General features: G+C 36.8%; 1 non-coding gene across 1 annotated transcript; it reads right to left on the reverse strand.

Moving 5' to 3' along the window:
• Positions 1–123562: 123562 nt before the first annotated feature.
• LOC118636789 lies at positions 123563–123668 on the reverse strand. Its single transcript, XR_004960770.1, has one exon. It is a non-coding gene; the product is annotated as a U6 spliceosomal RNA (small nuclear RNA).
• Between the last annotated feature and the right edge of the window lie 20511 nt (positions 123669–144179).

Here is a 144179-nt window from a genome sequence, read left to right on the forward strand (position 1 = left end):
CCAGGCTTTGCTCTGTGGAGCTGCTTGGGACTTCAACCCCAGGCCGTCACTTCTCTCCCAGGCTGTTGCATCTCCCAGCTGATGTCATAGCACCTAGCCAAGGGGACAGCTCCCAGCCAAGGCCGCAGGTCTCAGCCAAGGCCACAGGTCCCAGCCAAGGCCGCAGGTCTCAGCCAAGGCAACAGGTCCCAGCTGAGGCCACCACAGGTCCCACCCAGGGCCCCAACTCCCAGTCAAGGCTGCAGGTCCCAGCCGAGGGCCAGCTCCCAGCCGAGGCCGCAGGTCCCAGCCAAGGGCACAGGTCCCAGCCGAGGTCACAGGTCCCAACCAAGGCTGCCGCAGGTCCCAGCCCAGTCCACCGCAGGTCCCAGCCCAGGCCACTGCAGATCGTGGGCTCCTGGACCCTCTCGCATCTTTGCAAGCCTACCAGGATTGAGTCAGTGTCCCTGGTTATGTGGTCCTCCAAGCTGCTTTTTGGTTGTCTTTTCCTGACGATTTGTCTTTATTTTTGTTGTAATTCCAGTTTTGTCCTGGAAGATGGTCTGTGTAGCTTCCATTCACTCAGCTGCCATTTTCCTAGTCCTCAAATTTTTCTTTCAAATAATAATTTTGAAAGAGAATGACCACTGAATACCACTGATGTTCTAAGTTGACACTGGTTCACCTATAACCAAATTTGTATAAGATCAATCTAACTCTACCAGCACTCAGTTTATATTTTGCTATCCTCCCCCATTTTGTTTTTTCATTAAGGATATTAAGGCTTTTTGAGATGCCCTGGTTAAGGCCAGATACAGTATGCTTATAATATTTTCCTTGATCTACCAGTCATATAAATCCCAAAAAGGGAAATGAGATTACTTGGTATAACTTGTTCTTCATGAATCTGTGTGGAATCCTATAAAAGTGTTTATAAACCCACCTTTTAAATGGTCAAGATTAACTTCTGTCTCAACCCTCTTTATTCTTTATTTTTTTTTGGTAGTATAATACAGGGGTGGAAAAAGGTAGGTTTACAGTTGTAAAGAAAATAAATAATACAATAATTAATATATAATAATAAAGAATATACTGTGTTTCATGTACTTAGAACTGTAAACCTACTTTTGCCATCCCTGTATTGTTTAATAGTTGAATATTTGAGCCTTAAACCTCCCTGCTACTTATGTATAATATATATATATATATATTCAATTTATTTTTATTTTATTACAGGTGTTTCTCTTTTTTTTTTTTTCTCTATTGACACCCTCCTCCCCAACCCCCCCACCCCATTCCCATCTTTGTTGTCCGTGTCCATCGGTTATGCATACATGCATATAAGTTCTGTGGTTTATCTCTTTCCTTCTCCCCCTCTCCATCTTCTGAGGGTTGTCAGTCTGCACCCTACTTCCACGTCTCTGTCTACCCTGTTCCTCAGACTATTATGATCATTATATTACACAAATAAGTGAGATCATGTGATATTTGTCTTTCTCTGCTTGGCTTGAGAAATAACTCTCCAGGTCCCTCCATGTTATATCAAAGGATAAGAAATCTTTCTTTCTTACAGCTGCATAGTACTCCATGGTTTATATGTACCCCAACTTTTTTAACCCTCTTTATTTTTTAAGAAAAATTAGGAAACACTGGTTTATTTCTGGTCTTCTGATATCCTTTCCAGGATTCTTTAAATCTCATCATCTCATATACAAACAGGGCAGCCTTGTGGTGTAAAGTAAAAAGAAATTAGCCATAGAATTAGATTTATATTCAACTTGTGACTCTACAATTTATTGTGCAGCAGATTACTTAAAATCTCAGCCTCAATATTTTCCTTTGTAAAATATAAATAATTTTTATTATTTAGCAAGAAGCATTCTGAAACTTAGAAAGTCTATATATGTAACATACCTGGTATACTAAGTAATAAGAAATTCTGTTGTTTATTTGTTGATATTTCTCTGTAATATAATTTATCTACATCTGGTATCTTAACTTAATTTAAGATAATTCCCGGGCCGATTTGGCTCAGTGGTTGGAGCCTGTGGATCAGAGAGTCCTGGGTTCGGTTCTCGCTAGGGCCATGTAACAAAAACAAACAAACAAACAAACAAAAAAGATTATAACATACTCCTTTCTATGTCTCTGGATCTATTTGTTCATCACCTTATTTTTTTCATTATATTCCACAAATAAGTGAGATCATGTGATACTTGTCTTTCTCTGACTGACATATTTCACTTAGCATAATATTCCCCATGTCCCTCCATGTGTTCTCAAAGGGTAAAAGATCTTTCTTTCTTATATCTGCGTAGTATTCCATTGTGTATATGTACCACAGCTTTTGTATCCACTCATCTTTTTATGGCCATTTGGGCTGTTCCCAGATCTTAGCAATTGTAAATAGTGCCACTAAAGAAGTATAGTTCAGACTGACAAACCTCAGAGGAGGAGGGCGGGGTGAAGGGATGAGATAAACCAAAGAACTTACAAGCATGTATGCATAACTAGTAAATGTAGACAAAAATGCTGGTGGTGGGGGTAGGATTGGGAGGAGGGTGTCTGGGGGTGGGGGAAAGGAGAAACATCTGTAACCAAAATTAATTAATTAATAAAAAATTTAAAAATTATAAAATAATACATATGGTAAAAAAATATTATAATGTACTCTTAAAATCTTTCCCTCTTGTTCAGGATTCAAATTACTTATTTTTAATAACCATTCCAAATTTTCTAAACCAAAGACTATTCTTATAGCTCCTCTGGCTTTGGATTCTCACCCCATTGTTTCCTCTCCTTAATGATATATTGTGTTTCAGAACACTTTCTTTCCTCCCTTATTTATCTTTTCTCTGCCTTATTTTAATAATAAAATATATACTTTCCCCAATATATGTTTTACTCTTCCATAATGTCTCAGATTCTCACTTGTGGGTTCTTCTTCAGACCTTTTCAGATTTTCATGCACTCCAACGTGAAGTCTTTGATTCCTGTTTTCTTTTCCACTTTCACTTGAGCCCCATAGTTCTAAAATAGAAGCCTATAGAATGTTACAAAGGAAGATTTTTCTGATTTATAAGTGACTATATTTGAGTTCTACTTTCCATATCACCAAGTGACTAAAATGTGTTGGGTATGTCTTCCTGATAGAGTATATTCTTCATTAAAACTGTTCTGCCCAAATATCTATTTTCTTTTTATTTATCATTGAAAATATTACAGATGTCCTTCTTTTTCCTCTATTGACACCTCCTCCCCATTCCCACACTCCTCCTGCTTTCCCCAACCTAAAGTCTATATCCATTCGTTGTGCATATATGCATATGAGTTTTTCGGTTTATCTCTCCCCACCGCTCTCACCCACCATCCTTTTGAAGTTTATTAGTCTGTTCTCTACTCAATATGCATAACATAGGGCTTAAATAACTGTGTTCAGTGTAGAGTTGTGCTCAGTAGTAGTAATGTGGGGTAGGTTCATAATCAGAATGACTTCGAAGTTTCCATGACTTCTGTTTATCATAGAATTTTCTCTCTGTAAACTAGACCATAGTATCCATGTAAAACTTCTAGAATCAAAGTGAGAAATGACTTCAGGAATAACCATGTTCCTTCCTTCCTAGTTATTAAGCCAATGAGTAATTTTAGTTTTTATTTTACTTTAACCACTCTATATGACTTGAAATTGTCTACAACTGTCTTCTTTAAAATAGCTATTCATTTGACTTCTATTTTTAATACTCCATATTTTCTTCTTACTTTGCTATTAATTTATTCTTTCTCTTCTCATTTGAAGCCTCTTCTACTTATCTTTCAAACACTACTGTTATCCAAATCCAATATTTAACTTCTTTGTTTCTTAATCTATACACTCTCTGTGGGCAATTTATTGGTTCACACAGTTTCAACTACACCCCCTCTACTTGTAAATCGATGCTTTCTAAATCTGTATCTCCAGTCCAGAAGTTGTCTAAGGTCTAGATGTATATATATTACTCTAATACTGTGTGGAGGACAGCTGTTCCTGTGGTGTTTGCATGGACTTGCCCAGGAGCTTTTGGTGCCAGGGACGAGGCCCTGTGGTGTTTGCACAGTCTTGCCCAGGAACCTTTAGTTTCAAGGCCACTTGTTGATCCCGCATGCTAGCAAGGCCCACGCAGAAACTTTCTGCCCAAGGTCTCTTGTTGTTCCTGTGTGCTGGCAAGGCCCACACAGGAGCAGTCTGAACAGTGGACAAGCATGTATGGAAAGTCTGAACATTGAGCTCAGAGGCCGATGGAAACATTTTGTGTTTAAAAACAATGAAGCTTTTGAACTTCCTCCCCTTCAATTGACTATATAATAAACTTGCTTGATCCGTCTTGCAGGTTGAGCAACGAGGACTCTAGAGGGGGAGTGAGGATAAGGAGGGACAAGAGACACGAGAAATGGAGACAAGACAGGGCTCTGATCAAGTCTCGTTTATTCTGGGGAGATCCACACAATATATAGGGCAAGAAGCAGAAAAACAAGAACATTTGTTGCCAAGCGATAAGTTTGTGGTAACCACCCAGAAGCAATTTCAAGTAAATATCGCCACCCAGAAGCAATTTCAAGTAAATATCGCGTAAATATCATGGGTGGAACAAAAGATAAACAGAGCATAACTGGCTGAGTAAATGGTTACTTAAAGGAATGCAGAAACATTGTATACAGAGGTATCCTGCCTTGGGGCAGGAGATGGCAGAGTAGATTTTAGCAAAATGGATGCCATGCAAATAGTCTCCCACAGGTCCCCCTTTTCTTTAATTTTAAGGCCGAAATAATACCTCGAGGGGACTGTGCCTGTCTTAGGTCAGGAAATTTGCACACGGTGCCAACCTGTCCAAACCTGTCATTGGAATAGCAAGGCAGCATAAGGCCTTGTTCCTGTCTTAGGTGGTGGTTGGCGATGCATGTGAGTTCCAGTTGCCCGGCTCTGGCTATCCAGTCCAGCGCACCAAGGTGACAAGGTTTTTGAGACTCACTATTTGCCATCTCGGGCATAGTCATAGCTTACTGACTCACAGCTAGAGTGAGCTTCTCTGTCGGCCATTTCAAGTCTATGATAATGGACCTGTATAGATTGCATCTTAATGGCACCTATCTGCTGCTTGATGAAAGCCATCACCTTATTGAAGAGGAAAGGTCCTAATGATACAATCAGTAAAAGGCCAAGTAAGGGGACCAACAGAGGGAGAAGATAAGGCAGTATCCCATTTAGCCCGCTCCAAAGGGGGTTATCGAAAAGTTCTTTTAAGCAGCAGCGTTCCTGTAAGGCAGTCGCAGGGGGCCAAATAAGGCCCTCAGGAGCTCGTCAGGGTTTGGAGGAGGCCCAAAACCTCCTTCCACAAGCAGGCAAAGATGCAGTAGTATCCCTGCAGTAAGATTTCAGCCTTCCGGTCCATTCCTAAAGTAAAGAAAAAAACAGGAAAAGCCTCTCAGGGCAAATTTTCGTCCCTGGAGTTATCTATATGGTTATCTGTTATTCCTTTAACTTGATCAATCTGTTTAACCAAATGCTCTGGTAGCCATCTGGCAGATTTCATTTTCTTAGAGTAAATGCATACAGAACCTCGGCCTCAGATGAGGACTGGGTCTGGGCCATGCCAAGAGTTATTCAAGGGATCTTTCCACAATACACAGGCAAATTGTTTTTGAGTTTCTGTATGCCAAAAGCGATTAGCAGCAGATCGCCCGTCAGTAAATAAGGCATGAGAGAGAATATTTCTGGGTGACCCCCTCGTGGGGTACCATTCCCCCTTTTTTCAACATTTGGGTAGTAATAACAGCATTTGGGCTTCCCATTATTAATCCTAATTGGAATAATAGGTCTCTACCCCAAAGATTTATAGGCAACCCAGCTATAACATATGGTTGTATGGTGCCCTGGTTACCTTCCTGATCTTTCCAAGTTAATATCTTTGAACTTCTCTCTGGGTTTTGACTTTGCCCTATTCCTTTTAGGTGGGTCAAAGTTGTGTCTAGGGGCCAGGCTGTAGGCCAGTCTTCTTTTTTAATTATTGTGACATCAGCCCCTGTATCTATAAGCCCTGAAAATTTCTTATAATCTAACCAGAGAGACATAATGGGTTTTTGTGCTGATATGACCTCTGCCCAGTAAACATCTGATGACCCAAAGCCTTGGTCACCTCTTTGTCCTGATACTGCCCTATTTGTGGTAGGCATCAAAGGCAGGAGAAGCAATTGAGCGAATCTTTGTCCTGTGATGACAGTACTAATATTTTTGGGGGATGATACCATAACCTTAATTTCTCCGGAATAGTCATTGTCTATAACTCCTAGAAGGACTTGTAGTCCATTCATTGTTGAACTGCTACATCCTCTTATTAGTCCAAATGTGTTTTCAGGCACAGGGCCAAAAATTCCAGTAGGAAGGGCCTGAACTCCCATTTCAGGAGTTAATACTGTGTAGGTGGTGGAACTGAGGTCCAATCCTGCGCTTCCTGTGGTGGCTCTGAGGAGGTTTGAAATGGATTGTTGTTTGCTGGAACAAAACTGACTGTCCCAAAGATTTGTTTGGGTTTGGGGGCCTGGGGCTGGCCCCTGTGCCCGTTTCCCTGCATCGGGGATAGTTCGTTACCCTGAACATCCTTTTTAGACCTACATTCATTAGCCCAATGTTTCCCCCTTTTACATCTAGGGCAAACTCCTGGAGTCTGAGTTTTTGAGTTATTAGTGGGATTTCCTTTACAATTCCTTGTGAAATGGCCAGTTTCCCCACAGTTAAAACATTTACTCTTGTTTTGTTGGGATAAGAATTGTCTATACCCTTGCAAGGCGGCAGCCATGGCATGGCCCTGTTGATAGGCAGCCCCAATATCAGAGCATAAGCGAATATAACCAGTTAAATCAGTCTTTTTCTTATAAGGTCTAATAGCGGCTTAGAAGGCGGCATTAGCGTTTTCAAAAGCCAATTGTTTAACAAAATCCGTGCCTGCATCTGCATTACCGAAAATTCTGCCTGCTGCAGTAATTAAGCGGTGAACAAAATCTGCAAAAGGCTCATCAGTTCCTTATTTAAAGTTAGTAAGGGAAGAGCTCACGTTGCCTTTGGTGGGCAGTTTCCTCCATGCTCTAGTGCCTGCAGCCTGAACTTGCGCAAAAAGACCTGCATCATATTGCATTTGGGCATCACTATTAGCATAATTTCCTTGTCCTATTAGCATATCAAAATTCCATCCATTACCAGCCTGCGCGTTGCATTTAGCAATGTCCCTGCAGTTCTCTACATATTATTTTTTCCATAGGAGATAGTCTTCCCCACCAAGTGTTGCTTGGGGTAACGTCTGCCAATCCCCAGGTATAAGCCAATTCTCGGCTACTGATTCTAAAATTGCCGTAGTATGCGGGGCTGTGGCTCTGTATTTTGCTACAGCGGTTTTTAACTCCTTTATTAATTTAAAATCAAACCTGCTATGGTGGCACCAAGCCTGTCCTTGCGCATCCACTGTTTCTGTTACTGGAAAAGCCTCTATATCATCTAGCTCTGGTGCAAGTTGCATGTGGGGAGGGATCTTTGGGGCGGCTCCCCTCATGGGTGGCTTTTAGGCATAATTTTATTCCGTGTGGGCTCGGTTTTTTCCTCATTATCACTATCGAATGACATGAAGTCCTCACATTCTTTACTTTCATTCTCATTCCCCCCCCCCTGTTTTTTCTGTAATATACCCTCGCCATTTTCTACTACATTGGCAACGAGAGGATCAGAGATAAAATCTCATCTATTAAATGCCAATTAGAAAAAGCAGTTACCGGGACCTTCTCGGGTCCATAAGTCTTATAATAATCTCTAAGAACATCACCAACTATTTTCCATCGTTTTTGATCTATAGTTCCCTCTGTAGGAAACCAAGGGCAAACTTCCTTAATATAATCAAAATACTGACACAAATGCTTAATTTTTACCTTTACTCCTCGTGCCTTGATAGCCTTTCCTAGTCCTTCAATGAACATCATATCTTGGCTCAATGCTTGACCCATAATCACCGTTCACTTACCCGAGGGGTGCAGACACAGCAGGTTCCCACGTCGTTCCCTCTATTCTTTTCCTTTCTGCCGAACACTCGAACAGCGTCCTTCACTGGATCCCCCGTGCTCAAGCCCCACGTTGGGCACCACTTGACCCGTCCCACAGGTCGAGCAACGAGGACTCTAGAGGGGGAGTGAGGATAAGGAGGGACAAGAGACATGAGAAATGGAGACAAGACAGGGCTCTGATCAAGTCTCGTTTATTCTGGGGAGATCCACACTATATATAGGGCAAGAAGCAGAAAAACAAGAACATTTGTTGCCAAGCGATAAGTTTGTGGTAAGCACCCTGAAGCAATTTCAAGTAAATATCACGTAAATATCATGGGTGGAACAAAAGATAAACAGAGCATAACTGGCTGAGTAAATGGTTACTTAAAGGAATGCAGAAACATTGTGTACAGAGGTATCCTGCCTTGGGGCAGGAGATGGCAGAGCAGATTTTAGCAAAATGGATGCCATGCAAATAGTCTCCCACACTTGCTAAACTAGCTTGGGATTACTGTTTCTCCATCAGAGAGCAGTGTCCCACCTGGCCCCAGTTTTTCTCTCTATAATGTCTCTGTGTTTTTATTAGTCTCCAGTTGCCCCTACTCAAGACTGGTTTGACTAGCCGTGCAGGTTGCGGCACTAGGACATTTCAACTTGGAGTTTTGCAGACCTCTTGAAAAAAAACATATAAAAAAATACATATATTATATTTGCCTCAAATCCACTTTTCTCCCAGTAAGCTCTAACTCAACATAAATTATTAGTACCCATTGATAAAGTCATTAAACAGTAATTTTATTTCTTTATTTCTCTTATGCCTTCACTATGTAGGATTACAAATGGCTAAACTTTCTTTGCAGCTATTCCTATCAAGAAGTGGAGTCTATTTCCTTGCCTATTGAAGCTGGACTGTCTTTATGACTTTCTTTGATGAAAATGTTGGATAAATTCTGAACCTTTGTCTTAGGGCCTTGCAGTTTTAATTTTATTTTCTTGAAACCTGGAACCACCATGTGAAAAACCCCAGGTTAGCTTGCTTTATGTTGAAGACATATGGAGAAGAACCTAGCTTAGCTGTCTTCAGGATGAAAGCCTTCACTCTAGCATGATACACTACACCAGTGGTTCTCAACATTCTTAGTGCCACAACCCTTTTATACAGTTCCTCATGTTTTGATGACCCCCAACCATAAAATCATTTTTGTTGCTACTTCATAACTGTAATTTTGCTACTGTTATATCTTAGGTGAGCCCTGTGAAAGGGTCATTTGACCCCCCAAAGGCGTTGTGACCCACAGGTTGAGAACCGCTGCGCTAGACTCTTGCATGAGCTGGCCTCAGTTATGATCTTGCTAAGCTATGTCAAGGTACACTTTTAACATGTCATAATTTCTTTATGTCTGTATCTTTGCACATGTTTTTATGTCTTTAAATCTCTTTTGGAATCCAATAATTAGTTCAATCATTATACCTCCTTTGTTAAGTCTTCATTGAACCCCTACATTCCTAATCAGAGTTAATGCACCATTTTATTGATCCTATACCACCTACTATTTTCTTTATCCTGGTACTTTTAAGCTATATTGTCTATGTATCTACCTATCTTCCCAACAGGCAATATTCTTCTTATCTATAAGTAATGTGCCACATTCATTTCTGTATTCTCAATATTAAAGTAACAAAAATTGAGCAGTTGAAAATTTAATGACAATCATTTATTTAACCATTGTAGAGACTGACAAGGCAAGTCCAGAATTTCTAGAGCCTGAGGCTAAAAATAAGTCTATGCAAAAAACATTTATAAATTACTGTATCCAAATATATATTTCAGTAAGGACTGGGGAAAGACATTTTGGCATCCATTAAATGATACTAGTGGTTGTGTATTTATAGTCGACATGTATCATGATATATCTGCTAAAATAACTGTTTGGGGAAGAAATATTATACCATCTTTCAGTGTGTTGTATCAATTGGCCTTACATATAAACACACACACTATTTCTGCATAAGAGATGTTGGTCCCAGAAAGTAAGGACAAACATATTTAAAATTGAATTATTTTTCAGTTTTGATCCAAATATGTTTAAATACCCTGTGTAAATAACATTGAAACCGGTTATATTTTTCTCTGGTTGAAATATTTATGTAGGATAAAGACATAATACATTTGAGAAAAGTAGTATGGGAAAATATCTGATTAACTGAGAATCTGATTGCATTTAAATGCTGATTTATATTAAACAGGTGCATGTGGATGTATAAAAGTGTGTGTGTGTGTGTGTGTGTGTGTGTGTGTGTGTGTACATATATAAAATAAACAGTTTCTATGTCTCTGGGTCTGTTTTGCTCAACAGCTTATTTTGTTTATTATATTCCACAGATAAGTGAGATCATGTGGTATTTGTCTTTTTTTTCTGCTTGTCTTATTTTCACTTAGCATAATACTCTCCAGTTCCCTCCATGTTGTTTCAAAGAATAAGAGATCTTTCTTTCACCCTGGCCAGTTTGTTTCAGTGGTTAGAGTGTCATCTAGTGGTCCAGAGAAACCCGGGTTTGGTTACCGCTAAGGGCGTGTACCTCTGTTGCAGTTCGTCCACGGCCCTGGTTGGGTCATGCGGGTGGCAACCACTCAATGTGTCCCTTTCACATCAATGTTTCTCTCTCTCTCTCTCTCCCTTCCATTCTATCTGAACAAAACAATAAAAAAATGTCCTTGGGTGAGGATTTAAAAAAAAGAGAGACAGATATTTCCTTCTTAAAGATGCATAGTATTCCATTGTGTACATGTACCACTGCTTTTTTAACCACTCATCTACTGATGGACATTTGGGCTGTTTCCAGATCTTAGCAATTGTAAATAGAGGTGCTATGAACACAGGGGTACATATATTCTTTCTAATTGGTGTTTCAGACTTAGAATATATTCCTAGAAGTGAGATCACTGGGTCAAATGGCAGTTCAATTTTTAATTTTTTGAGGGAACACATATTGTTTTCCATAATGGCTGCACCAGTCTGTATTCCCACCAGCAGTGTACTAGAGTTCTCTTTTCTCCATACCCTTGCCACCACTTGTAGTTTGATGATTTGTTGATGGCAACCATTCTGGCAGGTGTGAGGTGATACCTCATTGTTTTTGTTTTTGTTTTTTTGTTTTTTTTAATCCTCACCCGAGGACATTTTTTCATTTTTTGTTCAGGTAGAGTGGGAGGGAGAGAGAGGAACAGAGAGAGAGAGAGAAACATCGATGTGAAAGGAACACATCGAGTGGCTGCCACCCGCACAACCGACCAGGGCCGGGGACAAACTGCAACCGAGGTACGCGCCCTTAGCGGGAACCGAACCCGGGTCTCTCAGGACCACAGGTCGACGCTCTAACCGCTGAGCCAAACTGGCCAGGGCCCTCATTGTTGTTTTAATTTGCATCTCTCTGATGATTAGTAACTTTGAGCATTTTTTTTCATATGTCTTTTGGCCATTTGTATGTCCTGTTTGGAGAGGTGTTTATTTAGTTCCTTTGCCCATTTTTTAGTTGGGTTCTTTGTCTTCTTTTTGTTGAGTTGTATGAGTACTCTATATATTTTGGAAATTAACCTCTTACCTGACTTATCGTTGAGAATTATACTCTCCCATATAGGTGATTTGTTTTCCATTCTGATACTCGTTTCTTTTGCTGTGCAGAAGCTTTTCAGTTTGATGTAGTTCCATGTATTAATCGTGTTCCTTTGTTTCTCTTTCCTTAGGCTCTGTATCAGTAAAAATTCTGCTGCATGTGATGTCTGAAATTTTGTTGCCTACATTTTTTTTTAAGGATTTTTATGAACTCACGAGTCAGGTTTAATTATTTTAACCATTTTGAGTTTATTTTTGTGTATGGTGTATGTTGGAGGTCTAGATTCTTCTCTTTTTTTTGCATGTAGCTATTTAATTTTCCCAGCACCATTTATTAAAGAGGTTGTGGAGTATGATTCAGACTGAAAAACCTCAGAGGAGGGTGGCAGAGGGAAGGATGAGATAAACCAAATAACTTTATATGCATTTATGCATAATCAATGGACATAGACACCAATGCTGTGGGGGGGGGCATTCTGGAGGAGGGTGTCTAAGGGGAAAAAAGGAGAAACATCCGTAACAAAATTAATTTTTACAGACAAAAAAAGAGTGCAAGCAAAAAAACTAACCCCTTATCTTTCTTAAGATTTTCTTAGAGCGTATAATTGACCATGATACCTCTATGCCAATTTTATATTTGTATCTCTGCTTTATTAACCTTCTGTCTCCAAAGAACCATAATCTGTCTTTATATGAATATGGTTTCTTCATATTTGACACCTGGGAGGTCATGATTTTCTGTGTCTTCTTTAAATGATTTACTAACTCTCAAATTATTTTCTGTTATGTTGTAGATTTTCAAATAACACAAGAATAATAAAATAATGTCCATACTAAAAAAAATACTTTCTGTTTATTTATTCATATGATTACATAATCTGTATATATGGACCTATGATAATTGTATACTCAAGCAACAGAAAATGCTGTATAGTCACTTCTTTTAACATATATCATCACTGCACAGTGCATGCTTGAAGGATTTTAGGGAACTAAAATATATATATATATATATATAATATTGGGCACTTGTAGAAATCTGCCATCTTATAAACATCATGATCATTCAGATTGAACCCTATTGAATTGGAGGATTTTTTTTTTAATCTTTTGGTATTGAAATCAGCTGGAACTGCAAGGATATTTTAACATCTATTAATTTTTATTTTTGTTATTTTTGTGTTTCACTAAGTGCTTATTTAACTTTTTAAATTAAAAGAAAAAAAGCAATTTAAAAGGCAGTTATCTCTGGGGATTCAGGATGGTGGTGGGAAGGACGAGAGGGAGGGTGAGAGTGTGAGCTAGTGTGTGAGAGAGTGTGAATGGACGTTAAAGTAGACAAGCAAACTCGTGCAGTACAGAGATGTGGAGCAGAAGGTTTCTGTGCTGTGGACGGGGAGCAGCCTGCTACCACGGTAAGCGGCTCTTCAGGGAATTTCTCCCTTCTCTGTGGGGAGGTCTCGCCATTTTTGAAGTTCCTGGATCTTCCCTGGGAGAAGGCAGTGGGAGCAGCTAGGGCCCAGCAACCTTAGTCCACCAGTGCATCTGGCACTATCGAACCAGTGGAGCCCTTATGTCAACACAGACCACTGCACAGTAGAGGAGCTGTCAAGATTCCTTTTTCAGAAACTGCAAAAGGCTGGGAGTCCAGTACCATTCCCCAGAGTATTAGCCTAATCAGAATCAAGATATACCCCCAGCAACAGAAGCTGTGTAAGCAGACATCCATCACCAGGCAACAGAAGAACAGATCAGCAGCTGAGACCAATCCACAGAAACTATAGCAAAGGCAAAGCAGGAGCTGAGCTCCACTGGGCAGATGCATTCTCCAGCCACAAGCAGCAGGACCTGGGGATCCAAAGGGGCCTGTGCAACACAGGTGCCCACAGGACTTGTCAAGAGCTGAGGCTCAAGAGTGTCCTGTGCGACCCAGCTGCCCATAGTGCAGGCAAAAAGTGTGTCTCCAGCAGGTACTGAGCAATACAGAGAGAGGTGGCACCAGCAACAAATGGGGAAACAGATTCAGAGGGGTGCACATGATCAAGCAGCAGCACCTACCAAGATACACTAATACCAGCCCCCAGTAGTCAATACTCCAAAATCCACAGCAGGAAAGAGTCAACACTCAACAGAACAGTTTGGGAGGCACAGAGTTTTATTTGTTATGCATTGAGTTGCTTACCAGGTCTAGAGCTACCGGAGGGCTAAAAAAAAAATGAGACAATAAAGCAAAACCCCCCAAAAAGAAAAAGAAGAATCATCAGAAGAAGAACTATAGGAAATGGAAGAAAGCAACTTGTCAGATAAAGAATTCAAAGCATTGATTTTAAGGGTGCTCAAACAATTTGGTGAGAACTACATGTAACTTAATAATAATTATGAAGAGCTCACTGGAAACTACTTCAGCTTAAAAAAGAGGTAGAAGCGACACATAAAGATGTAACAACTATGCATAAAAATAAAGAAAAATAAAAGATGATATAGCTGTTTTGAAAAATACCTTAGAAGTGTTCAATAGTAGATTAAAAGAAGCTGAAGACCAAATCAGCGATTTGGAAGATGAGTTAGAGAAAAAGACCTTAATAGAGTGCAAATGGAAAAACAGTTTAAAAAGCACAAGGAGAGTTTAAGGAGATGTGAGACAATACAAAAAGTAACAACATTTGTATTATAAGGATATTGGAAGGAGAAGAGAGAAAAATATAGAGAACTGTTTGAAGAAATAATGACAGAAAACTTCCTTAAACTGGTAAAGGACAAAGTCACACAAGTCCAGGAAACACAAAGAATCCCAAGCAAGATGAACGCCAGAAGACCCACAGCTAGACACATCATAATAAAAATGGCAAACATTAAAGACAAAGAAAGAATCTTAAAGGAAGCAAGAGAGAGACAGAAAATTACCTACAAGGGAGCTCCCATTAGACTGTCAGCTGATTTGTCAATAGAAGTAAGTGATACAGGCCAGAATGGAGTACCATGAATTGTACAAAGTAATGCAAGGCAAGTGTCTGAACCCAACACTACTCTATCCAGCAAGGCTATCATTCAAAATTTAAGGCGAAATAAAGAGCTTCTTAGATTAAAAAAATAAAAAAGTTAATGGAATTTACCACCACCAAACCAACACTGCAAGAAATGCTGAAGGGATTGTTGTAAGCTGAAGAAACAGAGAGAGAGAGAGAGAGAGAGAGAGAGAGAGAGAGAGAGAGAGAGAAGAACAAAGGCATAAAATTAAAATGGCAACTAATAACTATCTATCAATAATAGCCTTAAATTTAAATGGCTTAAATGCTACATTCAAAAGACCTAGGGTTGCTGACTGAATAAGAAATACAAACCATATATATATGCTGTCTACAAGAGACCCACCTCACAACAAATAAATCACACAGGATGAAAGTGAAGGGATAGAAAATTTTTTTCCAAGCAAATGAAAATTTTAAAAAAGCTGGTGTAGCAATAGTCCTATCTGACAAGATAGACTTCAAAACGAAGGCAATAATAAGAGACAGAAAAGGTCACTACATAATATTAAAAGGATCAATCTAACAAGAGGATATAACCCTGGTAAACATATACACACCAAATATGGGAGCACAAAAACATATTTCAAAACACCTGAAGAACTTGAAGGGAGAGATCAATAGCAATACAATCATAGTGGCTGACATTAACACACCAATGACACCACTGGATACATTTTCTAGACAAAAAATTAACAAGAACATTGAGTCCTTACAAAACAAACTAGATCAGTTAGACTTCATTAATATTTACAGATCATTTCACCCAAAAGGTGCAAAATATACATTCTTATCAAGTGCACATGGGTCATTCTGAAAGATAGACCACATGTTATAACAATAAGTAAGTCTCTAAAATTAAAAAAAAAAAAAAAGAAATAATATCCATCATCTTCTCTGATCACAGCGACATGAAACTAGAATTAATTACAAAAAAAAAAAAAAACACACAAAAACATTCAAACACTTAGAGGCTGAATAGTATGTTGTTAAACAATGAATGGGATGCTAACAAGTTCAAGGAAGAAGTGAAAAACTTCCTGGAAACTAATGAAAACAAACACACGACAACACAAAATCTATGGGACAGTGAAAGCAGTCCTGAGAGGGAAGTTCATAACACTACAAGCCTACCTCAAAAAACAAAAACAAAAAAAATTCTAATTGACTTTCTAACCCTAAAACTTAAAACACTAGAAAGAAAACAGAAAGCAAAACCCAGAGCTAGTAGGAGGAAGGAAATAGTAAAAGTCAGAGCAGAAGTAAACAACATTGGGACAAAAAAAAAAAAAAATTCAAAAGATCAATGAAATAAAAAACTGGTTCTTTGAAAAGATTAACAAGATTGATGGACCTTTATCCACACTCACCAAGAAACAAATAGAGAGAAACCAAATAAACAAAATCAGAAACGAAGGTAGAGAATAACAACTGACATCACAGAAATACAAAAGATCATCGGAACATACTATGAACAAATATACGTCAACATGTTGGACAATTTTATTTTTTTTTTTTCACTTTTTTTTTTATCCTCACCCGAGGACATTTTTCCATTTTTTGTTCAGATAGAGCGGGAGGGAAAGAGAGGAAGAGAGAGAGAAAGAAACATTGATGTGAAGAGACGCATCAAGGGGCTGCCACCCGCACAACCAACCAGGGCCGGGGACAAACTGCAACCGAGGTACGTGCCCTTAGCGGGAACCGAACCCGGGTCTCTGTACCGCAGGCCGATGCTCCAACCGCTGAGCCAAACTGGCCAGGGCAACATGTTGGACAATTTTTAAAAAATGTACAAATTTCTAGAAACACACAAACTCCCAAAACTGAACCCGGAAGAGATAGACAACTTGAACAGAACAATAACAACAAAATAAATTGAAGATGTAATGAAGAAACTCCAGCAAACAAAACCCAGGCCCAGATGGCTTCACAGGGGAGTTTTACTGAACATTAAAAAAGATCTAATGCCAATTATCTTCAAACTATTTGAAAAAGTCCAAGAGGATGGAACACTTCTAAAGTCATTTTATGAGGCCAGCATAACCCTAACTCCAAACATGAATAAAGACACTATGAAGAAAGAAAACTACAGGCTAATATCCCTGATGAACACAGATACCAAAATCCTTAACTAAATATTACCAAATCAGATCCAGCAATACATCAAAAAAATTACTCATTGTGACAAAGTGGGTTTCACCACAGGAATGCAAGGTTGGAACAATATTCAAAAATCAGTAAATGTGATACACCACATAAACAAAATGAAAGATAAAAACCCTATGATCATATCAATAGATGCTTAAAAATTTTATGTGGAACCAAAGAAGACCCCAAATAAACACAGCAATATTGAAAAAGTAAAACAAAGAAGGAGGGATCATATTACCAGATATCAGGTTATCCTACAAAGCCACTGTAATCAAAACATCCTGGTACTGGAATAACAACAGGCATATAGATCAATGGAACAGAACAAAGAACCCATAAAATGACCCAAGAAAATATGCTCAATTAATATTTGACAAAGGTGGCAAGAGCATACAGTGAAGTCAAGACAGTCTCTTCAATAAATGGTGTTGGAAAAATTGCACAGCTACTTGTAAAAAAAAATGAAGCTAGACCAATAACTTATACTATACACAAGAATAAACTCAAAATGGATAAAAGACTTACATGTAACTTGTAAATTCATAAAAATTCTAGAAGAAAATATAAGCAACTAAAGTTTAGACATCATACGCAGCAGAATTTTCACTGATGCAACACCTAAGGCAAGAGAAACAAAGCAAAAAATAAACACATGGGACTACATCAAACTAAAAATCTGAAGTACAGCAAAAGAAACAACCATGAAAATGGAAAGAGAACCCACTATATAGAAGAGCATAATTGCCAAAGACGCATCAGATAAGTGGTTGATTTCCAAAATATATAGAGTACTCATACAACTCAACAAAAGGAAGACAAAAAAAAAAAAATTAAAAAATGGGCAGAGGACCTAAATAGACACTTGTGCACACAAGATGTACAAATGGCCAAGAGACATAAAAAAATGCTCAATGTCACTACTCATCAGAGAAATGCAAAGTAAAACAACTATGAGTTATCACTTCACACCTGTCAGAATGGCCACCATCAAAAAATCATCAAACGACAAGTGTAGGCAAGGGTGTGGAGAAAAGGGGACTCTTGTACACTGTTGGTGGGAATACAGACTGGTGCAGCCACTGTGTAAAACAATATGGTGTTAACTCAGAAATTTAAAAATTGAATTGCCATTTGACCCAGTGATCCCACTTCTAGGAATATATCCTAAGTATCCTGAAACACCAATCAGAAAGAATATATGTACTTCTATGTTTATAGCAGCACTATTTACAATAGCTAAGATCTGGAAACAACGCAAGTGTCCATCAGTAGATGAGTGGATATAAAAGCTGTCATACACATACACAATGGAATACTATGCAGCTGTAAGAAAGAAAGATCTCTTATGCTTTGAGATCAGATGGAGGGACATGGAGTGTATTATGCTAAGTGAAACAAGCCAAACAGAGAAAGACAACAATTACATGATCTCACTTATTTGTGGAATATAATGAACTAAACAAACTGATAAACAAAATTGACCCAGAGACATAGAGGTAGGGTACAGACTGACAAACCTCAGGAGAGGGGTTGTTGCAGGGGGAGAGATAAACCACAAAACTTTTAAGCATATATGCATAACCAATGAACGTAGACAACAAAGCTGGGAATGGGAAGGAGGGTGTCAATGAAGGAAAAAAGAGAAACATCTGTAATAAAAACAAATTAATAAAAATAATTTTAAAAATAATAAATAAAAAAGATAGTTGTTACGTAACTTCTGACTCAAGTAGAACTAATAAAACAGCGAACCCATTAGATATTATAATATCATGTAGATTGTGACAGCTTTAACAAGATTTCTTTGAGAGGTAGTACAATTATGTTCTCTTTGACTCCGTATCTTATACTAAATGTACAACATGCACATATATTCAAATTTATGAAAATGGAAACTATAAAGGGCACAACAATTTTATTTCATTTTGTTTTTTAACCATTTTACAATTACATATATAAATAATTAAAATAAGAATTCAGTCCCTGGTTGTTGCATACATATATATTTTTTTTTCAAAATTTATAGAGGCAGCTATACATAATAAAAGAAAACTGGAAAATTGGAACCACAGTCATCTACCTTACTGTGTGATGTCTTTATCTTCACAGTATTTTGGCCTGCTTTTTATAGTTGTCCTCTTACTTCATTTTCTTTTTTTTCTTGCAGACTTGTGGTCACCTTCAAATATCACTATATATATATATATATATATATATATATATATATATAAATAAATATAGTCTAGTGTGTATATATATATAGTCTAGTGTGTATATATATAGTCTAGTGTATATGTATATATATACATATATATACATGTATATATATATGCTAACATATATATATATATATGTGTGTGTGTGTGTGTGTGTAAAATGTCTTCTGTTGCTTTTTTATTTATTTATTTTTGTTACAAATGTTTCTCCTTGTTCCCCAATGACACCCTCCTCCCTCTCCCTCCCCACCCTCTCCCCAGCTTTGTTGTTCATGTCCATTGTTCATGCATACATGCATATATGTTCTGTGGTTTATCTCTCCCCCCACCCCCTCTTCTGGGGATTGTCAGTCTGTATCCTATTTCTACGTCTCTGAGACTACCCCATTCCTCAGACTCTTATGTTCATTATCTTTCACAAATAAGTGAGATCATAAAACACTTGTCATTCTCTGTTTGAGCTTATTTTTCTTAGGATAATACTTTCCAGGTCCCTCCCTATCTCAAAAGATAAGAGATCTTTCTTTCTTAAAACTGCATAGTACCCCATTGTGTATATGTACCACAGCTTTTTTTTTTCCTTTTTTTTATCCTCACCCCAGGACATTTTTTTTCCATTTTTGGTTCAGATAGAGTGGGAGGGGGAGAGAGAGAGAGAGAGAGAGAGAGAGAGAGAGAGAGAGAGAGAGAGACAGACATCGAAGTGAAAGGGACACACCAAGTGGTTGCCACTCACACAACCCAACAAGGGCCAGGGCCAAACTGCAACCTAGGTAGGTGCCCTTAGCAAAAACCGAACCCAGGTCTCTCTGGACCACAGGCTGATGCTCTAACCGCTGAGCCAAACTGACCAGGACATGTACCACAGCTTTCTTATCTATTCGTCTACTGATGGAAATTAGGGTGTTTCCAGATGTTAGCAATTGTAAATAGTGCTGCTATGAACATGGGGGTACATATATTTTTTGTAACTGTTGTTACAGGCTTCTTAGGTATATTACTAGAAGTGGGATCACTGGGTCAAATGGCAGTTCAATTTTTAACTTTTGGAGGTAACACCATATTATTTTCCACAGTGACTGCACCAGTCTGCATTCGCACCAGCGGTATTAGAGTACCCTTTTCTCCACACCCTCGCCAACACTTGTTGTTTGATGATTTGTTGATGACAGCCATTCTGACTGAGGTAAGGTGATACCTCATAGTTGATTTAATTTACATCTCTCTGATGATTAGTGATAATGAGCATTTCTTCATATGTCTCTTGGCCATTTGTATGTCCTGTTTGGAGAGATGTCTATTTATTTCCTCTACCCATTTTTTTTTTTTCCTCACCCGAGGGCATCATTCCATTTTTTTGTACAGATAGAGTGGGAGGGAGAGAAAGGAAGAGAGAGAGAGGGAAACATCGATGTGAAGGGACACATCGAGTGGCTGCCACCCGCACGACCAACCAGGGCCGGGGACAAACTGCAACCGAGGTACATGCCCTTAGCGGGAACCGAACCCGGGTCCCTCCGGACCGCAGGAGGACGCTCTAACCGCTGAGCCAAACCGGCCAGAGCCTCTACCCATTTTTTAATTGGGTTCTTTGTCGTCCTTTTGTTGAAGTGCATGAGCACTTTATATATATTGGAAATTAACCCTTTACCGGATATATCATTGGCAATCATGATCTCTCATAGAGTGGGTGGCCTTTCCATTTTGATGATTGTATCTTTTGCTGTGCAGAAGCTTTTGAGTTTGATGCAATCCCATGTGTTCATTTTCGCCTTTGTTTCTGTTGTCTTAGGTGATGTATCACTGAAAATGCTGCTGTGTGTGATGTCTGAAATTTTGTTGCCTACATTATCTTCTAGGAATTTAAAAGATTCACGGGTCACATTTAAGTATTTTATCCATTTTAAGTTTATTTTTGTGTATGGTCTATGTTGATGGTCTAGTTTCATTGTTTTGCATATAGCTATCCAATTTTCCCAACATCATTTATTAAAGAGGTTGTCTTTACTCCATTGTATGTTCTTGCTTCTTTGTCAAATATTAATTGAGCATATTGCCTTGGGTCCATTTCTGGGTTCTCTGTTTTGTTTCACTGGTCTATATGCCTGTTCTTGTGCCAGAACAAGACTGTTTTGATCACAGTAATTTTGTAGTACAGCCTGATATCTGGTAATGTGATCCCTCCTACTTTGTCCTTCTTATTCAAGATTGCTGTGGCTATTCAGGGTCTTTTTGTTGTTGTTGTTCCATATGAACTTTTGAAGTATTTATTCTAGTTCTGTGAAATATGTCGTTTGTATTTTATGGGGATTGCTTTGAATCTATAGATTCCTTTCGGTAATATGGACATTTTAATGATGTTACTTCTTCCAAACCATGAGCAAGGTATGTGCTTTCACTTTTTTATATCTTCCTCTACTTATTTTTTTAATGTCCTGTGATTTTCTGCAAATAGGTCCTTTACTTCTTTGGTTAAGTATATACCTAGGCATGTTAAATTTTTTGCCATGATGGTAAATGGGGTTGTTCTTCAGTTCCTTTTTCTGTGAGTTCATTATTGATATATAAGAATGTTATCGATTCCTTGACATTAATTTTGTATTCTGCTACTTTTCCAAATTAATTTATTAAGTCTAGTAAATTTTTTATGGAGTCTTTGGGTTTTCTCTATATAATATCATGTCATTTGCAGATACTGACAGTTTCATTTTTTTTTTTTTTCCCAATTTGGATCCCTTTTATTTTTTCTTCATGTCTGATTGCTGTGGCTTAGACTTCCAGTACTATGTTAAATAGGAGTGGCGAAAGTGGGTATCCTTATCTCGTTCCTGTTCTTAAGGGAAATGCTTTAATTTTTTCCATTGAGTATGATGCTGGCTGTAGGTTTTTCATATATGGCCTTTATTATGTTGAGATACAATCCCTCTATTTCCACATTGCTGAGCGTTTTTATCAAAAATGGATTCTGGATTTTGTCAAATGCTTTTTCCGCATCTATTGATATAATCATGTGGTTTTTGTCTTTGCTTTTGTTTATGTGATGTATTACATTTACTGATTTGTGAATGTTGAACCATCCTTGCATCCCTGGGATAATTTTCACTTGGTCATGGTGAATAATTTTTTTGATGTATTGCTGGATTTGATTTGCTAGTATTTTGTTCAGGATTTTGACATCTATGTTCATCAGGGGCATAGGCCTGTAGGTTTCTTTCTTTGTAGTGTCTTTTTCTGGTTTTAGAATTAGAATGATGCTGTCCTCATAAAACGAGTTTGGACGTCTTTTTCTTTTTGAAATTTTTGAAATAGTTTCAGGATAATGGGTATTAGTTCTTCTTTGAATGTTCAGTAAAACTCCCCCATGAAGCCGTCCGGGCCTGGGCTTTGGTTTGCTTGGAGAGTATTGATTACATCTTCAATTTCTTGTGTTGTTATTGGTGTGTTCCAATTTTGTATCTTTTCCTGGTTCAGTTTTGGGAGACTATGTGTTTCTAGAAATTTGTCCATTTCACTTATATTGTCAAATTTGTTGCCGTATAATTGTTCATAATATTTGTTAATGATCCTTTGTACTTCTGTGGTGTCAGTTATTATTTCTCCTCTTTCATATCTGATTTTGTGTGTTTGGATTCTCTCTCTTTGTTTCTTGGTGAGTCTAGCTAAGGGTCCATCAATCTTGTTTATCTTTTCAAAGAAACAGATTTTTGTTTCATTGATTCATTGATCCTTTGAATTATTTTTTGTTTGTTTGTTTTTGGTCTCTATGTTGTTTATTTCTACTCTGATCTTTACTATTTCCTTACTTTGAGTTGGTCTGGGGTTTTCTTTCTAGTTCTTTAAGTTGTGAGGTTAGATTATCCATTAAAATTTTTTCTTGCTGTATTGCTATAAACCTCTCTCAGAACTTCTTTTGCTGCATCCCATAGATTTTGTCTTATTGTGTGTTCATTTTCATTGGTTTTCAGGAAGTTTTTAATTTCTTCCTTGATCTGCATGGTAACCCATTCATTGTTCAATAACATGCTGCTTAACCTCCATGTTTTCAAATGTCTTTGCATGTTCTTTTTGCAATTGATTTCTAGTTGCATGCCATTGTGATCTAAGAAGATGCTTGATTTGATTTCAATCTTCTTGAACTTGTAGAGACTTTCTTTGTGTCCTAACATGTGGTCTATCTTTGAGAATGACCCATGTGCACTTGAGAAGAATGTATATTCTGCAGCTCGGGGTGAAATGTTCTGTAAATATCAATGAAGTCGAACTGATCTAGTTTGTCTTGTAAGGACTCTACGTCCTTGTGTATTTTTTCTAGAAGATCTGTCCAGTGGTGTCAGTGGTTTTTTAAAGTCACCTACTATGATCGTGTTGCTATTGATCTCTCCCTTCAAGTCCTCCAGATGTTTTTTAATGTATTTTGGTGCTTCCATATTTGGGGCATATAAGATTACCAGGGTTATATCCTCTTGCTGGATTGCTCCTTTTAATATTATCTAATGACCTTCTCTGTCTCTTATGATGGCCCTTGTTTTGAAGTCTATTTTTTTCAGATATGAGTATTGCTACACCAGCTTTTTTTTTTCATTTCCATTTGCTTGGAAATTTTTTTTCATCCTTTCACTTTTATCCTGTGTGAATCTTTTGTTGTGAGTTGGGTCTCTTTTAGACAGCATATATATGGGTCATATTTTCTCATCCAATCAACTAACCTATGTCTTTTGATTGGAGCATTTAAGCCATTTACAGTTAAGATAATTATTGATAGATATTTATTAGTTGCCATTTTAATTCTCTCTCTCTCTCTCTCTCTCTCTCTCTCTCTCTCGTCTTCTTACAATAGACCCCTCAGCATTTCTTGCAGTGCTGATTTTGTGATGGTAAACTCCTTTAGCTTTTTTTTTTTTTTAATCCATGAAACTCTTTATTTATCCTTCAATTTTGAATGATAGCCTTGCTGGATAGAGTAGTCCTGAATTCAGACCCTTGCCTTGCATTACTTTGTACACTTCATGCCACTCACTTCTGGCTTCTGGCTTGCATCATTTCTATTGAGAAATCAGCTGACAGTCTAATGGGATCTCCCTTGTAGGTAACTTTCTGTCTCTCTCTTTCTTCTTTTAAGATTCTTTGTCTTTAATGTTTGCCATTTTTATTATGATGTGTCTAGCTGTGGGTCTTCTGGGGTTCATCTTGCTTGGGGCTCTCTTTGTGTTTTTTGGACTTTTGTGAGTTTTTCCTTCACCAGTTTCAGGAAATTTTCTGTCATTATTTTTTCAAACAGGTTCTCTATTCCTTTCTGATTCTTCTCCTTCCCGTAATGTGACGGTTGTTACGTTTTGTATTGTCCCACAGCTCCCTTAATCTTTCCTCCTGCTTTATTTTTTTTTTCCATGTGCTGCTCTATTTGAGTGTTTTTCTCTACCTTGTCTTCTAAGTCACTGATTTGCTCTTCAGCTTCTTCTAATCTACTATTAAACCTTTCTAAGTTATTTTTCATGAAATCTATGTCACTCTTTCATCCGCTGATTTTTATGCATACCTTCTACTTTTTTTTAAGCTGAAGTAGGTCCCAGTGAGATCTTCATAGTTATTATTAAGTTGCTTGTAGTTCTCACCAAATTGTTTGAGCCCCCTTAAAATCATTGCTTTGAAGTCTTTATCTGACAAGTTGCTGTCTTTCATTTCCCGTAGTTCCTTTTCTGGTGATTCCTCTCCTTCTTTCCTTTAGAAGTTTTTTCTTTGTCTTCTCATTTTAGCCATTTGGTAGCTCTATACCCTCTGAGGGATGTTTGGATTTTTATGCAGCTCACTATATATCAAATAAGGCTACTGTGCCTCCCAGACAGTTTTTGTTGTATGTCACTTTTTGCCTACTGTGAATCCTAGAGGACTGACTACTGGGGGCTGGTATTGGTGTGTCCTGGGAGGTGCTGCTGCTGGATCACATGGGCCCCTCTGGAGCTATGTTTCCAGCTGGTAGCTGGTGCCACCTGTAGCTCTATAGCTCAGGCACTGTTGTAGCTGTACTACCTGCCCATACCATGGACAGCTGGATCACACAGTCCCTTTGGAGACCTGGCTCTAAGCCTATCTTGTGGGCTGCTGAGTAGCATAGGCCTCTTCGGTGCCCCCGCAACCTGCAGGTCTTATGTGCAGGCAGCTGGATAGCACCAGTCCCTCTTGGGCTCTGGCTTCTCACAGCTTTTGTTGGCTGCTGGGTAACACAGGCCTCTGTGGAGCCCCAGGTCCAGCAGCTGGCAGCTGGGGAGTGATGCTGCCCCATGGGGCTCAACTCCTGCTCAGCCTTTACTGTAGTTTTTGGGGGTGGGTCTCAGCTGCTAGTCAGTGCTTCTGTTACCTGGGGATGGATGTCTGCTCCCCAGCCTCTGTTGCTGGGGGTATATCTCGATTCTGATCAGGCTGCTACTGTGGGGAATGGTGCTGGGTTTCTGGCCGCCTGCAGCTTCCACAACTGGCACCTTGGCAGCTCCACTACTGTGCACTGGTTGATGTTGACACATAGTGTCCACTGGTCCAATGGTGCCAGGTGCACTGGTGGGCTCATGTTGATGGTCCCTAGCCGCTTCCATTGCCTCTTCCCAGGGAAGACCCAGGATCTTCCAAAATGGTGGGACCTCCCGGCAGCACAGGGAGAACCGCCCTAAAGAGTCGCTTACTGTGATAGCTGGCTGCTCCTGTCCACAACACAGGAAATTTTTGCTCCGTGTCTCTGCACTGAATGAGTTCGGTCGTCCACCCTCACGTCCATTCACACTCTCTCATACACTAGCTCACTCTCTCAAACACTAACCCTCCCTGTAGTTCTGCCCCAGCCCAGCATTCTTACCATTCCAGCTGCCCCAGGCTGTTTTCAGCCAAGATTCTTATCAAACACGTTCCCTACTCTGGGTGGTTTTCCAACCCATATCATGCATACTTTGTCCTTAGTTAGTCAGGCCCAGAAAATACATACTTCAAGATTACATTTTGTCTATCCACCAAACCCCCAACCCTACAGCAAATAAAATATATATATATATATATATATATATATATATATATATATATATATATATATTAATTTTCTCTCAGGTCTTTAGTACAGGCTGTGTAGGACTTTGAGAAAATATAATAAGGAGCAGTAATATATCTCTGTTTTCTGGTGTCAATTGGTGAGTTATGCTGATACTGACAATGTTGCCTCACCTCCTTGGAGTTACGGATGTGTATGATTCCACTTGGACTCTGAAAATTAATCTCAACACATTCCTAAGAAAATGAAAAGCTCTAGAATAAGATGCATTTCTGGGAATGGAGTCAGACATCACACGCAGCAGAATTTTCACTGATACAATGCCTAAGTCAATAGAAACAAATAAAAAATGAACACTTGGGACTACATCAAACTAGAAAGCTTCTTTACAGCAAATGAAACAACCATCAAAATGGAAAGGGAATCCACTATATGGGAGAGCATGACTGCCAATGATACATCAGATAAGGGGCTAATTTCCAAAATATATATAGTACTCATACAACTCAACAAAATGAAGACAAATAACCCAATTAAAAAATGGTCAGAGGACCTAAAGAGACACCTCCTTAAACAAGACATACAAATGGCCAGGAGACATATAAAAAAATGCTCAGCATCCTTTATTGTCAGAGAGATGGAAATTGAAACAATGATGAGGTATCACCTCACATCTGCCAAAATGGCTGCCATCAATAATTCATCAAACAACAAGTGCTGGTGAGGGTGTGGAGAAAAAGGGGACTCTAGCACACTGCCAGTGGGAATGCAGACTGGTTCTGCCACTATGGAGAACAATATAGTGTTTCCTCAAAAAATTAAAAATGGAACTACCAAATGACCCAGTGATCCCACTTTTAGGAATATACCCTAAGAATCCTGAAACACCCATTGGAAAGAATATATGTACCTCTATGTTCATAGGAACACTATTTACAATCACTAAGATCTGGAAACAACTCAAGTGTCCATCAATAGATGAGTGGATAAAAAAGCTGTGGTACATACACACAATGGAATTCTATGCAGCCATAAGAAATAAAAATCTCTTATCCATTCAGACAACATGGAAATATCTGGAGACTATTATCCTAAGCAAATCAAGCCAATCAGGAAAGACAAATATCTCATGATCTCACTTATATGTGGAACATAATAAATAAAGCAAGCTAAGAAACAAAATAGACCCAGAGACATGGAAGTGGGGTGCAGACTGACAAACCTCAGAAGAGGTGGATGTGGGGAGAAGGAAGAGATAAACTACAGAACTTTTACGCATGTATGTGTAAACAGGGACATTGACAATAATGCTGGAGGAGGGGCCAAGATTGAAAGGAGGATGTCAATGGGGAAAAAAGAAAAACATCTGTAACAATAATTAATTAATTAATTAGAAAAAGATCACAAATTATCTAAGTTAAATAGTTGAAGAAAGGCTAAATAGAATAAATTACAATGAACAAGTTTACCAACACACACTGGGAAATGATTTGAGAGAATGATGGAAAATTGATTATTTGTTTATGCATTGGAATAAACATATTTTCCAATTATTGCCTTTGATAAAAAACCTTGAAATTGAATTAATGGTGTTAAATTTAAAAATAGATGAAAAATACTTTAAGCAATGGGAAATTAATCTTTGAGATTGTAAATACAATTTGTATAAGGCAAATAAGGATTAATGAATGTAAATTACAATAAATTGATTGTGGGAAAATTGGAATTTGATTTTTAAAATGTCCCAAAAAATAATATATTATGTCTGAAGAGGTAGTAATGTTCCTCATGTGCAATTGACCTTATTATATAGGATTAACTTTATTGCTAGTATTAAGATCTTGATTTTCTTCTTTGAAAATAGCAAATTTTAATTGATGTTAAGGATTCTACAACACTTTATTTTAGGCAAACTTGATAAATGCCTGACTGATGGTAAATTTATTTTTTAATAATTAGAGGTTTTAGAGGTAAGAATTTGGGGGTGGGTAACTATTCTTCTTCCCTCAACAGGGAAAACTAAAAGAACAAAAACAAAAACAAAAAACAGATAACATTTTTATTTCAAGGACATGCCTGCTTGTCTTTTTTTTTTTTTATCCTCACCCGAGGACATTTTTCCATTCTTTGTTCAGGTAGAGTGGGAGGGAGAGAGAGGAACAGAGAGAGAGAGAGAAACATCGATGTGAAAGGAACACATCGAGTGGCTGCCACCCGCACAACCGACCAGGGCCGGGGACAAATTGCAACCGAGGTACGTGCCCTTAGCGGGAACCAAACCCGGGTCTCTCAGGACCGCAGGCCGACGCTCTAACCGCTGAGCCAAACCGGCCAGGGCTGCCTGCTTATCTTATGAGCTAATCATATCCAATGAACAAAGTTGAGACCTTTCTGGACTGGATCTTAAGCCATTTTTCTTCCTTTTCCTCTCCTTTTCTCTTTCCTTTACCTTCACAAGAAAAAATACATATATTAAGCTGCTATGTCTTAGATATTTTTACTTAGTGTAGTAATTTAACTTTAAATAAGAGTATGATTCATGCCATTTTGGAGCTTATAGTGTAACGTTGAATATACAGAAGTAAATAAACTCAAATACAGAGTTATAAGTGCTGAAGTTCAGAGCATAGTAGTCCTCATTTATTTGCCTTTTTACTTTCTGTAGTTTTAGTTACCTGCTGTAAACCATGGTCCAAATATATTAAAATTCCAGAAATAATTTATAAATTTTAAATTGTGCACCATTCTGAGTAGCACAATGAAATCTCTCACCATCCTGCTCCATCCCACCTGGGATGTAAACTATACCTTTGTCCATTGTATCAGTGCTGTATACACTCTCTGCCAATTAGTCAATTAGTAACTGTCTTGGGTATTTGATGGACTGCTGTGGTATCACAGTCCTTGTGTTCAGGTGACCATTATTTTACTTACTATTAGCCCCTAAGTTCAAGAGTAGTGATGTTGGCACTTTGGATATGCCAACAAGAAGCTGCAAAGTGCTTCCTTTAAATGGAAAGATCTGTTTGTATAGGAAAATAAATAGTATACATAGAGTTTGGTACTGTGGTTTCAGGCAACCCCTGAGGGACTTGAAACATATCCTCTGTGGATAATGGGGCACTACTGTAATGTGTAAACAGAGAGGAAGCGTATCTAAGTCAGCTTGGTTTTCAGCGAAGGCTTCCTAGAGGGAGTTAACATGTAAATGAGGCATGAAAGTTAAGTAGTAGTTGCCCTGGCCAGTTTGGCTCAGCAGTTAGAACGTCAGCCCACGGTCCAGAGAGGCCCGGGTTCGGTTCCCGCTAAGGGCAGGTACGTCAGTTGCAGTTTGTCCCCGGCCCTGGTTGGTGTTGTGTGGGTGGCAACCACTCGATGTGCCTCTCTCACATAGGTGTTTCTCTCTCTCTCTTCCTCCCTCTATACCTCCTGCTCTATCTAAAGATAAATGAAAAAAAAATGTCTTTGGGTGAGGATAAAAAAAATGTTAATTAGTAGTAGTTATCCAAGAGAAGAATGGAGGAACGAATGTGGTTTTGTAAGAAAAACAGAATATAAAATAATTTGGAGGTTAGAGCAAACACAGACACTTCAGAAACTGCACATTTAATCATGGAGCAGAAATCTTCAAGATGGTTTTCACAATTTTTCTGATGGATGTTGAAATGAGAGAAGTTTATTATTTGTGTTTATTCACAAAGTAGCAGAAGTGAAACTAGCACCCTAGTCTTTTCAGTAGAAGCCCGTTATTCTGCTCAGATGCTACTATTTTGGAAACAGAGCAATAAGTAGTTGTGATTTCTGTTTATGGAGAAAAGACTTGTGTGTACATGAATACCAGAACAATAAAAGGGATTTGTCAACAATTCTGTCAGTTGTCAGGCTTCCCAAACCTGCATTTTATTGCTTGGTTAAATGTCATATGATTAGTTTTCCTAAGATTGATCTCAAAATGTCCTACAAGATAATTCACATAACATAAAATTCACCCTTTTAAATTGTAGAAGTCAATGATCATTAGTACATTCATGAAGATATGAAACCATGACCATATCTAAGTTTAGAATATTTTATCATCCCACAAAGAAAATTTGTATTTTTTTACAGTCACTCCCCATTTCCTCTGCACACCCAATCCCTGGTAATAAATAAATATCTAAAAGTTTACCCATTCTGGTCATTTCATATAAATGGAATCATACAACATATGGTCTCTTATGACTTTTTTCTCTCTTAGGCTAATGTTTTCAACTTTCATACATGTTGTATAATGTACTTCACTCCTTCTTACAGCCAGGTAATATTCCATTGTATGAATATGTTGCACTTTGTTTATTCATTAATCAGTTTTATGGACATTAAGATTGTTTCCACTTTTTATCTATTATCAATAGTTCTAACACAAACTTTCATGCACAATTTTTATGCAAAGGTATGTTTCATTTATCTTAGTTATATACTTAGAAAATTAATCACTGTATTACATTATAACTCTGTGTCTAACTTTTTTGGCAAACTGTCAAACTCTCACAAAGTGATGAACCAGTTTACAGTACCACCAGCAATGCATGGATGTTTCAATTTATCCACATGCTTGATAACATTTGTTATTGTCTACCTTTTTAATTTTAGTCAATTTAGTGGGTATGAGGTAGGATCTCATTGTGGTTTGCTTTGTATTTACCTGATGGCTAATGATGCTGAGCATCTTTTCGTGTGTGCATTGGCTATTTGTATATCTTCCTTGGAGAAATGTCTATAAAATTATTTAAACATTTTTAATTGATTGATTTATCTTTTTATTATTGAGTTATAAGTATGCTTTATATATTCTGGAAGCAAATCCCTTATAAGATATATGATTGGAAAATGCGTTCCCTCATTCTGTTGATTGTCTTTTCACTTTCTCCATGGTTTCCTTTGAAACACAAAAGTTTTACATTTTGACTAAGTCAAATATATCAGTTCTGTTCTTGTGTTGTTTGTGTTTTTGGTGTCATAGAGAAGAAGGCTTTGTCTAAACCCAAGGTCTGGTTAATTACATCTATTTTTTTTATTCTAAGAATTTTATATTTTTAGCTCCTACATTTAGATATATGGTCCATTTTGAGTTAATGAATGTGTATAGTGTGGGGTAGGAGTGCAACTTCATTATTTTGCATGATTTGGGAGTTGATAGGTGTCAAGGTGGAGAATTTAAACAACAAGACAAAGTGAAAGTAATAGTCAAGCCTTTTTTCAATTACCATGATAGAATAAGCAAAAGACAATAAAAAATGTTCTAGCACCTCTAGTTTTCCATTTTTCTCCTCAAAAACATAAGAGGGGGGTCAAATGTATCAGCCCAGATGAGCAGAGGAAAGGTGAAGTGAATGGTGGGTGATCTTCCAAACAAAGGCCTTCTGCTGTTTTAGAAACCCAAAGGCTGGGAGAGTGAGAAGAGGAAGAGTTTGGAGTAAAAAAATATGAAATACTAAAGATAAGGTTCTTGATAAGGAGGTCTCATGTGAGGCACGCAGAATGGAAATATAGAAATTCATAGGTGCTGATTCATCAGATAAGGGATTAATATTCAAAATTTAGAAGGAAGTTATAAAACTCAGCACTAAAAAAACAACAACAATCTAATCAAGAAATGGGTAAAGGACCTGGATAGTCACTTCTCCAAAAAGTATAAACAGATGGCCAATAAACATATAAAAAAATGTTCAGTGTCACCAATCACTAGAGAAATGCAAGTTAAAATGACATAGAGCCCTGGCCAATGTGACTCATTTGGTTGGAGCATTGCACTGTATACCAAAATGTTGTGGGTTCCATCCCTGGTTGGGGGGTGTGTGGGAAGCAACCAATTAATCACTGTTTCTCTCTCACTTTGATGTTTCCCTCTCTCTCACTCTCCCTTCCTCTCTCTTTAAAATTCCTTGGTTGAGAATAAAAACAAAAAACACATGAAATATCACCTCACACACCTGTCAGAATGGCCATCATCAATAAATCAATAAACAAGTGTTGACCAGTATGTGGAGAAAAGGGAACCCTCGTGCACTGTTGGTGGGAATGCAGAGTGATGCAACCACTGTGGACAAGTATGGAGTTACCTCAAAAAATAAAAAATGGAACTGCCTTGTAACCCAGCAATTTCATTTTTGGAAATATATCAAAAGAAACCTGAAACACTAATTGGAAAGAATGTATACACCCCTATGTTTATTGCAGTGATGTTTATAATAGCCAAGATTTGGAAGTAGCCCAAGTGTCCATCATTAGATGAGTGGATAGAAAACTTGTGGTACATTTATGCAATGGGATGCTACTCAGCCATAAAACAGAAAGAAATCTTACCTTTTGCAGCAGCATGGATGGACCTGGAGAATATTATGCTAAGTGAAATAAGCCAGTCAGAGAAAGACAAATATCATATGATTTAAATTATATATGGAATCTAATGAACAAAATAAAATAATAAAGTGAATATAGACTCATAGATACAGAGAACAGATTGACACCTGTCAGAGGGGAGGGGTGTGAGAGTGCATGAGAAAGATGAAGCAATTAAGCAAAGAGAAAAAGAAAAAAGGAAGACTCATGGACAAAGACAACAGTATGGTGACAACCAGAGAGGGAAGGGAGGGTGGGTGGTGGTAGAAAAGGGTACAGAGGGGCAGTGATGATGGAAGGAGACTTGACTTGGGGTGATAAAACACACACTACAATATATAGATAATATATTTTAGAATTGTATACATGACACCTATATAATTTTATTAACCATTCAGTCTCCTGAATGAATTCAATTTTTAAAAAAGAAAATACATGCCCTGGCCAGTTTGGCTCAGCATTTAGAGCGTCGGCCTGCAGTCCCGAGAGACCCAGGTTCAGTTCCTGCTAAGGGCACATACCTCATTTGCAGTTTGCCCCCGGCCCTGGTTGGGTTGTGTGGGTGGCAACTACTTGATGTGTCCCTTTCATGTTGATGTTTCTCTCTCTCTCTCTCTCTCTCTTTCTCTCTCTCTCCCTCCCTCCCACTCTATCTGAACAAAATATCAAAAAAATAAAAAATGTCCTCGGGTGAGGATAAAAAAAAATAAAAAAGGAAATACATCTATAGGATCATCACTAGTGTTGGTGACTAGGTGTTTGAGTCCTTGACAGCAAATCCCATTAGAGCTTGTAATGCACTAACTATGCACCACATCTTGTCTGGGGAAGGCAGTTTTCTCCAATGAGGCCTACGAGATAAACCCTTTATAATTTCTTGTGGTAGGCATGAAAGATTGTATATAGGATTTTGTCCTGGAGTCGGACTTCTCAGCAAGTGCATAATTTATTTGTCCCAAAGGCATTTGTTGAAGGAGCTATTCCTACACCATTGAATCATCTTCACACCCTTTTTGAAAATAAAGAAGGATTTAATTGTGGACTCTGAATTCTATTCCATCAGTCTATGTATCTATCTATCCTTACATAGTATTACACTGTTGTGAATGCTGCAGCTGTGTAATGTTTTGAAGTCCGGAAGTGTTTGTCTTCCAATATTGTTTTTATTTATTAAGATTGATTTGGTTATTCTGAATCCTTTGCATTTCTATATAAGTTATAGGATCAGTTTGTCAATTCTTAAGAGCCTTCCTTCTTAATCAAAAAATTACATTATTATTAGTATAACTTATTACACTACATATATTAGAAAATTATTACTTAGATGTGTCACATATGGTAGCTTTAATAAGAGAATACGTGATTACCTGGAATACCTTGCTTGGTTTTGCTTGTTAAAAAGATATATTTTTTATTAAAGGATAATGAAAAAAAATATGTGAAATTCTGAATTAATTATAAAAACATGTATAGGCATATTGTATCACCTGATTTATTTGGAATTTTTTTGAACATGGATGTAATACAAAGGGATGCAAATAGATATTTAAAGAATATAAATTATTTAATAGAAGAGAAACCATGAGGGAAAGTTGTTAATGAAATGAAATATTTTTTATTAAAAGGCAGGTACAATGTTTAATGAAAAAAAACTAAAATTTTATATATACTTTGATGGCTAATTTTACTCTTACAACTCCCAATAAGAGGAGGAAAAGGCCATGTTATTATCTAATTTTACAGAGATAGTAATTGAAGCTCAGATTTGAAATGTGTTGCCCCAAGTCACACACACAGTAAACCAGACCGAGCCCTTGAACATAGTTTCTATCATAACAGGTAATGCTCTTTTCTCTAAACCAGCTATCTTCTTGTGTATAAAATTTACCATTTTAATCAATATGAAAATTTGCATTTAAGTTTAGAAATAAAATCACATGAGAGTTATTGATTCTATAAAAGTTGTGGAATTAATTAATTAATCAATTAATTGATTGATGCTGTTCACCCGGTCCATTGTATATATGTATATAATTTGAATAGTCAATCACGTTGAAGAGTTTAACATCCAGATTCATAGATCTACATGCATCTTTGAGGAATTGTGAGGGAAAAGTAGAAGGTAAACAGAAAAAGGTAGTGACATTCACAGTGTATAATGGTGAAAGTGCCATTGAGCTTGGTGGCTGAAAGCTTTTTATTGGAAGACAGGATTCTAAAGCCAAGTCTTTTAAATACATTGTCATGGTCATGTGATATATTAGATATACTAGGCAATATGAAATTGATGTATCCATTAGGGAAGGGCCATGCCCTATTTATTTCATAGTTCTCAGTGATTAGCACATTGTTATGTATAGATTCGAAGCTCAATTATATAATTTAACTTAATTGATAGAATAAAGCCTCCCACAGAGAAAATAACTTTATAAAAGTGTTAAATTTGGCATGGAGAAGAGGGTTGCAATGTTTTGGAGTGTTGCACAATACTAGATGACTGGTCACTAGTGTCTGGCCACTCTACATTTCACTAATGTTCTAGAAAAATTGTATGTACTCTCCATGGGCTCTGGTCCCTAACATAAAAGAACAGTTAATTTCTCACATTGTTTGAGAGTGAAGCCTGGATCAGATCTCTAATATAAATCTTCCTCTGGGAATAAACTAAAAGTCTCCATTTTCTTTGACTGTTGTTTTTGCTTTTATCTTTGTTTTTTTAAAATCATTTCCAATCCCATCTCAAGTGTTGCCCTTTCCTGATAATACTTGTACATTGTACTTTGTGAGATTAATTTTTAATAAACAATGATCTGTAGAGCCAAGCCAGCATTTTAGACTGTTTTGGGCAAGCTTTAGAGAAAACACGATAATGTCACAAACATTTACATTCCAAACAACCCAGATTCTGAGAGTATGAAGCTACGTTTCCTGAATATCCCTTAAAGAATGTTCCAAGTGACAGTCCTTGCAAATGCTAGTGTAACGGGTACCTCAGAGCTGAACTCTTTCTTTTTGACCTTTTGATAATAGAAGACTCAGGAGGAACCAAGACAGATTGTGAACTGGATAGAAAAATTCTTTTCTAGGAAAAAGCAAAACTGGATCCTCCTGTCTCTCAGTCACATAAAGCAAATATGATTTACTGCTTGAAGTAATACTTGAAATATATTGTTCTGTATTTAGCTTTAGTATACTTTTTTCCTCTCCTGGGGCATGAGAACTGTTGATGATAGCCAATCCATGAAACTATAATGACTTTAAGCAGGTGTGTTGATTTCTATGCTTCTCAACATAGATTTCATTTTGAATGTTAAAAGGAAAATAAGCCTGACCAGTGTGGCTCAGTGGTTGAGCATGGACCCATGCACCGAGAGCTCACCAGTTCGATTCCTGGTTAGGGCAATGCCCAGGTTGTGGGCCCAATCCCCAGTGGGGGGCATGCAGGAGGCGGCTGATCGATGTTCTCTCTCATTGATGTTTTTAGCTCTCTCTCCCTCTTCCTTCTTCTCTCTCTAAAATCAGTAAAAAAAAATAAAAAGGCAAGTAAATAAATTGTCCTAAAATTAGAATCAGTTTATTTTAGTAATCCAGCTATTAATAGAATTAGAAGCATAGACTAGCAGAGATTGGGCAGGAAGGATCTCTCTTCTCTCACTAGCATTAGCAACAGCTGCTGGGAACAGAAAGTGGGTTAAAGCTGATTTCTAAAACAAGCATAAGTGAAACATGGAATTGACATTCTATTTGAGAATTTAAAATGGCATATGATTGGTTGATTTCTGCCTCATGGTATGAAATAATTTACACAGACTAAGAGGCTGACTCTCCAATAATGTTTTTAGCCAGCCATATTATAAGTATATACAATAGGTCAAAAAAGAGTTAATATGAGCAGGTACTCACAGTGGATTCAGATAAAGTCAAACCTATGACTGACTCAAGTTTCGTGCATGCCTAATGCTCAAATATGTCTTCAATGTTTGAAAGCACGTTTTCATCTTGAACTATGAATTCACATTACCACAGTAGTCAGTATAAACATGTATTAATCTTATCCTGAATAATAGTGTGTAGTATAAGAGAGGTTTCAAAGTAGCAATCTGTGGGCTTATTGTAACACACACACACACACACACACACACACACACACACAAACATGCATTGCTTGAAACAGATTATATAAACCGACATATAAATTAAAAGAAATTTAAAATCTGAGACATTACCAAAAAATCCAGATTTATACTTTCAACTTGGAAGATCTTGCTACAGTGGTCTCATGTTCATGCTGAGCTAAGAATAATAAGCATCCTCCCTTCTTCAGAAATGGCAGGAATATCTAAGATTGCCACAGGTTTCACCAAAATCCACTCCATTTGGCCCCTGTAAGTAACCATGCATGAGATTCTTGCAAAAATCGCTATGTGAGTAAAACTCAGTCTCAATAACTGAAAGATAAAAATTACAATATGTACTTTTAAAATTAATTAATTAATTTATTTTTGATACAGAAATTTCTCCTTTTTCCCCCAATAATTCTCCCCGCACTCTCCCCAGCTTTGTTGTCCATGTCCATTGTTCACGCATACATGCATATGAGTTCACTGGTTAATCTCTTCCCCACCACCCACTCCTCTGGGGATTGTCAGTCTGTACCCCACTTCCAAGTCTCTGGGACTACTCAATGCCTCAGACTGTTATGTTTATTATATTACACAAATAAGTGAGATCATATGATACTTGTCTTCCTCTGTATGGCTTGTTTCGCTTAGGATAATACTTTCCAGGTCTCTCCATGTTGTCTCAAATGATAAGAGATATTTTTTCTTAAAGCTGCATAGAACTCCATTGTGTATATGTACCACAGCTTTTTTATCCATTCGTCTACTGATGGACATTTGGGCTATTTCCAGATCTTAGCTATTGTAAATAGTGCTGCTAAAAACAAAGGGGTACATATATTCTCTCTGATTAATGTTTCAGGTTTCTTAGTGTATATTCCTAGAAGTGGGAACACTGGGTCAAATGGAAGTTCAATTTTTAGTTTTTTGAGGTAACGCCATATTGTTTTCCATAGTGGCTGTAGCAGTCTGCATTCCCACCAGCAGTGTACCACAGTACCCTTTTCTTCACATCCTCGCCAACACTTGTGGATTGATGATTTGCTGATGGAGGCCATTCTGACAGATGTGAGATGATAACTCATTGTTGTTTTAATTTGCATATCTCTAATGACTAGAGATGCTGAGCATTTCTTCATATGTCTCTTAGCCATTTGTTTATGCTGTTTGAAAAGGTGTGTATTTCGTTCCTCTGCCCATTTTTTAATTGGGTTCTTTGTCTTCCTTTTGTTGAGGTGTATGAGCACTCTCTATATATTGGAAATTAACCCCTTACATGACATATCATTGGCAATCATGCTCTCTCATACAGTGGGTTGCATTTCCATTTTGATGATTGTATCTTTTGCTGTGCAGAAGCTTTTGAGTTTGAGGTAGTCCCATGTGTTCATTTTCTCCATTGTTTCTGTTGCCTTAGGTGATGGATTAGCGAAAATTCTGCTGCTTATGATGTCTAAAATTATGTTGACTACATTTTCTTCTAGGATTTTTATGGATTCATAAGTCACATTGAAGTCTTTTATCCATTTTGAGATTATTCTTGTGTATAGTTTAAGTGGATGGTTTAGTTTCATTTTTTTGCAATATAGCTGTCCAATTTTCCCAACACCGTTTATTAAAGAGGCTGTCTTTACTCCATTGTATGCTCTTGCCAACTTTGTCATATATTAATTGAGTATATTGCCATGGGTCCATCTCTGGATTCTCTCTTCTGTTCCACTGATCTATTGCCTATTCTTGTGCCAGTATCAGACTCTTTTGATTATAGTGGCTTTGTAGTATAACCTGAAATCTGGTCATGTGATTCCTCCAACTTTATTCTTTTTTTTCAAGATTGCTATGGCTATTCGAGGTCTTTTTTGGTTCCATATGAACTTTTGAAGTATTTGCTCTAGTTCTGTGAAGTATATCGTTGGTATTTTGATAGGGATTGCATTGAATCTATAGATTGCTTTGGGTAGTATGGACATTTTAATGATGTTAATTGTTCCAATCCATGAACAAGGTATGTGCTTTTACTTTTTTATATCCTCCTCTATTTCTTTTTTCAATGACCTATAGTTTTCTGCGAATAGGTCCATTATATCTTTGGTTAAGTTTATTCCTAGGTATCTTAATTTTGTTGCTGCGATGGTAAATGGAATTGTTTTTTTAGTTTCTCTTTCTGTGAGTTCATCATTGGTGTATAAGAATGCCATCGACTATCCGACCCAGCAGGGAATGTGCTATCTAGTTACACGTGGAGCCTGTGGAGTGCTGAAGTACCAGAGAGGCCTGTGCGTCCCAGCAGCCCATGACATAGGCATAGAGCCTAGTCCCCAGAGGAAATGTGTGATCCAGTTACCCATGGGACCTGCAGGGTCTGGGGGCACCAAAAAGGCCTGTGTGACCCAGCTGTGCAAAAGATAGGCTCAGAGGTTGTGAAAAAAAAAAAGTTGGAGTAAATAGAAGCTACGCAGACAATCTCCCAGGACCCAAAGGGAATTACAACTAAAATAAAGAAAAAACCTCAGAAAAAGGCAACAGAAAAGCAGAAGGACAGGGCCATATAACCAGGGACACTGGTAGGATCTGTGGAGGCTTGAGAGGGTGGCAGGCTGGGAGCCCAAGGACAGCAGCAGTCTTAGATGTGAGCAGCCACCTTGGGGACTGTACCAAGCCTGCTCCACAGCCCAGAGAGCCAGACCAGAGCAATAAAATAGCCACAGCCACTCACCTGGGGGCTACAGTAGAGGGAAGGCAGACTGGGCTGGAACTCTGTAGGGACACCCGGGATTTGGAGGGCACCCAGAATTTCTGTTGAGTTGCAGCCACAAAGGATGGTGGCCAGTGTGCTCCTTCCAAAAGGTGTGGGGAAAAGCAGCAGCCCCCGCCTCTCTGATTCAGCCTTTTCCAGGTGAGGCAAAGAAATGCAAATTGAGGCTCATTAACAACCACCATCTATCCCACCCTCTGTAAATCCTTAGGCAGAATACCAGAGCTGCATTCCAAGGCACTGAGTAACTGAGACTACTAGCCACCAGGAAAAGCTAGAGGATAACTATGCTGGCCAGATTGGCTCAGTGGTAAGAGTGTTGCCCGGGGTCCAGAGAGACCAGGGTTCAATTCCAGCTGAGTGCATGTACTGCGGTTACAGTTTGTCCCCGATGCAGGTTGGGTTATGAGAGTGGCAACCACTCGATGTGTCCCATTCACGTCGATGTTTCTCTCTCTCTCCCTCCCACTCAATCTGAACAAAATATGGAAAAATGTCCTTAGGTGAGGATAAAAAGAAAAAAAAAAAAAAAAGCTAGAGGATAACTGAACTTTTTCTGGACTTGCAAATCTACCCAAAAAAGTAAGAATTGAAGGTGGTGTTTAACGTGGGCCCACCCAGGTTCATCAAAACCCAGCAGAACAACAACACCCACAGGGAAAATTGGGCAGGCTTCAAAACCCACTGAGATAGCCAAAATGGTGAAACGAAACAAATACCAAATGAAAGAACAAGAGAACACTAACCAAGATGAGATAAATGAAATGCACCTAAGCAACTTATCAGAGGTATTTCAGAGCCATGATCTGGAGGAAGCTCAACAGCATGAGTAATGACATCGGCACCATGAGTAAAGATATAGAAACATTAAAAATCAATCAAGTGGAAATGAATAATGACATAGCAGAACACATTGGAAAGACTAAACAGCATAGTAGAGGAAGCGGAGGACCAAATCAGTGAATTAGAAGACAGAGTAGAAAAAATCAACCAATCAGAAAACCAAAAGGAAAAAGGGATTAAAAAACCAAAAGATAGATTAAGAGAACTGTGGGACACCTGGAAACGTAATAATATTTGCATCATAGGAGTCCCAGAAGAGGAAGAAAATGGGCAAAAATTAGAGAACATATTTGAGAAAATAATGACAAAAAACTTTCCTAACTTGGTAAAGAAAGAAGGCATTCAAGTTCAAAAAGCACAGAGAGCCCCAAGTACAAAGAAACCTAACAGGTCCACACCAAGACACATAGTAATGAAAATGCCCAAAATTAAAGACAAAGAGAAAATCCTAAAGGCAGCAAGAGGTAAGCAACAGGTTACCTACAAAGACAACCTCATAAGGATCTCAGCTGACTTCTAAACAGAAACACTACAGGCCAGAAGGAAGTGGCATGAAGTAATTAAGGTCATGTAAAACAAGGAACTGAATTCAGGACTACTCTATCCAGCAAGGCTATAATTCAAAATAGAAGGTCAAATAACGAGCTTTCCAGACAAAAAAAGGCTAAGGGAATATATTAACACCAAAGAAGAACTGCAAGATATGCTAAAATGACTGCTGTAATTAGTAGAAGAAATAGGAAGAAAAATATAACAACACTAAACAAAAATGGCAATAAATAAGTACATATCAATTATCACCTTAAATGTGAATGGTTTGAATGCACCAAAGAGAAGACACAGAGTAGTTGACTGGATACAAAAGCATGACTGACATATATGTTGTTTACAAGAGACCCACCTCACAACAAAAGACTCAAATAGGTTAAAAGTGAAGGGATGGAAAAAAAACTTTCCATCAAATGGAAAGCAAAAAAAAAAAAAAATGCTGGGGTACCAATACTTATATCTGATAAAGTAGATTTCAAAATGAAGGCCATAACTAGAGACAAAGAAGGACACTACAACATATTGAAAGGATCTACCCAACGGGAAGATATAACTTTGGTAAATATATATGCACCCAATTTAGGATCATCAACATATATTGAACATCTTTTGAAGGACTTCAAAAAATAAATTGACAGCAATACAAACATAGCAGGGGACTTCAACACCCCGCTGACATCTGTGGATAGATCTTCTAGAAAAAAAAATTAACAAGGAAACACAGACTCTAAATGAAGTGCTAGGTCAAATGGATTTAATAAATATGTACAGAGAATTAAACCACAAAACTGCAGAATTTAAATTCATCTCAAGTACACATGAGACATTCTTAAAGACAGACCACATGATAGGACACAAACTAAGTCTCTACAAGTTCAAGAAGTTAGGAATCATATCAAGCATCTTCTCAGATCACAATGGCATGCAACTAGAAATTAACTGCAACAAGAACAAGCAAATACATTTGCAAACATGGAAGCTAAATAACATGCTATTGAATAATAAATGGGTTACCATGGAGATCAAGAAGGAAATTAAAAACTTCCGGGAATCCAATGAAAATGACACACAGCAATACAAAATCTATGGAATGCAGTGAAAGCAGTTCTGAGAGGGAAGTTTATAGGACTACATGCCTACATCAAAAAGCAAGAAAAATTTCAAACAGAATATATAACCTCACTACTAAAAGAACTAGAAAGGAAACAAAATGAGAACCCCAGAGCACATAGAAGCAAGGAAATAAAAAAGATCAGAGCAGAAATAAATGACATGGGCTCCCCCCAAACAAACAAACAAACAAAACAAAACAATACAAAGAATCAATGAAACAAAGAGCTGGTTCTTTGAAAAGATAAACAAGATTGATGAAACCTTAGCTACACTCATCAAGAAACAAAGAGAGAGAACTCAAATACACAAAGACAGAAATGAAAGAGGAGAAATAATAACTGACACCACAAAAATAAAACAAAATGTTAACAAATGTTATGAACAATTATATGCAACAAATTCGATGATCTAAGTGAAATGGTCAATTTCTAGAAACACATAGTCTCCCAAAACTGAACTGGAAAGAGATAGAAAACTTGAACAGAACAATAACAACAGAAGAAATTGAAGGTGTAATCAAGACCCTCCCAGCACACAAAAGCCCAGGCCCAAACGGCTTCATGGGGAAATTTTGTCCAAAATTCAAAGAAGAACTAACACCCATTCTTCTCAAACTATTTCGAAAAATTAAAGAAGAAAGGCTTCCAAACTTGTTTTATGAGGCCAGCATAATTTGAATTCCAAAACCAGAAAGAGACACTACAAAGAAAGAGAACTAAAGGCCCATATCCCTGATGAACATAGATGCCAAAATCCTGAACAAAATATTAGCAAATCGAATTCAGCAATACATCAAAAAAATTATTCACCATGACCAAGTGGGATTCATCCCAGGGATGCAAGGTGGGTACAATATTCACACATCAATAAATGTGATACACCACATAAAAAAAATGAAAGAAAAAAATCACATGATCATATCAACAGATACTTAAAAATTATCTGACAAAATCCACCATACATTTCTGATAAAAACGCTCAGCAATCTAAGAATAGAGGCATTATATCTCAACATAATAAAGGCCAGATATGAAAGACCTACAGCCAACATCATACTCAATGGGCAAAAATTAAAAGCATTTCTCTTAAGAACAGGAAAAGGGCAAGGATGCCGACTTTCGCCACTTTTATTTAACATAGTATTGGAAGTCTTAGCCACTGCAATCAGAGAGTAGAAAAAATTATAGGGATCCAATTGGAAAAGGAGGAAGTAAAACTGTCATTATTTGCAGATGACATGATACTATACGTAGAAAACCCCAAAGACTCTATCAAAAATTTACTAGACATAATAAATAAATTTGGCAAAATAGCAGGATACAAAGTTAACATCAAGAAATCGATAGCATTCTTATATACCAATGATGAACTCACAGAAAGAGAAACTAAAAAAAAAAAAATCCCATTTACCACTGCAAGAAAAAAATTAATATACCTAGAAATAAACTTAACCAAAGAAATAATGAACCTATTCGCAGAAAACTACAGGTCATTGAAAAAATAAATGGAGGAAGATATAAAAAAGTGGAAGCACATACCTTGTTCATTGATTGGAAGAATCAACATCATTAAAATGTCCATATTACCCAAAGCAATCTATTGATTCAATGCAATCCACATCAAAATATCAACGACATACTTCACAGAACTAGAACAGATACTTCAAAAGTTCATAAAGACCTTGAATAGCCACAGCAATCTTGAAAAAGAAGAACAAAGATGGAGGAACCACATTATTAGATTTCAGGTTATACTACAAAGTCGCTGTAATAAAAGCAGCCTGATGCTGGCACAAGTACAGGCAGATAGACCAGTGGAACAGAACAGAGAACCTGGAAATTCACCCAAGGCTATATGCTCAATTGATATTTGACAAAGGTGGCTAGAGCATACAGTAGAGTGAAGACAGCCTCTTTAATAAATGGTGTTGGGAAAATTGGACAGCTACATGCAAAAAAATAAAACTAGACCATCAACTTTCACCATACACAAGAATAATCTCAAAATGGATAAAAGACTTAAATGTGACTCATGAATCCATAAAAATCCTAGAAGAAATTGTAGGCAACAAAATTTCAGACATTATACGCAGCAGAATTTTCATGGATACATCATCTAAGGAAACAGAAACAAAGGAGAAAATGAACACATGGGACTATATCAAAATCAAAACCTTCTGCACAGCAAAAGAAACAACCATCAAAATGGAAAGGCAACACACTGTATGGGAGAACATCATTGCCAATGATACATCAGATAACGGGTTAATTTCCAAAATATATAGAGTACTCATATAACTCAACAAAAGGAAGACAAAGAATCCAATTAAACAATGGGCAGAGGAACTAAATAGACACCTCTCCAAACAGGACATACAAATGGCTAAGAGACATATTAATAAATACTCAACATCACTAATCATCAGAGAGATGCAAATTAAAACAACAATGAGGTATCACACCTGTCAAAATGGCCACCATCAACAAATCATCAAACAACAAGTGTTGGTGAGGGTGTAGAAAAGGGGACTCTAGTGCACTGCAGGTGGGAATGCAGACTGGTGCAGCCACTATGGAAAACAATATGGTGATACCTCAAAAAATTAAAAATTGAACTTCCATTTGACCCAGTGATCCCACTTTTATGAATGTACCTTAAGAAGCCTGAAACACCAATTAGAAAGAATAAATGCACCCCCATGTTTGCAGCAGCACTATTTACAATAGCTAAGATCTGAAAACAGCCCAAATGTCAATCAGTAGACCAATGGATCAAAAAGCTGTAGTACATATACAGAATGGAGTACTGTGCAACTTTAAGAAAAAAGACCTCTTAGCCTTTGAGATGACATGGAGGGACCTGGAAAGTATTATCCTAAGCGAAATACGTCAAGCAGAGAAAGACAAATGTCACATGATCTCACTTATTTGTGGAATATAATTAACATATCCATCTAAGGAATGGGGTAGTCCCAGAGATGTGGAAGTGGGGTACAGACTGATGATCCCCAGAAGAGGGGGCTGGGAGGAGAGATAAACCACAGAACTTATATGCATGTATGTATGAACAATGAACATGTACAACAGAGGTGGGGACGGGGGGGGGGGGAGCGGGAGGGTTGATTCAGTGGAATAAAATGGAGAAATATCTGTAACAAAAACAAATAAATGAATTATAAATTTTAAAAATATATAAAACAAAATAACTAAAATAAAATACATGTCATTTGAAATATGTTCACTGAGAAATAACTAGCATTGATAGTTGGGTTCAATATTTGCACAAACAGAGCAATGCTGTACTAAAGTGTCTAACCCATAACTCCTTTTAATAAATATCATTATATATGTACAATGTGGAACCATTTCCCCCAAAGAACTAATTTTTAACAGTTTGTCTAAACTTCTGAATTATATACACATACTTAATGTTTAATAAATTAAACACTATCTGTTAAAAAAAAATGCCATTGATTTCTTGACATTAATTTTGCATCCTGCTACTTTGCCAAATTCATTTATTCAGTCTAGTAAATTTTTGCTGGAGTCTTTGGGGTTTTCTACGTATAGTATCATATCATCTGCGAGTAATGACAGTTTGCCTTCCTCCTTTCCAATTTGGATCCTTTTATTTTTTCTACCTGTCTGATTGCTGTGTCTAAGACTTCCAGTACTATGTTAAATAAGAGTGGCAAAAGTGAGCATCCTTGTCTTGTTCCTGTTCTTAAGAGAAATGCTTTTAGTTTCTGCCCATTGATTATCATGTTGGCTGTAGGTCATTCATATATGGCGTTTATTATGTCGAGATAATTCCTCTATTCCCAGATGTTGAGCGTTTTTATCAGAAATGGGTGCTGGATTTTGTCAAATGGTTTTCAGCCATCTACTAATATGATCATATTGTTTTTATCTTTCATTTTGTTTATGTGGTGTATTACATTTATTGATTTGTAAATATTGTACCAACCTAGCATCCCTGGGATGAATCCCACGTGGTCATGATAGATATTTTTTTTTTTTTATGTATTGCTGGATATGATTTGCTAATATTTTGTTAAGGTTTTTGGAATCTGTATTCATCAGGAATGTTGGCTTGTAGTTTTCTTTCATTCTGGTGTCTTTATCAAGTTTTAGAATTAGGATTATGCTGGCCTCATAAAATGAGCTTGGAAGTCTCCTGTCTTTCTGGATTTTTTGGAATAGTTTGAGGAAAATGGGAATTAGATCTTTTTTGAATGTTTAGTAAAATTCCCCCGTGAAGCTGTCTGGGGCTGGGCTTTTGTTTGCAGGGAGTCTTGATTACATCTTCAATTCCTTTGTTGTTATTGGTCTGTTCAAGTTTTTTTATCTCTTCCCGATTCACTTTTGGTAGACTATGTGTTTCTAGAAATTTGTCCATTTCTTTTAGATTGTCGAATTTTTTTGTTGTATAATTGTTCATAATATTTGTTAATTATCCTTTGTATTTCTGTGGTTAAGTTATTATTTCTTCTCTTTCATTTCTGATTTTTTGTATTTGGGTTCTCTCTCTTTGTTTCTTGGTGAGTCTAGCCAAAGTTCCATCAATCTTGTTTATCTTTTCAAAGAACCACCTCTTTGTTTCATTGATCCTTTGAATATTTTATTTGGTCTACATGTCATTTATTTCTGCTCTGATCTTTACTATTTCCTTTCTTCTACTTGCTCTGGAGTTTTCTTTTTGTTTGCTTTCTAGTTTTGTAAGCTGTTTGGATAGATAGTCTATTAGAAATTTCTCTTGCTTCTTGAGGTAGTCCTGCAGTGCTATGAACTTCCCGCTCAGAAATACTTTCTCTGCATCCCATAGATTTTGTGTTTTGTGTTCATTTTCATTTGTTTCCCAGAAGTTTTTAATTTCTTCCTTGATCTCTATGGTAACCCATTCATTGTTCAATATCATGCTATTTAGCCTCCATGTTTTCTAATGTCTTTGTATGTTCTTGTTACAATTGATTTCTAGTTTAATGCCATTGTGATTCGGGAATATGGTTGATATTATTTCAATCTTCTTGAACTTGTAGAGATGTAGTTTGTGCCTTAATATGTGGTTTAGCTTTGAGAATGTCCCATCTGAACTTTAGAAGAATGTGAATTCTGCAGTTATGGGGTGTAATTCTCTGTAGATATCTATTAAATCCATTTGGTCTAGCACTTCATTTAGAGGCTGTGTTTTCTTGTTAATTTTTTTTTGTCTAGAAGATCTATCCAGTGATGTCAGCAGGGTGTTGATGTACCCTGCTATGGTAGTATTGCTGTTGATTTCTTCTTTGAAGTCCTCCAAAATATTTTAAATATATGTTGGTGCTCTTATATTGGGTTCATATATTTATCATGGTTATATCTTCCTGTTGGATAGATCCTTTCTATAGTATGTAGTTGCCTTCTTTGTCTCTAGTTATGGCCTTCATTTTGAAATCTACTTTATCAGATTTGAGTATTGCTACCCCAGCTTTTTTATTCTTTCTGTTTGGTTGAAAGATTTTTTTTCCATCCCTTTACTTTCAACCTATGTGTGTCTTTTGTTGTGAGGTGGGTCTCTGGTAAACAACATATATGTGAGTCATGCTTTCTTATCCAGTCAACTACTCTGTCTTTTTATCAGAGCATTCAAACCATTCACATTTATGGTGATAATTGATATGTTCTTATTGATTGCCATTTTTGTTTAGTGTGGTTTTATTTTTCTTTCTATTTCTTCTACTAATTACAGCAGTCCTTTTAGCATATCATACAGTGCTAGTTTGGTGTTGATATATTCCCTTAGCCTTTTTTTTTTTTTTTTCCTCTGGAAATCTTTATTTGATCCTTTTTGAATGATAGACTTGCTGGATAGAGTTGTCTTGGATTCAGATCCTTGTTTTTCATGACCTTGATTACTTCATGCCACTCCCTTCTGGCCTGTAGTGTTTCTTTTGAGAAGACAGCTCAGAGCCTTATGGGGTTTCCTTTGTAGGTAACCTGGTGCTTATCTCTTACTGCCTTTAGGATTTTCTCTTTGTCTTTAATTTGGGGCATTTTAATTACTATGTGTCTTGGTGTGGGCCTGTTTGTGTTCTTCTTACTTGTGGCTCTCTGTACTTCTAGAACTTGAATGCTGTCTTTCTTCACCAAGTTAGAAATGTTTTCTGTCAGTATTTCTTCAAATATATTCTAACCCTTGCCCATTTTCTTCCTCTTTGAGGAATCTTATGATGCCAATGTTATTATGTTTCCAGATGTCCCACATTCTCTTAAGCTGCCTTCCTGTTTTTTAAGTGTTTTTTGCTTTTGGTTTATTGATTATTTGATTTTTATCTACCCTGTCTTCTAATTCATTGATCCGGTCCTCAGCTTCCTGTACTCTGCTGGTTAGTGCTTCCAATGTGTTCTTAATTTCTGCTATTTCATTCTTCATTTCCACTATGTTTGTTTGTTTGTTTGTTTCAATGTTTCTATGTTTTTACTCATGATGCTGATGTCCTTAATCATGCTGTTGAGCTTCCTCAAGCTCATGGGTCTGAACTCTACTTCTGACAGTTTGCTTATCTTCATTTCATTGATCTCATCTTCAATAAAGTTCTCTTGTTCTTTCATTTGGGATTTGTTTCTTTGTTTCACCATTTTGGCTATCTCAGTGGATTTTGGAGCCTGCCAAATTTTTCCTGTGGGTGTTGGTGTTCTGCTGTTTGTGGCTCCCTCTACTGGGTTTGTATGGGCCTGGGTGTGCCCACGTTAAACACCTCTGTCAAGTCTTATTTTCTTGTGTAGGTTTGCAAGCCCAGGAAAGGTTCAGTTATCCTCTAGCTTTTTCCTGGTGGCTAGTAGCCTCAGTTACTCAGTGCCTTGGAATATAGCCCTGCTGTTCTGCATAAGAGGATTTCCAGAGTGTGGGATAGATGCTGGTTGTTAATGAGCTTCAATTTGCATTTATTTGTCTCATCTGGGAAAGGCTGAATCTCTGAGGGGGTGGGGTGCTTCTTATTCCCACAGCTCCAGAAAGGAGAACACTAGCCACCATCCTTTGTGGCGGCATCTCAGCAAAAACTCTGAGTGCCCTCCAAATCCCGTGTGTCCTCACACAGTTCCAGCCCAGTCTGCCCTCCCTCTGCCGTAGCCCCCAGGTGAGTGGCTGTGGCTATTTTAGTGCTCTGTCCTGGCTCTCTGCACTGTGCAGCAGGCTTTGTCTTTATTCCCCAAAGGCATAGCTCACAGCTAAGACTGCTGCTGTTCCTGGGCTCCCAACCCGCCACCCTCTCCCACCTCTGCAGTTCCTACCAGTGTCCCTGGTTATATAGTCCTGTCCTGCTGCTTTTCTGTTGTTTTTCTCTGAGGATTTGTCTTTATTTTTGTTGTAATTCCCGTCTGGTCCTGGGAGATCGTCTTTGTATCTTCTATTCAGTCTGCCTCCATTTACACATCCTCTAAGCCTATCTTGTGGGCAGCTGGGTCGCACATGCCTTTCTGGTGCCCCTGCACCCTGCAGGTCCCAGGTGTAATTGGATTGCACAGTCCCTTTGTGGACCAGGCTCTATGCCTACGTTATGGGCTGCTGGGTCGCACCGGCTCTCTGGTGCTTCAGCATGCCGCACATTCCGCGGGTAACTGGATGGCACTGTCCCTGCTGGGTCATGCAGGCCTCTCTGGTGATTTAGCACCCTGCAAGTCCTGCGAGTCACGAAATCGCACTGTCTCTGCTGGGTTGCACAGGCCTCCATGGTTTATCAGCACTCCGCAGGTCCTGTGGGTAACTAGTCACACAGTCCCTGCTGGTTTGCACGGGCCTCTCTGGTGCCCCTGCACCCTGCAGTTCCTGTGGGCAGGCAGCTGGATTGCACCAGTGTCTCTGGGGCTCTGGCTTCTTACTGCTCTTGTGAGCTGCTGGACCTCACAGGCTTCTGTGGAGGCCCAGGTTATGCAGCTGGAAGCTGGGAAGTACTGTTGCCCAGTGGGGCTCAACTCCTGCTCATCTTTGCTGTAGTTTTTGGGGATGGGTCTCATCTGCTGGTCTGTGCTTCTGTTGCCTGGGGATGGATGTCTGCTCCACAGCCTCTGTTCAATATGTATTTTTTAAAGGCAGTTGTTTACTTCAAGCATATAATTTGTCAGAGCATGGAACCAATCACTGAATCATAATTTGAATGTGGTATTGCTCCCATAGTCTTTAGAAGTTATCTGGCCAAATATTCTTGTTTTATGAATGAGAATACTGAAGTCCAAAGCCTCTATGCCATTTAGTTTATAAAACAATTAGTATCAGAAATATTAGTTCATGATTCTTTTTAAGTACTCTGCTACTTCCAATAAATAGATATGATATTTTCAAATAGGGCATAATTTAATTTCTTCTTTATTTTAATGACCCAGCTCACATTCCATCTCTTCTCCAAAGCCTTCCATGACCAATCCAATGCACCCTGTGAACTGCTTCATAATGTGTAATCTGTATCATTTATTTGGTTTCTTAACCATTTATTTCCTGATGCAGTTAATTAACTCTAGCATATGCTTATCAACAAAATTAGGTTATGAGTTCCTTAAGGCCAGAAGCAATATTTACTGTGTCTTTTTCCACAGTCACATCGAATATATGGATGAACACTTATTAAGTGCTTGATTAATAGTGGTGGGGTTGAAATGAATTGAATTGAATAACTACAGCTGCAACACAAATAAGGAAACCTCATTTGCTTGAGTATGCATAAAATAGCTAAACTCCTCCCTCCAACTAAAGTCCATGCTTTAGCTGAGATATCAGTTTTTGCTTTTTATCCTTCAGTCACTAGCCAACCCTAGCCTCTGAGCTATTAAGAGATATTTCTTTGGATGGAAGGATAAAGTAAGGCTCTTTACCATATAACTTTATGTGAAAAAATTTAGCTATACTATCTTAATCTAATTGTCTTTTTGGAATTTATCATTTTTTCTTTATTGATTTCAGAGAGAGAGAGAAAGGGAGAAGGAGAGAGACATAGAAATATTAATGAGAGAGAACATTGATTGGCCACCACCAACCTGGGCATGTGCCCTGACCAGGAATTGAACTGTTGACCTCTTAGTGCATGGGCTGACATTCAACCACTGAACTATACCAGCCATGCAATCTTTTTTTTTTTTTTTTTTTTTATTCACCTGAGAATATTTTTCTATTTAGTTTTAGATAAAGTGGGAGGGAGGAAGAGAAAGGAGAGAAAGAGACAGAGAGGGGGAGAGAGACATTGATGTGAGAGTGACAGATTGATCGACTGCCTCCCAAAAGTCCCCTGAGGTATGTGCCTGTTGACTGGAATCAAATCTGCGACTCTTTGGTCCACAGATTGATGATCTAAGTGCTGAGCCAAAGTGTCCAGGGCCAGGCAACCTTTTTTGAATTTAGAATTCCACAGTATTTTTCTGTACCATTTCACAGCCTTTAATACATTCTACCTTGTATTACAAATATTGGTGGTAATTTAATTGTATCTTGTAGAATAAATAGGGTTAATCAGGCAGAGATTGGTAGATGAATACCCAAATCAAAGACAATAATGCTAAATTTAGAAATTCAAAAGAGCCTAGGAAGAGTAAATTCTCAGCATTTCTGGGGGTATCCAGTGAGTATACACAGTACTTGCAATTGATAGTTTGTTACTTCTAACTCAAAATTTCTGTCATTTGCTATCATGGAACTATTGGATCACTGTTTTTAATTCATTGAGGTTTAGGGATATTATAGTCACACATAGGAACCTATATGTTTTTGTTTATGTATTTTGCTTCTTTTGTTATATCAAAGCAGATACCCTAGCATTGCTTGGGGATCACTGAATATCATTTCTAGGGATCAAGTTAAATAATCACTTTCTTCTGTTCTTCTTAGTCCCTCAAAACAACAAAATTCCAGTTGGAGGCTTGGAATTTAAACAATTCACTGATCACTAATATTTTGTCACAGCCACATTTTTTTTTTTTTTCATGAGAAATGAGAAACTTAATTCTCTGGATTATGTATTTTAGTATTAACTAAAACTTTAGATGGCATGTCAGCTATTTAGAATCCAAGTTTAATATGGGAGAGACACTTCAGAAGATGATGAAAATTTTCCTTGGTTGACTTGTGATGTTTATTTTCTGAGGAAATGACAACTTTCAGTTTTTACACTGAAAGCTTATTTAAAATCCAAAATCATAAATACAAATAAATGATTTAAGACCTCCACACTCTGACAGTTTTGAGTCCATCATGTGAAAATTAAGCCTGCCTTACCATGCTATTTTGCAATGACTCTGACTGATATTGACCATACTTATTATAAAACAACCTGTTGTACTTGATTACTTCTTTATTACAGAAATTAGCCTTCACCTCACAATTTAAAACCTATCTTAAAATTTCTGGCACAGATCCTCCTATTTTCTAGTGAAATAGTTTATTAGGATCAATGCAATTATTTGTAAGTGTACTTGCACACTAAGCATGTACCTATTTAGGCCATCCATAAAAATAGTGTTTGAAGTATGAAATAATTAATGTAAAACTTACATATCTCAATGATGTAGGATCCTTTGAGGCCTCTGCTACTTTAGTTAGCCTTCAAAAATAAAAGCTCAGGAAAGCAGAACATGGACAGTCATATGAGTCAAAAGCTGTATATATAAAATATTACATCACACCTTCCAGAATGGCTGTCATCAATAAATCCACAGATGACAAATGTTGGCGAAGATGTGGAGAAAAGGGAACCCTTGTGAACTGTAGGTGGAAATGCAGACTGGTGCAGCCACTGTGGAAAATAGTATAGAGTTTCTTCACAAAATTAAAAGTGAAACTGCCTTATGACCTAGCGATTCCACTTCTGGGGATATATTTGAAGAACCTTGAAACACTGATTATAAAGAATATATGCACCCCTATGTTCATAGCAGCATAACCAACACTATCCAAGCTACGGAAGTAACCCAAGTGCCCATCAATAGATGAGTAGAACAAAGCCACTGTAATCAAAACAGCCTGGTACTGGCACAAGAACAGGCATATAGACTAGTGGAACAGAACAGAGAACCCAGAAATGGACCCAAGGCAATATACTCAATTAATATTTGGCAAAAGTGGCAAGAGCATACAGGGGAGTAAGGACACCATCTTTAATAAATGGTGTTGGGAAAATTGGACAGCTACATGCAGAAAAATGAAACTAGACCATTAACTTAACACCCTACACAAGAATAAACTCAAAATGAATAAAAGACTTCAATGTGACTTATGAATCCATAAAAATCCTAGAAGAAACTGTAGGCAACAAAATTTCAAACATCATATGCAGCAGAATTTTCACTGATACATCACCTAAGGCAATAGAAACAAAGGAGAAAATGAACACATGGGACTACATCAAACTCAAAAGCTTCTGCACAGCAAGAGATACAATCATCAAAACAGAAAGGCTACCCACTGTTTGAGAGAGCAAATTGCCAATGATATATATCAGATAAGGGGTTAATTTCCAATATATATAGAGTGCTCATAAAACTCAACAAAAGGAAGACCAAGAACCCAATTTAAAAACAGGTAGAGGAACTAAATAGACACCTCTCCAAACAGGACATACAAATGGCTAAGAGACATATGAAGAAATGCTGCCCTGGCCGGTTTAGCTCAGCGGTTAGAGCATCGGCCTGCGTCCCGAGAGACCCGGGTTCGGTTCCCGCTAAGGGCATGTATCTCGGTTGCAGTTTGTCCCCGGCCCTGGTTGGTCGTGCGGGTGGCAGCCACTCGATGTGTCCCTTCACGTCGATGTTTCTGTCTCTCTCTCTTCCTCTCTCTCCCTCCCTCTCTATCTGAACAAAAAAATGTCCTCGGGTGAGGATAAAAAAAAAAAATTGAAGAAATGCTCAACATCACTAATCATCAGAGAGATGTAAATTAAAACAACAATGAAGCATCACCTCACACCTGTCAGAATGGCCGCCATCAACAAATCATCAAACAAGTGTTGGCGAGCGTGTGGAGAAAAGGAGACTGTAGTGCACTGCTGGTGGGAATTCAGACTGGTGTAGCCACTATGGAAAACAATATGGTGTTACCTCAAAAAATTAAAAATTGAACTTCCAGTTGACCCAGTGATTCCACTTCTAGGAATATACCCTAAGAAGACTGAAACACCAATCAGAAAAATTATATGTATACCCATGTTTGTAGCACCACTATTTACAATAGCTTAGATCTGGAAACAGCCCAAGTGTCCATCAGTAGACGAATGGATATAAAAGCGGTGGTACATATACATAATGGAGTACTTCACCACTGTAAGAAATAAAGATCTCTTATCCTTTGAGACTACATGGAGGGACCTGGAAAGCATTATCCTAAGTGAAACAAGCCAAACAGAGACAAACAAATATCATATCATCTCACTTATTTGTGGAATATAATGAACATAACTGTCTGAGGAATGGGGTTGTCCCAGAGACGTAGAAGTGGGGTACAGACTGACAATCCCCAGAAGAGGGCGTTGTGGGGGAAAGAAAAACCACAGAACTTATATGCATGTGTGCATGAACAATAGACATGGACAACAAAGCTAGGGACAGGGCAGGGAGGGAAGGGGAGGGGGAATCAGTGGGGCAAAAAGGAGAAACAAGTAACAAAATATTAATTAATAAAAAAGTAAATAATGTATGTGAGCACCAAAAAAAAAAAAAAAAGAAAAGAAAGTGATACCCACCTTGTTCCTCTCTTAAAACTATATATAACTGAGCTGAATACATGACTATGTTGAACTAACTTTTGAGAAGTAGACCATATTTACAGAAGAGTACTATTATCTCTGAATAACTACTTTCTAAACTTGCTACTTTCTGCAAAGAAACTGAGTTGGAATTAAAGTTATTTGACTTATGCCAGCTTTAAAAAATATATCTCTAGGAGAATGACATGCAAAAATACCTGAACATTAATATCATGCCATCTGAAATCAATATAATGACATATTTTTTAGAGAATAAATTTGCCAATTCAGTAAAACTTGGAAAAACTTTTTCACATGTCAAACTCACAATAGAGGATGTTATAAATGTTCCACATTATGTTTGAGCCTTGCACGGTAGAATTAAATGAGTGAATATCAACTTACTTTATTATTAAGGGAGTAGGAAAATTTATTGTTATTGCTGGTGCTTTCAGTCCTACATAAGTGCCAAACAATCATGAGAATGGGAATATGTTAAGTGTTAAGTGCTGAATTTACATGACATTTAATTGATTTTTTTATGATAGTTCAGAAAAAAATGTTTTGTCAAATACAAGTATCTATCCTCAGACCTTTTTTAAGTACCCACCAAGAATACTCCATGGTTGAAAAGCAATGTAGGCAGCAATTTCATAAAAAAGGACAATTAATAATGGGATAAATCAGAAAGGAGAGGAGAACTCAAATACAAATAGGTAGGCTATTCCCTAGTAGACCCTGTAAGAAAACTAAATGCAAAAATAAAAATAGCCCTTTTTTTTAAATTTGTACTGTTTATGTTGATTGTTAATATTCCTGATGGCAGAACGGATTATCATCTGCAGGACTGTTGATATTAGAGGTTTGGGGGTAGTTATATATATTTGCTTTTATATCATTCCAAGGATTTTAATTTTTAAATGAACTCCTCTTAGCATACAATGACAGATAGATGCTCATTAAAGAGCTTTTGAAGACCTTAAAAGACTTTTTCTTGTTCCAGGTTTACATGAGTTTTCTCAGGAGACACTCTTTGCGAGAATAAAAACAGTGGCCCAAGGACGTTACTCAGCTTTCTAAAATGGCAATATTGAACTCATCTACTTATTATCTTACCAAGGTGTGGTCTACAACAGGCCAGGGCTAACTGGCCTCATATGATCTGTTGTTGTAGCCCTGACCTCACAGCTTCTAAAGTCCTGGTGGTCAAAGAAGTGCAACTTGCACCAGTGAGTAGTGTTTGTGGTTCATTCATGGAGTTGTATGATCTCTGTTAAGTTAGAGTTGCTAGAGTATTATTTTTCTCTTTTAGTGTGATAAAAATCACATAACATACAATTTATACTCTTAGACATTTTTTTTGTTTGGTTTAGTTTTTCAGCTTGCTTTTATTTTAATTTTTTTTAAATTTATCTTTATTGTTTAAAGTATTACACAGATGTCCACTCTTTTTTCCCCATTGACTCCCTCCCCCCCACTCCTGCCAACCTCCCCAGGCCTTCACTACACTACTGTCTGTGTCCATGGCAATGCATATATGCAGATAAATTATTTGGTTAATCTTTTCCTGTCCTCCCTCCCCTCTTCCCTCTGAAATTTCTCAGTCTGTTCCATCCTTCCATGTCTCTGAATCTATTTTGTTCATCAATTTATTTTCTTAAATACATTCCATATATAAGTGAGATCATGCGATACTTGTCTTTCTCCGACTGGCTTATTTCACTTAGCATAATATTCTCGACGTCCCTCCACATTGTCTCCGCGGGTAAAATATCCTCCTTTTTACATGGTTGTGAAACAGATCTTCAGAACTTTTCATTTGGCACATCTGAAACTCTGTATACATTTAACAACACCTCTTTTTACCCCTCTCTCCAGCCTCTGGTAACTACCATGCTGCTTTTTGTTTCTAGGAATTTGACTACCTTAGATACCTATATCAGTGAAATTAGATGGTATGTGTTTTTTTGTGACTAACATTTCACTTAACTAACTGTCCTCATGGTTCTTCCTTGTAGAATGTGACAGAATTTTCTTCCTTTTTAAGACTAAATAACTTTCCATTGTATTTCTATATCACATTTCGTTAATTCATCAGTTGATGGATACTTTGGTTGCTTCTACCTATTGTCTATTGAAAATCATTTTCCAAATAACTCTTAGATAACCTACTTTTTTTCAATTTATTTATTTTTGTTACAGATGTTTCTCCTTTCCCCCCACTGATTCCCCCTCCCCCTCCCTACACACCCAGTCCCCAGCTTTGTTGTCCATGTCCATTGTTCATGCACACATGCATATAAGTTTTGTGGTTTATCTCTCCCCCACAACATCCTCTTCTGGGGATTGTCAGTCTGTACTCCACTTTCACGTCTCTGGGACTACCCCATTCCTCAGCCTGTTATGTTCACTATATTCCACAAATAAGTGAGATCATATGATACTTGTCTTTCTCTGTTTGGCTTGTTTTGCTTAGGATGATACTTTCCAGGTCCCTCCATGTCGTCTCAAAGGATAAGAGATCTTTCTTTCTTACAGTTGCACAGTACTCCATTGTGAATATGTACCACAGCTTTTTTATCCATTTGTGCACTGATGGACACTTGGGCTGTTTCCAGATCTTAGCTATTGTAAATAGTGCTGCTATGAACATGAGGGTAAATATATTCTTTCTGATGGGTGTTTCAGGCTTCTTAGGGTATATTCGTCGAAGTAGTATCACTGGGTCAAATGGCAGTTCAATTTTTATTTTTTTGAGGTAACACTATATTGTTTTCCATAGTGGCTGCACCAGTCTGCATTCCCTCTAGCAGTGTACTAGAGTCCACTTTTCTCCACACCCTCGCCAACACTTATTGTTGTATGATTTGTTGATGGTGGCCATTCTGACAGGTGTGAGGTGATGCCTCTTTGTTGTTTTAAATTGCATCTCTCTTATGATTAATGATGTTGAGCATTTCTTCATATGTCTCTTAGCCATTTGTATGTCCTGTTTTAGATAACCTATTTTAAATTATTTTTGATATATACCCACAACCAGGATTTCCGCTCTATTTGGGTTACCACTTACACAGAATATATCTTTCCATTTCTTCACTTTCATCATATGTGTATCCTTATATCTAAATTTCATATTTTATTGCCTTCCTTTGTATTTCATTGATTTTATGTTGTGATATGCTCTGATTCACTTTTCAACTCCTTTTTTTTTTTTTTATCCTCATCCGAGGACATTTTTCCGTTTTTTGTTCAGATAGAGCTGGAGGGAGAGAGAGAGAGAGAGAGAGAAACATTGACGTGAAAGGGACACATAGAGTGGTCGCCACCCGCAAGACCCCACCAGGACCGGGGACAAACTGCAACCCAGGTACATGCCCTGAGTAGGAACCAAACCCGGGTCTCTCTGGACCACAGGCCGACACTCTAACCACTGAGCCTAAGCAGCCAGGGCTTCAACTCCTTTTGGTCATGTCTTATATATATTTTTTGTAGTTCTACTGCAGTTACATAACACAGCTTAAAATTGTAGCATTCTATTACAAACTAATAACAACTTAACTTACATCATACACAAAACTCTGATCTTTAGAGCTCCACCTCAGTTTTGTTATTGATTTCACAAATTAAATCTTTATACATTATATATTCTTTAACACAGATTTATAGGGATCTTTTTATGTTTTTGTAATTCAAATATATGGACCAATATTGCTATAGTGCATGTTGCTTTATTTGTCCATGTATTTAACTTTACCAGACAACCTTTTATTTTTGCACAGCTTGGTGTTTCTATCTAGCGTCCTTATATTTCAACTTAGATTTCCTGTAGTATTGCTCCCAAAATGGTCTAGTGGTAATGAGCTCCCTCAGCTGTAGTTCATTTCAAGAGGTCTTACTTTCACCTTCATTATTGAAGGACACATTTGCCAGATACAGTATTTAATTTTTTTTTCTTTATTGAATTTTAAAGAGAGAGCTAGGGGGAAGGAGTGAGAGTTAGAAACATCAGTAAGAGATAACACAGATTGGCCACCTTTGGCATGCCCCCCACTGGGGATTGGGCCCACAACCTGGGCATGTGACCTGACTAGAAATTATATTGGTGACCTCTTGGTGCATGGGTCATTGCTCAACCCTTGAGCCCACCAACCGGGCCAGACACAAAACTTTTAATATGTTATCCCACTGCCTTCTGGCCAGCAATACTTTTACTAAGACACCTGCTAATTTTCTGATGGAAACTCTCTTTTATATGACAATTTACTTGGCCCCTGATTATTTCAATATTTTCTCATTGTCTTTGACTTTAGTCAATTTTATTATGTATCTCATCATGGTTCTCATTGGATTTATTCCCATTGGGCTCCTCTAAACTTTTTGAATTTGTATATCCATTTCCTCAGATTTGGGGAGTTTTGATCATTAATTAGTTATTCAAATAAGCTTTCTTCTTCTTTCTCTCTTTCTTCTTCTGATATGTCCATAGTTCATATATTGGTCTTCTTGATAATGTCCCATTAGTTCTTTTGGCTCTCTTCACTTGTCTTCATTCTTGCTTTTCTTTTTGATCCTCTTACTCAGTGATTTCACCTGTCTTCATGTCCACGGATTTTTTTATTTTGGCCTAATTAAGCCTGCTGTTGAATACTATAAAACAAGTTTAATAATAATAACTATCTCATATGGTGGTTATTTAGGATTAAATGAGTAATTATTAAAAGAACTTATAAAAGTATCTGGCACATCATAAGTATGCATTTATTATTATCAATAGTGATATTTTCCAAAGGAAGAATGCAGAAGCACTTTCATCCTGATGTCTCTGGTGTTCTGGCATTATGGAATACCTTGCTATGGTTAGCTTTCTTCATTTGCTGTTTCTGATGCAAGAATCTCTTTTATTATTTGGTCAATGTATGTGTTCAACCACCTAATTTCTTTTCCAACTATATTACCTACCAATTCATGCTGAATGTACAAAGCTTCTACCATGAGTTTGATTAGTGATAAGTAATGGTTTGACCTTAAAGCAATGACACCCCTTCCCTTTATGATTTTGTTTCCTTTTCATTTTATTCAGATAGAATAATATACAGAAATGACCCCGAACAAAGTCCTAGCTCCATTACTTACTAGCTATGTCACTTTGAATAAGCAACCTCTTTTAGTCTTAGTCAGCTCATTGATAAAATGGCATTAAACAATCCCTGACTACAAGTAAGATTGTAGTTAGTTAGGCAGTAAGTTTGTATAAAATTATATTGCATGGAAAGATTATTTTAGTTCAGCCTTAATTTTATCCACACCACACAGTTACTCCACCACTATCCCTACTACTATCATGACTGATTCTTTCTCTTCATGTCATATGGCCAGAAAATATTTCACTGAACACTCAGTCTAAACTAACCCACCTTCATTGTGCTTTGATATTATCCTGCTTATTGATTGTACATCACTTATCACAATTTATAATTATCATTTTTACTTATTGAATTACCTGTATTTAAATGTCTATACCTTTTAAGATGATGCTTTGTCTTCTGTGGCAATTTTGTAGTAGACAGTGTGGTAGCATTTTTTAGCATTCTGAGAGTACTGGGAGAGTAAGATTTAACTTTCTATTTCCCAGTGACAGGGTGGCTACAGATTGTGTCAGTGGCTATAGACTGTGGTTACAGAGGTACCCTTACGACACCTCTTCGACTATCTCCTTTTTCAAATAATTTTCTCCACCAGAACTTTGTTTCTCTCTTTCTTTCTCTTTTAATACAAAAGTGACCACCAAGTAGGAGTAGAATAAAGTAATGGTTCTAAGTATAGACAAATAGAAGTCATTTCGATTTCCTTTTTTGCTTTTCTAACTCAAGTCCTATATGATGTAAATACTTGAGAGTGGGGACATCCTGCCTGTGGCCTTGAAATATTTTTTAGAAATAATTTAAGTGTTGAAACTAGTTAACCTAGCTGCAATTAAAAAATTAAGCAGCACATATTTCTTAGGTTGGTTAATGGGATTTATAGGACTCCAAAAACAAAAGGTGAACACTTTATATGTGTACATGTTCAGAGCAGGAGCATAGACAGTGAGCATAATTCTCTAGAGTAATAACTGAATTTATATGCCTTGAGACTTTCTGTGTCTGAGGTATGTGAACCGATGAATTTATACACTCACCCTCTATCTTAGTGTTCTATCAAATTCCTAAATGATGTCTACTAGGATATCTGCAATTTGTGTTCTTTAAATGTATAGGTTGGAAAATAAACTAACAACCAATCTCAAGACAAACTCATGGATATATGGATATAGAGACAAGACTGACAGCTGTCAGAGGTGAGGGGTTTAGAGGCTGAGTGAGAAGGGTGAAAGGATTAAGCAAAGGAAAAAAAAAAGAAAGAATCATGGACAGAGACAACAGTATGGTGATTGCCAGAGGGATGGGGAGGGCAGGAGAAGTAGAAGAAGGTAAAGGGGGGATAAATGGCCATGGAAGGGGCCTTGACCTGGGGTTATAAACACAGAATACAATATATAGACTATGTGTTACAGAATCGTATACCTGAAACCTTTATAATTTTATTAACCAATGTCACCCTAATAAAGTCAATAAAATGTATAATTGAGTGATTAAAAAATAAATGCATGGCTTGAATCAGGAGAAATTTTCCACCTCCTTTATATGTTAAAATCCAATGAACAGTGAGAGAGATCACTTATCTTTCGAAAAATTATATAGAAAGTGGGGGTATAAAATGACTTACTATTGTGAATTTCAACTTGGTCCTAGTGACACAACATCCTCACACACAGCAGCAATTTTAAGCTTTTTAATTTCATTACCACCCCCTGCTGTATCAAGAGGCTAAATATTGTTATTCAACTCTTTTAGAGCTGCTGTTGCTGCTGCTTTCCAGGTTGGTGTCTGTGTGTGTCCAGATGCTTCATACTATTCCTCCAGGAGTTCAGTCATTAAAGCAAGATTCTCCTTTCTCCCAAAGTTTGCAACTTTTATAAACGAAACAGGCCCACATTGCTACAAATTTCTCTTTTAGCTAATAGATTCTTTCATGCTCCTTGTGTAAAATATTGCTCCAGCTAGTTCTTGCTTAAACAGCTCCTCTAGAGCCCTCAGAGGTCTCTTCCACAAATTCTGTCAATGCTAAATGAGAGATTTGAGTAGTTTCTATCTTTTGACTTTTGTGGAGATCATAATATGTAGAGAATGTTAGCTAAAGCATTTATTTTTCATGAATCTAATCTCACCTTGAAATAAGACTAGTTTGTTAGGGAAATCAGTTTCAGATGCTTTTCTAATGATGTGATCTCTGATTATCTGGTATAACTGATAGACAGAATTGTGTTGTTTCTGTTTTCTTCAGCTCATTGTATTATGTTGTCTCTGAGTTATTTGAAAGAATAGGGGAATGGACAATGGTTGGAAAAAAGATATGGCATGCATGTGAATGGATTATAATATATAAACAAAGAAGGGTAAAGTTTTCAAAATCTAGACATTAATTCATTAGAGCCATGACTTGAGGAATAAAAAAATAATAACTGGAATGGACTTTGAGAGCAGTAGATATAGGGAAAGAAGATAAGCAGGAAAATGAGAAAAAAACAAAACAAAAACAAACTTATAGCAGAGAACTTGAGAGTACTTTATCCTTACTATAATTTCACTTGTCAGAAATACTGCTAATAAACTTTAATCTAATAATTAGATTAAATACATTTATAATAATTAAAAAGATAGGCTTTGAAGTAAAGCTGACTTATGTCTGAGGACTTGTTTTGTCATATTATTTGTTACTTTGGGTATGTCTCTGCATTTTTATCTGTGAAATGGACATATTAATAGTACTACTATTTTACAGGGTTACTGTAAGTGGTATATTTAATAATGTATGTAAAGAGTTTGGAACTCTGCCTGGCATATATTAAGCGTCATTAAAAATTGTTATTGTTACTATCATTTAAAGCAGGCTAGGCACAAGGAATCAACATTATATATTTTTCCTCACATAAGAAGTAGTAAAAAGTAGTCCTATAACTTATATACCTGTTCAATCTTGTGTAAAGTAGTGAAAAAATATCTGCATCTCAGTTTTCTCAAGTATCAATGGGCATAAACATAACACCCACCACACAAAATATCTACCACATGAGATAATGTAGTAAAATCTTAATAAGGGTCTGGTTCTATAGTGAATGTTGAATAATTGTTAGTGATTATTTTCATTACTCATTTAACCCCAGAAATCACTAGCTTATAATTTCAAAATAGAGGTCTTAATTTATTTCATCATCAAAAATGTATTAAGTACCTACTATATTTCAGACACTGTTCTTAGGACTAGAGATATATCAACAAATAAAACAGAAAAGCATCACTAACTTTTTTATGCTTTTATTCTTTCAGAGACTGCTAAACACAATAAATGAATACAATATGTAGTATGTTAGAAGAAGATTAAAACTATGGAAAAATTATTAGGGTATAAGAAATTAGGAGTACTGGAGTAGAGAGGAACAAGAAGTTCCAAGATTACTTAGGCAATCAAGGTAGGTCTATGTGAAAAAAGTATCATTTGAGCAAAAATGTAAAAGAGATAATGAAGAGATCCATGTGGCTATCTATAAAGGTGTTTCTGGCAGAGGAAACATCCAAGAAAACCTTAAGACAATGATGTACCTGATGTGCTGAACAAATAGTGATGTTTTTAGTGTGCCAAAAGTGGAATTAACAAGAAGAAGCTATGCAGGAGATGATGTAAAAGAAATTCAGGAACCCAGACCATGTAGGGCCTTGTACATTAGTGTATGAAATTTAAATTTTGCTGAGATCAAAAGCCATTGGAGGGATTTTAGAAAATAAGTAATATGAGCTGATATATTTTCAAAGGATCACTGTGGTTACTGCATATGGAGTAGACCATGGTGTGGGAGTAGTAAAGGTCAAAGTAAGTTCATTAGTTAGGGAGGTATTAAGTAATCCAAAAAAAAATTATACTAGAGTGGTATAGGTGGAAGTGGTATAAACTGGTCAAATTCTGCATATTTGGAAAGTAAAGCTTGTAAGATATACTGAATAATGTCAAGGATTTTCACTTAAATGAAATTGGCATTAACTGAATGTGGTTGACAGATTCTGAGATGACCTACTGTGATTTGAGCCTACTGCTATTCACACCTTTCTGTGATCACATCTTCTTAAGTGTGAAAGCGGCCAGTAACTTGCTTCTAACCAATAGAATATGGCAAAGTGATGGCAGGTCACTTCCATGACATAAGTCGGTCACTTCCATACTGCTATAAAGACTCTCTACCTTGCTGGTTTTGATGAAGCAATCAGATATATTAGAGATATCCATGTGGCAATGGACCAAAAATGGATTAAGGTGGATAGCCAGAAAGTATCTAAATTCTGCAAACAAACACGTAGGCTTGGGAGTGGATCTGTCTAATCAGATTCTCATATGTGACCCAAAACATGGCTGACACCAAGATAGTATGAAAACCATTTGTTAAAATGTTTCGAGGAGAAAGAAGTGATATACTGTGTAAAATGCTGCTATGTCAAAAAATCTGAATGCTTTGAATTGACTTTTGGAATTATAAAAACTATTGAAATAAATTATCTAAGTATAAGACTAGACATAGTGAATTTGAGAGAAAATGCATACACTGAAATTGCTGATAATATAACAACTATTTTTAGGAGAATTACTGTTAGAGGCAGCAGAAAAGTGGGGCAGTAGCTAGTGAAGCATAGTGGGGTCAAGCAAAGAATTTTTTGTTGTTGTTTGTTTTTAATTCCTATACAGAAAAATGGGAATAATTCAGCAGGGAGAAAAAATGTGAAAATGTGTAATATAGTACAGAAGCAATAATACTGAAATAGTATCTGTGACTAGGCAAGATAGGATTGGATCTGGCGAATAAGGGAATTGATTGACCTTGGTTAGCAATATGAAAAAATCATTCATTATAATGGAAGAGAAAAAAGATTCTATGGTTTCAGATACAGACAGATTGGTAGATGTAGTATTTTTGAAAAAAAATTTTAAATTGTTGCAATGCTTTCAGTGAAGTAGGAAACAAAAGAATCAGCTAAGAATGAGGATGTGGAAGAAGGTGTTAAAAGTTTGAAGAGAAAAAAGAAATTATGCAATAATAATTTAGGAAGATGGGAGAATGAATTGACAAGAAAAAATAATATATAACTTTAGGGCAGCATCAGCAAACTTGAAGTTTGTGGCCATGCATTTGTGGGTGTGTTTTTCTCCAGACATTAAACTCTTGGGTACAGGTGTAGAATAGATTAAGAATTTGGACTTAAATACTACAAATTCATAGGCACTACTGATCCACATTAAGAGGAAATTTTATCTATTATGCCTCTCCTTGAATGTTCTCAAGGACTTTCTAGGTTACTTATCCTAGTCTGTCGATTGTTTTTGTCAGCACTATTCATCTTCCAGAATCCTTAGAGACCACTCTCCACAAATGCTGATGCCCCTACAATTCATGCTGCTAGTCACAATTGTCTTAAGTATTGTCTTACTGTTAGTTGCAGAGCATGAGAGCGGTCTATAAAATTTGGAAATTGCTGGAAGAATAAAAATCTCTGATTACCATTAGATAGCAATATCATCCTCTCAACATCTAAAAAATCCAAATATACCCCATTCACTGTAACTCATGTCTGATATTTAACCCACACCTTTGTAGCTTTTTAAATTATGAGAGAAAAAAACTCTTCTTTTACTATCATATTTAGTCAGAGATATCTTAACTTCAAAATTGTTCACTTTCTGTTAGAAAAGATTGTGATTTTTTTCAAAGAATATCCATCTATTTTTGAGACAGTATTGATACTGTCAGCAGTTATGCACTATTTCTAGAACCAGACCTCCCTTCCAATGGTTTAAGTCCATGTATTGGGTTTGGATCATCAGTTAGGCTTCTTAACTTTCAGGCTCCAGTTATCTGCCTGGTTATCTTGGCTTGGTCACTTCAGTCCTTCAGATATGGCTTACTAACTTTGATTCTCTCTGAGAAGTGATGGAGGGTTTTCCAATTCTTCTTCTATGAGTCTCTTAATTCTATAAAAAATTATGACTAAAAATAGATATCTGTGGTTGAAGTTTTGATTCACCTACCAAAAGAATTACAGTTCAATATCCTTACTAACTTTAAAATGTTCAGCCACGTTCTTGGAACCTGCAAGTATTAGATTAAAACTTATTTCTATGTAACTGAAAGAGATCACTCATATGTTTCTCCTCAAATTAAAGGGACAGACTACCTAATGGCAAATTTCTATTTCTTTACTACAACACAGAGACTTTCTTTAAAAGTTAAAATGTCATTTTCCCCAGATTCAAAAGTTGTACAATTCAAATTCAACTAAGAACCCCTTCACATAATTATTGAATTAATAATAAACCCATACATTTGTATAGCACAGCATGTTAGTGGTTTGCAAACTATATAAAAATGCATAATACTTGACCTCATACCCTCTAGATTAGAATATCTAGGGATGAGTCCAAGGAAGATAATTATATCTAGATTTCAGGTTATTCTAGTATGCATCCAATTCTGGGACTCCTATTTTTATACTTTTCAAAGTAAGTTCATATATTTTTCTTTCTCTTTCCCTTCTCCCCTCTCTTCTTTCTTTCTTTTTGTTTACAATTTAATTCACTATATTTATTTATTTTTCCTTTATTGATGTTAGAGAGAGAGGACATGAGAGGGAGAGAGAGATAGAAACATCAATGAGAGAAAACATCAATTGTCCACCTCCTGAATGCCCCCCAATAGGGATTAAGCCCACAACATGGGCATGTGTCCTGACGGGGAATTGAACCAGTGACCTCTTGGTGCATGGGTCGACACTCAACTGCTGATCCACACTGGCCAGACTAATTCACTATATTTCAGAAGCTTAACATTGATAAAACCACAGAAAGGCTCAACTAACATTTTAAATAATAACATAAATAATATATTAATAAATAATAATATATTAAGATATAATTCACATATAAATTTCACTTTATAAAAATACACAAATTCAGATTTTTAATAGACTCACAAGATTTCAACCATAATTACTATCTAAATTCAGAATATTTTCATCACTTCAAAAGGAAATCCAATATACAGTAGCAGTCTCTAGTCATCTCCCTCTACATGCCTCCAACTATTGGTAACCACTAATTACTTTCTGCCTCTATGGATTTGACTATTCAGGGCATTTTCTATACAGATAATCATGTGTCCTTTTTATCTGCATTTGTACATACTATGAAAACATGCCATGTTTTAAAGATTCATCCATGATGTAACATGTATCAGTACATCATTCCTTTTTATGCTCAAATAATATGTTATTGTCGGATATATGACATTTTATTTGTCCATTCATCAATTGATGGACATTGGGATGTTTTCTACTTTTCTTTTGCTATTATGAAAAATGCTGTTACAAATATTAGTGTATAAATTTGTTGATATATGTTTTTAAATCTTTTATTTTTAAAGTGGAAATTATTGGAGCATATGGTAATGCTTTTTGAAAAACTTTAGGGGAACTGCCTGTTTTTAAAAGTGGATGCAAAATTTTACATTCCCATTAGCTATAAATGAGACTTTTGAAAGATATCTATCTTTTTGTCCTGGCCTGTTTTGCTCAGTGGTTAGAGCATTGGCCTGCGGTCGAGAGAGACCGGGGTTCGATTCCTGCTAAGGGCACGTACCTTGGTTGCAGTTTGTCCCCGGCACTGGTTAGGTTGTGTGGGAGTCAGTCACTCAATGTGTCCCTTTTACATCGATATTTCTCTCTCGATCTCTCTTCTTCTTCTTCTTCTCTGTCCCTACCACTCTATCTGAACAAAAAATGGGAAAATGTCCTTGGGTGAGGGTAAAAAAAGGATATCTATATTTTTCAAAATTTGTTATTGGTAAGAGTATACCAGATGTACCTCCTTTTCCCCCATTAACCCCTTCTTCCTGGTCCTGTCCCATCTCAGGCCTTCACCACACTATAGTCTGTGTCCAAGGGTAATGCATATATGCACGTAAATTCTTTGGTTTATCTAAGAATCCTGAAACACCAATCAGAAAGAATATATGCACCCATATGTTAATAGCAGTGCTTTTCACAATAGCTAAGATCTGGAAATAGCCCAAGTGCCCATCAGTAGGTGCATGGATAAAAAAGCTGTAATACATATACACAATGGAATACTATGCAGCTATATATATAAAAAAAAGATCTATTGCCCTTTGAGACAGCATGGAGGGACCTGGAGAGTATTATGTTAAATGAAATAAGTCAGTCAGAGAAAGACAACAATCACATGATATCACTTATATGTGGAATTTAATGAACTGAATAAACTCATGAATTAAATAGAACCAGAAGCATGGAAACTTGGAACAGATTGACGAACCTCAGAGGGAAGCAGGAGGGGAGGTGGGAAGAGATTAATAAAAGACATCTATCTTTTATTATAACCACTCTAATTGGTTTGTAGAGTGGTATCTCATAGTTTAGATTTGCATTGCCCTAATGACTAATGATGTTGAACAACTTTTCTTGTGTATAGCTTCTCTGGTGAAATGCTTATTCAGATATTTTTTTTCATGTTTATTGTGGTAAATATACAAAATATAAATTAACCATTTTAATAATTTTAAAGTGTACAACTCAGTGACACTAAATAAATTCATAATGATGTCCAACAATCTCAACTATCTAGTTTCAGAACATTTTTATCACCCCAGAAGGAAACCTCATAACCATTAAAAACTCATTCTTTAGCCTCATTTCTCCACAGCCATCAGCAACCATTAATCTGCTATCTCTCTGGATATTTTTATTCTGGACAATTCATATAAATGGAATCATACAATATGTGATTTATTTAACTTACTATTATGTTTTTCCATTTTCTGGCTAAGTAATATCCCACTGTGTGGATGTACCATATTTTGTTAGTTCATCAGTAAATAGACATTTGGGTTGGTTTCAATGTTTGGCTATTGTAAGTAGTAGTATTATGAACATTTGTATGCAGGTTTCTATTTGATATTCAACTGAAAACTAACTTTTTTCTATTTACCCATTAGTAGAATTGATGGTTTATATGTAGTACTATGTTTAATTTCTTAAGATACCCCAAAATAACAGCAACAGCTGAGCAGGAATTGAGCCCCACTGGGCAGCAACACTCCCCAGCTGCCAGCGGTGGGACCTGGGGCTCCACAGAGGCCTGTGAAGTCCAGCAGTTCACAAGAGCAGTGAAAAGCCAGAGCCCTAGAGAGACAGGGGCAATCTAGCTGCACACCCATGGGAACTGAAAGGTGCTGAGACACCAGAGAGACCTGTGTGACCCAGCAGGGACTATGCCATCTAGTAACCCATGGGACCTGCAGGATACTGAAGCACCAGAGAGGCCTGTGCGACCCAGCAGCCCATAACATAAGCATAGAGCCAGGTCCCCAAAGGGACTGTGCAATCCAGTTACCTGCAGAACCCACAGGGTGCAGAGGCACCAGAAAGGCCTGTGTGACATAGCTGTGCACTAGATAAGCATAGAGGATGTGAAAATGGAGGCAGAGTGAATAGAAACTATGCAGACAATCTCCCAGGCCCAAAAGGGAATTACAACTAAAATAAAAACAAATCCTCAGAAAAAAAACAACATAAAAGCAGCAAAAAAAAAAAAAAAAAAAAAAAAAAACTATAACCAGGGACACTGGTAGGATCTGTGGAGGCTTGAGAGGCTGGCAAGCTGGGAGTCCACAGACAGCAGCAGTCTTACCTGTGATCAGCACCCTTGGGGAATAAAGATAAGCCCGCTCCACAGCTGAGGGAGCCAGACAGAGTGCTAAAATAGCCACAACCTCTCACCTGGGGGCTATGGCAGAGGGAGGGAAGACTGAGCTGGAACGCTGTGGGACACCTGGCATATGGAGGGCACTCACAATTTTTGCTGAGTGGCAGTCAAAAAGGATTATGGTCAGAGTTTCACTTCCCAGAGCTGTGTGGAAAAGCAGCAGCCCACCCCTCAAAGATTCAGCCTTTGCCAGGAGAGGACAAAAATTCAAATTGAGGCTCATTAACCACCAGCATTTATCCCACCTTCTGGAAATTCTCTTAAGCAGAACACCAAAGCTACATTACAAGGCACTGAGTACCTGAGACTACTAGCCACCAGGAAAAAGCTAGAGGATAACAGAACCTTTCCTGGGCTTGCAAATGTACCCAGGAAAGTAACACTTGACAGTGGTATTTAACATGGGCCCACCCAGGCTCATCCAAACACAGTAGAGGGAACTGCAAACAGCAGAACACCAACACTCACAGGAAAAATTTGGCAGGCTCCAAAACCCACTGAGATAGCCAAAACGGTGAAACAAAGAAACAAATCTCAAATGAAAGAACAAGAGAACTCTATCAAAGATGAGATAAATGAAATGCAGCTAAGTAAACAATCACAGGTAGATTTCAGAGCCATGACCATGAGGAAGCTTAAAAGCATGAGTAAGGACATCAGTACAATGAGTAACGATATAGAAACATTGGAAACCAACCAAGTGGAAATGAAGAATGACATAGCAGAAATTAAGAACACATTGGAAGTATTAAGCAGCAGAGTAAAGAAGCTGAGGACCAGATCAGTAAATTTGAAGACAGGGTAGAAAATTCAACCAATCAGAAAACCAAAGGGAAAAAAAACAATTGAAAAACACAAAGATAGCTTAAGAGAACTGTGGGACAACTGGAAATGTAATAACATTTGCATCATAGGAGTCCTCAAAGAAGAAGAAAATGGGCAAGAGACAGAGAATATATTTGAAGAAATTGTGACAGAAAACTTTCCTAACTTGGTGAAGGAAGAAGGCATTCAAGTTCAAGAAGCACAGAGAGCCCTAAGTAAGAAGAAGCCAAACAGTAAAACGCCAAGACACATAGTAATTAAAATGTCAAAAATTAAAGACAAAGAGAGAATCTTAAAGGAAGCAAGAGGTAAGCAACAGGTTACCTACAAAGGAAACCCCATAAGGCTCTCAGCTGACTTCTCAACAGAAACACTGCAGGCCAGAAGGGAATGGCATGAAGTAATCAAGGTGATAAAAAAAAAGGATCTGAATCCAAGACAACTCTATCCAGCAAGGCTATCATTCAAAGCATAAGGTCAAATAAAGAGCTTTCCAGACCAAAAAAAAGCATAAGGAAATATATTAAAGCCAAACCAGCACTGCAAGATATGCTAAAAAGACTGTTGTAAATAGGAGAAGAAATAGGAAGAAAAATATAACCACACTAAACAAAAATGGCAATAAATAAGCACATATCAATAATCACCTTAAATGTGAATGGTTTGAATGCTCCAATAAAAAGACACAGAGTAGCTGACTGGATAAGAAAGCATGACTGACATATATGATGTTTACAAGAGACCCACCTTAAAACAAAAGACACACACAGGTGGAAAGTGAAGGGATGGAAAAAAACTTTCAAGCAAACAAAAAGCTAAAAGAAAGATGCAGCAGCAATACTAATATCTGATAGAGTAGATTTCAAAATGAAGACCATAACTAGAGACAAAGAAGGCCACTACATAATATTAAATAGATCAATTCAAAAGGAGGATATAACCTTGATAAAAATACATGCACTCAATATAGGAGTATCAACATATATTAAAAACCTTTTGAAGGACTTTAAAGGAGAAATCAACAGCAATGCAATCATAGCAGGGGATTTAATACCCCGCTGAAATCACTGGGTAAATCTCTAGACAAAAAATTAACAAGAAAACACAGCCTCTAAATGAAGTGCTAGATCAAATGGATTTAATAGATATCTACAGAGAATTACACCCCAAAACTGCAGCATTCACAATCTTCTCAAGTGCACATGGGACCTTAGCAAAGATAGACCACATGTTAGGACACAAACAAGGTTTCTACAAGTTTAAGAAGATTGAAAACATATCAAGCATCTTCTCAGATCACAATGGCATGAAACTAGAAATCAATTGCAACAAGAACATGCAAAGACATTTGAAAACATGAAGGCTAAATAGAATGTTATAGAACAGTGAATAGGTTACCACGGAGATCAAGAAAGAAATTAAAAACTTCCTGGAAACCAATGAAAATGAACACAAAACAACACAAAATCTATTGGATGCAGCGAAAGCAGTTCTGAGAGGGAAGTTCATAGCACTACAGGCCTACCTCAAGGAGCAAGAAAAATTTCTACTAGACTATCTAACATCACAACTTAAAGAACTAAAAAGCAAACAGAATGATAATGCCAGAGCATGTAGAATAAAGGAAATAGTAAAGATCAGAGCAGAAATAAATGACATAGTCAAAAAAAAAAAAAAAAAAAACAATTTAAAAGATTAATGAAACAAAGAGGTGGTTCCTTGAAAACATAAACAAGATTGATGGACCTTTAGCTAGACTCACCAAGAAACAAAGAGAGAGACCCCAAATACACAAAATCAGAAATAAAACAAGAAAAATAGTAAATGACACCACAGAAATACAAAGCATTGTTAACAAATATTATGAACAATTATACGGCAACAAATTTGACAATCTAATTCAATGCAAAAATTTCTAGAAACACATAGTCTCCTAAAACTGAACCAGAAAGAGATAGAAAACTTGAACAGACGAATAACAACAAAAGAAATTGAAGATGCAATAAAGACTTCCCAGCAAACAAAACACCAAGCCTGGACAGCTTCACAGGGGAATTTTACCGAACATTCAAAGAAGAACTAACACTCATTCTCCTCAAACTATTTCAAAAAATTCAAGAAGAAGGAAGATTTCCAAACACGTTTTCTGAGGCCAGCATAATTCTAATTTCAAAACCAGAAAAAGACACTACAAATAAGAAACTTTTAGACCAATATCCCTGGTAAACATAGATGCAAAACTCCTGAACAAATTACTAGCAAATTGAATCCAGCAATACATCAAAAAAATTATTCACCATGACCAAGTGGGATTAATCCCAGGAATGCAAGGCTGGTACAATATTTGCAATTCAATAAATGTTATACACCACATAAATAAAATGAAAGACAACAATCATATGATCATATCAATAGATGATGAAAAAGCATTTGAAAAAATCCAGCATTCATTTCTGATAAAAATGCTCAGCAATCTGGCAGTACAGGGATCATATCTCGACATAATGAAGGCTATATAAGAGAGACCTACAGCAAATATCATACTCAGTGGGCGAAAATTAAAAGCATTTCCCTTAAGGACAGGAAGAGGAAAAGGATGCCTACTTTTGCCACTCTTATTTAACATGGTATGGGAAGGCACAACCACAGCAAACAAACAGAAAAAAAATAAAATAAAAGAGATCCAAATTGAAAAGTAGGAAGTGACACTGTCATTATTCGCAGATGACATGATACTATACATAGAAAATCCCAAAGACTCCAGCAAAAATTTACGAGACTTAATGAGTAAATTTGGCAAAGTAGCAGGATACATTATTAACGTCAAAAAATTAATGGCATTCTTATACACCAATGATGAACTCACAGAAAGAGAAACTAAAAAAAAAAAAAAAGAAAAAAATCCCATTTACCATCATGGCAAAAAAAATTAAAATATTTGGGAATAAACTTAATAAAATAAATAAAGGTTTTATTCACAGAAAACTACAGGTGGTTAAAAAAAGAAATAGAGGAAGATATAAAAAAGTAGAAGCACATACCTTTTTTCATGGATTGGAAGAATCAACATCATTAAAATGTCCATACTACCCAAAGCAATCTATAGATTCAGTTCAATCCCCATCAAAATACCAATGACATACTTCACAGAACTAGAACAAATACTTCAAAAGTTCACATAGAACCAAAAAAAAACCTTGAATAGCCAAGCAATCTTGAAAAAGAAGAACAAATTTGGAGGGATCACATTACCAGGTTTCAAGTTATACTACAAAGCCACTGTAATCAAAACAGCCTGGTACTGGCACAAGAACAGGCATATAGACTAGTGGAACAGAAGAGAGATTCCAGAAATAGACCCAAGGCAATGTGCTCAATTAATATTTGACAAAGGTGGCAAGAGCACACAGTGGATAAGGACAGCCTATTTAATAAATGGTGTTGGGAAAATTGAACAGCTACATGCAAAAAAATGAAACTAGACCATCAACTTACACCCTACACAAAAATAAACTCAAAATAGATAAAAGACTTAAATGTGACTCATAAATCCATAAAAATCCTAGAAGAAACTGATGGCAACAAAATTCCAGACATCATACGCAGCAGAATTTTCACTGATACATCACCTAAGGCAATAGAAACAAAGGATAAAATGAATACATGGGGCCAAATCAAAGTCAAAAGCTTCTGCACAGCAAAAGACACAATCATCAGAATGGAAAGCCTACCCACTGTATGGGAGAGCATAATTGCCAATGATATATCAGATAATGGGTTAATTTCCAATATATATAGAGTGCTCACACAACTCAACAAAAGGAAGACCAAGAACCCAATTTGAAAATGGGCAGAGGAGCTAAATAGACACCTCTCCAAACAGGACATACAAATGGCTAAGAGACATTTGAAGAAATGCTCATCATCACTAATCATCAGAGAGATGCAAATGAAAACAACAATGAGGTATCACCTCACACCTGTCAGAAAGGTCGCCATCAACAAATCATCAAACTACAAGTGTTGGAGAGGGTGTGTAGATAAGGGGACTCTAGTACACTGCTGGTGAGAATGCAGACTGGTGCAGCCACTATGGAAAACAATATAGTGTTATCTCAAAAAATTAAAAATTGAACTTCCATTTGACCCAGTGATCCCACTTCTAGGAATATACCCTAAGAAGCCTGAAAGAGCAGTCAGAAAGAATATATGTACCCCCATGTTTGTAGCAGCACTATTTATAGTAGCTAACATCTGGAAACAGCCCAAGTGTCCATCAGTAGACGAATGGATAAAAAAACAGTGGTACATATACAGAATGGAGTACTATGCAGCTGTAAGAAAGAAAGATCTCTTATCCTTTGAGACGACATGGAGAGACTTGGAAAGTATCATCCTAAGGAAACAAGCTAAACAGAGAATGAGAAGTATCATATGATCTCACTTATTTGTGGAATATAATGAATATAACAGTCTGAGGAATGGGGTAGTCCCAGAGATGTGGAATTGGGGTATAGAATGACAATCCCTAGAAGAGGGGGTTGTGGAGGAGAGATAAACCACAGAACTCATATGCATGTATGCATGAAAAATGGACATGGACAACTAACCTGGGGAGAGTGCAGGGTGGGAAGGGAATGGGAAATCAGTGGGGAGTAAAGGAGAAACATCTGTAACAAAAATAAATAAATTAATTAATTAAAGAAATTAATACATGCAACAATACTTTTTTAAAAAGAAATAAAAAAGAGGGAAGAAAAAATGGCGGCAAAGTGAATGGAGCGACCCAGACCATCTCCCAGCACCAAACTGGATTTACAACGAAAATAAAGGCAAACCGTCAGGAAAGGGCAGCCGAAAGACATCTTGGAGGACCACTTAACCAGAAACACCCACTCAGTCCTGGTAGGCTTGCGAGGACAGGAGAGGGGACCAAGAGCCCAGGGTCCACAGCGGCCTGTGCAGGGGCCAGGGAACTCGGAGGGAAGTTAATCCTACCATCTCCCTTCCCACCGTGCACGGGCCCTGGGAACTCTGTAGCGGGCTAAACTCTCAGCTGAAGCCGCACAGACTCGCGGCCCCCAGGGAACTCGGCGGACCGGGGAACTCGGCGGGAAGTTAATCCTACCGTCTCCCTTCCCACCATGCAAGGCCCTGGAAACTCTGTAGCCGGCTAAACTCTCCGCTGAAGCCGCACAGACTCGCGGGCCCCAGGGAAATCGGCGGGACCCGGGAAATCGGCGGGAAGTTAATCCTACCATCTCCCTTCCCACCGTGCACGGGCCCTGGAAACTCTGTAGCCGGCTAAACTCTCCACTGGAGCCACACAGACTCTGGGGCCCCAGGGAACTCGGTGGGACCAGGGAACGCGGCGGGACCAGGGGACTCAGCGGGAAATTATTCCCACCACCTCCCTTGCCACCCTGCATGGGCCCTGGGAACGCTGTAGTCTGCTAAGCTCTCGGCTGGAGAACAGGTGACTTGGCGGGATTAAAGTGGGTCCTCCCTGGTGCATCCAAACCCAGGAGAGGGAGCCACAAATAGCAGAACACCAACACCCACTAGGAAAACTTGGCAGACTCCAAAGCCCACTGTGATAACCAAAATGGTGAGAAACAGAAACAAAAGCCAAATAAAAGATCAAGAGACCTCTACAGAAGATGAAATAAATGAGGTGCAGTTAAGCAAGTTAACAGAACTAGAATTTAGAGCCATGATGTTGCGGAAGCTCAACAGGATGTGTAAGGACATGAGCACCATGAGTAAAGACATAGAAATGTTGAAAATAAACCATTTGGAAATGAAAAACCAACAGGAAGAAATGAAGAATGACATATCAGAAATGAAAAACACTCTGGAAGGTCTAAAAAGCAGAGTAGGGGAAGCTGAGGACCGGATCAGTGAATTAGAAGACAGGCTAGAAGAAATCAACCAATCAGAAAACCAAAAGGAAAAAAAAGATTAAAAAACAGGAAGAGAGCTTAAGAGAATTGTGGGACAACTGGAAACGGAATAATATTCATAACATAGGAGTCCCTGAAGAAGAATAAAGTAAGCGAGGGCTAGAGAATATATTCAAAAAAATAGTGACAGAAAACTTCCCTAATTTGGTGAAGGAAGAAGACATTCAAGTTCTAAGCAGCTCCGAGAGCCCCAATTAAGAAGAACCCAAACAGGCCCACACCAAGACACATGGTAATCAAACTCCCAAAAATTAAAGACAAGGAGAGAATCCTAAAAGCAGCAAGAGATAAGCAACAGGTTACCTACAAAGAAACCCCCATAAGGCTCTCAGCTGACTTTTCACAAGAATCACTACAGGCTCGAAGGGAATGGCATGAAGTAATCAAGGTCATGAAAAACAAGGATCTGAATCCAAGACTACTCTACCCAGCAAGGCTATCATTCAAAACAGAAAGTCAAATAAAGAGCTTCCCACACAAAAAAAGGCTAAGGGAATACATGAGCACCAAACCAGCACTGCAAGAAATGTTAAAAGGACTGCTGTAATTACCAGGAGAAATGGGAAGGAAAATAGAACCACACTAAACAAAAATGGCAATAAATAAGTACATATCAATAACCACCTTAAATGTAAATGGACTGAATGCTCCCATAAAAAGACACAGAGTAGCTGATTGGATAAGAAAGCAAGACTCATCTATATGCTGTTTACAAGAGACCTACCTCACAACAAAAGACTCACATAGATTGAAAGTAAAGGGATAGGAAAAAATCTTTCAAGCAAATGGAAAAGAAAAAAAAGCTGGGGTAGCAATACTTATATCTGATAAAATAGACTTCAGATTGAAGGCCATAACTAGAGACAAAGACGGCCACTACATAATATTGAAAGGATCTATCCAACAGGAAGAAATAACCTTGATAAACATATATGCACCCAATATAGGAGCACCAAAATATATTAAAAAACTATTGGAGGACTTCAAAGGAGAAATCGATAGCAATACAATCATAGCAGGGGACTTCAACACCCCGCTCACATCACTGGATAGATCCTCTAGACAAAAAAATTAGCAAGGAAACAGAGACTCTAAATGAAGCACTAGACCAAATGGATTTAATAGATATCTACAGAGAACTACACCCCAAAACTACAGAATTCACATTCTTCTCAAGAGCACATGGGGCATTCTCAAAGACAGACCACATGTTAGGGCACAAACTAAGTCTCTACAAGTTCAAGAAGATTGAAATTATAACAAGTATCTTCTCAGACCACAATGGTATGAAACTAGAAATCAATTGCAAGAAGAACATACAAAGACATTTTAACACATGGAAGCTAAATAGAATGTTATTAAACAATGAATGGGTCACCGAGGAGATCAAGGAAGAAATCAAAAACTTCCTGGAAACCAATGAAAATGAGGACACAACAATACAAAATCTATGGGATGCAGCAAAAGCAGTTCTGAGAGGGAAGTTCATAGCACAACAGGCCTACCTCAAAAAAGAAGAAAAATCTCTAATAGACTACCTAACCTCACAACGTAAAGAACTAGAGAGTAAACAAAAAGAAAACCCCAGAGCAAGTAGAAGAAAGGAAATAGTAAGGATCAGAGCAGAAATAAACGACATAGAGACCAAAAAAACAATCCAGAGGATCAATAAAACAAAGAGCTGGTTTTTCGAAAAGATAAACAAGATTGATGGACCCTTGGCTAGACTCACCAAGAAACAAAGAGAGAGAACCCAAATACATAAAATCAGAAATGAAACAGGAGAGATAACAACTGACACCACAGAAATACAAAAGATCGTTAACAACTACTATGAAAAATTATACGGCAACAAATTCGACAATCTAAGCGAAATGGACAAATTTCTAGAAACACATAGTCTCCCAAAAATGGATCAGAAAGAGATTGAAAACTTGAACAGACCAATAACAACAGAAGAAATTGAAGATGTAATCAAGACTCTTCCAGAAAACAAAAGCCCAGGCCAGGATGGCTTCACGGGGCAGTTTTACTGAACATTCAAAGAAGAACTAATACCCATTCTCCTCAAACTATTTCAAAAAATTCACGAAGGAAGACTTGCAAACTCGTTTTATGAAGCCACCATAATTCTAATTCCAAAACCAGAAAAAGACACAACAAAGAAAGAAATCTACAGGCCAATATCCCTGATGAACATAGATACCAAAATCCTGAACAAAATACTAGCAAATCGAATCCAGCAATACACCAGAAAAACTATCCACCATGACCAAGTGGGATTCATCCCAGGGATGCAAGGCTGGTACAATATTCGCAAATCCATAAATGTGATACACCACATAAATAAACTGAAGAATAAAAACCACATGATCATATCAATAGATGCTGAAAAAGCCTTCGACAAAATGCAGCATCCATTTCTGATAAAAACGCTCAGCAGTGTGGGAATTGAGGGATCATACCTAGACATAATAAAAGCCATATATGAAAGACCTACAGCCAACATCATACTGAATGGGCAAAAACTAAAAGCATTTTCCTTAAGAACAGGAACAAGACAAGGATGCCCACTTTCACCACTCCTATTTAACATAGTACTGGAAGTCTTAGCCACAGCAATCAGACAGGAAGAAAAAATAAAAGGGATCCAAATTGGAAAGGAGGAAGTGAAATTGTCATTATTTGCAGATGACATGATACTATACATAGAAAACCCCAAAGACTCCACCAAAAGCTTACAAGACTTAATAAATGAATTTGGCAAAGTAGCAGGATACAAAATTAACGTCAAGAAATCGATGGCATTCTTATACACCAATGATGAACTCACAGAAAGAGAAACTAGGCAAACAATCCCATTTACCATTGCGGCAAAAAAATTAAGATACCTAGGAATAAACTTAACCAAAGAAATAAAGGACCTATTCGCAGAAATCTACAGGTCTTTGAAAAAAGAAATAGAGCAAGATGTAAAAAAGTGGAAGCACATACCCTGTTCATGGATTGGGAGAATTAACATCATTAAAATGTCCATATTACCCAAAGCAATCTATAGATTCAACGCAATCCCCATCAAAATATCAATGGCATACTTCACAGAATTAGAACAATTACTTTGAAAGTTCATATGGAACCAAAAAAGGCCTCAAATAGCCACAGCAATCTTGAAAAGGAAGAACAAAGTTGGAGGGATCACAATACCAGATTTCAGGTTATACTACAAAGCCACCATAATCAAAAAAGCCTGGTACTGGCATAAGAATAGGTATATAGACCAGTGGAACAGAATAGAGAACCCAGAAATGGACCCAAGGCAATTTGCTCAATTAATATTTGACAAAGGTGGCAAAAGCATACAGTGGAGTAAGGACAGCCTCTTTAATAAATGGTGCTGGGAAAATTGGACAGCTACTTGCCGAAAAATGAAACTAGACCATCAACTTACACCCTACACAAAAATAAACTCAAAATGGATAAAAGACTTAAATGTAACTCATGAATCCATAAAAATCCTAGAGGAGACTGTGGGCAACAAAATCTCAGACATCATAAGCAGCAGAATTTTTACTGACGCATCACCTAAAGCAATAGAAACAAAGGAGAAAATGAACACATGGGACTACATCAAACTCAAAAGCTTCTGCACAGCGAAAGATACAATCATCAAAACAGAAATGCTACCACTGTATGGGAGAGCATAATTGCCAATGATATATCAGATAAGGGGTTAATTTCAAATACATATAGAGTGCTCATACAACTCCACAAAAGGAAGACAAAGAATCCAATTAAAAAATGGGCAGAGGAACTAAATAGACACCTCTCCAAACAGGACACAAATGGCTAAGAGACATATGAAGAAATGTTCATCATCACTAATCATCAGAGAGATGCAAATCAAAACAACAATGAGGTATCACCTCACACCTGTCAGAATGGCCGCCATCAACAAATCATCAAACAAGTGTTGGCAAGGGTGTGGAGAAAAGGGGACTCTAGTACACTGTTGGTGGGAATGCAGACTGGTGCAGCCACTATGGAAAACAATATGGTGTCACCTCAAAAAATTAAAAATTGATCTCCCATTTGACCCATTGATCCCACTTCTAGGAATATACCCTACGAAGCATAAAACACCAATCAGAAAGAATATATGTACCCCCATCTTTGTAGCAGCACTATTTACAATTGCTAAGATCTGGAAACAGCCCAAGTGCCAATCAGTAGACGAATGGATCAAAAAGCTGTGGTACATATACACAATGGAGTACTACGCAGCAGTAAGAAAGAAAGATCTCTTATCCTTGGAGACTACATGGAGGGACCTAGAAAATATCATCCTAAGTGAAACAAGCCAAACAGAGAAAGACAAATTCCATATGATCTCACTGATTTGTGGAATATAATGAACATAACAGTTTGAGGAATGGGGTAGCCCCAGAGACGTGGAAGCGGGGTACAGACTGACAATCCCCAAAGAAGTGGGGAGGTGGGAGAGGGATGAACCACAGAACTTATATGCATGTATGCATGAACAGTGGACATGGACAACAATCTGGGGAAGGGGCAGGGAGGGGAGGGGGAGGGGGGAATCAGTGGGGGGGGGAAGGAGAATCATCTGTAACAAAAATTAATCAATAAAAATAAATAATAAATAAATAAATAAATAAATAAATAAAAAAGAAATAAAAAAAACAGAAACTCTACCAAAAATTTTATTATAGCCATTCTAGTGTTTATGAAGTGGTGCCTCATTGTGTTATGCATTTGCATTTCTTTATTGTCTACTGCCGTTGAGTATATATTTTATGTATTAGTTGGTAATTTTAATATTTTCTTTGGATAAGAGTGTGTTCCTGTATTTTTCCCTCTTTTTAATTGGATTAAGGTTTGTTGTTGAATTATAAGTTTTTTTAATATTCTGGACACTAGATTATTTTATAAATGTTATTTATAAATATATTGTTTCATTATATGGGTTGTCTTGTGACTCTCTTGATCGCATTTTTGATGTACAAAAATTTTGAATTTTCACAATTTCCTACTTATTTGCTTTCATTGCTTGATATTTTGCTGTTTCTTCTTGGAAAAACTTGCCAAATTCAAGATCAAAAAGTTATACCTTTTTTTCTTTTTTATCTTTTAAGAGTTTTATACTTTTAGCTTCTATATTTAGATCTTTACTTTATTTTAAGTTAATGTATCTATGGTCCAACTTCATATTTTTGCATATGGATGTGCTGTTGTCTCAGCACTATTTGTTGAAGGGACTATTTTTCCCCAAAGAATGGTCTTGGCACCCTTGTAAACAACCAATTGACCATAGATATATGAGTTTACATTACCATGGATTCTCAATTGTATTCCATTGATTTAAATATCTATCTTTAAGCCACTACTATAATATTATGACTATGGACCTTTGTACTATGCTAAAATCACTAAGAGTGACTTTTTAAAAAATATTTTTTATTGATTTATACAGAGAGAGGAATGGAGAGGGGGAGAGAGAGAGAGAGAGAGGGAGAGAGAGAGAGAGAGAGAGAGAGAGAGAGAGAGAGAGAGAGAGAGACATCAGTGAGAGAGAACATCGATTGGCTGCCTACTGCATGTCTCCCACAGAGGATTTGACCCATAACCCAGGCATGTGCCCTGACCAGGAATTGGACTGGCAACCGCTTGGTGCATGGGTTGATGCTCAACCACTGAGCCACAACAGTCAGGCAAGAAATGTGAGTTCTTAAAATTCTTTTTAAATATTGTTTTGACCAATCAAATTTCCTCATAGTTCTACATGAATTTTAGTATTGGCTTTCCATTTCTGAGAGAAAAAGAAAGGGCCGTCGGCAATCTATCAATAGAGATGTCTTTCCATTTATTCAGGTCTTCTTAAAATGTTTCACTGATGTATAGTAGTTTCCGCTGTAGAAGTCTTGCATTTCTTTGATTAAATTCATTCTTAAGTATTTTATTATTTTTGATGCTATTTAAAATGGAAATGTTTTCTTAATTTTATTTTCAGATTGCACATTTCAAGTGTTAATTGTGTGTAAAACTTATATTGTATAACTGCTAAATTTGCTTATTAGCTCTAATTTATTTATTGTGGTAAAACCACACAGGATGAGATCTATTCTTTTAACACATGTTAAAATGTATACTACAGCATTATTAATTACAAGCAAAAAGTTTCACAGCAGGTGTTTAGAACTTTTTCACCTTGCATGACTGAAACTTTTTACTCATTGAACAACAAATTTCCTGTTTCCCCCTTATTCCAGCCACTGGCAACCACCACTTTACTTTTGATGAATTTGACTACTTTAGATACCTCATACAAGTAGAATCATGCAGCATTTGTACTTTGTGACTATCTTATTTTATGTAGCATAATGATTTCAAGGTTCACTCATGTTATAGCATATGACAAGATTTCCCTCTTTTTATGGCTAAATAATATCCCATTCTATTATTTTAGTATCACTACTGGTACCAAGTACCAATTCTGTAACAGTCAGGATCTTCCAGAGAAACAGATCCAGTGGGATGTATGTGTGTATATATATATTTTCAAATTTTTATTTGTATATTTATGTTTACTGTATGTTTTTGGAGAATCAGGAAAGCCAGTATTCATGGGTACAGTTCCAGTCAAAGTCTGAAGGCCTGAGAATGAGGAGAGCCAATGGCCTGAGGACAGGAGAACCGATGGCACATGTCTCTGTTTAGAGCTATAAGAAGACCAATGACTCTGCTCATATATTTAAGCAGAGAAATAAAATTACCCCTTCCTTCACCTTTTTTTTTTTTTTTTTCTACTCAGGCCCTTGATGGCCTGGCTGATGACCACCCTCATTAGAAGGGCAATCTGCCTTACCTACACTACCAATTCAACCGTTAACTTTATCTTTATTGTTTAAAGTATTACAGATGTCCCTCCCTCTTTCCTCTATTCCCCCAACTCCACCTGTTTCTTGTCCCACCTCAGACTTTCTCCACCTTATTGTCTGTGTCCATGGGTAATTCCTATATGTATATGTGTTTCTTGGTTAATCTCTTTCCACCCCTTTATCCCCTTCCTTCCAAGATTTTTCAGTCTGTTCCATGTTTCCATGCCTCTTGTACTATTTTATTCATGAGTTCATTTTGTTCATTAGATTCCACATATAAGTGAAATCATGTGATAGTTGTCTTTCTCTAACTGTAATATTTTACTTAATATAATACTCTCCAGGTCCCTCTATGCTATCTCAAAAGGTGATATATTTTTCTTTTTCACAGCTGAATAATATTCCATAGTAGATGTGTGGATTAAAAATAGCTGTGGTACATTTACACAAATGTTAATCTTATTCAAAAACACCCAGAAATAATTTTAACCAAATCACTGAGCATCCTATACTTCTGCCAAATTGTCACACATTAGTAACCACCACCCTCAGCTTCTACTTTCCTTGGCTTTCAGTCTGACTTTTGCTAGCCTGAGAATTATTTCTTTTCTCAGGTAGTACTTGTTTGCCTTTTATTAGAATACAGACTTTTGAGAGATTACAAAATGGCATCAGAGTAAATGGAAGCTACAAAGACCATCTCCCAGGACCAAACTGGAATTACAACAAAAATAAAGACAAATCATCAGAAAAAAAGCAACAGAAAAGCACCTTGGAGGACCATATAACCAGAGACACTGACTCAATACTGGTAGGATTGCAGAGGCGCAAGAGGGGGACTGGGAACCCACAGAAAGGAGTGGCCTTAGCTGTGAGCAGCACCCTCAGGTTACACTCACAAGTGGATCCACACCACAGACCTGGGACAGAAGCTAAAATAGCCACAGCCAGTCACCTTGGGCTCTGGCAGAGGGAGGGCAGACTGGACTGGAACTGTCTGGGGACACTCAGGATTTGGAGGGCACTCAGAGTTTTGCTGAGTTTCGGCCACACATGACAGTGGCCATCTTACTCCTTCCCAAGGCTCTGGGGTGGGGCGGTGGCCCCTTCCTCAGAGATTCAACCGCACCCAGTGGCCAATGAAATGAAAATGGAGGCCCATTAAAAACCAGAATCTACCCAACCCTCAGGAAATCTCCTTATGCTGAACACCTGAGGGAGATTTTAATTTAACTGAGAAGCCAAGGCTCTTCAAGTAACCATTACTGATAGCCTCCAGGCAAAAAGCTAGAGGATAATGGTACCATTTCTGGGCTAGCAACTCTTACTAGGAAAGTAAAGATTTGACAGTGGTGTTTAAAGTGGGTCATCCCTGCCTCATCCAAACCCAGGAGAGGGAGCCACAAACATCAAAACACCAACACGCACAGGGAATATTTGGCAGGCTCCAAAGCCCACTGTGATAGCCAAATGGTGAAACACAGAAACAAAATCCATAGGAAAGAACAAGAGACCTCTACCAAAGATGAGATAAATAAGGTGCACATAAGCAAGTTAATAGAACCAGAATTCAGAGCCATGATCTTCAGGAAGCTCAACAGCTTGTGTAAATGACATGAGTACCATGAGTAACGACAAAGAAATGTCAAAAATCAACCAGCTGAAAATGAAAAACCATCAATAAGAAATGAAAATTGGCATATCAGAAATAAAGAACACATTGAAAGGTCTAAAGAGCAGAGTAGAAAAGGAAAGGCAGAGGACTTGATAAATTAATTAGAAGACAGGGTAGAAAAAATCAACCAATCAGAAAACTAAAAGGAAAAAACAATTAAAAAATAGAAAGACAGCTTAAGAGAACTGTGGGACAACTGGAAATGTAATAACATTTGCATCATAGGAGTCCCTAAAGAAAAAGAAAATGAGAAAGGATTAGAGATTATATTTGAAGAAATAATGACAGAAAACTTTCGTAATTTGGTGAAGAAAGAAGGCATTCAAGTTCAAGAAGCACAGAAATCCCCAAGTAAAAAAAAAAACAAAAAAACAAACAGGCCAACACCAAGATACAGTAATCAAAATTCCAAAAATGAAAGACAAACAGAGAATCCTAATAGCAGCAACAGAGAAGCAACAGGTTACATACAAATAAATCCCCATAAGGCTCTCAGCTGACTTCTCAACAGAAACTCTATAGGCCAGAAGGAAATGGCATCAAGTAATTAAGGTCATGAAAAACAAGGATCTGAATCCAAGACTACTCTACCCAGCAAGGCTATCATTCAAAATAGAAGGTCAAATAAAGAGCGCTCCCACACACACACACACACACAAAAAAGGCTAAGGGAATATATTAGCACCAAACCAGCACTTCAAGAAATTTTAAAAGGACTGCTGTAATTAGCAGGAAAAATAGGAAGAAAAATATAACCACAGCAAACAAAAATAGAAATAAATAAGCACACTTACATCAATAATCACCTTAAAATAAATAGATCGTATGCTCTGATAAAAATACACAGAGTAGCTGATTGGATAAGAAAGCATGATTCATATATATGTTGTTTACAGGAGAAGCATCTCACAACAAAAGACTCACATAGGTTGAAAGTGAAGTGATGGAAAAAAATCTTCTAACCAAACAGAAAAGAAAAAAAGCTGGAGTAGCAATACTCATATCTGATAAAATAGATTTCAAAATGAAGGCCATAACTAGAGACAAAAAAAGCCTCTACATAATATTGAAAGAATATATCCAACAGATATAACCGTGATGAACCTATATAAACCCAATATAGGAGCATCAAAATATATGAAAAATCTTCTGGAAGACTTCAAAGGTGAAATCGATTGCAATACAATCATAGCAGGGGACTTCAGCACCCCACTGACATCACTGGATAGATCCTCTAGACAAAAAATCAACAAGGAAACAGAGATTCTAAATGAATCACTAGATCAAATGAATTCAATAGATATCTACAGAGATTACACTCGAAAACTGAAGAATTCACATTCTTTCCAAGTTCACATGAGACATTCTCAAAGATACACCACATTTTAGGACACAAACAAAGTGTCTACAAGTTCAAGAAGATTGAAACCACATCAAGCATCTTTTCAGATCATAATGGCATGAAACTAGAAATCAATTGCAACAAGAACATGCAAAGACATTTGAACACATGGAGGCTAAATAGCATGTTATTAAACAACTAATAGGTTACTGAAGATATCAAGGAAGAAATTAAAAACTTCCAGGAAAACAATGAAAATGAACACAGAACAACACAAAATCTATGGGATGCAGTGAAAGCAGTTCTGAGAGGGAGTTCATAGCATTACAGGCCTACCTCAAGAAAAAAGAAAAATCTATAATAGACTATCTAACATCACAACTTAAAGAACTAGAAAGCAATCAAAAAGAAAACCCCAGCGCAAGCAGAAAAAAGGAAATAGTAAAAATCAGAGCAGAAATAAATGACATAGAGTAAAAAAAAAAAAAAAAAAAAAAAATTAAAAGAAACAAAGAGCTGTTTTTTCGAAAAGATAAACAAAATTGATGGACCCTTAGCTACACTCACCAAGAAACAAAGAGAGAGACCTCAAATACACAAAATCAGAAATGAAAGAGGAGAGGTAACAAATGACACTACAGAAATACAAAAGATCGTTAACAACTACTATGAACAATTATATGGCAACAAATTCGACAATCTAAGTGAAATGGACAAATTTCTAGAAAGACATAGTCTCCCAAAACTGGACTGGTAAAAGATAGAAAACTTGAACATACCAATAACTACAAAAAAAAAAAAAAAAGATATAATCAAGATTCTCCCAGCAAACAAAAGCCCAGGCCTGGATGGCTTCACAGGGGAGTTTTACCGAACATTCAAAAAAGAACTAACACCCATTCTCCTCAAACTATTTTAAAAAATTAAGAAGAAGGAAAACCTCCAAACTCATTTAATGGGGCCAGCATAATTCTAGTATCAAAACCAGAAAAACACTCTACAAACAAAGAAAATTACAGGCCAATATCCCTGATGAACATAGACGCCAAAATCTTTAACAAAATACTAGCAAATCGGATCCAGCATTACATCAAAAAAATTATTCACCATCACCAAGTAAAATTTATCCCAGGTAAAATTTATCCCAGGGATGCAAGGCTGGTACAATATTCGCAAATCAATAAATGTGATACACCACATAAATATAATGAAGAATAAAAATTACATGATTATATAAATACATACCAAAAAAGCCTTTGAGAAAAGCCAGCACCCATTTCTGATAAGAACACTCAGCAATGTGGGAATAGAGGGATCATATCTCAACATAATAAAGTCCTTATATGAAAAACCTACAGCCAACATCATACTCAATGGGCAAAAAATAAAAGCATTTCCCTTAAGAACAGGAACAAGGCAAGGATGCCCACTTTCGCCACTCCTATTTAACATAGTACTGGAAATCTTAGCCACAGCAATCAGACAGGATGAAAATATGAAAGGGATTCAAATAGAAAAGGAGGAAGTGAAACTGTCATTATTTACAGATGACATGATACTATATGTAGAAAACCCCAAAGACTCCATCAAAAATTTACTAGACTTAATAAATGAATTTGACAAAGTAGCAGGATATAGAATTAATGTCAAGAAATCAATGACATTCATATATATCAATGATGAACTCACAGAAAGAGAAACTAAGAAAACAATCCCATTTATCATGGTGGCAAAAAAATTAAGATACATAGGAATAAACTTAACCAAAGAAATAAAGGATCTATCTGCAGAAAACTACAGGTCACTGAAAAAAACAAATAGAGGAAGACATAAAAAGTGAAAGCACATACCTTGTTCATGGATTGGTACAATTAACCGCATTACAATGTCCACACTACCCAAAGCAATCCAAAGATTCAATGCAATCCCCATCAAAATACCAATGACATACTTCACATAACTAGAACAAATACTTCAAAAGTTCATATGGAACAAAAAAAGGCCTTGAATAGCCACAGCAGTCTTGAAAAAAAAGTTCAAAGCAGGAGGAATTACATTACCAAATTTCAGGTTATACTACAAAGCCACTGTAATCAAAACAGCCTGGTACTGGCAAAGAACAGGAACATAAGCCAGTGGAACAGAAAAGAGAACCAAGAAAAGGACTCAAGAAAATATGCTTGATTAATATTTGACAAAGGTGGCAAGAGCATACAGTGGAGTAAAGACAGTCTCTTCACTAAATAGTGTTGGGAACATTGGACAGCTATATGCAAAAAAAATGAAACTAGATCATCAACTTACTCCATACACAAGAATAAACTCAAAATGGATAAAACACTTAAATGTGACTCATGAATCCATCAAAATCCTAGAAGAAAATGTAGGCAACAAAATTTCAGACATCATACGCAGCAGAATTTTCACTGATAAATTACCTAAGGCAACAGAAACAAAGGAAAAAATGAACACATGGTACTACATCAAACTCAATAGCTTCTGCACAGCAAAAGACACAATTATCAAAATGGAAAAGCAACCAACTCTATGGGATAGCATCATTGCCAATGATATATCAGCTAAGTGGTTAATTTCCAATATATATAGAGTGCTCATACATCTCAACAAAAGGAAGACCAAGAACCCAATTAAAAAATAGGCAGAGGAGCTAAATAGACACCTCCCCAAACAGGACATACAAATGGCCCAACGACATATAAAAAATGCTCAAAATTACTAATCATCAGAGAGATGCAAATTAAAACAACAATGAGTTATCACCTCGCACCTGTAAGAATGGTCGCCATCAACAATTTATTAAACAACAAGTGTTGGTGAGGGTGTGGAAAAAAGGAGATTCTAGTACACTGCTGGAGAGAATGCAGACTGGTGTAGCCACTATGGAAAACAATATGGTGTTACCTGAAAAAATTAAAAATTGAACTGCCATTTGACCCAGTGATCCCACTTTTACTAATATACCCTAAGAAGCCTAAACACGGATCAGAAAGAATATATGTATTCCCATGTTTGTAGCAGCACTACTTACAATAGCTAAGATCTATAAACAGCCCAAATGTCCATCAGTAGATAAATGGATAAAAAAGCAGTGGTACATATACACAATGGAGTACTATGCAGCTGTAAGAAAGAAAGATCTCTTATATTTTGAGACGTCATGGAGGGACCTGGAAAGTATCATCCTAAGTGAAACAAGCCAAACAGAGAAAGACAAGTACCATATGATCTTACTTATTTGTGGACTATTATCAACATAACAGTCTGAGGAATGGGGTATCCCAGAGACATGGATGTGGGGTACAGACTGACAATCCCCAGAAGAGGGGTTGTGGGGGATAGATAAACCACAGAACTTATATGCATGTATGTATGAACAATGGACATGGACAAAAAAGCTGGGGACAGGGTGGGGAGGAAGGGAGGGGGAAATCAGTGGGGGAAAAAGGAGAAACATCTGTAACAAAAATAAATTAATTATTTTTTAAAAAGTATACAGAATTTTGAAAAATTTTATTTTATCAGTTTTGTCAATTTATTGCTTCACTGGAGGGACAGATCCTTGGAACTCCTTACTCTACCATTTTGTTGAAGTCACACTCTATAGGGGCTTTTCAATACCGAAAATGTTTAAGAGAACATTGTATATTGCACATTTTAGTTACCATCTATTCATTTAACTGCTTTACGTAACACCACATATAAGAGAAAATCAGTAGGATATCTTTTAAACCTCTTGATGTCGCACTTTGAATCACACATGTTTTAATTTGATTAATTTCAATTTATTTTTTTTATCTTGTCTTTTTTTTTTTGCTGTCATATTTATTATTTAATTTTCATATACATTTTAGGATCAGCTTGTCAATGTCTGTGAAAAGGTAGCTTGCATTTTGATAGGAATTGTAATGGAATATTGTCATCTTAACAATACTAAATCTACATGAACATGCATAATCTTTCCATGCATTTCAGTCCTCTTTAATTTCTGTCAGCATTTTTATAGATTTTAGAGTTTATTTCTAGATAGTTTATTTTTTAAAGTATTATAAAGTAAATTATTTTCTCAGTTTCATTTTTGTATTGTTCTTTGCTAGTGCGTAGGAATAAAATTGATTAGTTTATATTGATTTTATATCTTATAAATGGGTTGAACTCATTTATTAGTTCTAATAATTTTTTGTGAATTCCTTAAGACTTGGTACATACAAGAACATGTTATCTGCAGATAGAGATAATTTTACATGCATGGTCACTCTGACTTAAAGCTCCGGTGAACTGTTGAATATGACTAATGCGAGTAGACATTCTTGTCTTATTCTTGATCTTAAAGGTTATTTCCATCTTTCACTATTAAGTATAATATTAGCTGTGTGTTTTTCATAGATGCCTTCATCAGCTCCAGTAAATGTCCTTCTATTTCTAGTTTTTTGTTATAAAGAGATGTTGAGTTGTGTCAAAAAATTTTTTCTGTGTTATTGATATGATTATTGTGGGTTTTGTTCTTTATTTTAGTTATAATTATATATTACATTATTTTCTGATAGTATGGACCACACTTTGATGATTATATGATGAGACTAATAGTTTTTACCATTGGGTCTAAGCAAGCCCTTCTGGACTTTACAGATCTGCAGTGAGGGAGAATCATACCTTTTAAGTTTGGAATGTTGTGTTCTTATTATTTTTTGCTATAAATAGTTTATGAAGGAACATTTTCCCTTTGAATACCAGTTAACACATACACAGGTTGTAATTTGATTTTTCCTTATGTCAACAGTATCTACCCATATATATGAATAGATTATTAGAGTATCCAGTTCATTGTTTTGAATACTCACTTTATAGTCTCCATAGAGGCCTTCCTGTTAACTGTAGGTAAAATCACTTTTGTCTGCACCACATTCACTAATAGAGTAGTGTCAGTTCTGGGCTTACGAGTAAGTTACCACTGAATATTTGTGCAGTGAGCTAAAAACATCTGTTGATATTATCTGAATATTGTTCAAGTATTTTGTTGGATAGAGAACAAAGCTTCAGTCTTTATAAAAATATCTGTATTTTAATGACTAGACATTTCCACCTCATCATGATGAAAATACCAAATAGTCTGGCATAGAAAAAGGGAGCCATCCCTATTGGTATATGTTAAATTGTTCAAGTGAACAATACCAGTAATTGCACCTAGCATGTTAATTTGTTCAAGTATTTGTGGATACGCAACCTGACAGGTCCATTTCAATGAAGTGCTACTTCAAATCAGATGTTCCAAGATTATAAGCCAGGATGATTTAAATTCATGATAAGGTTTTTCTGTAACTTTTCGTGGGTCAAGAAGATCTTTTCCATGCCCTAGGATTCTGAACTCTGCAAATACAACAGGATTTTTGTTGAAGCCTGAAAATAGATTCAGATTTTCTGTTTTAAGGAAATATTTGGTTATGCCTAAAGGCAACCCTATAGGCAGTTCTAAGTATAGATGGGCTAGCTCTGCCTCAGCAAGAATATAGGATAGGCTTCTGAATTGTCATATAATATACTATCAGCTTAGTCTTTAGCTTATCAGATATCTAATGCATATGACTTTCACTTTAATTAATAGCTTGGGATATCAGAATTTGAAAAACACTTCTGAAAACTCAGTCTTGAAGTGATTGCTATCCAGTTCCTAACAAAAGTGCAATTAAGACAACTGATATTTAAGATCAAATTACTGCGCTACATTAACTATCAATTCTTTTAAATTCTTATAGTTCTATTCTTATGCCAAGTTAGATCACAGAATGCAATAGACCAGGCTCTGATAACTGAGTTTCCAGTGGAAATACTTTCACTTTAGTTACAATTTAATGGATTGACCTTGGCTTTCATGAGTGGTTTAATAAGAAACAGCTCTTTGAAAAACCTTTTATTTTCTGGAAAAAAATAACTCTGGGAGATATTGCCAACCATGTTAATCAATATAAATAGAGGATAATATTAATTATCAAATTTTAGTCCTTCAAAAATAATTATTTAGATTGCCTTCTGAAAACATATAAATGAAGACAGGTTCATTTTGAGAAAGAAAAATGTGATAGAGTGGTATATTGCATTAGAGAACTACTCAAAAAGAGCAAGGCTGGTGCTTCTCTTGGTAGCTTGGAGTATTCAATACTAGTTTTGCAGAACACTAAATACAAACCTTGGAAAGGATATAAAAATTTTCTATATTGATAAGTGGTAACTTGGTTTCTTCATGTAGTATTGCAGTATGATTTTGATAAGCAATTTGGTAGGTATAATTCATACTCCTTGAATAATTTTGCTAGAGGCAAATGCCTCATAAAAGACCACTATATTTTACAAGTGCAGGGGATGCCATTCACATTGTTGCCTGTGTGAATGGTGCCCTATTAGTTGTGATGTGTACACTTTGCTTAACTGCACATGGCAACCCTGTCTCTGACTCCACTGAATTTATGATATTTTGAAAGCATAATTAATCATTGCCAATGATTTTTATTAAAACTTTGTGAACATATGCCTGTCATATGTGCATATGTATATTTTGTGTCTGTGTGTATGTGTGCATGCTTGCATCTTGTTCTGATTGGAGCCTAAATTCAAGTTGGAAATTTGTTTATTTTTGATGGATAATTGGTTTTCTCTTTGTGCCTTTATTTTCAATTATAGTGAAGATCAACAAAGTATTGCTATTTGACAAATCTGGGCTAAAATAGTACATTTTTCATAGATGATATTTGTTAGGTTGAGGAAATTTCTTTCTATTCCTAGTGGGATGAAAGTTTTTGTTTTGATTATGAATTGGTGGCGAATTATGTCAAATGCTTTTTCTGCATATATTGAATTGATAATATGGTTTTAATTTTAGTGTGCAATAATAATGAATTTTATCAATTGCCTTTAAAATTCTAACATAACTTTGAATTACCAGGATGAATCCTACTTAGTCATGGTGTATTATCATTTTAATATATTACTGATATTTATTTGTACTATTTTACTAAGGAATTTTGATTTTATGTTCATCAGTAATAGCCATCTTTATTTTTTGTCATTCTTTGTCATGTTTTGGAAATAGATAGTGTTATGCTCATTTCATACAATGAGATGGGAAGTATTCTCTCCTCCTCTATGTTTTAAAAGAATTTGTATAGGATCGGTGCTATTTCTTACTTAAATGTTTGATAGAATTCACCAGGGGAAGCATGTGGGCCTATAGTTTTCTTTGTGGCCAGGCTATTGATTCATTTTCTTTAATATATTGAAGACTATTTATATTTGCTATTTTTCTTATTTGAGTTTTTGTAGTGTGTGTCTTCCTAAGACTTAGATAATTTTTCCAAGATGTCATATTGATTAGTATATTTATTAGTATAGAATTGTTTTTATGTTTTAATGCCTGTGGGAACTGTAGAATTGTACCCTCAGTCATTTTGTGCAGTTGGCTGAGTGATTTTCTCTATAATTTATGCTATTTTTATTTTATTAATTTAAATTCTTCTCTACATAGTTTGGGTTTAATATTTTTCTTTATGTAGCTTCTTATGATTAAAGAAGAGGTCATTAATTTTAAACATTTATTTATTTTTAATAAAACATTTCAAGCTATATGTTAACCTCTAAACACAGTGTTAGCTTTATCACACAATTTTTTATAGGCTGTGCATTCATTATAATTTAAAGTAGTTTCTAATTTGGGGTGGGGCTTAAGTTGGCTGCAGGGTAACAGGAGGCTGAGTGCCCTTGCTCCCAGTCACAGACTGGATTTACAGTTACAATACTGTGCAGTCAGCTTGAAGAAAACAAGAGAAGTGTAGTTGATTGGACATATTTTGTCTAAGAAACACTGAAGAAACACCATAGAGAGTGGTAAGAGAGTGGGATTCACATGAACAGGGAGCACCACTGGAGCTGGTGTTCAGCTCATAAGCCCAGGTTATATTGGCTGCAAAGATCTTTCCCCGTGAGAGTGGGAGCTTACATCCACATGCAGGGATCCCAAATCCTGAAAAGCAGAGACAGGCAGGAGAGCACACATAGCATTTGGTAGAGGGATACAGAGTACAATCAGCCCTCGTTTACCATGGTTAATCCTCACAGACTCTACTGCGATAAATGAGTTTCCGTGAAGTAGGATTCTTTATATATAAGTCAAATATTTTTACAGTTAGAGCATAGAAAACCTGTTTATGACCTTCTAAATACGTTTTTTAACTTTATTAGAGCCCTCTAGACATGAATAACACCCTTTAATCACCATTACACTCATATTACCCAATAAATTAGACAAAATAAGGGAAAATAAGACATATTAGATGTTAAAAATGTCATATTATTATTATTGTACATTTAATTACACACACACAGAGTTCTTACACACAACCACTATCCTATGAAAATAGTGCAACTTGTTCGATGATGAAGCGATGAAGATGAAGAGATGTACTGCTCAGCAAAGAAGAGCAAGGTTACTGCTCCTCTGAAGGCACAACCTCAGTAGGAGAGTCTTCAGGTAGTGCAGTATCTTCAGCAGGTGCATCATCTTCTTCTGCTGAAGGAGTACTAGGAGTAGGCAGTGGGTGTCTGAGTATGTGGCTGAAGAACATCATAATAGGGAGTTGCTGGTGCTGTCTTTTCATATGCATGAGGAGGCTCTTGTAGGGTTTCATCACTCCATCAAGTACATTCCAGAACTGCAATGCACACATTATTTGTGGGTCCCATTCGCCAATCATATCCTGTACTACCTTAATAGTTCTCACGACTTGAAAGAGACGCTCAAGTGTAAGGCCATCTTCCTCCTCCTGACCCCCCACGAACCTCTGGCTACTCTTCTTCCTCCTACTTGCAGACTTAGTCATTTACACCAGATCCTTATCAGTTAAGGGATCCAACTGTGTCTCCAGCAGCTCATCCACATGTTCTGGATAATACTCGCCCTCCTCAAAGATCTTCTGGAACGTGTTGGTCACATAGTACTCTGCTACAGGCTGGTCAGCAGAGGCAGCTTCTCCATGGAGAATGACACTCTTCAGATGATACCTCTTCTGGAACTTCTCGAACCAACCCTTGATCACTGTGAAATCCATGAACATTGCAGAAGATGATACTGGTTGAGGTTCATCTGCTTTAAATCACTCATAAAGTTGCCTCACCTTATGTCAGATGACCAGTGAATTCAATGGAATGTTTTTCTTTTGGATGTCACTGATCCAAATGGCTAGGGCAGACTTCGTTTTCACTATAAACTTATTACGACTTGTCATGATGTGCTTTGCTTTCTTGTTGAAAGAGACAGTAGCCATTGCAAGGATATTCTTTTCATATTTATGGATGGAGCAAATGGTAAACTTATGCAAATTTTAATGGCAAGCAACCACCATGATTTTATTATGATCTTTGTTCATATCCAAGAGTTTCACCTTCTCCTGGATGGTAAGCATCTTCCTCTTGCATTTAATTTTATCATCAGGAGGCTTAGAAGAAGAAGCACATTTAGGAGCCATCATGGGGCTTACATAAAAGTTCTCAGAAATCACAAACACTTACAAGAGCAAAGATGCTGCCCATGCTTAGTGATGTAGAAGTATGTATGAGAGAAACAAACTTGCATGAGGCTGAGCCAATCAGTGGCCAGGATAGGATAGCCAATCAGTGAACAGCACGCTTTGATTGGCTTGGTTTCACCACACTTGATTTTTTGGAAAAAAGTTATTGCTCAGACACAAGGAGTGTTCAAGCAGTTGCACCTGGCATTAAAGGATTTGCAGGGGTGCTCGAATACATAGGCCTATAGTCCATCCGTACAGTAATTTTAATTGTAATACAGGAGTGTATAGTTGACTCAGACAACCAAGCACATGCTGTATCATTTTCACTGTCTCAATTAATTTTTAATGAATATACTGTATTTGAAAAAATGTGATAGAACGAAGCCACAAAAGTTGAAGCACAAAGTGGTGAGTGATGACTATAACTCGATCTGCGTGGGAGGCTGAGGTTGTACCTTTCAGTGAAAGAATACATCCAAAGGTGGCAGCCCCAGGGGGAGACATTCATCCTGGGATATGACTTCTGGAAAGGCTGTGCTGTGGTGTATGCCTTCAGAATAGATAGGGGCCTGAGGTCTGTACCTAATAGTGAATTAAAGAGACCCTCTACTTTCCTGAAAGGCACTGTACAGACTACTGAGCACTGGATAGCAACTATGATCTGTGGAGCATAGAAGGGGCAGAGGACTCTCTCACCTCCAGAGTGATTTGGGACACCTTTTTTCCTCCTATGGAGCACCAAGAATGTTCTATCCTGTGGTGCTGGTATCAAGGCAGCATGAGGATTTTTGGCCCACACTAAAGAGAGTTGGAAGCATGATCAGACCTGGGACTCTTGGTACAAGCTTTACTGAGACCAGCTGTCCAGAGAGAAAAAAATCCTGTGTGGAGATGACTTTATAACCCCTTCACACAGGGGTGCCAGTCCCTCACAAAGCAGGGTTTTTGTTTGGTTGGTTTGTTTGATGACATCCCAGGGCATCACTTAGGAAGGTTTGTGTGGAGGACACAGAGCTGGGCTTTGTGACTGCATTGTTGGGGAGCTGATCCAGGTTCCCTGCGAGTTCATTCTTGGAAAGTAGAGGTCAAACAATTCTACCCCTTCTGTAGGCTGGGAACACCAACTCTAACAGAAAAAGGTGTGGATTAGCTCTCTGAAACCTCTGGATCTCCCCACTGGGTGCAATTTGGAGGGGCTAGGGACACCAGCTCAGAGGAGGACATTCCAAGAGTAAGACACTCAGAGGCTATTTTCTGGGACCAAGATAAAATATTTAGCCCTCCTGTGTGGGTTGGACAAGCAACATGCTCACTGGAAACTCTTGATAAATCTCACTGAGCCCAGGGCAGCTGAAACTTCTACTGGAAAAAAAAAAAGTGGCAGGCTGTGTATCCAACCTGAACCTGCACCAGGACACCTCAGCAAGAACTAGAGTTGGAGGTTAAGGTAAAAAACTAAGGAGTTTGGCTTTGAAACAGAGATTTAATTCCTCTCAATGAGAGCCTGGCAATGAAATCTCTAAATATAAAGCCCACTAGCCCTAGCTACACTAGCATGACTCCACCCTAAAGACTCTCTTTGAAAACACTGGAGGAAGACAAGGCAACCTCAGGGAGGCGGCAGAGTAGCTGACAGGTGGAGGCAGTCCTCAGAGAGCCTCGGAATGACCACAGCTACAACAGAACACTGACAGCCAAACTTGAAGAGCTACTGATGTTAGATGATACATAAGTACCTCCTGGAAAGCATGAAATTATCATACAAAACTGAACATCAGACGACATAAGCTACCCAGACAAACTTCACTTGGCTGACTACTTTTAAAAAGTGTATGGCCCTAGCCATTTCCGCACAGTGGTTAGTACACAGGCCCTCAGATCAAAGGGTAATACTTTTGGGTCCCAGTCAAAGCATATACCTGGGTTATAGGTTCAATCCCTGACCCCAGACTGGGTCATGCAGGAGGCCACCAATCAATGTGTCTCTCTTACATCTCTCTTTCTCCCTCCCTCTGTCTTCCTTGCTCTCTCTCTCTCTCTGCCTTCCACTCCATGTAAAAAAAAAAAAAAAATCAATGGAAAACTAGGAAAGGAAAAATGGCGGCGAAGTGAACAGAAGCTACACAGACCGTCTCCCAGAACCAAACTGGAATTACAACTATAACACAGACAAATTGACAGGAAAAACCAACAGAAAAGCAGCTTGCTAGGACCATACAATGAGGGACACTGACTCGATTCTGGTAGGCTTGCGAAGGCACGAGACAGGGGCTGGGAGCCCACGGTCTGCAGCTCGGAAGCGGCCTTAGATGGGAGAGGCGTCTTTGGGTTACACTCCCAGGCGGCTCCACAGTGCAGAGCTGGGACAGAGGCTAAAACAGCCACAGCCACTCACCTTGGGCTCCGGCAGAGGGAGGGCAGACTGGACTGGAGCTGTGTCGGGACATTCAGGATTTGGAGGGCGCTCAGAGCTTTGGCTGAGTGCAGCCACGCAGGATGGTGGGCATATTGCTCCTTCCCAGGGCTCTGGGGAGAGGCAGCAGCCCCTCCCTCAGAGATCCAACCCCACCCTGTCCGCCATTGAAGTGCTAATTGAGGCTCAATAACAACCAACATCAGCCCCACCCTCAGGAAATCCCCTTGTGCTAAGCACCTGAGGGAGCTTTTCAATCAACTGACAACCCAAAACTCATCAAGTAACCTAGACTGCTAGCCTCCAGGCAAAAAGCTAGAGGATAACAGTATCTTTCCTGGGTTGGCAACTTTAACCAGAAAAGTAAGACTTGACAGTGGTATTTAACGTGGGGCCTCCCTCGCCCATCTAAACCCAGGAGAGGGAGCCACAAACAGCAGAACACCAACACCAACAGGGAAAACTTAACAGGCTCCAAAGCCCACAGTGATAGCCAAAATGGTGAAACACAAAAACAGAAGCCAAATGAAAGAGCAAGAGACCTCCACCGAAGATGAGATCAATGTGGAGCAATTAGGCATGTTAACAGAGCTAGAATTCAGAGCCATGATCTTGAGGAAGCTAAACAGCATGAGTAAGGACATAGAGATACTGAAAATAAGCCAATTGGAAATTAAAAACCATCACGAACAGATAAAAAAATGACATATCAGAAATGAAAAACACATTGCAAGGTTTAAAAAGCAGAGTAGAGGAAGCTGAGGACCAGAACAGTGAATTAGAAGACAGGGTAGAAAAATCAACCAATCAGAAAAACAAAAGGAAAACACTATTAAAAAACAGGAAAACATCTTAAGCGAACTGTGGGACAACGAGAAACGTAATAATATTCGCATCATAGGAGTCCCCGAAGAAGAAGAAAATGAGCAAGGGATAGAGAATATTTTCAAAAAAATAGTGACAGAAAACATCCCTAATTTGGTGAAGGAAGAAGGCATTCAAGTTCAAGAAGCACAGAGAGTCCCAAGTAAGAAGAACCCAAACAGGCCCACACCAAGACACATAGAAATTAAAATGCCACAAATTAAAGACAAAGAGAGAATCCTAAAAGCAGCAAGAGATAAGCAACAGGTTACCTACAAAGGGAACCCCATAAGGCTCTCAGCTGACTTCTCACAAGAAACACTACAGGCCAGAAGAGAATGGCATGAAATAATCAAAGTCATGAAAAACCAGAATTTGAATCCAAGACTACTGTAACCAGCAAGGCTATCATTCAAAATAGAAGATCAAATAAAAAGATTCCCAGACAAAAAAGGCTAAGGGAATACATTAGCACCAAACCAGTACTGCAAGAAATGTTAAAAGGACTGCTGTAATTAGCAGTACAAATGGGAAGAAAAATAGAACCACACTAAACAAAAATTGCAATAAATAAGTACATATCAATAATCACCTTAAATGTAAATGGCCTGAATGCTCCGATAAAAAGACACAGAGTAGCTAATTAGATAAGAAAGCATGACTCATCTATATGTTGTTTATAAGAGACCCACCTCTCAACAAAAGACTCACATAGGTTGAAAGTGAAGGGATGGAAAAAATTTTTCCAAGCAAATGGAAAGCAAAAAAAAGGTGTGGTAGCAATTCTCATATCTGATAAAATAGATTTCAAAATGAAGACCATAACTAGAGACAAAGAAGGCCACTATATAATATTGAAAGGATCTATCCAACAGGAAGATATAACCTTGATAAACATATATGCACCCAATATAGGAGCACCAAAATATATTAAGAATCTTCTGGAGGACGTCCAAGGAGAAATTGACAACAATACAATCATTGCAGGGGACTTCAACACCCCGTTGCCAGCACTGGATATACCTTCTAGGCAAAAAATTAGCAAGGAAACAGAGACTCTAAATGAAGCACTAGACCTAATGGATTTAATAGATATCTACAGAGAATTGCACCCCAAAACTACAGAATACACATTCTTCTCAAGTGCACCTGGGACATTCTCAAAGATAGACCAAATGATAGGACACAAACTAAATCTCTACAAGTTCAAGAAGATTGAAATAATATCAAGCATCTTCTCAGATCACAATGGCATGAAACTAGAAATCAATTGCAACAAGAACATGCAAAGACATTTCAACACATGGAGGCTAAATAACATGTTATTAAACAATGAATGGATCACCGAGGAGATCAAGGGAGAAATTAAAAACTTCCTGGAAACCAATGAAAATGAACACACAACAACACAGAATCTATGGGATGCAGCGAAAGCAGTTCTGAGAGGGAAGTTTATAGCACTACAGGCCTACCTCAAAAAACAAGAAAAATTTCTAATTGACTGTCCAACCACCCAACTTAAAGAATTAGAAAGCAAACAAAAAGAAAACCCCAGAGCAAGTAGAAGGAAGGAAATAGTAAAGATCAGAGCAGAAATAAATGACATAGAGACCAAAAAATCAGTTCAAAGGATCAATGAAACAAAGAGCTGGTTTTTCAAAAAAAGATCAACAAGATTGATGGACCCTTAGCTAAACTCACAAAGAAACAAAGACAGAGAACCCAAATACACAAAATCAGAAATGAAAGAGGAGAAGTAACAACCAACACCACGGAAATACAAAAGATCGTTAACAACTACTATGAACAACTATATGGCAACAAATTCCACAATCTAAGCGAAATGGACAAATTTCTAGAAACACACAGTCTCCCAAAACTATTCCCAGAAGAGATAGAGAACTTGAACAGACCAATAACAACTAAGGAAATTGAAGAGGTAATCAAGAATATCCCAGCAAACTAAAGCCCAGGCCCAGATGGTTTCACAGGGGAGTTTTACTGAACATTCAAAAAAGAACTAACACCCATTCTCCTCAAACTATTTCAATAAATTCAAGAAGAACAAAGACTTCCAAACACGTTCTATGAGGCCAGCATTATTCTAATTCCAAAACCAGAAAAAGACACAACAAAGAAAGAAAACTACAGGCCAATATCCCTGATGAACATAGATGCCAAAATCCTTAACAAAATATTAGCAAATCGGATCCAGAAATACATCAAAAAAATTATTCACCATGACCAAGTGGGATTCATTCCAGGGATGCAAGGCTGGTACAATATTCGCAAATCAATAAATGTGATACACCACATAAACAAAATGATGCATAAAAACCGCATGATCATATCAATAGATGCTGAAAAAGCCTTCGACAAATCCAGCATCCATTTCTGATAAAAACACTCAGCAATGTAGAAATAGAGTGATCATATCTCGACATAATAAAGGTGATATATGAAAGAGCTACAGCCAACATCATACTCAATGGACAGAAACTAAAATCATTTCCATTAAGAACAGGAACAAGACAGGGATGTCCACTTTCGCCACTCTTATTTAACATTGTTCTGGAAGTCTTAGCCACAGCAATCAGACATGAAGAAAAAATAAAAGGGATCCAAATTGGAAAGGAGGAAGTGAAACTATCATTATTTGCAGATGACATGGTATTATACATAGAAAACCCTAAAGACTCCATCAAAAATTTACTAGACTTAATAAATGAATTTAGCAAAGTAGCAGGATACAAAATTGATGTCAAGAAATCGACGGCATTCTTGTACACCAATGATGAACTCACAGAAAGAGAAACTGAAAAAACAATCCCATTTACCATCGCGCCAAAAAAAAATTATGATACCTAGGAATAAACTGAAGCAAAGAAGTAAAGGACCTATTTGCAGAAAACTACAGGTCATTGAAAAAAGAAATAGAGGAATATATAAAAGAGTGGAAGCACATACCCTGTTCATGGATTGGAAGCATTAACATTATTAAAATGTCCATACTACCCAAAGCAATCTATAGATTCAATGCAATCCCCATCAAAATACCAACGACATATTTCATAGAACTAGAACAAATACTTCAAAAGTTCATATGGAACCAAAAAAGACCCCGAATAGCCACAGCAATCTCGAAAAAAAAGAACAAAGTAGGTGGGATCACAATACCAGATATCAGGTTATACTACAAAGCGACTGTAACCAAAACAGCCTGGTACTGGCACAAGAACAGGCATATAGACCAGTGGAACAGAACTGAAAACCCAGAAATGGACCCAAGGCAATATGCTCAATTAATATTTGACAAAGTTGGCAAGAGCATACAGTGGAGTAAAGACAGCCTCTTTAATAAATGGTGTTGGGAAAATTGGACAGCTACATGCAAAAAAATGAAACTAGACCATCAACTTACAGCATACACAAGAATAAACTCAAAATGGATAAAAGACTTAAATGTGACCTGTGAATCCATAAAAATTCTAGAATAAAATGTAGACAACAAAATTTCGGACATCATACGGAGCAGAATTTTTACTGATACATCACCTAAGTCAACAGAAACAAAGGAAAAAATGAACACATGGGACTACATCAAACTAAAAAGCTTCTGCACAGCAAAAGAAACAATCTTCAAAATGGAAAGGCCACCCAGTGTATGGAAGAACATCATTGCCAATGATGTATCAGATAATGGGTTAATTTTCAATATATATAGAGTGCTCATACAACTCAACAAAAGGAAGACAAAGAACCCAATTAAAAAATGGGCAGAGGAGCTGAATAGACACCTCTCCAAACAGGACATACAAATGGCCAAGAGACATATGAAGAAATGCTCAACATCACTAATCATCAGAGAGATGCAAATTAAAACAACCATGAGGTATCACCTCACACCTGTCAGAATGGCTGCCATCAACAAATCATCAAACAGTAAGTGTTGGCGAGGGTGTGGATAAAAGGGGACTCTAGTACACTGCTGGTGGGAATGCAGACTGGTGCAGCCACTATGGAAAACAATATGGTGTTACCTCAAAAAATTAAAAATTGAACTTCCATTTGACCCAGTGATCCCACTGCTAGGAATATACCCTAAGAAGCCTGAAACACCAATCCGGAAGAATGTATGTACCCCCATGTTTATAGCAGCACTATTTACAATAGCTAAGATCTGGGAACAGCCCAAGTGTCCACCAGTAGACGAATGGATAAAAAAGCAGTGGTACATATACACAATGGAGTACTATGCAGCGGTAAGAAAGAAGGTTCTCTTATCCTTTGAGACGACATGGAGGGACCTTGAAAGTATTATCCTAAGTGAAAGAAGCCAAGCAGAAAAAGACAAATACCACATGATCTCACTTATATACGAAGTATAATGAACATAACAGTCTGAGGAATACGGTAGACCCAGAAACATGGAAGTAGGGCACAGACTGACATCCCTCAGAAGAGGAGGTAGGGGGTTGGGGGGTGGGGGGTGGGAAGAGATTGACCACAGAACTTATATGCATGTATGCATGACCAATGGACATGGACAACTAAGCCGGGGATGGGGCAGAGGTGGGGTGGGGTGGGGGGTGCCAATGGGGTAAAAAAGGTAAAATATCTGTAACAAAAATATAATAAAAAATTGATTTAAAAAAAAAAAAAGTTAAACTATTCTTAGGTGAGAATTAACCAAAACAATTATTTTCAAGATTTTTAATATTTTTTCTGCTTTCCTGCTTTGATATCATTATTATTGTTATTGTTATTATTATTTGCTTTTCTATCTCTTGTTTTATTTATATCTCTTATTGTCCTTTTTTTTTTTTCTCTATCTTTTCCTCCCTTTTTCTTTTTCATCTTTTTTTTTTTCTTTTTGGTATTGAAAGTGGACTTTTTTTTATATTGAGAAAAGAAATGAAGAACTTAAATTTCAAAGCTGGAAAATTCCACAAATATCACAAAATACAGAAAAATAATAGTATAATGATTTTGTTAATGGATTCCCTAGCACACTGCTATAATACTTTCTTCCTCTGCATTTTTTTGGTTGAATAATGTTTTATCACCTCTTCATATGACAATTTTGTAAAATTTTTAAAATTTATTTTTGATACAGATGTTTCTCCTTTTTTTTTTCCTATTGACACCCTCCTCCCCATCACTCCCCACCCTGTGTACAGCTTTGTTGTTTATGTCCCTTAGTTATGCATACATGCATATAAGTTCTGTGGTTTACCTCTTCCGTCCCCTCCCACCCCCTCATCTGAGGATTGTAAGTCTGCATCCTGCTTCTATGACTGTGGTACAATTTTGTTCATCAATTTCTTTGGTTCATTATATTCCACGAATAAGTGAGATCATGTGATATTTGTTTTTCTCTGCATGGCTTGTTTCACTTAGGATAATACTCTCCAGGTCCCTCCATGTCCTCTCAAAGATAAGAGATCTTTCTTTCATATATATGCATAGTACTCCATTGTGTATATGTACCACTGCTTTTTATCCACTTGTCTACTGAAGCACACTTGGGCTGTTTCCAGATCATAGCAATTGACAATAATGCTGCCATGAACATAGGGGTACATATATTCTTTCTGATTGGTGCTTCAGGCTTCTTAGGGTATATTCCTAGAAGTGGGATTACTGAGTCAAATGGCAATTCAATTTTTTAAGGTAGAAGCATAGTGTTTTACATAGTGGCTGCACCAGTCTTCCTTTGCACCAGCAGTGTACCAGAGTCCCCTTTTTCCAGTATCTTTGCCAACACTTGTTTAATGATTTGTTGATGGCAGCCATTCTGACAGGTGTGAGGTGATACCTCATTGTTGTTTTACTTTTCATCTCTCTGATGATTAATGATATTGAGCATTTTTTCATATGTCTTTGGGCCATTTGTATGTCCTGTTTGGAGAGGTGTGTATTTAGTTCCTCTGCCCATTTTTTAATTGGGTTCTTTGTCTTCCTTTTGTGGAGTTGTATGAGCACTCTTTATATATTGGAAATTAACCCCTTATCTCATATATCATTGGAGTTATGCTCTCCCATATAGTAGCTTCCTTTTGCATTTTGATGGTTGTTTCTTTTGCTGTGCAGAAGCTTTTGAGTTAGACGTAATCCCATGTGTTCATTTTCTCCTTTGTTTCTGTTGCCATAGGTGATGTATCAGTGAAAATTCTGCTGCGTATGATGTCTGAAATTTTGTTGCCTACATTTTCTTCTAGGGTTTTTATGGATTCATGAGTCACATTTAAGCGTTTTATCCATTTTGAGTTTATTCTTGTGTAGGGTGTAAGTTGATGGTCTAGTTTCATTTTTTTTCATGCAGCTGCCAAATTTCACAACACCATTTATTAAAGGGGCTGTCTTTATTCCACTGTATGCTCTTGCCCCCTTTCTCAAATGTTAATTGAGCATATTGTCTTGGGTACATTTCTGGGTTCTCTATTCTGTTCCATTAATTTATCTGCCTGTTCTTGTACCACTACGACTGTTTTGATTAGAGTGGCTTTGTAGTATAACCTGATATCTGGAAATGTGATCCCTCCAAATTTGTTATTTTATTTTTTCAAGATTGCTGTGCTATTTGAGATCTTTTCTGGTTCTGTATGAACTTTTGAAGTATTTATTCTCATTTTATAAAGTATGTTGTTGGTATTTTGATGGGAATTGCATTGAATCTATAGATTGCTTTGGGTTGTATGGACATTTCAATGATGTTAATTCTTCCAATCCTTGAACAAGGTATGTGCTTTTACTTTTTTATATATTCCTCTATTTTTTTTTTTTTTTTTTTTTTTTTTACTGACCTGTAGTTTCTGCAAAAAGGTCTTTTATTCCTTTGGTTAAGTTTATTCCTAGGTATGTTAAATATTTTGCTGTGATGGTAAATGGCATTTTGTTTTTAGTTTCTCTGTCTGTGAGTTCATCATTGTTGTATAAGAATACCGTTGATTTCTTGACATAAATTCTGTATCCTGCTACTTTGACAAATTCATTTATTAAGTCTAGTAAATTTTTGATGGACTCTGAGTTTTCTACGAATAACATCATGTCATCTGCAAATAATGTGTTTCACTTCCTCCTTTCCAATTTGGATCCCTTTTATTTTTGCTACTTGTCTGATTTCTGTGGCTAAGACTTCCAGTACTATGTTAAATAAGAGTGCCAAATGTGGGCATCCTTATCTTGTTAATATTCTTAAGGAAAATACTTTTAATTTTTGCCCATTGATTATGATGTTGGCTCTAGATCTTTCACATATGTCCTTTATTATGTAGAGATATGATCCCTCTATTCCCAGATTGCTGAGTGTTTTTATCAGAAATGGGTCCGAGATTTTATCAAATGCTTTTCAGCATCCATTCATATGATCATATGATTTTTATCTTTCATTTTGTTTATGTGGTGTATCACAATTATTGATTAGGGAATATTGTACCACCCTTGCATCCTTGGGAAGAATCTTACTTAGTCAAGGTGAATACATTTTTGATGTATTGCTGGATTCAATTTGCTAGTATTTTGTTAAGGATTTGGCCTCTATGTTCATCAAGGATATTGGCCTGTAGATTTCTTTCTTTGTAATGTCTTTTTCTGGTTTTGAAATTAGAATTACGCTGGCCTCATAAAACAAGATTGGAAGTCTTCCTTTCTCTTAAAATTTTTGATATGCTTTGAGAAGAACGGGTATTAGTTCTTCTTTGAATGTTTGGTAAAATTCTCCCAAGAAGTCATTCAGGCCTGGGAATTTGTTTGCTGGGAGAGTCTTCATTACATCTTCAATTTCTTTTGTTGTTATTGGTCTATTCAAGTTTTGTATCTCTTCCAGGTTCAGTTTTGGGAGACTATGTGTTTCTACAAATTTGACCATTTCACTTAGATTGTCGAATTTCTTGCCATAAAATTGTTCATAATATTTGTTAATGATCCTTTGTATTTCTGTAGTGTCAGCTATTATTTCTCCTCTTTTATTTCTGATTTTTTCTATTTGGGTTCTCTCTCTTTGTTTCTTGGTGAGTGTAGTTAAGGGTCCATCGATCTTGTTTGTCTTTCCAAAGAACCAGCTCTTTGTTTCATTGATACTTTGAATTGTTTTTTGGTCTCCTGGCATTTACTTCTTCTCTGATCTTTACTATTTTCTACATTCTACTCGCTCTAGTCTTTTCTTTTTCTTTGCTTTCTGTTTCTTTAAGTTATGAGGTTAGATAATCTATTAGAACTTTTTTGTTTCTTCTTGAGGTAGGCCTGTAGTGCTATGAACTTCCCTCTCAGAACTGCTTTCACTGCATCCCATATATTTTGTGCTGTTGTGTGCTCATTTTCATTGGTTTCCAGGAAGTTTTTAATTTCTTCCTTGATCTCCATGGTAACACTTTCATTGTTCAATAACATGCTATTTAGCTTCCATTTGTTCAAATGTCTTTGCATGTTCTTGTTGCAATTGATTTCTAGTTGCATGCCATTGTGATCTCAGAAGATGATTGATATGATTTCAATCTTCTTAAACTTGTACAGACTTTGATTGTGTCCTAACATGTGGTTTATCTTTGAGGATGCTTCAATACATTTGATCTAGCGCTGCATTTTTAATCGAGGTTTCCTTGTTAATTTTTTGTCTAGATGATCTATCCAATGATGTGAGCGGAGTGCTTAAGTGCCCTGCTATGACTGTATTGCTGTTGATTTCTCCTTTAACATCCTCCAAAATATTTTCAATATATGTTGGTGCTCCTATATTGGGCGCATATATGTTTACCAAGGTTATATCTTTCAGGTGGATAGATCCTTTCAATATTATGTAGTGGCCTTCTTTGTTTTTAGTTATAGCCTTCATTTTGACACTATTTTATCAAATATGAGGATTCCTACCCTAGATTTCATTTGCTTTTTGTTTGCTTCAAAATTTGTTTTTTTATCCCATCACTTTCAACTTATGTGAGTCTTTTGTTGTGGGTCTCTTTATTTTTTATTTATTTTTTATTAATTAATTTTTGTTACAGATGTTTCTCTTTTCCCCCCACTGATTCCCCCACCCCCTCCCTCCCTGCCCTTTCCCAAATTTGTTGTCCATGTCCACTGTTCATGCATACATGCATATAAATTCTGTGGTTTATCTTCTCCACCACCCCCCTATTTAGGGGATTGTCAGTTTGTATCCCATTTCCGCGTCTCTGTGACTACCCCCTTCCTCAGACTGTTATGTTCATTATATTCCACAATTAAGTGAGATCATATGAAACTTGTCTTTCTCTGTTTGGCTTGTTTCACTTAGGATGATACTTTCCAGGTCCCTCCTTGCAGTCTCAAAGGATAAGAGTTCTTTCTTTCTTACAGCTGGGTAGTACTCCATTGAGTATATGTACCACAGCTTTTTTATCCATTCATCTACTGATGGACACTTGGGCTGTTTCCAGATCTTAGCTATTGTAAATAGTGCTGCTACAAAAATGGGGGTACATGCATTCTTTCTGGTTGGTGTTTCAGGCTTCTTAGAATATATTTCTAGAAGTGGGATCACTGGGTCAAATGGAAGTTCAATTTTTAATTTTTTGAGGTAACACCATATTGTTTTCCATAGTGGCTGCAACAATCTGCATTCCCACCATCAGTGTACTAGCGTCCCCTTTTCTGCACACCCTCTCCAACACTTGTTGTTTGATGATTTGCTGAAGGCGGCCATTCTGACAGGTGTGAGGTGATACCTCACTGTTGTTTTACTTTGCATCTCTCTGATGATTAGTGATGTTGAGCATTTCTTCATATGTCTCTTAGCCATTTGTATGTCCTGTTTGGAGAGGTGTCTGTTTAGTTCTTCTGCCCATTTATTAATTGGATTCTTTGTCTTCCTTTTGTGGAGTTGTATGAGCACTCTATATGTATTTGAAATTAACCCCTTATCTGATATATCATTGGCAATTATGCTCTCCCATACAGTGGGTAGCCTTTCCGTTTTGATGATTGTATCTTTTGCTGTGCAGAAGCTTTTGAGTTTGATGTAGTCCCATGTGTTCATTTTCTCCTTTGTTTCTATTGCCTTAGGTGATGCGTCAGTAAAAATTCTGCTGTGTATGATGTCTGAAATGTTGTTCCTACAGTCTCTTCTAGGAGTTTTATGGATTCATGAGTTACATTTAAGTCTTTTATCCATTTTGAGTTTATTCTCATGTAGGGTGTAAGTTGATGGTCTAGTTTCATTTTTCTGCAAGTAGCTGTCCAAATTTCCCAACACCATTTATTAAAGAGGCTGTCCTTACTCCACTGTATGCTCTTACCACCTTTGCCAAATATTAATTGAGCATATTGCCTTGGGTCCATTTCTGGGTTTTCAATTCTGTTCCACTGGTCTATATGCCTGTTCTTGTGCCAGTACCAGGCTGTTTTGATTACAGTGGCTTTGTAGTATAACCTGATATCCAGTATTGTGATTCCTCCTACTTTGTTCTTCTTTTTAAAGATTGCTGTGGCTATTTGGGTTTTTTTTTCATTCTATATAAACTTTTGGAGTATTTAATCTAGTTCTGTGAAATATGCATTGGTATTTTAATGGGGATTGCATTGAATTTATAGATTGCTTTGGGTAGTATGAATATTGTAATGATGTTAATTCTTCCAATGAACATGGCATTTGCTTCTACTTTTTTATATCTTTCTCTATTTATTTTTTAAATGACCTGTAATTGTCTGTGAAGAGGTTCTTTACTACTTTGGTGAAGTTTATTCCTAGGTATCTTAGGTTTTTTTGCCACAATGGTAAATGGGATTTTTTTTTTTTAATTTATCTTTGTTCTTCCTTTTCAAGATTGCTGTGGCTATTCGAGGCCTTTTTTGTTTCCATATGAACTTTTGAAATAATTTGTCTAATTCTGTGAAGTATGCCATTGATATTTTGATGGGGATTGCCTTGTATCTATAGATTGCTTTGGGTAGTATGGACATTTTAATGATGTTAATTCTCCCAATCCATGAACAGGGTATGTGCTTCCACTTTTGTATATCTTCTTCTATATCTTTTTTCAATGACCTGTAGTTTTCTGCGAATAGGTCCTTTATTTCTTTCATTAAGTTTATTCCTAGGTATCTTAATTTTTTTACAACAATGGTAAATGGGATTTTTTGCTTAGTTTCTTTTTCTTTTAGTTCATCATTGGTGTATAAGAATGCCATAGATTTCTTGACGTTAATTTTGTATCCTGCTACTTTGCCAAATTCATTTATTAAGTCTAGTAAACTTTTGATGGAGTCTTTGGGGTCTTCTATGTACAGTTTCATGTCATCTGCAAACAATGACAGTTTCACTCCCTCCTTTCCAATTTGGATCCATTTTATTTATTTTTTCCTGTCTGATTGCTGTGGCTAAGAATTCCAGTACTATGTTAAATAGGAGTGTCAAAAGTGGACATCCCTGTCTTCTTCCTGTTCTTAAGGGAAATGCTTTTAGTTTTTGCCCATTCAGTATGATGTTGGCTGTAGGTCTTTTACATATGGCCTTTATTATGTTGAGATATGATCCCTCTATTGCCACACTGCTGAGCGTTTTTATCAGAAATGGATGCTGCATTTTGTCGAAGGCTTTTTCAGCATTTATTGATATTATCATGTGGTTTTTAGTCTTCATTTTATTTATGTGGTGTATCACGTTTATGGATTTGCGAATATTGTACCAGCCTTGCATCCCTGGGATGAATCCCAATTGGACATGGTGGATAATTATTTTGTTGTACTGCTGGATCCGATATGCTGGTATTTTGTTTAGGAATTTGGCATCTATGTTCATCAGGGATATTGGCCTGTAGATTTCTTTCCTTGTTGTGTCTTTTTCTGGTTTTGGAATTAGAATTTTGCTTGCTTCATAAAAGGAGTTTGGAAGTCTTCCTTCTTCTTGAAGTTTTTGAAATAGTTTGAGGAGAATGGGTATTAGTTCTTTTTTGAATGTTTGGTAAAACTCCTCCGTGAAGACATACGGGCCTGGGCTTTTGTTTGCTGGAAGAGTCTTGATTACATCTTCAATTTCATCTGTTGTCACTGGTCTGTTCAAGTTTTCTATCTCTTCCTGATCTAGTTTTGAGAGACTGTGTGTTTCTAGAAATTTGTCCATTTCACTAAGATTGTTGCCATATAATTTCGAATTTGTTGCCATATAATTGTTCATAATAGTTGTTAACAATCTTTTTTATTTTTGTGGTGTCAGTTGTTATCTCTCCTCTTTCATTCCTGATTCTGTGTATTTGGGTTCTCTCTCTTTGTTTCTTGGTGAGTTTAGCTACGGGTCCATCAATCTTGTTTATCTTTTCAAAAAACCAGCTCTTTGTTTTATTGATCCTTTGAATTGTTTTTTTGGTCTCTATGTCCTTTATTTCTGCTCTGATATTTACTATTTCCTTCCTTCTACTTGCTCTGGGGTTTTCTTTTTGTTTGCTCTCTAGTTCTTTAAGTTGCGAAGTTAGATGTCTATTAGAGATTTTTCTTCTTTTTTAGGTAGGTCTGTAGTGCTATGAACTTCCCTCTCAGAACTGCTTTCACTGTATCCCATAGATTTTGTGTTGTTGTGTCTTCATTTTTATTGGTTTTCATAAAGTTTTTTGCTTCTTCCTTGATCTCCTCGGTGACCCATTCATTGTTTAATAACATGCTATTTAGCTTCCATGTGTTCAAATATCTCTTTATGTTCGTGTTGCAATTGATTTCTAGTTTCATGCCATTGTGATTTGAGAAGATGCTTGATATAATTTCAATCTTCTTGTACTTGTAGTGACTTATTTTGTACCCTAACATGTGCTCTATCTTTGAGAATGTCCCATGTGCACTTGAGAAGAATGTGAATTCTGTAGTTTTGGGGTGTAGTTCTCTGTAGATATCTGTTAAATCCCTTTGGTCTAGTGCTTCATTTAGAGTCTCTGTTTCCTTGCTAATTTTTTGTCTAGAGGATCTTTCCCGCTATGTCAGCGGGGTGTTGAAGTCCCCTACTATGATTGTATTGCTGTCGATTTCTCCTTTGAAGTCTTCAAGAAGTTTTTAAATATATTTTGGTGCTCCTATATTGGGTGCATATATGTTAATCAAGGTTATATCTTCCTGTTGGAAAGATTGTTTCAATATTATGCAGTGGCCCTCTTTGTCTCTAATTATGGCCTTCTTTCTGAAATCTATTTTATCAGATATGTGTATTGCTACTTCTGATCTTTTTTTCTTTTCCGTTTGCTTGGAAGATTTTTTTTTTCCTTCCCTTCACTTTCAATCTATGTGAGTGTTTTGTTGTGAGGTGGGTCTCTTGTAAACAACATATAGATGAGTCATGCTTTCTTATTCAATCCGCTACTCTGTGTCTTTTTATGGGAGCATTCAGTCCATTTACATTTAAGGTGATTATTGATATGTCCTCATTTATTGCCATTTTTGTTTAGTGTGTTTCTATTTTTCTTCCTATTTCTCCTGGTTATTACAGCAGTCCTTTTAACATTTTTTGCAGTACTGGTTTGGTGCTAGTGTATTCCCTTAGCCTTTTTTTTTGTCTGGGAAACTCTTTATTTGACCTTCTATTTTGAATGATAGCCTTGCTGGGTAGAGTAGTCTTGGATTTCGGTCCTTGTTTTTCATGACCTTGATTACTTCATGCCATTCCCTTCTGGCCTGTAGTGTTTCTTGTTAAAAGTCAGCTGAGAGCCTTATGGGGTTTCCTTTGTAGGTAACCTGTTGCTTATCTCTTGCTGCTTTTAGGAATCTCTCTTTGTCTTTAATTTTTGGAACATTGATTACTATGTGTCTTGGTGGGGGCCTGTTTGGGTTCTTCTTACTTGGGCCTCTCTGTGCTTCTTGAACTTGAATGCCTTTTTCCTTTACCGAGTTAAGAAAGTTTTCTGTCATATTTCTTCAAATATATTCTCTAAACCTTACCCATTTTCTTCATCTTCTGGGACTCCTATGATGCAAATGTTATTACGTTTTCAGTTGTCCCACAATTTTCTTAAGCTGTCTTCCTGTTTTTTAATTGCTGTTTTCATTTTGGATTTCTGATTGGTTGATTTTTTTCTACCCTGTCTTCTAATTCACTGATCTAGTCCTCAGCTTCCTCTACCCTGCTGGTTAGTTTTTCCAATGTGTTCTTTATTTCTATTTGGTTGGTTTTCAATGTTTGTATATATTTTCTCACGGTGCTGATGTCCTTACTCATGGTGTTGATGTTTCTCAAGACCATGGCTCTGAACTCTTCTACCTCTGATAATTTTCTTAACTGCATTTTATTGTTCTCATCTTCAATAGAGTTCTCTTGTTCCTTCATTTGGGATTTGTTTCTTTGTTTCATCATTTTGTCTATATCAGTTCCTTTGGTGCTTGCCAAAATTTCCCTGTGGGTGTTGGTGTTCTCCTGTTTGTGGCTCCCTCTACTGGGTTTAGGTGGGTCTGGGTGGGCTCGTGTTAAACTCCACTGTCAAGCCTTACTTTCCTGGGTAGATTTGGAAGCCCAGGAAAGTTCTGTTATCCTCTAGCTCTTTCCTGGAGGCTAGTAGTCTCAGTTACTCTGTTCCTTGGAAGATAGCCCTGGTGTTCTGCATAACAGGATTTCCAGAGGCTAGGTTAGATGCTGGTTGTTAATGAGCCTCTATTTGCTTTTTGTTGCCTCACCTGGGAAAGGCTGAATCTCCAAGTGGTTGAGGTCTGCTGCTTTTCCCCTCAGCTCTGGGAAGGAGCACACTGGCCACCATCCTTTGTGGCCTCAACTCAGCAAAAACTCTGAGTGCCCTCCAAATCCCGGTTGTCTCCACAAAGTTCCAGCCCAGTCTTCCCTTCCTCTGCCAGGTGACTGACTGTGCCTTTTTAGCCCTCTGTTGGGGCTCTCTGTGCCATGGAGTGGGCTTTGTCTTTATTCCCCAAGGGCACTGCTCACATGTAAGACTACTGCTGTCATTGGGCTCCCAGCCCACCACCCTCTGACACCTACACAGATCCTACCATTGTCTCTGATTATATGATCCTGTCCTGCTGCTTTTCTGTGGCTTTTTTTCAAGGATTTGTCTTTATTTTTGTTATAATTCCCATTTGGTCCTGGGTGATTGTCTGTGTAACTTCCATTCACTCCGCCTCCATTTTTACATTTTCTATGCCTATCTTATGTGCAGCTGGGTCACCAGACTTCCCTGGTGCTCTTGCCCCTGCAGGTCCCGCGGGTAACTGGATTGCACAGTCCCTTTGAGGACCTGGGTCTATGCCTATGTTATGGGCTGCTGGGTCACAGAGGCATCTCTGGTGCTTCAGCACCCTGCAGGTCCCATGGATATCTGAATGGCACAGTCCCGGCTGCGTCATGCAGGCCTCTCTGTTGCTTCAGCACTCCACAGGTCCCATGGGTAACTGGATGTCACAGTCCCTGCTGGGTTGCACAGGCCTCTCTGTTGGCCCTGCACCATGCAGGTCTCACTGACGGGCAGCTGGATTGCATCAGTCCCTCTAAGGCTCAGGTTTCCCACCGCTTTTGTGGGTTTCTGAGTTACACAGGCTTCTGTGGAGCCCCAGGTCCTGCCGCTGGTGGCTGGGGAGTGCTGCTACCCCATGGGGCTAAACTCCTGCTCAACTTTTGCTGTAGTTTTTAGGGATGGGTCTCAGCAGCTGGTCTATGCTTCTGTTGCCTGGGGATGGATGTCTGCTCCCCAGCCTCTTTTGCTGGGGTTATATCTCGACTCTGATTGGGCTGCTACTATGGGGGATGGTGCTGGGCTTCTAGCTGTCTGAGGCTTCTGAGACCGGCACCTTGGGAGCTCCACTATTGTGCACTGGTCTGTGTTGACACAGAGTGTCCACTGGTCCCATGGTGCCAGGTGCCTGGTGGACTCAGGTTGCTGGGCCCTAGCCGCACCCACTGTCTCTTCCCAGATAAGACCCGGTATCTTCCTAACTGGTGGAAACTGTCAGAGGAAGAAGGAGAAGTTTTCTGAAGAGCCACTTAAGGTGGTAGCCGACTGCTCCTGTTCACAACACAGGAACCTTCGGCTCTGAGTCTCTGAACTGATCGGATCTGGTCATCTATCTTCATGTCCACTCACACTCTCTCACACATTAACTCACTCTCTCACACACTTGCTCACTCTTTCACATACTCACCCTCCCTCCAGTCCTGCCAGCTGCCATCTTCCAAAGTCATAACCAAGAGCTTGTTCTTTCAAAAGAAAAAAATGTTTGATGAACCTTTATCCAGATTGATCAAGAAACAAATAGAGCCCTGGCCTTTTTGGCTCAGTGGTTAGAGCATCACCCTGCGATCCCGAGAGACCTGTGTTTCATCCCTGCTAAGGGCACATACCTCATTTGCAGTTTGTCCTCGGCCCTAGTTGGTCATGCAGGTGGCAGCCACTCAATATATCCCTTTCATGTTGATGTCTCTCTCTCTCTCTCTCTCTCTCTCTCTCCTCCTCCTCCTCCTCCTCCTCTCTCTTCCTCCCACTCTACCTGAACAAAAAATGGAAAAATGTCCTCGGGTGAGGGTAAAAAAGAAAAGAAAAGAAAAAAAGAGAGAGGACCGAAATAAATAAAATCAGAAATGGAAGAGGTTAAGTAAAAACTGACACTACAGAAATATAAAAGAGTGTAAGAAAATACTATGAAAACTATATGCTCAAAAATTGGACAACCTGGAAAAGTAGACAAATACCTACAAACATACAATCTTCAAAAACTCAATCAAGAAAAATCAGAAAACCTGAACAGACTAATAACAACTAATAAAATTGAAGCAGTAATCATAAAGATTCCAGCATACAAAAGTCCTGGACAAGATAGCTTCACAAGGGATTTTTACCCAACACTCAAAGAATTAATACCTATCTTCCTCAAAGTATTCCAAAAACTTCAAGAGTAAGGTAAGTTTTTTACCCTATAAGTAAAGAAAATTATAGGCCAAATATTCCTGATGACATAGATGCTAAAATTATCAACAAAATATTAACAAATAGGATCCAGCAATACATTAAACAAATCATACACTGTGACCAAGTGGGATTTATTCAGGGAATTAAAGGCTGGTACAATATTCACAAATCAATAAATGTGATACACCACATTAACAAAATGAAGGGTAGCCCTGGCCAGTTTGGCTAAGCAGTCAGAACGTTGGCCTGTGGTCCGGAGAGACCCGGGTTCGGTTCCCACTAAGGGCATGTACCTCAGCTGCAGTTTGTCCCCGCTGGTTGGGTCATGCGGGTGGCAGCCACTCAATGTGTCTTTTTAATGTTGATGTTTCTCTCTCTTTCTATCTCCCTCCTACTCTATCTAAACAAAATATCAACAAATGTCCTCGGGTGAGAATAAAAAACAAAACAAAACAAAAAAATACAAAATGAAGGGTAAAAATAACATGACTATATCAATAGACGTAGAAAATATATTTGACAAAATACAGCACCATTTTTCATAAAATCTGTCAGAAAAATGTGAATGGAAGAATATACCTCAAAATCATAAAGGCCATATAAGGCAAACCTAAAGCCAGTGTCATACTCAATTGCAAAAACTGTTTCCCTTGAAAAAGAACAAGTCAAGAATATTCTATTTTTCTACTCATATTTAACATAGTACTGAAGTCTTAGCACAGTGCTCAGACAAGAAGAAAAACGAAAGGTTATCAAAATTGGACAGGTGGAAGTAAAACTGTCATTATTCAAAGATGACATGATATTGTACATAGAAAACACAGCAGAATTCATCAAAAATTATTAAAGTTGATAAATGAATTCATCAGATTAGTAATATACAAAATCAATATCCAGAAGTTGATGGCATTTTAATACAATAATCATGATCTCTATGAAAGGAAAACTAAAAATAAAACATTTTTTTTTTTTTTACCGTTGCAACAAAAAATATCATACCTATAAATAAACTTAACCACAGAGGTGAAAACATATACTTGAAAAACTAAAGGACATTAAAAAAAAGAGATAAGAGGAAGATACAAACAAGTGAAAGAACATACCATATTCATGAACTGAAAGAATTAATATCATTAAAATGTCCATAATACCCAAAGCTATCTATGCATTTAATGCAATCCTCATTAAAATGCCAACTGTGTATTTCACAGATCTAGAACAAATACTGAATTTATATGAAACCAAACAAGATCCTGAATAAATGCAGCAATCTTGATAAAGTAAAATAAACTTGGAGGGATCACAATACTGGATATCAAATTATAATACAGAGCCATTATAATAGAAACAGCCTGGCACTGGCACAAGAACTGGCTTGTAGATCAAGAGAACAGAAGAGAGAACATAGAACCATTATGCTCAATTAATATTTGACATAAGAGGCAAGAGCATACCATCACTGCAATAAATGGTGTTGGGAAAATTGGACAGATACATGCAAAAAATGAAACTAGGCCACCAAGTTACACCATACAAAAGCATAAATTCAAAATGGGTCAAATACTTAATTGTAAGTTGAGAAGCCATAAACATCCTAGAAGAATCCATATTAATCAAAATCTCACACATCTCACGAAGGAGAATGTTCACCTATACATCGCCTGGGGCAAGAGAAAAAAGAAAAAAAATAAACAAATTGGTCTACATCAAAATAAAAAGCATCTGCACAGCAAAAAATAAATAAATAAATAAATGAAAAACTAAACCATCAACAAAATTAAAGCGATCCCACTGCCCAAATTTATGGGCTAATTTATTTGCCAATGATACTTCGGATAAGGGGTTAATTTCAAAAATATATAAAGGAGTCATACAAGTTAACAAAAGGAAGAGAAACAATTTAATTAAAAAATAGGCAGAGAATCTAAATAGACACTTATCAAAAGCGGACATACAAATGGCCAAGAGACATATGAAAAAATGCTCATCACAAACCATCAGAGAGATGCAAATTAAAATAATAATGAGGTATCACCTCATACCTGCCAGAATGACTACCATCAAGTGCTTGCAAAGATGTGGAAAAAAGTAACCCTAATACACTACTGGTAGGAATGTAGACGGGTGTAGACACTATGGAAAACAATGTGGAGGTTCCTCAAAAACTAAAAATGGAACTGCCATTTGATTCCATGATCCTGCTTCTAGTAATATATCTTCAGAATTATGAAACACCAATCAGAAAAAAATATATATGCAACCCTATGTTCATAGCAGCATTATTTATAATATCAAAGATCTGGAGATTGCCCAAGTGCCCATTAGCCAATGTGTGGACAGAAAATCAGTGGTACATTTACACAATTGAATAGTATTGAGCTTTACAAAAGAAGGATCTCTTATCATTTGAGACAGCATGAAGGAACCTGGAGAGTATTATGCTAAGTGAAATAAGCCAGTCAGATAAAGACACATATCACATGATCTCACTTTTATGTGGAATCTAATGTTCTCAAGAATAAAGATAATAAAATAGTAGTTTTAATTTTTTTCTTATTTTTTCTTTGAATCATTGTTAATTTATAAGTATTTTGAAAAATGTCCAAGTATGTCTAGGTATTACAGATATTTTTATTGATTTCTAATATGATTCCATAGTCTATGTGATTTTTATATTTTGAAATTTATCAAAAGTTGTTCCATAACTCTGCATTTGGACTATCTTGGTATATGTTTGTGAATATTTAATTAATTATTAAGACATTTGAATACAATATGTTTTCTGTACTTTTTCAGTGTAGAAATTTATAAATGTCATGATGATTTCTGTTATTGTTCAAATCTTTTATATTTTTCTCTTTCTGAGAGAGGTATTAAAATATTTAAAAATGATTGTATATTTATATATCTCTTAAATTTTTCCAACTTTTATTTTGGTATTCTGAAGCTCTCTTCCTAGGTAGACACACACTTTGGATTATTATGTTTTTATACTGAATTAACTTTTTTATTATGAAATGACTCTCTGGCATTGCCCTTTTCTATATGTTCTCCATTTCCTGACATTACCATTAACATTGCCATGGTACATATTTTTCACCCTTTTAATTTCAAACTATTTTCTTATATTTAAAGAACAGTTATTATAAAACACAGCAATGGATTTTGATTTATTCTCCTATGTGATAATTTTTTGTTTTTAATTATAGTATTTGGCCCATTTATATTTAATTTAATTTTGCTATAGGAAGTCTGTCATCTTGCTATTTATTTTCTGTTTATGCAATCTCTTCTCTTTTTTCTTCTCTTTCTTTCCTTCCCTCTTTTGTGCTAGTCATGTACATTTATGCATTCATTTATATTTCCTCTATTGATCTTTTATGTTATTTTTAGTGGTTTCTCTAAAAAGTATAGGATGCATGCTTAGCTAATTGTAGTCTAATTTTGCATATCTCACTAGTTTTTACACAATATAAGACTATTAGTTTAATATAATACCATATTCTCTCTTCAATATACGTACTTTGCTGCGACATATTTTATTTATGCATATATTATAAACAACATAATAAATCACTGTATACTTGTATGTAATGTTTTATTTTATTTAATATGTTTTCATAGTTTCCCACATACTTAACTCTTACGGTGCTCTTCATTTTTTCCGTGACAATCTGGGCTTCTATCTGGTATTATAACCTTTTGCCTCAAGACCTATTTTTTAATAATTTTTTGTAGTATAGGTTTTTTGGAGAAAAATTCTGTGGCTATTGTATGTCTGGAAACTTCTTCATTTAGTCTGTTTTTCAAAGATATTTTTGTGGTGTATAGGATTCTAATTTGACAGTTTTTTCAGCACTTTAACTATGTATTTTTATTGTCATAAAGCCTCCATTTAATTTTTTTATAAGAAGCCATATGTCATTCTTATTATTTCTATCTATGTAGTATTTAGTTTTTCTCTATATGGGCCTAGCTGGAATTTCTTTGTACGCATCTACTTGGGGGTTGTTGAATTTTTTGGCTATGCAGGTTGCTGAGTTTGATAGATTAGTTTTCAGCTATTTTCTCCCCACTCAGTATGGTCTGGTGTTCATTTTATAAATAAAGTATCTATTTTCACTCTTCTTGAATCTTGGTTGTTTTTGTGGATTTTTGACCAATAGAATGAATTGGAAGCGATATCATGCTATTTGTGGGAATCACCATTCAGGGCCTGTGAACTTACTTTTTTTTTTTCTCCCTTGGAAACAAGCTTTTATTTTGTTAGAAAGTCTATGCTATCCTTCTATTGTGAAGGCCATGTAGAGAAGCACTGGAAAATTAGCCACACTTGGGTGAGAAAGTACAATGAGACTGAAATGACCCAGTTTAACAGCGTCATATGAGTGATTCAGTTTGATACTACGTGAAGAGAAATAACTACTGAGTCAACCTACAGACTTCCAAGAAATAATAAATCATTTTGTTTTTAAATTACTGGGTTTTTTTTTAGTAATTATTAAACAAGAGATAACAAGTAGAATTGCCATCTAAAAGTAGGGTGTTTCCGTAACAAAAATGTAAAATAAATGTCACCTCTAATAACTTGAATGGTAGACAAAATACTTAACAAACTCTTACATCTGGTTAACTGAGCCCAGCCACTGTGGCTTAGTGGACTGAGCATTGTCTCATGAACTGAGTGGTCCCAGTTCAATTCCCAGTCAGGGCACATACTTCTCTCTCACATTAATGTTTCTATCTCTCTCTCCCTTTCTCTCTCTCTCTGAAAAAGCAATAAATATCTATTTTTAAAAACTGGTTAAGTGATAGCCAGGAAATAAAATGGTGAAAAATTCAAAAGTGTCAATTGGCTTATTTTGGCTGTCTAGCTGTCTGTGATAAAGTATCAGAATAGAGAGATGAGCTGAAGTTCAGTTTTCAAGAAAAATGTGGAGTGAATATTTCCAATATAATAATTACTGGTTTGGAAAATAACCCCCCCCCCCCCTTATTTGCAGCCTTTCCAGCTAGAAAATTGTTCTCAAAGTAAGGTAGGCCTCATGGAATTGATTAAATTCTGAGCGTGTCTCAAGGTCAAGATCAAATCAAGACATAGAAGGCTCTGGAGGATAAGAATATTAAAAGAGACTCCACATAGAGGAGAACCAAAGCACTCCAGCTAAATGAATAAAACTATATGAGTGATTAAAACTGGCAAAATATGGGGTGGTAGAACCACCTAGTCAACCCACATAATTGTAAGTATTTGTGGAATTTTTTCTGTTTTTAATTACTAAGTTTTGGAAGTTAAATCTTATATCTGGGTTATGTAATGATTAGATTCTATTTCAAATACTTTCTCTTTATTATTGAATACCTTTTCTTATTTTTCAGATCTAATTCATAGTGAAATACTATTTATTTTACAATATTAATAAAGATTTGAAAGGTAGAATGGCAGGGATAGATGAGAGGGAGGATTTTTCAATTTTACTGTAGAAACATGCATATTGTTGGAATATTAATTTAATAAATATTTCTACTTTTGCAAGATAAATAAATATTTAAAGGTGTTTAGTAGAGGAAAACACTATATACAAAATTATATTACTTCATAGACTGTAGTGCAGGTTTTTATTTTGTATTCTTTCATGTTGAAGGGGGCCACAAGCTACCATCCAGTTATTTCTCATGAAGTTCATGGATGTACTTCATCAATTCTTATATTCTTGGTCTGCTCATTAATTTAAAAAATTGAATTGTCAACATTTAAAATTTAGGTGACTTTTTAAATAAAATATATAGTAGACAAATTAGATTGTTACTTTGTTACTCTGTGCACTTCTCCCACACAACTATTTTTAGTTAAAAAGTTAAAAAATTACATTTCTAAGTGAACTTCTAGATATTATTTAGCTTTAGTTTTCACTATATATACTGCAGTGAGCTCTAAAAATCAGTTTCCAGCTGCTTCTGGTGGCAAACATTATCATGGAGGTTTTTGGTTTATCTGTGGTGATATCCCCTGTCACCAGTTTGTGGGAATTAAGGAGCAGTGCCAGAAGATTCATGCTCTAGTTGTTGTTGCTATTCTTTTCTTGCCAATATTGACCTAATGGGAAAGACATGTCTCTGGATAAAACCAATAAAAGCAGCAATAGCTTCCTAATTGTGTTGTTTTTGGAATCAACAGTTCAAGTGAAATATTCAGGATTTCCACTTTCCTGATTAAAACATAGTTGGCAACTTACTTGAAGTCTGATTCTCCATTGTTCTCTTTGCAGTCATTCTTAAAGATACAGCCTCAACAAATTGCAAACACTCGGTTTTACACGTTGAGGACCTTTATGTTTAAAATAACCTTAGTGGTTTCTGTTTTCTATAACTGATCTCTAAGTAATATTCAAGGAAAACTAAGAGATCTGGCAATATCTGACTCATATTTTAGTTTTGGTAAAATAGGCTGGTTGGGAGCAGTAGATTCCAGTTTACCATAATTTTTAATTCCTCAAATAAAGGTGGCCATATGTTACATATCATTTTTCCATGTATTTACAGTTTGCCTTTATTTTTTTAATCCCACTTCTCATATTTATTTTACTGTCCTGGCCCCTGTAGAGATCTGTATTTGCAACTCTTTAATACATATCTAAAACTTGGTTGAAAAAATAGTAATTTTGATGTAAGGTCTTTTAAATGATACAATTATTCAATTTAGTAACTACTCCACAATGTCTCAAAGAAAAGCTGGACAATCAGAAAATTATAAACAAAACTTGCATTATTCAAGCTGCTGATAGAATTAGTTTTACTGAATTAAACTTTTCCATTATGTGCCCAGCTGGTGTGGCTCAGTGGTTGAGCATCAACCCATTCACCGAGAGGTTGCTGGTTTGATTCTCAGTCAGGGTACATGCCCAGGCTGTGGGCCCAATCCCCAGTGGGAGGCATGCAGGAGGCAGCCAATTGATGTTCTCTCTCATAGATGTTTCTTTCTCTCTCTCCCTCTCCCTTCTTCTCTCTCTAAAATCAATAAAGAAAAATTTAAAAAAAAACTTTTCCATGATCTTACAAACATCCATGATAAGAAACATTCCTATGAAAGTAGTTGTTTTATTAACCCTAATTGTATTTATGTCAATTGTAATGTCACCTCTATTAGGACACAGAAAAGAGATTTTTCAGGTCAAATTTTTTCTTATGATCAGATAAGAGATAATATTTTTATTATTGCATTGGCTGTTAGAAAGGAAGAGCCAAAGCCCACTTGAATGGTTGACGTATAGTAAGTATACCAGACTCCCTGCATGCACCTTGTGTATTAAACTTAATCTTGGATACCTTATTACACAACTCTTGTTCTCTTTTCTCTTTACCCAGATTTCTTCAGGTAATTAAAAACAATGTTATTGTACAATATTTTGAAACCTACATTGAAAGCCCAATTATTTTCCACAGATGCTGCACCATTTGATATTCCAACAATTAATATATAAGAATTTCAATTTCTTCACATACTCTTCAATAGTTTTTGTTTTCCTTCTTTTGTTTTTTGGTTACAGCCTTCCAAATGAGTGTGAAGTAGTATCTCACCATGGTTTTGATTTGAATTTTCCAAATGACTAGTAATGTTGAGATTATTTTCATATACTTATTGGCCATTCCTATCATCTTTGAGGTGATGTCCACTCAAGTACTTTTCCCATTAAAAAATATATGAAACACTTCATGAATTTATGTGCCATCCTTGTGCAGGGACATTCTACCATTCTCTGTATCATTTCATTTTTAATATATGTGCTGCCAAAGTGAGCAATTTGCCCATTTTTTAATTGTTCTTTTTATTGTTGAATTAAAAGAGTATTATTTATGTGTGTTTTTTTTTTCTAGATACAAATCCCTTGTCAAGTATATGAATTAAAAATATCTTCTCTCATTCTGTGGCTTATATATATATTTTTCTACTCAACGCATTTTCAATAGGCTATATATTTTTTTAATCTTTTGCAAGGGAGTAGGAAGGGAAGCTAACCTAGGGAGAAATACAGTTACTCTTTTATTAAGTATGATATTAGCCCTAGTTTTTTGATAGATGTTCTTTATCAAGTTGCATAAGTTTCCTACTTTCTTGCTTACTGAGAGTTTTCTTATGGCTAGGTGTCAAATTTTGCCAAATACTTTTTTTTCATGAATATATGTGCTCTTATGCTTTTTCTTCTTTATCTGTTAATATATTAAATTACATTGATTTATTTTTGAATATTGAATCAGTCATTCATCCCTTAAAAAATCTCACTTGGTTGTGGTGTGTAATTCTTTTTATATATTGGTGAATTTTGTTTGCTATTATTTTGTTAAAAATTTTCATATTTATATTTATGGAAGACAGTGATTGGTAGTTTTGTGCTGATCTGTCTGGGTTTGTTATTAGGGTAATACTGGCTTAATATTTTCAATTTCCCATTTTATCACTTGTCTTTTGTGTCATATGTAACACACCATAGCCTAACACAAGGTCACAAACATTTATTCATATATTTTCCCTTTAGAGTTTTATCATTTTAGCTCTTAAATTTAGGTATATGAGATACGTCAGTTTACTTTCGGTATGATGTATGGTAGGAGTCCAACTGCATTTCATGAATTAGAATAGCCAGTTATCTCAACACGATTTGTTGAATAGACTATTTTTCCCTATTGCTGTGGCTTGGTACCCTTGTTAAAAGTCAAATGATGATGAATTTAACAATTTATTATTATATCTACAATTCTAGTCATTTGATCTATTGTTATCAAAGGATCACACAATCTTAGTTATTGTAGCTTTGTAATAAGTTTTAAAACTGTGAAGTATGACATTCCAAAATGGTGGCAGAGTGAATGGAAGCTACACAGACCATCTTCCAGGATCAAACTGGAATTACAACTAAAATAAAGACAAATTGTAAGGAAAAAGCAACAGAAAAGCAGCTTGTGAGAACCATTTAACTATGGACAACTAATCAATCCTGGTAGGATTGTGGAGGCGTGAGAGGGGGGCTGGAATACCACAAACAGCAGCGGTTGTGGCTCTGAGCAGTGCACTCGAGGTTAAACTACCAAGCAGCTCTACAGCACAGAGCATGGACAGAGTGCTAAAATAGCCATAGCCACTCAACATGGCTCTGTCAGAGGGAGGGCAGACTAGATGGGAACTGTGTGGGGACACTCAGAATTTGAAGGGTGCATAGAGTCTTTGCTGAGTTGCTGCCTCCCAGGACTGTGGTCATCTTATAACTTCCTAGAGCTTTGGGGAGAGGCAAAGCCCCTTCCTCAGAGATTCAACCCCACCCAATGGCCATTGAAATTCAAATTGAGGCCCATTAACAACCAGCATATGCCCCACCCTCTGGAAATCCCCTTACACTAGAAACCAGAGGGAGTTTTTCATTCAACTGAGACCCAAAGGCTCTTCAAGTAACCTCTACTGATCGTCTCCAGGCAAAAAGCTAGAGGATAACAGAACTATGCCTGGGCATGCAAATCTACCTAGAAAAGTAAGACGTGACAGTGGTGTTTAACATGGGCCCACACAGGCTCATCCAAACCCAAAAGAGGGAGCCACAAACAGCAGAACACCAACACCCATAGGGAAAATTTGGCAGGCTCCAAAATCCACTGAGATACCCAAAAGGGTAAAATAAAGAAATAAATCCCAAATGGAAGAACAAGAGATCTCTGCCAAAAAAGAGATAAATAAAATGCAGTTAAGCAAGTTAACAGAGCTAGAATTCAGAGCCATGATCTTGAGGAAGCTCAACAGCATGAGTAATGACATCAGCACCAAGAGCAAAGATATAGAAACATTGAAAACCAACCAAGTGGAAATAAAAAATGGCATAGCAGAAATAAAGAACACATTGGAAGGATTAACCAGCAAAGTAGACAAAGCTGAGGACCAGATCAGTGAATTAGAAGACAGGGTAAAAAAAAAAAATCAACCAATCAGAAAACAAAAGGGAAAAAACAATTAGAAAACAGGAAGACAGCTTAGGAGAACTGTGTGACAACTGGAAACATAATAATATTCACATCATAGGAGTCTCCAAAGAAAAAGATAATGAGCAAGGGTTAGAGAATATATTTAAAGAAATAGTGACAGAAAACTTCCCTAATTTGGTGAAGGAAGGAGGCATTCAAGTTCAAGAAGCACAGAGAGCCCCAAGTAAGAAGAAGCCAAACAGTAACACGCCAAGACACATAATAATTAAAATGCCAAAAATTAAAAACAAAGAGAGAATCCTTAAAGCAGCAATAGATGTGCAACAGGTTACTGAAAAAGAAATCCCCATAAGGCTCTCAGCTGACTTCTCAACAGAAACACTACAGGCCAGAAGAAAGTGGCATGAGGTAATAACAGTCATGAAAAACAAGGATCTGAATTGAAGACTACGCTACCCAGCAAAGTTATCATTCAAAATAGAAGGTCAAATAAAGAGCTAAGGGAATACAAGAGTACCAAAGCAGCACTGCAAGAAATGTTAAAAGGACTGCTGTAATTAGTAGAAGAAATAGCAAGAAAAATAGAACCACACTAAACAAAAATCGCAATAAATAAGTACATATCAATTATCACCTTAAATGTAAATGCATTGAATGCTCCAAAAAAAATGATAATAATAAAATAAAAAACACAAAAAAACAAAAGACACAGAGTAGCTGATTGTATAAGAAAGGATAAATTTTATGTATGTTGCTCACAAGAGACGCAACTCACAACAAAAGACTCACATAGCTTGAAAGTGAAGTGATGGAAAAAAATATTTCAAGAAAATGGAAAGGAAAAAAAAATGAGGTAGCAATACTCATATCTGATAAAATAGATTTCAAAATGAAGGCATTAACAAGAGACAAAGCAGGCCAATACATAATATTACATGGATCTATCCAACATGAAGATATAACCTTGGTAAACATGTATGCACCCAATATAGGAGCACCAAAATATATTAAAAATCTTCTGGAGGATTTCAAAGGAGAAATCGACAGCAATACAATCATAGCGGAGGACTCAAAACCCTGCTGACATCACTGGATATATTCTCTAGACAAAAAAAATAGCAAGGAAACAGAGACCCTAAATGAAGTACTAGACCAAATGAATTTAATCGATATCTACAAAGAATTACACCCCAAAACTGAAGAATTTACATTCTTCTCAAGTGAACATAGGACATTCTCAAAGACAGACCACAAAATAGGACACAAACTAAGTCTCTACAAGTTCGAGAAGATGGAAATCATATCAAGCATCTTCTCAGATCACAGTGGCATGAAACTCGAAATCAATTGCAATAAGGACATGCAAAGACATTTGAACACATGGAGGCTAAATAGCATGTTATTAAACAACAAATGGGTTACTGAGGAGATCAAGGAAGAAATTGAAACTTCCTGGAAACCAATGAAAATGAAAACACAACACAAAATCTATGGGATGCAGCAAAAGCAGTTCTGAGAGGGAAGTTCATAGCACTACAGGCTTACCTTCAAAAACAAGAAGAATCTCCAATAGACTATCTAACCTCACACCTTATCCAACTAGAAAGCAAACAAAAAGAAAACCCCAGAGTAAGTAGAAGGAAAGAAATAGCAAAAATTAGAGCAGAAATAAATGAGATAGAGAACAAGAAAACAATTCACAGGATCCATAAAACAAAGAGCTGTTTTTTTTTTCAAAAAGAGAAATAGGATTAATGAACCCTTAGCTGGACTCACCAAGAAACAAAGAGAGAGACCCCAAATACACAAAATCAGAAATGACAGGGGACGTGTAACAACGGACACCACAGAATAATAAAGGATCATTAACAAATATTATAAACAATTATATGGCAACAAATTCGACAATCTATGCAAAATAGAAAAATTTTTAGAAATACACAGTTTCCCAAAACTAGACTAGGAAGAGATCGAAAACTTGAACAGAACAATAACAACAGCAGAAATTGAAGATGTAATCAAAACTCTCCCAGCAAACAAAAGCCCAGACCCGGGTGGCTTCACGGGGGAGTTTTACTGAACATTCAAAAAAGAACTAACACCCATTTTACTCAAACGATTTCAAAAAATTCAAGAAGAAGGAAGACCTCCAAATTCGTTTTATGAGGCCAGCAAAATTTGAATTTCTAGACCAGGAAAAGACACGACAAAGAAAAAAAACTACAGACCAATATCCCTGATGAACATATATGCCACAATTCTGAACAAAATACTAGCAAATTGGATCCAGCCATACATCAAAAAAGTTATTCACCATGACCAAATGCTATGCATACCAGTGATGCAAGGCTGGTACAATATTCACAAATCAATTAATGTGATACACCACATAAACAAAATGAAGAATAAAAACCACATGATTATACAATAGATGCTGAAAAATCCAGCACCCAAATCTGATAAAAACGCTCAGCAATGTGGGAATAGATGGATCATATCTTGACATAATAAAGGCCATATATGAAGACCTACAGCCAACATCATACTCAATGGGCAAAAACTAAAAACATTTCCCATAAGAAAAGGAACAAGACATGGAGGCCTCTTTGCCACTCTTATTTAACATAGTACTGGAAGTCTTAGCCACAGCAATCAGACAGGAAGAAAAAAAGAAAGGGATCCACATTGGAAAGGAGGAAGTGAAACTGTCATTATTTGTAGATGACATAATATTATAGAAAACCCTAAAGACTCCATCAAAATTCTACTAGACTTAATAAATGAATTTGGCACAGTAGCAGGATACAAAATTAGCATCAAGAAATCAACAGCATTCTTCCACACCAATGATGAAAACACAGAAAGAGAAGCTAAAGTAACAGTCCCATTTACCATCGTGGATAAAAAAATTAAGATACATAAGAATAAACTTAACCAAAGAAGTAAAGGACCTATTTGCAGAAAACTACAGGACATTGAAAAAAGTAAAAAAGGAAGATATAAAAACATGGAAGCATATACCTTGGTCATGGATTGGAAGAATTAACATCATTAAAATGTCCATATAACCCAAGAAATCCATAGATTCAATGGAATCCTCATCAAAATACCAACAACATATTTCACAGAAGTAGTACAAATGTTTCAAAAGTTCATATGGAACCAAAAAAGACACTGAATAGCCACAACAATCTTGAAAAAAAAGGGACAAAGTAGGTAGGATCACAATACCGGATATCAGGTTATACTACAAAGCTATGGTAATCAAAACAGCTTGGCACTGGCATAAGAACAGGCATGTAGACCAGTTGAACAGAACAGAGTATCCAGAAATGAACCCAAGACATTTTGCTCAATTAATATTTGACAGTGGAGGCAAGAGCACAGAGTGGAGTAAAGACAGCTGCTTCATAAATGGTGTTGAGAAAATTGGACACCTGAATGCAAAAAAATGAAACTAGACCATCAACTTCCACCATACACAAGAATAAACTCAAAATGGATAAAAGACTTAAATGTGACCCATGAATCTATAAAAATACCAGAAGAAACTGTAGGCAATGAAATTTCGGACATCATACACAGCAGAATATTTACTGATACATCACCTAAGGCAACAGAAGCAAAGGAACAAATGAATACAGGGGACTTCATCAAACTAAAAAAGCTTCTGCTCAGCAAAAGATAGAATCATCAAAATGGCAAGGCAACCCACTGTATGGGAGGGCATAATTGCCAATGATATATCAGATAAGGGGTTAATTTTAAAAATATATAGAGTGCTCATACAACTAACAACAATAAAAAAAGACAAAGAACCCAGTTAAAAATGTGTGGAGGAGCTAAATAGACACCTCTCTAAACAGGACGTACAAATGGCCAAGGACATTTGAAGAAATGCTCAACATCACTAATCATCAGAGACATGCTAATTAAAACAACAATGATGTATCACCTCACACCTGTCAGAATGGCTGCCATCAACAAATCATCAAACAACAAATGTTGGTGAGGGTGTGGAGAAAAGGGGACTCTAGTATACTACTGGTGGAAATGCAGACTGGTGCAGTCACTATGGAAAACAATATGGTATTACCTCAAAAAATTAAAAATTGAATTGCCATTTCATCCAGTGATCCCACTTCTATGAATATACCCTAAGAAGCCTGAAACACCAATCAGAAAGAATATATGTACCCCCAATTTTATATCACTACTATTTACAATAGCTAAGATCTGGAAACAGCCCAAGTGTCCATCAGTAGTGGAATGGATAAAAAAGCTGTGGTACATATACACAATGGAGTACTATACAGCTTTAAGAAATAAAGATCTCTTAACCTTTAGACGACATGAAGGGACCTGGAGAGTATTATCCTCAGCAAAACAAGCCAGTCAAAAAAAAAAAAAAAAAAAAACAAATATCATATGATCTCACTTATTTTTAGAATATAATGAACATAACAGTTTTAGGAATTGGGTAGACCCAGAGACGTGGTAGTAGGGTACAGACTGACAACACTCAGAAGATGGGGTATTGGAGGGAGGGAAGAGATAAATTACAGAATTTATATGCATGTACACATAACCAATGGACACAGACAACAAAGCCGGGTATGGGATTGTGGGGATGGTGAGGAGGGTGTTTGTGGAAAAAAAGGAGAAACATCTGTAACAAAACTAAAGTAATAAAAAATTTAAAAATAAATAAAACTGTGAAGTGTGAGTCCTTTAACTTTGTTTTTCATTGTGAAGATTTTTTTTTGGCATTTCCATTTCCATATAAACTTAGGGTGATCACATAAATTTCTGGATGAAAGGCAGCTGGGATTATTTAGAAATTTCACTGAATCTATTCAGTGTTTAAGGAATATTTCTACTTACCATTATTAAATTCCTGAGTCGTTGACATAAATTTTCTTTCCATTATTTAGATCTTCTTTAACTTTTTTCAGCAATATATTGTAATTTTTACAGTATAAGTTTTGACCTTCTTTTGTTAATTTTGTTTCTATATTATGAATTTTAAAATTTTTATATTGTTTTCTTATTTTTATTTTTAGAGTTTTTATTGCTAGTGTGTGGTTATACAATTGATTTTTGTATATTCCTGCTGTATCCTGTCAATAGGCATTTTTAGTGGATTCATTAGGATTTTCTAAATATTAGATTATGTCATCTATTATTAGAGAGTCTTTGTTTCCAATATGGATGCTCTTTATTTTACTTACTTTCCTAAATAACCTTGTTAAAACCTACAGTAAATGTTGAACATAAGCAGCAATAATAAACATCTTTATCTTGTTCCTTGAATTAGCAAGAAAGCACACAGGCTTCTCAATTTAATATGATATTATTTGTGTTCTTTTATAGATGTCTTATACAGTAGGGACATTGCAGATATTCCTATTTTATTCAGCATTTATTTTTCATGAAAGGTGTTGGATTTTTCAAACATATTTTCTTGCATCTGCTGAGATGAGCATGCAATTTTCTGTTCTTTTCTCTATTAATTTGATTTATTGCATTGACGTGGATACATGATAAACTAACCATCCTGGGATTAATCCCACTTGATTACATGATATAACCCTATTAACATCTCCTGATTGAGATTTTCTAGTATTTTAATTGAGTACTTTTACACTTATAATTACAAGAGATAATGATCTATATTTTTTTCTTTTCTTGTGGTTTCTGTGTTTGATTTTAGTATGAGCATACTACTGGCCTCAAACAATTAGTGAGCAAGTGCTCCCTTCTCTTCTATTTTTATGAAGAGTTTGCTAATGATGTTATTAATTCTTCATTAAACAGTCAACAGAATTTATCATTAAAGCCATCTAAACCTAGCCTTTTTTGTACATAGTTTTAAAATTAGTAATATTCATTTTTCATAGATCTATTCAGGTCTCCTCTTTATTCTTTTGTTATTGGTATATTCCCTGTACTGTACTATAAATCCTTGTGAATATTTTGTAATTATTAATCTGTACTTCTGAATCCCTTCCTTCTCCTTTTTCACCCAGTTTGCTAATCCTCCTCCCCTGAGCAACCCTCAGTCTGTTCTCTGTGTCTATGAGTCTCTTTCTGTTTTGTTTGTTTTTATTGTCCTTTAGATTCCAAATATAAATGAAATCACATGGAATATTTATTTTGCTGACATATTTCACTTAGAATAAAATCTTCTAGGTCCATCCATGCTGTTGCTAATGGTAAGATTCCATTCCTTTTTAAACTATGCTCCTGTTTCTTAAGATTGCTGTGGCTACTAGGGTCTTTGATGGACCCATATAGATTTTTGAATTATGTGTTCTCCTGTGAAGTACCCCATTGATATTTTGAGAGGAATTCCATTGAATCAATAGACTACTTTAGGTTGTATGGAAATTTTAATGATGTCAATTCTTTTTATCCATGAACATAGTGTATGCTTGCATTCATTTGTATCTTCTTCTGTTTATTTATTCAGTGTGTTATAATTTTCCAACTATAGGTATTTTATCTCCTTGGTTACATTTATTCTTAGGTATTTTTATATGTATTTGTAAATGTGATTGTTTTTCTATTTTTGGTTTATGGTAATTTATTACTAGTATATAAATATGCAGCTGATTTCTGAATATTAATTTTGTATCATACAACATTGCTGAATTAATCAGTCTTAGTAGTTTATGATAGAATCTGCATATAATGACAGTTTTATTTCTTTTTTTCCAATTTGGATGACTTTTATTTCTTTTTCTTGTATAATTGCTATGGCGAGGACTTCCATTTTTAGTATGTTGAATAAGAATGGCAAATGTGTACATCCCTATCTTGTTCCTTATCTTAAATCTCTTGAGGTTTATTCATTGAGTATGATGTTGGCTGTGAGTTTGTAATATATGACCTTTATCATGTGGAGGTATATTCCTTCTATTTCCACTTTGCTGAGAGTTTTATCATAAATGGGTGCTGGATTTTTTGAAATGCATTATCTGCATCTATTTATATAATCATATGCTTTATCCTTCATTTTGTTTATGTGTTGTGTCATGTTATTTGATTTGTGGATATTACACCAACCTTACATTCCTGTAATAAATCACGTTTGATCATGCTGTGTGATCTTTTTAATGTATTGCTGGAACTGGTTTGCTAATATTTTGTTGAGAATTTTAGCATCTATGTTCATCAAAGATATTGGCTTATAATTTTATTTTTTTGCAGTGTCTTTATCTGGTTTTGTAATTAGAATAATGCTAGCCCTATAAAATGATCTAGGAGTCTTTCCTCTTTTTGAATTTCTGGAATAGTGTGACAAGGATGGGTGTTCATTCTTCTTTGATGCTTGGCAACATTCACCTGCAAATCAATCTGTTACAAGAATTTTGTTTATTAGAATTTTTTTTAGTGCTTCAGTTTCATTAGTTGTAAATCAGTCTGTTTAGATTTTGTTTCATTTTTATTCATTTTCAGAAGATCAGATGTTTCCAGGAATTCAACGATTTCTTCCACATTGTTTAATTAGTTAACCTTTAGTTGTTCATAATATTTTCATATAACCCTTTGTGTTTCTATGGTAACTGTTGTTATGCCTCCTTTCATTTCTGATTTTATTGATTTGGTTTCTCTCACTTATTTTCTTGATAAATCTGGTTAAAGATTTTCAGTCTTCTTTATTGTTTCAAAAAACCAACTCATGGGTTCATTAATCTTTTATATTGTTCTCTTTAGACTGTTTTATTTATTTATGCTATGATCTTTATAATTGCCTTTCTCCACTCACTTTGAGCTTTGTTGTTCTTTTTCTAGTTTCTTTAGGTGTAATTTTAGACTGTTCATTTGAGATGTTACATATTTCTTTATATTTTATCCTCACCCGAGGACATTTTTCCATTTTTTGTTCAGATAGAGTGGGAGGGAGAGAGAGAGAGAGAAACATCGACATGAAAGGGACACATCGAGTGGTTGCCACCCACACGACCCAACCAGGGCCAGGGACAAACTGAAATCAAGGTACATGCCCTTAGCTGGAACCGAACCTGGGTCTCTCTGGACTGCAGGCCAATGCTCTAACTGCTGAGACAAACCAGCCAGAGGATATGTTTTGTAATTCTTGAGTTAGGCCTCTAATGCTATGGATTTCCCTCTTGGGATTGCTTTTACTGTGCTCCATAAGTTTAGGATGTTGTATTCCCATTTTAATTTATCAAGGTATTTTTTTTTTATTTCTTCCTTGATTCCACTGTTAATACATTCATTGTTTAGTAACATGTTCTTGAGCTTCCATGTGTTTGTGTGTTTCATTTTTTTTCTTCTAATTGATTTCTAGTTCCATATCATTGTGGTCAGAAGAGATACTTGATATGATTTCAATCTTCCTAAATTTATTGAGATTTATTTTTCTGATTTAATGTGGAGTCTATCCTAAAAAGTGTTCCATGTGCACTCAAAAAGAATGTATATTCTTCTTCTGTGGGGTGAAATGTTTTGAAAATATAAATTCAATCCATTTGGTCTATTGTGTCATTACACTTCTCTTTTCTTTTTGATTTTCAGTCTGAAAGACAAGACATTGATGTCAGTGCAGTGTTAAAATCCCCTACTATGACTCTATTACTGTCAATCTCTTCCTTTATGTCCATAAAAGTTTGGTTTATATATTTTGGTTCAACTATGTTGGCTGTATAAATGTTTAAAAAAGTTAAATTCTATGCTTGAAGTGATGTCTTTATCATTGCATGATGTCTTTTTTTTGTTTCCTATTTATAACCTTTATTTAAAGTGTATTTTGTTTGATATAAGTATTGCTACCCCTATTTTTATCTATTTGCATGAAATATATTTTTCCACACCTTTACTTTCAGTCTCTGTATGTCTTTTGTTCTGAGGTGGACTCTTGTAGACAACATATATATGTATCTTGTTTTCTTATCTATTCAGCTAATGTATGTCCTTTGATTGGAGTATTTAAGCCATCTGCATTTAAATTATTATTGATAGGTACATATTTATTGCCATTTTATTCTTTATAACATGTGCCCCCCCCCCCATCTTATCGTTAATCTTTTTACAAAGTCCCTTTAACATTTCTTGCAATACTTGTTTGTTGGTATTGAACTCAGTTACTATTTTTTTCTATGGGAAAACTTTTTATTTGCCCTTTACTTTTAAATAATAGCCTGCTGTGTAAAGTATTATTGGTTGTAGGTCCCTGCTTTTTATCATTTCAAATATTTTGTGCCAATTTCATCTGCTGTGAAAAGTTTCTGTTGAAAAATTACCAACAATAAAATGGGAGCTTCCTTGTAGGTAGCTGTGTTTCTCTTGCTTCTTTCAAGAGTATCTCTTTATTCTTTACCTTTGCAATTTTAATTATGTGTTTTAATGTGGTTCTCTTTAGGTCCATCTAGTTTGAGACCCTCAGTGATTCCTGGTCTTGTGTGTCTTTTTTCTTTACCACATTAAGAAAGTTCATTAATCATTTCTTTAATTAGCTTCTCAATCTCTTGTTTTCTCTCTTCTCCTCTGGTAACTCCTATGATGTGCATGTTTCTATGCCACTTGTTGCCCCTGAGGTCTCTTAAACCATCTTCATTTTTTAAATTATTTTTTTCTTTTCACTGGTTTGACTGTGTGTTTTCTGCTGCCTTATCTTCCAGATCACTGACTTGATTTTCTACTTCATCTAACCTACTGTTGATTCCTTTTAATATTTTCTTCATTTAAGTTATTGTATTCTTTATTTCTGACTAGTTTTTTTTTAATGGTTTCTATGTCCTCTTTTATGTTTACTATCTCTTTGCATAAGAGTTCACTGAGTTTATTCAATCTTCCAATACGTTTCTTGAGCATCCTTTTGAACCATTGTTTTGAACTTTGAATTTGGTAGACTGCTTGCCTCCTTTTCATCTAGTTCTTTTTCTGGTGATTTCTCCTGTTCTTTTATTTGGGGCATGATTTTTGTTTTGTTTTGTTTTAGTTATTATTTTTGATGTTTCTCTGTATTTGTTTCTATGTATTAGGTAGATCTGTTATGTCTCCCAGTCTTGGCTGTGTGGCTTTATGTAGTAGGTGTCCTGTGGGGCTCAGTAGTGCAGTCTCCCTGATCACTCTATCAAGTTGCCCCAAGAATGTCCATAATGTGGTTTATATGAGCCTGCTGTTTTAGTTGAGTCCTGATTTCTGTTGGTCCCTCTGTACTTGGGGTTGATCCTTAGGCTTGCTGAGTGCAAGTATCAGCATCAACCACAATGTAGGAGCTGCTGTTCATGTGCTGATTATAAGAAAGAAATTCACTTCAATAGGGTCTGGTGCCTACCAATATCTCGCATTGAACATACTGCTTTTGGAACTAATTTGGTCCTGATCTGATGTGGTCTGAAGCCCACCACCAGGTGTATTAGTTCTGGGACCTCTTCACAGGTACTTCAGTACATATATAAGATGCTGCCTGTGACCAACATTGGGCTCTTATTTGAGTCTACAAAGTGATTCACAGTTAGTGGCTGCCCCTCCTGGGCCTGGGTGTGCTTGTGAAGAGCCAAAGTGTGCTCTAATGCTGGCTTTTAAAAGTACTGTGTCCAGGGGCAAGGCAGCAAAAGACCTAGGGCATCCTGAGATCCTCCTCCACCTGCTTCCACCTGCTTCCACCTACAGCTCAAAGAGCCTTTGTTGTTATAGGAGTTTACAGAAGTATGTTCTTAGTGAGTCACCAGGTAGGTGTAAGTGGTGTTCCTAAGAATGATGCAGATTCAAGCTTGGTGCCAGTGGTGGGTCTGAGGCTACTCAGCAAAAGTCTCAGAGTACACCAAGGCCAGCCACCATCTTTGGGGCCCCTATGAACTTTTGTGTAGGGACAGGGTCTTAGCGAGTCAGAGTGAGGCCAGCAGTGTTTATCAGGTTTAAACAGACAAAGGGATATCCCGTTTCATGTGTCTGCCCTTTCTACCAACCTCAAGTAGTCTCTTCTGTAAATCCTTGGTAATAAGATTTATGTTCGGCTAGTTTTTTTTTAAATCGTTTTTTTTTCTTTATTGATTTTATAAAAAGAGGAAGAGAGAGATAGAAGCATTAATGAGAGAGAACATCTACTGATCACTTACTGCATGCCCCTGACTGGGGTTTGGGCCCACAACCTGGGCATATGTCCTGACCAGGAATTGAATTGGCAACCTCTTGGTGCATGGGTGATGCTCAACCACTGAGCCACACCAGCCAGACTATTCAGCAAATTTTTAGTTCATTATTCAGGTTTATTTTTTCTATATTTTAGTTGTAATTCAAGTTTGGTAGCAGTTATTTAACTTCTGCCTACTCTGCCATCACCTTGGATTATCTCTTGTATTTATTTTTGAGTCGTTTTTGATAGGTTTGATTTTATTTATTATTTTAATCCTCACCTGAGGATATTTTTCCATTGATTTTTATAGAGTGGAAGGGAAGGATGGGGAGAGAGAGAGAAATGCTGATGTTTGAGAGATACATCAATTGGTTGCCTCCCGCATGACCTTGACGATGTCTGGAGATCAAACCTGAAACTCAGATATGTGCCCTTGACCAGAATCAAATCAGTGATTCTTTGGTCCTCAGGCCAATGTTCTAATTACTGAGTCAAACCAGCCAGGGCAATAGGTTTTATATTTGTATAACTTTCTTTATTTCATCTGGGTTATCTAATTTGTTGAAATAAAATTGTTTCTTAATATTCCCTTATAATTTATATTTATTTTTGTAAAATCAGTAGTAGTTTACCTCTTTTATTCCTGGTTTTAGTAGTTTAAATTATCTCATTTTTTCTGTGTTCCTCTAGCCAAAAGTTTGTTGATAATGTTGACCTTCTATAAGAATCAACTTAAAAATTGTTTTGCCTATGACTTGGGCCATGTGATCAGTGGTTAGAGCATTAGTCCACTGACAAAAGTGTCATGGATTCAATTCCCAGTCAAGGGCACATACGTGGGTTGCAAGTTTGATCCAGGACCCCAATTGTGGTTGTGTAAGAGGCAACCAATGTGTCTTTCTCACATTGATGTCTCTCTCTCTCCCTCCCCTTCTCTCCTTCTCTTCACTCTCTCCAAAAATCAATAAAAAAAAATATCCTGGGTTGAGGATTCACAACAAACATGTTCCTCTTTATTATTTTTTTATTTTTTAAATTTATTTTCACTTTAGTCATTTTATAAAATGTTATTGAATTTATTGGGATGATATTGGTTAATAAAATTACATAAGCTTTGCTGTACAATTTTATAATAGATCATCTGTATATTGTATTATGTGTTCAGCACCCAAAGTCAAGTATCCTTATGTCATTTTCATCCCCTCCTTTACATTCTTCTACCTCCCCCCACACCCCTTTTTCTCTAATAATCACTGTACTGTTGTCTGTGTTTATGGGAAATTTTTGTTTAAACCTTTCATCCTTTTTACCCTATCCCCCAAATACTCTTTCCTCTGACAGCTGTCAATCTGTTCTCTCTATCTATGAGTCTCTTTCTATTTTGTTTATTAGTTTATTTTCTTCATTAGATTCCACATATAAATGAAATAATATGTTTTTTGTCTTTCTCTGACTGGCTCATTACACTTAACACAATATTTCCCAGGTCCTTTCATACTATCACAAAAGGTAAGATTTTCTTCTTTTTTATGGCTGAGTAGTATTCTGTTTTATAAATGTACCATAGCTTTTTTTTTTTTTTTTTTTTTTTATCAACTCATCAACTGATGGGCCTTTGGTCTGCTTCCAAATCTTGGCTATTGTAAGTAACACTTCAATGAGCATAAGGGTGCATATATTCTTTTCAATTAGTGTTTTGGGTTTCTTTGGATATATTTCCAGAAGTGGAATTGCTGGACCTATTTAGTGTACTATTTGTAAAGCTTTATTGAGATATAAATGATATATAAAATTTTACATATGTTTAATGTATACATCTTGATGAGTTTGAACATAGTCATATACCGGTGATACCATCACCACAATCAAGGTACTAAACCTATCCATCATATCCCGAAATTTCCTTGTGTTACTCTGTATGTGATGTGTGTAGTAAGAACACGTAACATGAGGTCTATCTTCTTAACATATTTTAATGTGCACAATACTGTGTTATCAACTGAAGTTACTGAGTTGCTCAGCAAATCTCTTAAACTTATTCATGTTGCATAACTGAGACTTTATACCTGTTGAGCAATAATTTCTCATTTCCTCCTCCCTCTAGCCTCTGACAACCAATATTCTGGTTTTCACAATGTTTATTAAATTTTACTATATCTTGGATATTGTGAGTATTATTTTTCTGTGTCTATACATGTTTTTCTATAAACAGTGATAAATTTTGTTCTGACAAGCAGTGAAAATAATTGTATGTTGATTAAATCCTTTGTTATCTTTTTAAAGCTTTCACAGTGTGACTGTAATGTGATATTTACCAGTACCAATTTAGTTCCATCTCTCTTTTGTGACCTTCCTTGTGTTCATACTGAATGTTTTGTGTTCAAAGAGGTTTCTCTCTTTTAATTGCCAAGAAATCAAAAATTTCCTAGTTTTGTATGAACAATGGTAGTTGTTATGCTTACTTTCCCCCTTCTGGTAGTTATCCTTGATCTTCTATTTATTCTTTGCCTGACCTTATAAAGTTTCATCCAGTGGTCATTCAGATTAGTATTTTCTAAAGATGCAAGTGGGACCCTATGCAGATTTCTACAGTTCTTTTGCTGATTTTTTTTCTCTTATTTGGTATCCCCCCACTCCAAATTTTTGGATTTCTTAGCTTCTTTGAATTCTGATCTCATTCTCCTCATATCAGGGAAAATGTTATGGAAATGAATTTTGTTGCAGATCTACTTAATATTATTTCATATTTAGAGTTAGAAATATATTCACTTGTGACTTCCTAAATCATAACTAAAAGAGGAATCTCTTATATGGTATTTATATTTTTATATTCAGTTTTTAAATTGTTTCTCTACCTTGTCTACTTCCCATGACAATTCTAAAAAGAAATGTGCACTTATGACTTTATGTTTTTATATGAAAAGAAAATTTTCAATGTGTTTTTTCTATATGTTACTTACCTCATTTGAGAAGCATCATTTTAGGAAAAATACAAAATATTTTTATCTACTTGTTGAATTAAAAACAATTCACACCCAAAGTGAAATATTGCTGCTCCATAGTGCGGAGACAGGAAAAATGCTAAAATAGCCACAGCAACTCAACTTGGGCTTTGGCAGAGGGAGGGCAGACTAGACTGGAACTGTGTGGGGACACTCAGGATTTGGAGGGTGCTCAGAGCTTTTGCTGAGTTGTGGTCATGCAGGACTCTAGTCAACGTACCCCTTCCTAGGGCTCTGGTGAGGCAGCAGCCCTTCCGCACAGATTCAACCCCACCTTGTGGCAATTAAAATGCAGATTGAGGCTTGTTGACAACCAACATCTGCCCCACCCTCGGGAAATCACCTTATGCTGAACACCTGAGGGAGATTTTCATTCAACTGAGAAGCCAAGGCTCTTCAAGTAACTGTGACTAATATCCCCCAGGCAAAAAGCTAGAAAATAACCATACCATTCCTGGGCATGCAGCTATACCCAGGAAGGTAAGACTTGACAGTGGTGTTTAACGTGGTTCCTCCCATGCTCATCCAAACCCAGTAGAGGGTGCCACAAAAAGCAGAAGAGAGACATGCACAGAAAAATTTGGCAGGCTCCAAAACTCACTGTGATAGTCAAAATGGTGAAACAAATAAACAACTGCCAAATGAAAGAACACAAGAGCTCTACCAAAGAGGAGATAAATGACGTGCAGTTAAGCAAGTTAACAGAACTAGAATTCAGAGCCATGATCTTCTGGAAGCTCAATAGCATGTGTAAGGACATGAGCATCATAAGTAAAGGCATAGAAATGTTGAAAATCAACTAGTGGGAAATTAAAAACCACCAAGAAGAAATGAAGAATGACATATCAGAAATAAAGAATGCATTGGAAGTTCTAAACAGCAGAATAGAGGAAGCAGAGGACCAAATCAGTTAATTAGAAGACAGGGTGGAAAAAATCAACCAATCAGAAAACCGAAAGGAAAAAACAATTAAAAAACAGAAAGACAGCTTAAGAGAACTGTTCAAAAGCTGGAAACGTAATAATACATGCATCATAGGAGTCCCTGAAGAAGAAGAAAATGAGCAAGAGTTAGAGAATATATTTGAAGAAATAGTGACAGAAAACTTCCCTAATTTGGTGAAGAAAGAAGGCATTCAAGTTCAAGAAGCAAAGAGAGCCCCCAAGTAAGAAAAACCCAAACAAGCCCACACCAAGACACATAATAATCAAAATGCCAAAAATTAAAGACAAAGAGAGAATCCTAAAAGGAACAAGAGATAAGTAACAGGTTACCTACAAAGAAAACTCCATAAACCTCTTAGCTGACTTGTCAATAGGCACGCTATAAGCCAGAAGGGAATGGCATGAGGTAATCATGGTCTTAAAAAAAAAAGATCTGAATTCAAGACCACTCTACCCAGCCAGGCTATCATTCAAAATAGAAGGTCAAATAAAGAGCTTCCAAGAAAAAAAAAAAAAAAAAATAGGGTAAGGAAATACATTAGCACCAAACCAGAACTGCAAGAAATGTTACAAGGACTGCTGTAATTAGCAGGAGAAATAGGAAGAAAAATATAACAACACTAAACAAAAATGGCAATAAATAAATACATATCAATAATCACCTTAAAGGTAAACAGATTGAATATTTGGATAAAAAGACACAGAGTAGCTGATTGGATAAGAAATCATGACTCATATATATGTTGTGTACAAGAGACCCACCTCACAATATAACACTCACACAGGTTGACAGTAAAGGGATGGAGAAAAATCTTCCAAGCAAACGGAAAGGGAAAAAAAAAAAAAAAACTGGGGTAGCAATACATATATGTGATAAAATAGATTTCAAAATGAAGGCCATAACTAGAGACACAGAAGGCCACTACATAATATTGAAAGGATGTTTCCAACAGGAAGATGTAACCTTGATAAACATATGTGCACCCAGTAGAGAAGAACCAAAATATATTAAAAACCTTTTAGAAGAATTTAAAGGAGAAATCCACAGCAATACAATCATAGCAGAGTACTTCAACATGCCGCTGATATCCATGAATAGATCCTCTAGACAAAAAAAAAAAACAACAAATAGCAAGGCAACAGAGACACTAAATAAAGCACTGGACCAAATGGATTTAATAGGTATCTACAGAGAACTACACCCCAAAACTGAAGAATTCACAGTATTCTCAAGTGCACATGGAAAATTCTCAAAAATAGACCACATGGTATGACACAAACTAAGTCTCTGCAAGTTCAAAAAGATTGAAATCATATTAAGCATCTCTTCAGATCACAATGGCATGCAACCAGAAATCAATTGCAACAAGAACGTGCAAAAAAAATTGAACCCATGGAGGCTAAATAGGATGTTATTAAACAACAAATGGGTCACTGAGGACATCAAGAAAGAAATTAAAAACTTCCCGGAAACCAATGAAAATGAAAACACAACAACACAAAATCTATGGGATGCAGTGAAAGCAGTTCTGAGAGGGAAGTTCATGGCACTACTAGCCTATCTCAAGAAACAAGAAAAATCACTACTAAACTATCTAACCTCACAACATAAGGGACTAGAAAGTAAACCAAAGGAAAACCCCAGAGCAAGTAGAAGGAAGAAAATAATAAAGATCAGAGCAGAAATAAACGACATAGAGTCCAAAAGACAATTCAAAGGATCAATGAAACAAACAGCTAGTATTTCGAAAAGATAAACAAGATTGATGGACCCTTAGCTATACTCACCAAGAAACAAAGAGAGAGAACCCAAATACACAAACTCAGAAATGAAAGAGGAGAAGTAACAACTGACACCACAAAAATACAAAAGATCTTTAATTACTACTAGGAACAGAATGAAAGAAAATGGCAGTGAAGTAAATGGAGTGACACAGACCATCTCCCAGGACCAAACTGGATTTATAATGAAAGTAAAGGCAAATCGTCAAGAAGGGGCAACCGAAAGACACCTTGGGGGAACACATAACCAGAAACACCGACTCAATCCTGGTAGGCTTGCGAGGACACGAGAGGGGGCCGGAAGCTCACGGTCCGCAGCGGCCTAGGCAGGGACCAGGGAACTCGAGGGGAAGTTACTGCTACCGCCTCCCTTGCGCCCCTGCATGGGTCCTGGGAACTCTGTTGTTTACTAAGCCCTCGGCTGATGCCGCACAAACTCCTGGGGACCAGGGGACTCAGCGGGACGCTGCTACCAAGGTTGAGTCCCGCGAAATCTGTGTGCTAAGCCCTCCGCATGGATTCACAGGGACCAGGTAGAAGGTACTGCCACCTCTGCAGTGTCCCGCTACCGTGGCCCAGTCCTGGTCCTGGAGTTTCTGCTGAGTGCAACGCCCGTGGCTGAAGCCCCAGCCGGGCCTCCCTTGGCTGGAAGCAGCGCCCTTGGGTTCAAAGTCCCAGGCGGCCCCACGACACAGAGTCCGGACAGACGCTAAATTGGCAGCAGCCACTCAACTTGGGCTCCGGCAGAGGGAAGGCAGACTGGACTGGAACTGTAGGGGACACTCGGGTTTTGGAGGGTGCTAAGAGATCTTGCTGAGTGCAGCCCCGCAGGACTGTGGTCATTTTACTCCTTCCCATGGCCTGGGGAGTGATGGTGGCCCCTCCCTCAGAGATTCAACCCCACCTGGTGTCCATTGAAATGCTAATTGAGGCCCATTAACAAGCAAGAGCTGCCTCCTCACTCTCAGGAAATCCTCTTACACTGAGAACCTGAGGGAACTTTTCAGGCAACTCAGAAACCAAGGGTCTGCAGGTGACCTCTACTAATAGCCTCCATGCAAAAAAGCTAGAGGATAACTACCTTTCCCTGGGCTAGCAACACTAAGCAGAAAAGCTAAGATTTGACAGTGGTGTTTAAAGTGGGTCCTCCCTGGCGCATCCAAACCCAGGAGAGAAAGCCACAAACAGCTGAACACCAACAACCACAGGGAAAATTTGGTAGACTCCAAAGCCCAGTGTTATAGCCGAAATGGTGAAAAACAGAAACAAAAGCCAACTGAAAGAATAAGAGAATTCTACGGAAGATGAGATAAATGAGGCGCAGTTAAGCAAGTTAACAGAACTAGAATTTAGAGCCATGATGTTGAGGAAGCTCAACAGCATGTGTAAGGACATGAGCACCATGTGTAAGGACATGAGCACAATGAGTAAAGGCATAGAAATCTTGAAAATCAACCAGTTGGAAATAAAAAACCAACAGGAAGAAATGAAGAATGACATATCAGAAATGA

Source organism: Molossus molossus, unplaced genomic scaffold (assembly GCF_014108415.1).
Source record: "Molossus molossus isolate mMolMol1 unplaced genomic scaffold, mMolMol1.p scaffold_m16_p_2, whole genome shotgun sequence".
In the NCBI taxonomy this organism is placed as follows: domain Eukaryota; kingdom Metazoa; phylum Chordata; class Mammalia; order Chiroptera; family Molossidae; genus Molossus; species Molossus molossus.